We start from the raw sequence: 144,179 nt of genomic DNA on the forward strand, positions 1-144,179 counted from the left end.
ACAAGGGCAGCACAATGGCTCGGTGGTTAGTACTGCAGCCTTGCAGTGCTGGAGTCCTGGGTTCAAATCCCACCAAGGACAACATCTGCAAGGAGTTTGTATGTTCTCCCCATGTTTGCGTGAGTTTCCTCCGGGTACTTCGGTTTCCTCCCGCAGTCCAAAGGCATACTGATAAGGAACCTAGATTGTGAGCCCCATCGGGGACAATGTATGTAAAGCGCTACGGAATATTATAGCACTGAATGATAAGATAATAATCTTTATTTTTATAAAGATGGTGTTTTTCCAGTAGTTTTAAGCATAGGGAAGAAGTGATATGGTGCCATAGCTAGACATAGAGGATGGATCAAGAGAGGGCTTTTTGAGGATGGGTGTGATCAAGGCATGTTTAATCATGAGGGAAGTACACCAGTTGCTAGTGATAGGTTAGGAGATGGGTTACTGTTAGAATGAAGACTGTGGTGAGGTTTGGGATGAGGTGGGATGAGATTGGGTCGAGTGAACAGGTGATCTGTTACATGTGATGTTACATGTGATGTTATGTTACATGTTACATGTGATCTGGAGAGTAAAAAGGAAAGTTGGCCTTCTGTTTTGGTGGAGAAGCTTGTTTTGGAGAAGGAGGACTGAGCAGTTATGAGGAGGGGCTGAGGGGACTGTAGGCCAAAGCTTTCTCTGATGTTATCAATCGTCTGCTTGAGGAATGAGACAAAGTCTTCAGCTGAGATGAGAGGGGAAGGTGTTGGTGCTGGGGGACGGAGAAAAGAATTGAAAGTGTTGAATAGCTGTTTAGGGTTGTGTGACAGGGAGGATGTGAGAGATGAGAAGTAGTTTTTTTCTGCTGCAGTGAGTGTGGACTTCAAAGTGGTGAAGGACTGTTTGTTATGTTATGAAGTGCTTGTTGGAATGGTATCTTTTCAATCTTCACTCGGCAACCCTGAACTCCTGACTCAGTTCTTTAGTCAGGCTGGTGTGCCAGGGTTTCCTATTGATTGTGCGAGCTTTGGTGTATGTGGGGGAGGGGGGACTGGTTTGAGATCTGTAGCTGTTGTGGTGATATATAAAATGGTGGCAGCATCTGCATCGTGTAAGGAACCTATGTCTTCAAGCGGATGAAGGGACTCAGAGAGTGAGTGTAAATCAAGGTGTTTGAGATTTATGCAAGGGTGGGCAAGTTTGTGGAGTGGGGATTGTGCACCTGGAGAGGAGAGGGAAGAAAATATGAGTAGGTTGTGGTTAGACAAGGGAAGAGGTGAGTTAGAGAGGTTAGATAGGAAACAAAGGCAAGTGAAGATGCGGTTCATTGTGTGTCCATCTTTGTGAGTGGCTGTGGGGATAAGCAAGATTTTTGATTAAGACAATAGCCCTGGTAAGTTTCACTGAGCAATATAATGCAGTGTGCTCTTCCTTTATCAAATTTCTGTACACTGCCTGATGCAACAGACGATACCTATCTGAAGGCAAATCTGTAAATATCAGAGTAGAGAATGAACCAACAATGAATGAAGCAAAACTCTATTACTGAATCCTGCAAAATTATGAATGCACGTTTATTACTTTCTGCAGTTATTCTATATTATAACTGTTAAAAGAGTTATCCACTTCTCAGACAACCCTGTCCAAATCAGCATGTTTGCCCCTGTAAAATAACACCCCTTATACTCACCTCAGGTGCCGGTGCTATTTCAGTGTTGTCGGTACTGCTAGAACAGCAGCGGAGGTGAGTATAAGAGTTGTTATTTTACAGGTTCAAACATGCTGATTGAGACGGGATTGTCCGAGTTTTGAACCACCCCTTTAATTAGTGTTCAAATGTCAATATATTGTAACAGCAGCTCATTGACTTACATTCTGTTAGCCAATATACTATTTGGCAGCCAACAACTTCCTCAGAATCTTTATAAACTAATCAGTTCAGTCTAACCACATAGACAGGATATTTCTATGTCTGGGGAAAAAAACAAAATATCTGAAAGGTAAATTAAACTTGTTCAATACTTGTTTCCACCTTAGGCTGTCCCCATAAGCAAGATTGTCATTAGATCCTGTCTTGCATTTGTGCCTACCATTGCAATAAAGGAGGCATAATATTCGGAGACCCTAAAACCAAGTGATGACTAGTTTTATTACATCTGACCTCTCTTATTGATCATTACATAAAGCAACCACTTCCATGCATGATATCCAATTCAAGTAAACAATTTAGAGACAAAAGTTCAAAAGGTTATGCGCAGTTTTACAACCATTTTTTACTTTTCCAATGCAAATAAAAATATAATACAAAAAAAACCCAGGAAACTGCTTTTGTTTCACAATTGTGCTTTGTAAAATTAAAAATGCGCTGTGATTGGTTATTGTGTGGGGCTATTCAAATTCATCTTGCAGTAGCTTTACAATCACCTTTCGGGCAGCCGAAGACGGGATGCACATTACAGGCAGCGCCTGATATCACTGCCTTGCACCATCCAGCCCCTCTGCCGACAACGGAGGAGGAAAAGGATGTTTGCTACTCATCATGGATGTAGGGATACGTGTGAAAAATTATGCTTTTTTTACTTTAAATGTGTAATGTGTTATTACAGAATGGGTGACATTATTACAGGATGGAGACCATGATGTGGGACATTATTACAGGATGGAGATTATTACAGGACGGGACATTACTGTAGAATAGGGGGGCTATGATGGGGAACATTATTACAGGCTAGAGGCCATAATATGGGTCAGTGGGGGACATTATTAAAGGATGTAGGAAATTATTTCAGGATGGGGGATATTATAACAAAATGATGACCAGGGGCTCATAACTCCTGTAATGTTGAATCCTCGTAACTTACTGGCCCAGATTCTGTACAATTCCATCAATTTTACAATGATTGCCTTGGCATTGACTTTTCCTCACCTCTGCACCCAGACTGCCAGTATTTATTTGCTTTTACCCATGGCCATAAACAGAAAACTTGGATGGTGTTAGCTCAAGGTGCCGAAAATTCTTTGAAAATGTATACTGCTGAAATGTCCTCCATTTTGCAAAAATAGAGTCCTCCGTATCCGGAGGTTGTGTTGATCCAGTATATGGATGATTTGCTGCTTCCTTATCAAATCTCTAGTAAGTCATCTATCTCACTTTTATGTTTCCCAGCAGATCATGGAAGTAAGGACTCTAACAACAAGCTACATTCTGTCAGCAGAAGGTATTCTTCTTAGGCCACTGCCTGTCACAAGGCACCGAACATTGCACAGAGGAAACAAAGTTTGCAATACAGCAAGTTAAGTTGCCCCAAATCATGCACAACAAATCGTAGATTATAAAAGGACAGGAGCCGCCCGGCTTGGCACATTGACACCATTGCACAGCTCTGTGACACTTCATATTGGAGGGAGAGAATTCTTGCCTAGGCCTGTGTGTGCACAGTATAATGAATCAGGGGCCGGTATGTAGTGTTGATACTGGTGCTGAAGCTGTTTTTCATTCATATATCTGCCTATAAAATTCTATGCTCACTATGTACTGAATGGTGACAGAGCTGCTTAGCTAATATGACTGAAAGCTTGAAGCTGCCAAGAGTAATAAAGTTCATTTCCTCCCGGCAGCCGGGCTGTTAGATCGGCAGCCGCACAGCTTTACAATTCTTTTAACCTGCAAATTAGCCCCATATCTGCACGTTAAAAAAGTTTGTTGACATTGCAAATTCCCCTTAAAATTTCTGGTAGGGGAACAAAAGTACTTATGATTACTATATGGGTACACAAAGTGGGATATGATCATTGAATCGAGGCACAAAGGGTGACATTACTCGTGTAGACGTAGTGTCATTGTACACTTCAATTGAACTTGAAAAGGGTTTTCCTGCTGTGTCGGACATGCTGGTGGGCCCGAGCATGGCACCTAAGTGTGCACATCTTGTCCTAACTCTGTTGAGGTTTATTCTAGAGAGGAATTTCTTCCTTTTTGGGGATGATTACTTCTTGAAGCATCGAGATACCACCATAGGGTCCAATGTGGCCCCAACTTATTAAGAAGGAACATAAACCAGCTCACCCGTGATTCAGCAACCAAACCTCGGGAGCACGGACCCGCTGTGTCCAGGCGTGCAAGATCCAAAAAAAAGAAAGAAATGTCCAGCTTCACCGAGTCCGTAAAAAAGCGATTTCTTTATTAACAAACTTTAAACATGGAGGATACAGACTTCAGCACAACCATATGGGTAAGAATCTCAACGCGTTTCTGGAGACTAGGCTCCCTTAATCATGGAGGATACAGACTTCAGCACAACCATATGGGTAAGAATCTCAACACGTTTCTGGAGACTAGGGTCCCTTAATCATGATTAAGGGAGCCTAGTCTCCAGAAACGCGTTGAGATTCTTACCCATATGGTTGTGCTGAAGTCTGTATCCTCCATGTTTAAAGTTTGTTAATAAAGAAATCGCTTTTTTACGGACTCGGTGAAGCTGGACATTTCTTTCTTTTTTTTGGCCCCAACTTATGCCAAGATCTATAAGGCGGTATTCGAGGACAGGTATGTGTACAGCTCCTCCTTTTGGTGCCATGCTTGAGCCTGATGGCGATATATTGACGTTTTCTTTTGGTTGTGGGATGGTGGTGCTGATGAACTTCTTGCCTTCCAGAGTCATCTTAAATGTTTTTATCAGGTGCTGCAGTTCACATTAACCCACTCTATTACAGAGTTGCAGTTTATGAATACTCTGCTATACAAGGGCAATGGTAAATGGAGTACTAACTTTGTGAAACATACTGACAAGATTTTATGGTTTGACAGTAACCATCCTAGTAAAATTATCAAAATGATCAACTCTCTCCTTTGGAGTCAGTTGATCAGTCAGGCGTATTGTTTCGCGTGAGGACAGGATTGATGAGAGGTTGGATGAAATGTGTCAAAAATTTGTGTCTTGGGGTTATACCAACTTGGGAATGCATAGATTTAAACTGAGGGCGGCAACAACAAATGCTAGAATCTATTGAGGAATGCACTTCCCAAACAGACAGTGAAAAGAATTCCCTTTGTCTCTACTTTTTGACTTGTCAGTGGACGCTTGGTGGGTATACTAAATAGACATTGGCCCCTGTTAAATAGAGGTCTGAATTCGGTACCCGACTTCACATCTCAACCCCTTCTGTCATACAGATAGGATCGTAATTTGAAGGACAGGTTGGTTAAATCTGATTTTGTCACGTTGAAAATGCTGACACAAACCACACCTAGCAAACCCAGACTTGGGAATTTTCATCATGTGATACTATCCTCTATCTGCTCCTCTTCTAACTGCTTGTTACCTGAGAGCAGGTGGATGGGAGTAATGCACGACTACAGTGACAGTCTCTTTTATATGGAAGGGTAGGGTTTTATAATATCTGAACTATTTACTGAAGTCTATTTTAGTATGGTACATCGTCTAAAAAATCACATGTCACATTTATCCAATTTCCAGTTAATGCCAATTTATTCTGATCTTCAAGGTGTATATCATTATTGCTTTCAATTTTGACTTCAAAATTTGCAGACCTGCGCACAGTTTGGCAATTTTCTTTCAGGAGTCTACTCACAATGGATAATTGATGCCTTTATTAGTTACGATACTATTGTTTTCTTTTGGCTATCATAAGATTTTTCCTTCAGTTCTACAAGATTTTACATTCGTTTAAAGCCAACTGCAATTATCACATTATAGCTACAAGAGTTGGCACGCTTTGTATGATTTTTCCCACTATAGCGCCAATACAGAGGTCACGGAGGTCATCTTGTCTCATTATCTACCACATTCTCTAGTCAGAGTTCGAGCACCTGGGACACCAGTTCCTTCTTGGAATAAGCATCTGAACAACAGGCTTAAAGGGGTTGGGTTTTCCAGAATAACATTAATAATGTCCTATCCTTAGAAAAGGCCATATTTAACAGATTGTTGGGGGGTCTGACTCTTGGCATCCCTTACAATCGGCTGTGTGATGGGCCATGGCACTTGGCTGTAAAACCACTTTAAACTAAAAAAGGCCATTTTTATACTTTCCTGGATCCCTGTTTCCTTTTTTCTGTTGTGGTCTGTTTAAGACTTTGCATCTCTACAGATTCCCAATAACTGCAGCCATAGAAATACAGAAAGTATGACTGAAATGAGGCTAATAGGCGCTAGACCAGAGCATCAATGATGATTTGCTATGATGATGTTCTGTTTCCAACGGATTAAAATCTTGAGCTCTGCTAATAAAATTAATAAAGTCATTTTTTTCACGCTTAGTCCAGCTTAAGTTGTACCTTGTAAGCAATAATTGGTCATCAGGGCTCATTCAGAAGTACAGTATAGGATACCAAACTTGTAATATATTATTTATAAATGTATGTAATAATAATAATAATAATTTTATTTCTATAGCGCCAACATATTCCGTTGCACTTTACATTTTATAGGGGACTTGTACAGACAATTAAAGACATTACAGAATAACAATAATCACATAAATTAACAGATTCCAAGAGGAATGAGGGCCCTGCTCGCAAGCTTACAATCTATGAGGAAAAGGGAGACACGAGAGGTGGATGGTAACAATTGCTTTTGTTGTTCGAACCAGCCATAGTGTAAGAATTGGGTGTTCATGTAAAGCTGCATGAACCGGTTATCAGCCTAAGTATGTAGCAGTACAGACACAGAGGGCTATTAACTGCATAAAGCGTATGAGAACATGATGCGAGGAACCTGATTATGCTAAAAATATTGAATGGGCCACACAGGGATAGTTAGGTTAATGCGTTGAGGCGGTAGGCCAGTCTGAACAAGTGCATTTTTAGGCCACGCTTAAAACTTTGGGTATTGGGAATTAATCGATTTAACTGGGTAGTGCATTCCAAAAAATTGGCACAGCACGTGAAAAGTCTTGGAGATGGGAGTGGAAGGTTCTGATTATTGAAGATGTTAACCTCAGGTCATTAACAGAATGGAGAGCATGGGAAGGGTGGTAGACTAAGACCAGGGAGGAGATGTAGGGTGGTGCTGAGCCATAGAGTGCTTTGTGGGTGAGGGTAATAAGTTTATACCGGATTCTGGAGTGGATGGGTAACCAGTGTAATGACTGGCACAAGGTAGAGGCATTATGTACTGTATATGTACAGTGGGGCAAAAAATTATTTAGTCAGTCAGCAATAGTGCAAGTTCCACCACTTAAAAAGATGAGAGGCGTCTGTAATTTACATCATAGGTAGACCTCAACTATGGGAGACAAACTGAGAAAATAAAATCCAGAAAATCACATTGTCTGTTTTTTTTATCATTTTTTTTGCATATTATGGTGGAAAATAAGTATTTGGTCAGAAACAAACAATCAAGATTTCTGGCTCTCACAGACCTGTAACTTCTTCTTTAAAAGTATCCTCTTTCCTCCACTCATTACCTGTAGTAATGGCACCTGTTTAAACTTGTTATCAGTATAAAAAGACACCTGTGCACACCCTCAAACAGTCTGACTCCAAACTCCACTATGGTGAAGACCAAAGAGCTGTCAAAGGACACCAGAAACAAAATTGTAGCCCTGCACCAGGCTGGGAAGACTGAATCTGCAATAGCCAACCAGCTTGGAGTGAAGAAATCAACAGTGGGAGCAATAATTAGAAAATGGAAGACATACAAGACCACTGATAATCTCCCTCGATCTGGGGCTCCACGCAAAATCCCACCCCGTGGGGTCAGAATGATCACAAGAACAGTGAGCAAAAATCCCAGAACCACGCGGGGGGACCTAGTGAATGAACTGCAGAGAGCTGGGACCAATGTAACAAGGCCTACCATAAGTAACACACTACGCCACCATGGACTCAGATCCTGCAGTGCCAGACGTGTCCCAATACTTAAGCCAGTACATGTCCGGGCCCGTCTGAAGTTTGCTAGAGAGCATTTGGATGATCCAGAGGAGTTTTGGGAGAATGTCCTATGGTCTGATGAAACCAAACTGGAACTGTTTGGTAGAAACACAACTTGTCGTGTTTGGAGGAAAAAGAATACTGAGTTGCATCCATCAAACACCATACCTACTGTAAAGCATGGTGGTGGAAACATCATGCTTTGGGGCTGTTTCTCTGCAAAGGGGCCAGGACGACTGATCCGGGTACATGAAAGAATGAATGGGGCCATGTATCGTGAGATTTTGAGTGCAAACCTCCTTCCATCAGCAAGGGCATTGAAGATGAAACGTGGCTGGGTCTTTCAACATGACAATGATCCAAAGCACACCGCCAGGGCAACGAAAGAGTGGCTTTGTAAGAAGCATTTCAAGGTCATGGAGTGGCCTAGCCAGTCTCCAGATCTCAACCCTATAGAAAACCTTTGGAGGGAGTTGAAAGTCCGTGTTGCCAAGCGAAAAGCCAAAAACATCACTGCTCTAGAGGAGATCTGCATGGAGGAATGGGCCAACATACCAACAACAGTGTGTGGCAACCTTGTGAAGACTTACAGAAAACGTTTGACCTCTGTCATTGCCAACAAAGGATATATTACAAAGTATTGAGATGAAATTTTGTTTCTGACCAAATACTTATTTTCCACCGTAATATGCAAATAAAATGTTAACCCCTTTACCCCCAAGGGTGGTTTGCACGTTAATGACCGGGCCAATTTTTACAATTCTGACCACTGTCCCTTTATGAGGTTATAACTCTGGAACGCTTCAATGGATCCCAGTGATTCTGACATTGTTTTCTCGAGACATATTGTACTTCATGACAATGGTAAAAATTCTTTGATAATACCTGCGTTTATTTGTGAAAAAAACGGAAATTTGGCGAAAATTATGAAAATTTCGCAATTTTCCAAATTTGAATTTTTATGCAATTAAATCACAGAGATATGTCACACAAAATACTTAATAAGTAACATTTCCCACATGTCTACTTTACATCAGCACAATTTTGGAACCAAAATTTTTTTTTGTTAGGGAGTTATAAGGGTTAAAAGTTGACCAGCAATTTCTCATTTCTACAACACCATTTTATTTTAGGGACCACATCTCATTTGAAGTCATTTTGAGGGGTCTATATGATAAAAAATACCCAAGTGTGACACCATTCTAAAAACTACACCCCTCAGGGTGCTCAAAAACATATTCAAGAAGTTTATTAACCCTTCTGGTGCTTCACAGGAATTTTTTGAATGTTTAAATAAAAATGAACATTTAACTTTTTTTCACCAAAAATTTAATTCAGCTCCAATTTGTTTTATTTTACCAAGGGTAACAGGAGAAAATGGACACCAAACATTGTTGTACAATTTGTCCTGAGTATGCCAATACCCCACATGTGGGGGTAAACCACTGTTTGGGCGCATGGCAGAGCTCGGAAGCGAAGGAGTGCCATTTGACTTTTCAATGCAAAATTGACTGGAATTGAGATGGGACGCCATGTTTCGTTTGGAGAGCCCCTGATGTGGCTACACATTGAAACCCCCCACAAGTGACACCATTTTGGAAAGTAGACCCCCTAAGGAACTTATCTAGAGGTGTGGTGAGCACTTTGACTCACCAAGTGCTTCACAGAAGTTTATAATGTAGAACCGTAAAAATAAAAAATCATATTTTTTCACAAAAATTATCTTTTCGCCCCCAATTTTTTATTTTCCCAAGGGTAAGAGAAGAAATTGGACCACAAAAGTTGTTGTACAATTTGTCCTGAGTACGCTGATAGCCCATATGTGGGGGTAAACCACTGTTTGGGCGAATGGGAGAGCTCGGAAGGGAAGGAGCGCCGTTTGACTTTTCAATGCAAAATTGACAGGAATTGAGATGGGACGCCATGTTGCGTTTGAAGAGCCACTGATGTGCCTAAACATTGAAACCCCCCACAAGTGACACCATTTTGGAAAGGAGACCCCCTAAGGAACTTATCTAGAGGTGTGGTGAGCACTTTGACCCACCAAGTGCTTCACAGAAGTTTATAATGTAGAACCGTAAAAATAAAAAATCATATTTTTTCACAAAAATTATCTTTTCGCCCCCAATTTTTTATTTTGCCAAGGGTAAGAGAAGAAATTGGACCCCAAAAGTTGTTGTACAATTTGTCCTGAGTACGCTGATACCCCATATGTGGGGGTAAACCACTGTTTGGGCGGATGGGAGAGCTCGGAAGGGAAGGAGCGCCGTTTGACTTTTCAAAGCAAAATTGACAGGAATTGAGATAGAACGCCATGTTGCGTTTGAAGAGCCACTGATGTGCCTAAACATTGAAACCCCCCACAAATGACACCATTTTGGAAAGTAGACCCCCTAAGGAACTTATCTAGAGGTGTGGTGAGCACTTTGACCCACCAAGTGCTTCACAGAAGTTTATAATGCAGAGCCGTAAAAATAAAACAAAATTTTTTTTCCCACAAAAATTATTTTTTTAGCCCCCAGTTTTGTATTTTCCTGAGGGTAACAGGAGAAATTGGACCCCAAAATGTGTTGCCCAATTTGTCCTGAGTGCGATGATACACCATATGTGGGGGGAACCACTGTTTGGGCACATGGGAGGGCTTAGAAGGGAAGGAGTGCCATTTGAATGCAGACTTAGATGGAATGGTCTGCAGGTGTCACATTGCGTTTGCAGAGCCCCTAATGTACCTAAACAGTAGAAACCCCCTACAAGTGACACCATTTTGGAAAGTAGACCCCCTTAGGAACTTATCTAGATGTGTGCTGAGCGCTTTGACCCACCAAGGGCTTCACAGAAGTTTATAATGGAGAGCCGTAAAAATAAAACAAAAATTTTTTCCCACAAAAATTATCTTTTCGCCCCCAGTTTTGTATTTTCCCGAGGGTAACAGGAGAAATTCGACCCCACAATTTGTTGTCCAATTTGTCCCGAGTGCGCTGATACCCCATATGTGGGGGGGGACCACTGTTTGGGCGCATGGGAGGGCTCGGAAGGGAAGGAGCTCCATTTGGAATGAGGACTTAGATGGAATGGTCTGCAGGTGTCACATTGCATTTGCAGAGCCCCTAATGTACCTAAACAGTAGAAACCTCCCACAAGTGACACCATTTTGGAAACTAGACGCCCTAAGGAACTCATCTAGATGTGTTGTGATAGCTTTGAACCCCCAAGTGTTTCACTACAGTTTGTAACGCAGAGCCGTGAAAATTAAAAAAAAAAATCTTTCCCCCCAAAATTATTTTTTAACCCCCAGTTTTGTATTTTCCCGAGGGTAAGAGGAGAAATTCGACCCCAAAAGTTGTTGTCCAATTTGTCCTGAGTACGCTGATACCCCGTATGTTGGGGGAAACCACCGTTTGAGCGCATGGCAGAGCTCGGAATGGAAGGAGCACCATTTGGAATGCAGACTTAGATGGAATGGTCTGCAGACGTCACATTGCGTTTGCAGAACCCCTAATGTACCTAAACAGTAGAAACCCCCCACAAGTGACCCCATATTGGAAACTAGACCCCCCAGGGAACTAATCTAGATGTGTTGTGAGAACTTTGAACCCCCAAGTGTTTCACTACAGTTTATAACGCAGAGCCGTGAAAATAAAAAATCCTTTTTTTTCCCACAAAAAATATGTTTTAGCCCCGAGTTTTGTATTTTCCCAAGGGTAACAGGAGAAATTGGACCCCAAAAGTTGTTGTCCTATTTGTCCTGAGTACGCTGATACCCCATATGTTGGGGTAAACCCCTGTTTGGGCACACGGGAGAGCTCGGAAGGGAAGAAGCACTGTTTTACTTTTTCAACGCAGAATTGGCTGGAATTGAGATCGGACGCCATGTCGCGTTTGGAGAGCCCCTGATGTGCCTAAACAGTGGAAACCCCACAATTATAACTGAAACCCTAATCCAAACACATCCCTAACCCTAATCCCAACAGTAACCCTAACCACACCTCTAACCCAGACACACCCCTAACCCTAATCCCAACCCTATTCCTAACCGTAAATGTAATCTAAACCCTAACTGTAACTTTAGCCCCAACCCAAACTGTAGCCCTAGCCCTAACCCTAATCCTAACCCTAGCCCTAACCCTAGCCCTAACCCTAGCCCTAACCCTAACCCTAGCCCTAACCCTAACCCTAGCCCTAACCCTAGCCCTAACCCTAACCCTAGCCCTAACCCTAGCCCTAACCCTAACCCTAGCCCTAACCCTAGCCCTAACCCTAACCCTAGCCCTAACCCTAGCCCTAACCCTAGCCCTAACCCTAGCCCTAACTCTAACCCTAGCCCTAATGGGAAAATGGAAATAAATACATTTTTTAAATTTTTCCCTAACTAAGGGGGTGATGAAGGGGGGTTTGATTTACTTTTATAGCGGGTTTTTTAGCGGATTTTTATGATTGGCAGCCGTCACACACTGAAAGACGCTTTTTATTGCAAAAAATATTTTTTGCGTTACCACATTTTGAGAGCTATAATTTTTCTATATTTTAGTCCACAGAGTCATGTGAGGTCTTGTTTTTTGCGGGATGAGTTGACGTTTTTATTGGTAACATTTTCGGGCACGTGACATTTTTTGATCGCTTTTTATTCCGATTTTTGTGAGGCAGAATGACCAAAAACCAGCTATTCATGAATTTCTTTTGGGGGAGGCGTTTATACCGTTCCGCGTTTGGTAAAATTGACAAAGCAGTTTTATTCTTCGGGTCAGTACGATTACAGCGACACCTCATTTATATCATTTTTTTATGTTTTGGCGCTTTTATACGATAAAAACTATTTTATAGAAAAAATAATTATTTTGGCATCGCTTTATTCTCAGGACTATAACTTTTTTATTTTTTTGCTGATGATGCTGTATGGCAGCTCGTTTTTTGCAGGACAAGATGACGTTTTCAGCGGTACCATGGTTATTTATATCTGTCTTTTTGATCGCGTGTTATTCCACTTTTTGTTCGGCGGTATGATAATAAAGCGTTGTTTTTTGCCTCGTTTTTTTTTTTTTTTTCTTACGGTGTTTACTGAAGGGGTTAACTAGTGGGCCAGTTTTATAGGTCAGGCCGTTACGGACGCGGCGATACTAAATATGTGTACTTTTATTGTTTTGTTTTTTTTATTTAGATAAAGAAATGTATTTATGGGAATAATATTTTTTTTTTTTTCATTATTTTGGAATATTTTTTTTATTTTTTTTTACACGTTTGAAATTTTTTTTTTTTACTTTTTTACTTTGTCCCAGGGGGGGACATCACAGATCAGTGATCTGACAGTTTGCACAGCACTCTGTCAGATCACTGATCTGACATGCAGCACTGCAGCCTTCACAGTGCCTGCTCTGAGCAGGCTCTGTGAAGCCACCTCCCTCCCTGCAGGACCCGGATCCGCGGCCATCTTGGATCCGGGGCTCGAGCAGGGAGGGAGGGAGGTAAGACCCTCGCAGCAACGCGATCACATCGCGTCGCTGCGGGGGGCTCAGGGAAGCCCGCAGGGAGCCCCCTCCCTGCGCGGTGCTTCCCTGTACCGCCGGCACATCGCGATCATCTTTGATCGCGGTGTGCCAGGGGTTAATGTGCCGGGGGCGGTCCGTGACCACTCCTGGCACATAGTGCCGGATGTCAGCTGCGATAGGCAGCTGACACCCGGCCGCGATCGGCGGCGCTCCCCCCGTGAGCGCCGCCGATCGCGCTGGACGTACTATCCCGTCCATGGTTATAGGGGCCCACCCCACATGGACGGGATAGTACGTCCGATGTCAGAAAGGGGTTAAAAAAACAGACAATGTGATTTTCTGGATTTTTTTTTCTCAGTTTGTCTCCCATAGTCGAGGTCTACCTATGATGTAAATTACAGACGCCTCTCATCTTTTTAAGTGGTGGAACTTGCACTATTGCTGACTGACTAAATACTTTTTTGCCCCACTGTATAATGTTGCTTACTGATGTTCAATTATATTTATTCCACAAATGCTCTTAAAAAGTATCCAGATTGAAACATTGCTTGTTACACAATCTATATGTCAGATTGGATTATGGAATTCACAAAATATTTAAAATAATTTCCGTCTATTTCTTTAATTTTACATATGATTGAAATGCAGTAAAAAAATATGAAATGGCGTATACTTGCCTTCCAATCCCCCAATGCTCTTCCGTTCTGCTGGCCATGTCCCCTCCAGTCTCTTCTACTCTTATAGCATGGTCAGCACTTGACAGCTGCAGCTAATCGCTGAAGCCACTGATTAGCTGCAGTGGTTACAGCCGACTCAACTTCCATTGAGATCGGTGGGGAATAAGAAAAGCGGAATGAAAGACTGGTGAGGATCAGAAGGTAAATACTGTATATTCTATTCTCTACTTTTTTTTACCACACCGAAGCCATATATCAGGTTAGAAAGGGACGGAAAACTCCTTTAAGCATTATTACAATTCTTTCAATTTTTCATTGTGTGCTGTGAACATTATACTCACAAATCTTGCAACCAATCAGATTAATATTAATGGTTTTCTTGTAAAAAATTGTTCCAATTTTTACAAGGAAACATGTTTTCTCATCGCAGTGAAATAATGCCCTTCTATTCCTATAATGGAGTCTTCTGTCAGAACTACAATCAAAGGCGTAACGATGACTGGCAATTCTAAGCAGGTCAGGTACATTTCCTGGAAGATGAGACAGATGTCAATCAGATCAATTTAGACTGAGCAAATTCTGCATTTAACACTAGGACTACTGGACTCGTGACCCCGCCTAGAACTACTGAAAGGAGTCATTTTGACTCCTTGCTTGTTTTCGTTTATTTTTAGAGTTTCATTTGTGGTTATTTATTAATAATTATATTTTTTGTAATGTATTATTATTGTGAGATCCAACAGTAATGCTTTTGATTGTTTTTTTTTTCTGTTTTCTTATTTTTCTACAGAAAATAACAATAATTATAATAGACGTTTTTCAAACATTTTTTTTTATTCAAGTGCACACATATAAACAACAACTGAAGAACAAAAAGCAGAGAAAATGTAGGTGGAGGAGCATAAAAATGAAAATATGGCGCAGAATTCACCTTCTAAACATTTGGTGTTTCGCATTTTAGGCATTGCCTTTGATTTATGGCAGTACATTGCCCACACAAAGACTTACCACAAGTCTTACAATTGCCGACAGATCTATTTTTCTTGCACTTTTCTTTGATCTGGCAAAATTTTGTTTGAACCATCACTTCTGAACATGTAGAAACTTGGGACGTGGAACCCTTTTCCCTATCTGTGACATAAGGACCACTCAACTCTCTCACAAGTGTTTGCAAAAATGCCTTACGTGACATTTTTTGGTGGGTAATCTCCTTGAATATTATACATGCATTTATACCCGCAAAGTCTAAGGCATTTTCAAATGCATGAACAGGCCATCTCCTTTTGGATGTTCGTGTGGTATATTTTCGTGCCATCTGATCCACTACATCTACTCCATATTTTGTTTCATTGTAAAACTTTACCATTTCTGGAGTTTTTTTTAGCGGAATCAGATGCAACAACAACATCTGGATGGACGGAACTCAAAATGACAACATTTTTGTTGGGCTTTCCTTGATATACTGTAAGTGTAAAATTGTCTTCATTTCTAAACACTTTAGTGTTGTACAATTCCTCTTTCATGGATTTTATTTCTTTAGGCACTTCTCGCCTTATCTTATTCAGTGTTCCCACGATGGTTGTTCCTTTGCTTTTTAGCTGTTTAGCTAATTTAAATGAAGTAAAATAATTATCGGTTGTAACATTGCGACCTTTTTTCAAAAACGGGTCCAATAACTTCATTACCACATGGTCAGCTAAACGGTCCTCAGCACGGCGTGTGTCATCTTTGCCTAGATAAGGGAAGCCATTTGCCAGATATTTGCTCTCCTTATCAACAGCTAGCCAATATTTGTGGCCATATTTATCTGGTTTGGAAGGCATGTACTGCGTGAATGGACACCTAGTTTTGCTTGGGAAAAGTTGCTCATCCACCATTATGTATGGGCCAGGTTTGTAACACGCAATACAATTTTCAATAAACCTGTCCCACACAGTAGAAAATAGAGCAAACTTGTCCGTTTGCAGTCTCTCCGATCGAGTAGATTTCTCATCAAATCTGAGAAACCTCATAATTTCAACAAAGCGGTCCCTAGACATTGTCGCTTTGCAAAACGGTATTCCCCAGTCATTACACCAAATACTGCTAATCGAGTGACGGTTCGTGCCAGATATTCCACGAGCATAGAATATCGCAATGAATGCATCTAGCTCCTCATCAGATAGAGTAAACTGTAAATTATTGTTCCTGCATGCTTCTGCAAGCGTACAGTTCTTTATATGTGTCAATATATATGAATCAAAAAATAAACGCCATGCGCTCAAAGGACTATCGATAATGATATTTCTTCTGGCGTATCCTGTAGGGCCAGGTGCTTCTCGAAGAATATTTTGGCTGTCACGCCTACCAGGCAAGTGTTGTCCAATTTCAACAGGTTTCCATTGAATACCATCCGCTGAAACTAGTATTCCTTCAGATTCGCCTTCTCTGGTGTTTGTTGTTGCATTACCTTCGCCGCCATCGTTATCTGTTGTTCTTTCATTTCTGGGACGTTTTGCTGATTTTTTCTGTCCACGACCAGGAGGATGGTCACGAGGCAACATAACTGCATGAGCCCGATCCACAGTTGATGTGCTTGGAATATCTGGAAAAAAGTTGATGAATATTTAGAATGTTTGTTTTGTAAGGGTCCGTGCACACTGGCTGGATTAGCGGCGGAATATCCGACCGGATATTCTCACCACAATCCGGCCCGTACCTGCCCGCTCAGGTACAGAGCGGAGTTTCATACCTGAAGCTCCGCTCCGAACCCCGGGCTGGAGCCGCTGTCTGGGACGGAGCCGTGCTCGCGCGTAAGCAAGCGCTACTCTGTCCCTGACAGCGGCTCCAGCCCGGGGTTCGGAGCGGAGCTTCAGGCATGAGCGGGCAGGTACGGCCTGTATTGCGGCAAGAATATCCAGATGGCTATTCAGCCAGAATTCTGCTAGTGTGCACAGGCCCTAACTCAGTGTGTGGAAGAACAAATAAATACACATAACTACTTACCTTCTGGATTTGTTCCTTCTGAGTCTTCAGATTCACTTGATATGTTCTGAGGAATGAAATCTTCATCACTGTCAGAATCAAATACATGTTCCTGCAATTCGGATTCCGATTCATACTCCGGTATGGATTGCAAAGTAGCCAGAATATCCTGAGGCTTTATCAAACGTCTTCTCTCCATATTCCTCACAAATTCCATAATTCTATATAGTTCCCTGCTGAAAAATAGAAATGAAATGAAAACTAAAAGAAATAATAACTGTTCTGCCACCTTCAAAAGTAGGTGGGCTGAATCAGTTGACAGACAGCTAAACTATTTCATAACAATTCATACCTGTATGAGTCTTCAGAGCTCGTATGTCTGCGTCTGTTCTCTTTGTCTCTTCAGCTGAACTGAAAGTAAAGTTACTATCCAGAATACTGTCTCCTGCTAGGACCTTAGAAAAACACCACCCTTCATTAGCATAAGATAAGAGCCTAGAGTAAACAAGCTATTTTGTTCAGGATTACACAGTAATACAAGCAGGTAAAACACAAGGAAAATGTGAAAAGTTGACATGTAAATTGAACTACATCTATATGAACATCAGGGTAAATAAGACAGAGTGAAAAAATTATGCACAAAACTTTATAGCAACATTTAGTGACAAAAGGACCTCAAAATATAGTAGGGAGTCAAAATGACTCCCTTCAGTAGTTCTTGGTAAATTTTGAAAAAAACGCGCAAATTTTTTACCAAAATTATTTATTCTCACAAAATCTTTTTTCACATCATATTTGAGGAAAAGTCACCGAGTTTCAAGCCGGAATTCTGAAAAATGTAGTCACAGAAGAGAAATAAAAAACGAAAGGAGTCAAAATGACTCCATCAGTAGTTCTAGACTTTAAAAGATATGGACACTTTTTAGGCATTTTTTTTTTTTAACCTAAATGCATGGATAGTATTTTAGACTATTTTTAAAAGCGTTTCAATCAAAACTTGACCATTTTCAGCTTCTATGTGTCACCGGGCACAGCAGATTGCAGATGTATTATCAGTGAATCCCTCAGTGATCTCGCCTAATTGCAGGATCAGTAACCCTTAAATCACTGGAGCAGAAGTCACCGGCGCCTGCGCAGAAGATCCGTGAGTGCAGCGCCCATAGAAGGGAGGATGAGGTATGTATTTCTGAGGGAGTGCAGGTGCAGGCGCGGGATTCCAGCCCCAGAACTGACGTACAAAAGAAGGAGGTAGTATTACAATGAGTAGAGGAGGGCAGGGATTTCTTCCAGGCAACGCACGACCCAGAATCATTAACATAAAGACAGAATATAACATTTCTGAGCAACAAGACCGTTAATATGACTCATACAGGTAGGACTAGTGTAACATTTCCATTACCTGTATGCCCTGCCCATATTAATAGGGCATATATGTCTTGGAGGGGGAACATTAAAAGTGTAGACTGTATTAAGACACAATAACTATTAGACTGTCTTTCGGCTATTTTGAAATGGTTTTTTTTTTGCTGTTTTTAGAGATTTTTTTGTGAATTTGTTGCAAATTATTGTCTCAGTCTCTGTTTTTTTTTAATTGCAGCTTGTGTTGTTGAGTTTCTAACATTACAAGTTAGATCATGCGATTTCAAAATTTCTTATAATGGAAAAAAAACACAACAAAAAATATTCCTCATTAAACACAATACATATTAACACGTACAATTTGACAAAATAATGGAGAAAAATTCAACAAAGTGTTCAAACGCTATAACTAAAACTACTTGAGGTTTGTTTTTTTAAATACCACAATAACAAAAAACATTGTCTTAAGGCCCCGTCACACATAGCGACGCTGCAGCGATACCGACAACGATCCGGATCGCTGCAGCGTCGCTGTTTTGGTCGCTGGAGAGCTGTCACACAGACCGCTCTCCAGCGACCAACGATCAGGGGAAAGACTTCGGCATCGTTGAAACTGTCTTCAACGATGCCGAAGTCCCCGGGTAACCAGGGTAAACATCGGGTTACTAAGCGCAGGGCCGCGCTTAGTAACCCGATGTTTACCCTGGTTACCATCGTTAAAGTAAAAAAAACAAACGCTACATACTTACCTACCGCTGTCTGTCCCCGGCGCTGTGCTTCTCTGCTCTGGCTGTGAGCACAGCGGCTGGAAAGCAGAGCGGTAACGTCACCGCTCTGCTTTCCGGCTGCCCGCCGCTCACAGCCAGAGCAGAGAAGCACAGCGCCGGGGACAGACAGCGGTAGGTAAGTATGTAGCGTTTTTTTTTTTACTTTAACGATGGTAACCAGGGTAAACATCGGGTTACTAAGCGCGGCCCTGCGCTTAGTAACCCGATGTTTACCCTGGTTACCAGCGAAGACATCGCTAAATCGGCGTCACACACGCCGATTCAGCGATGTCAGCGGGACCTCAACGATCAAAAAATGTTCCAGGCCATTCCGACACGACCAGCGATCTCACAGCAGGGGCCTGATCGCTGGTACGTGTCACACATAGCGAGATCGCTACTGAGATCACTGTTGCGTCACAAAACTTGTGACTCAGCAGCGATCTCGCTAGCGACCTCGCTATGTGTGACGGGGCCTTTACATTTGATATTTATCTATTGAAAGCAACAACCATCTTGCTGTAGCATTGCCACTTAAAACACAGTGTTATTTTTTTTTAAAATGCTCTGTGTGATAGAGCTTAGGTTTATATTCACACTTTGCTTATTTGGTGCGGATTTTATGCCTGAATTTAGAAACTAAAATCCACAGCGTTTTAGGTTATAATATCTGCACATATTTTTCACACTCATTTATGACTTTTTATGTGTTGAGGTGTTGCCTTAAAACACAAAAAATGCAACAAAACAATGTCGGTCAGTGGTTCAACCTGCAAATTTCCCAATTGCAAGGAATGGGTACAATCTGCGTCAATACGATGCATTTCCAGAACAGAAATTGAGATGCTGCGGATTTTAAAAGAATGCAACAAAAGCCAATTTCCAAGCAGATTCCACATAGAAAAATCCAAAAATGCAGCTAGTAGATGAAATTAAGTTTCTCATCAGAAGACGCTCATGTTTAGGTGTTAACTTCCGTAATTGGCATGGATGTTTCTTTGAGATGATTGAAGTTCCATCTGTGGTAAATGTTTCTATCCCCTTTGCTACACTATTCTGACTGATAAGTAAAGCTTTGTTAATCTTCTTTGTAGCCTTCACCTTTCTTGTGTAAAGAAATTATTTGCTTTCTCAGGTTTTGTGACATTTCTCTTCCATGTGGTGCCATTGTTGAAAGCATGAAATGAAAAGGGTTTTTTTTCTGTTAGTGGCACCCTTTTATAGTAAACTGTGTGCACCTGTTTAATGAATAATTAGATTTACGTGTGGTTGAATTCTACTTGATTAGAATATTGTAGTTTAAATTTTAGCTTTGTTTCCTTGGGGTGTACACATTTTCACAACATGGTCTTAAATTAGTTTGTTAGGAAAATAACATTTTGGGGTGTGCAACATAACAAATCTTGTTTGAAATCAATGGCACACATTTGTGGGAGTAGTTTGTAGTACGGTTTCCCATAGTAAATATTGATTCAAAAAGCAAGCTAAAAGTTTTCTGACAAATCTATTGGGGTGTACACATTTATGCTGAGCACTTATATACATTTACTACTGATCATGGATATAACTATAGTTTTATGGGATCTAGGAGATATGAAAATGTGTTCAGTGTCCCCGAACAAAAATAATAATACAAATATATACAGACAACAAATTACCAAATAATACTACTATACAAATAACAAACACCACCATACAAAACCCAGTGTACTAACAATAATACCACCATATAAAAAATAAATAATACCACCACACTATGCCCACATATTATCAATTTATGTTACCACCATGATTAAATAATACCACCATACAGATCATTAAAAAATCCCTGTACCAAGACTAATAAGGACATGGTGCAGTGACTGTAAGGTGGCAGAAGCCAGTTGTACACCGGCGGTCTGTATACCATTAATGGGAATAGTGTACAGATACATCCAGTAACTCGCTGATGATGTTCTTTCTGATTGAATTTATTAATTTTCCCTGTTCTGCTCCACCTGGCCCAGAACGCCATGACAAAATTATCTTATTTTTGCAGAATGTAATCCACAGAAATCTGGTAAAAACTTTAACAGTGCCTTCCTCACTATTATCCATCTCTTAACAAACTCCATAGGACCCTATATGTGAATAATTCCACCATCCATTCCATTCACTGCAGTTTTGTGCTCTCCCCAAGTAACAGTGCACCCTTTGTACCTCCACAGTTATATATAGTACCCCTTGAGAGAGTAAAGGTGCCCCCATAAAATAATTACCTCGCTTTTGTGCCCCCATATAATAATTGCATCCCCTTGTGCCTTTGTACAATAATTATGCTACCACTTCGTGCCCCCATTCATATCATTGGACCCCATGCAATAATTTTTCCAATCTCTGTGCAAGCATAGAACAGTTATGTCCCATTTTAGGACTCTAATTGTGCCCCCTTCGTACTGTCTCACTTTGGGTCTCTACTGCAAACGTAATGCACCCTATACAACTATGTCCTCCTTTGTGCCTTTCATGCTCCAATTTCTAAAAAAAGAAAGAAGTAAAGTCAATCTCACCTCCCCCTGTCGAGTCGCAAGACCTTTTTCCTTCTCCTCGCCGTTGAGTTCAGGCGGCACAATGAAGTGATGTAATCGTGCCACCAGATATCCTCTGCGCACTCCCAATCTGGTGTGGCCTGAAGACTGAAAGCAGCCTGTGACTTATCAGAGTACATAGCAGAGCAAGGAGCCTATGGCTCTCTGCTCCACCACAGCTTTTATCTATATCCGTATCTTGAAAATACAGGTGCAGTTAAAAGCAATGTCTGCCCTGGTATTTGGGAGATCCCCCTTCACTTTTGGGCCCTTCGCATCCCCTGTGAGTTAGATTAATACGCCACTGTGACTGATTTATCTACTATATAATTGTCTAAGGGTCACTTCCGTCTGTCTTTCTTTCTGTCTGTCACGGATATTCATTGGTCGCGGCCTCTGTCTGTCATGGAAATCCAAGTCGCTGATTGGTCACGGCAAAACAGCCATGACCAATCAGCGACGGGCACAGTCCGGAAGAAAATGGCTGCTTCTTACTCCCCGCAGTCAGTGCCCGGCGCCGACATACTCCCCTCCAGTCACCGCTAACACAGGGTTAATGCCGGCGGTAACGGACTGCGTTATGCCGTGGGTAACACACTCTGTAACCGCTGCTATTAACCCTGTGTCCCCAACTTTTTACTATTGATGCAGCCTATGCGGCATCAATAGTAAAAAAATGTAATGTTAAAAATAATTAAAAAACAAAAAACCTGCTATTCTCACCCTCCGTAGTCTGCCGAGCCGCACGCGCCTGCCGCCATCTTCCGTTCCCGGCAATGCATTGCGAAATTACCCAGAAGACTTAGTGGTCTCGCGAGACCGCTAAGTCATCTGGGTAATTTCGCAATGCATCCTGGGAACCGAAGATGGTGGCAGCCGCGCTCATATCGCCGGAGCTTCAGTGGATCCCAGGGGGTGAGTATATAACTATTTTTTATTTTACTTATTTTTTTAACAGGGATATGGTGCCCACACTGCTGTATACTGCGTGGGCTGTGTTAGATACTGTGTGGCTGCTATATACTAAATAGGCAGTGTTACAGTATATACTATGTGGGCTGTGTTCTATACTCCATGGGCTGTGCTATATACTGTGTGGGCTGTGCTATATATTACGTGGCCACTGTTATATACTGCGTGGGCAGTGTTATATACTACATGGCTGCTATATACTGCATGGGCAGTGTTATATACTACGTGGCTGCTATATACTGCGTGGACTGTGCTATATATTACGTGGCCAGTGTTATATACTGCGTGGCCTGTGTTATATACTATGTCGCCTGTGTTATATACTGCGTCGCTGCTATATACTGCGTGGGCACTGTTATATAGTACGTGGCTGTGTTATATACTGCATGGCCACTGTTATATATTGCGTGGCCTGTATTAACGCATCGGGTATTCTACAATATGTATGTATATCGCAGCCACATAGTATATAGCACAGGCCACGTAGTATTTGTCTGCTATGTACTACATGGCTCCTATATACTACGTGGCCTGTGCTATATACTATGTGGCTGCTATATACATACATACAGTAAATACATATTCTAGAATACCCGATGCGTTAGAATCGGGCCACCATCTAGTATAAAATATCTAGCCATTTATTTGCGGTACTGTATGCTGATATTCTATGGTTTAATGTGTCTGGCACAGGATATAACTGGGCTGAAGTTGCATTTTTATGATACAACTTTTGCAATGAAAATATCACATCTTGATGGCACTGTAAAATACATTTCAACACTGCAGACTTTTGGACTAGGTTAGCATCAAATTTATGTTCCAACAAATGAAATATGTCGGAATAAGTATGGAAAAATATTATGGATTGAAAAATATTATGGAAAATGTGAAATGCAGTAATACACCAATCAACAGGAACGAGGGAAGATGAAAATATACTACACTCTGCAGCTAAATAAAAGGGAGAATCTCAAAAACAAAGTTACAAAACAAATGCCTGATGGATGTCCCAATGATGCGGTACTGTAGCCAGAGCTCTATATAATTCATCCATATGTGTTATTACTGAGGCGTATGAGGCAAATTATTATTTATAGGGCATTATGTAAAAGCATGTATTATATACACACAAGAACTGGAGCAGTTGCATGGGGTATCTAATTACATTTACTTAAACAGGTTGTCTACTTTGTTTAGAAAGGTCGTTGAAAAGAGTTGCCTGAGGAAGTCGTGCAACTGTCATCAGTGTTCACTTCCACTGCCGTGCCACCACGGGGGACATGAAGCATTACTTGGTACCTATGAGTATCAATAGGCTGTTCATGTACTGTACACATATGCAATGTTCTCCAAAGATGGAGACTCTCTTTGTAGTTGCTCACTACTCACATGAATTGATGATGGACCCAAATGGGACAGCCCTAATATATCCTAGAATGACCTAATAGAATATTTGGAAATGTTATGCTATTGTTATAGCAGATTATAACAATGGTTATGGTATTTTGAGCTAATTTCCAAATTTATATGAGCTTTCAAAAGAGAAGAGTATTATTTAATTAGAACAAATAATTATAGTGGAGCAAAACAAAGTTTCCAGAAGTAGGAGAGTATTGTTGACCATGTCATGAGGTCACATTTTGGGTATAGATTTATTGTGGTTGCCTTAGATGATTCTAAAGGGTTTTCTTGAGTTTGGAATATCGTTGGCCTATCATGTGTGTGGTGCAGTCTTTTCAATGTCTACATGGTGCTATCTACCTACATATAGAAGAAGTGGAGGACCAATACTACTAAGTAGAGTTTGTGTAAGTGGATGGCACCAAGTAAATGTAGAAGAGGCAGCAGCATTTAAACGAGTGCTACAGTTCCGTCAATCTGCCCATTGGCGTGGCAGCAGATAACTTAGCACTATTCAGATCCCAAAACATGAAGGCCCAAGACTGGCGATTTTTTCTCGCTGGTCTTGATGATGGGGTGTGTATGAGTGAGATGCAGTTGAGTCATTAAAAGACGCATGCCTCAGACTTGCCTGAAAATGACGTGTGCCTTGGGACAAATCTTACTCGAGTCAGATTTCTGGTGTAAGGGAATGCCATAGCATGTCATGAATAAGATGAGCTGTGTTGTCACGACGCCGTAAAGCCCTCGTCCCACTCCAGTTCTGCATATTTTGGTGGAGCTGGATGAAACCGGCTTGAAAACGTCAAAAGTCTAAAAATATTGGCACAGCTCTGAATTTAGCAAAAATTCTGGCAAAATAGATTTGATAAATTGGGGCCAAACTGTGCTAACACCAAGACCCCTGTGCAGTTTTATTACAGGAACTTGTCAAAAACGGCCATAGCAAGAGGCCTGTCAATCACCAATAGAAGCAGTGGAAAAAGCCAGCTGGTGGTGGTGCCTGCAAGACTTGTCTGGTTTCCGGTTGTATTTTTAAAGGCTATTCAATCGAAATTCAATCAATTTATTAAATGCTGCCTGTGGTGTGGGCAGCGTGAATCCGATAACTGGTTCTCTTTAACCTGAAATCACCATAAGCTGGTACAAAGCACAGGTTTTATCAGTGTAGATGTAGATCTTTTGCACCCATCTATTTTTGATTTGTGGGTTTACACAGGACTGCAGGTTACCCTATTAAGAACATTTTTCATGATGTGCGGACAATACAAGGTTATCAGGGATGTCAAAGAAAATGTCTGGTGATCTAAACTGATAACGTTTATATAAAAGCTTTACTTCTGGACACAGATTACGAGCTGAAAACAAATCCTGGTATAAATCAGGAGAAAGGACCTGCACTGTCACCCTGGATAAATGGAGAGAAGGGGGAGATATATTGCTTTTTATCTTCTACACTTTGTAAGTAGATTTAGTCGGCAGATTTAAAGGGCGATAATTTTATTGTGGTCCGCACATTTTCTTAGAGAATTAGGGTAAGGAATGAGTGTTATCAAATTAGCCAGATAATTCGCTCTGTGGCTTTTTATTTGCCTGTGATGATATTTCCTCCTTGTTGCTCTTCCTTAAATCACAAATTTGCTTTCTCTCTCCTTCTCATATTGACCACTTGTTAAATCTTTTTGTTTGTTTCCCGCCATACTCCTGGGACGCGGAGACAGACAGGCTTGCCAGATTCATTTTCTGATCAAAGCTGTTTGATTTGGTCAATTTTGCCACATTGGAGACGTTCTCTATTACAGAGATAAATAGCCTCGGGCCAACTGTCAACGAAAACTTGTAAGCTAATAAATTATTCCAATTTCTTCCAGTGGATTTCTCTGGAGACAGCCCTAGGAAATACACTTTTTGATTAGTAAATTTCTCTGTGTGTGTGTCTGGACATTCAAATGTGTCTAGTTTGATTAGTACCATTGCTTTTCAAGTCGATGTTGGCTGAGGGGCTGTCAGTTGAAGGCAGGCCTAATGCATAATGCATAAACTATGCCAGAAAACCGGTTCCTGATTCGGCACTGGAAAGGCGGGAAAATTGCCCTAACAACCCCGTCGTCTTTTTTTTTTTATCAAGGGAGATAAAGTTTCAAGACTTGTCATCTGTCGAAATGACGCTTACTTGTCACAGGAGTCATACAGCTCCGGAAAGGTTGAAAAAGCAATACAGCTCGATGGCAAAAACAGATGATCTATTGAGACCTGCTAAAATTGATTACCTCCACCCTCCCCCTTCCAAATGCTAGAATCTTTAAAAGATGTTCTCTATTTTCAAGGGTAATCAGAATATCAGGATCTGCCTTCTGGGTTATTTATGACTGCTTGGTGTTTAACAGGGTTTCCATTTCCCCCCCTCCAAGAAGACAGCAGACCGTTTTATTGCATTTATAAACAGGGTTTCTCTTCTAGTCCGGGGGATCCACTTAAAGACTCCTATAGAAAAATATTTTGGCTGCAACAAATCAATTGGTGCGTGTGATAACACAAGCACACAGATCATTTATCACCAGCAAAGTAGCCTAAATTATGACCTTTGCGGAGAGTATGAGGAGTCAAAGGGAATGCATAAGGTAAATTAAACTTTGAAGGGTCATCGAGTTCTTCTTTCACTATTCATCTTTCTTTCACCTTCTGGGTCTTAGAAGAAGAGTGCTGTGTAATTACATTTCACTGGGGTGCATCAGCTCATTATTCTCTGCAGGAGCATCATAGTGCAACATTTCCAACGTAGCTAGGTAGATTTCAATTTATTCCAGGCAATAGGAGAATGCAGTTGCTCCTTAAGCCTGATAACATACACTAATCTCTAGCCGGCCTATTATCTCAATTTATGTGTGGATATTAGGCCAGATTTTGAGATCAATAAAGGCATTTACCATTTATAGTGTTGTAAAGCCAGGGCCATTATACCTAGCCTGTTTGTGTTATATGTTATTCGATAGCTATGCCTTATTTTCCTATGGTGATGACTATTTTGTGACAGTTTGATTTTTACTGATTTATTATTATGAATGATGGAGGCAAAAGTAGAAATGATTAGAATCGGTTTGCTTCTTATACTTTTAGACTTATTGCTGTACCATTCACGTGTCAAGAGGACCTGTCACAAGGTCAAAAGTGGCCAGTTCTTACTCTTACTTTATTTCCGCTATTTTTTTTTCTAAAATCCACTATATGTTTCCAAGATTTGGGGCTTTTTATTTAGTGCTAATATTTATAGTCTTTTCCAGGAGGTGTGGCTTGTCGGGTAATAATGCAGAGCATCCTAAGACATGCCCCCAGAGAATCTTGTGAACCACGCCCCCTTGTAAAGACTATAAAAGTGAGCACTCAATAAATAGGAAAGAGAAAATGTCCAGCTCATCCGTATATGATCTCAAGCAGTTCAGAGCAAAGGAAGGGTCTATGCCTAGATGGAGAAAATCCAAAGAAAAGAAGCTAAACTGGCTGGAGAAGTTGTCAGTGCATCTCATTAATCAAGCAAATGCTGTGAATACCTGAATGGCAGATATTTAGGTGCACTGCTAATGCATTACTAACATCATGATTAAAGGGAACCTGTCAGCAGATTTTGCCGCTATAAGATGCGGCCACTGCCTTTCAGGGCTTATCTACTCTACAGCATTCTGTAATGCTGTAGATAAGCCCCCCAATCTGACCTGCAAGTGAAGAAAAATAAGTTATATTATTCCCATATCCCATAGAATGTAAGTCCGCAAGGACAGGGTCCTCTCCCCTCTGTACCAGTCTGTCACTGTAAATTTGTTTACTGTAAACGATATCTATAACTCTGTATGTAACCCCTTCTCATGTACAGCACCATGGAATTAATGGTGCTATATAAATAAATAATAATAATAATAATTATATTATACTCACCTGGGGGTGGTCCGGTCTGATGGGTGTCGCAGGTCCGGGTCTGGCACCTCCCATCTTCTTACGACTCAGCCCTCCTGCTTCTTCATCATTCCCTGGTATCGCACTCCTGCGCAGGCATGCTTCTCTGTCCTGTTGAGGGCAGAGTAAAGTACTGCAGTGCGCAGGTGCTGGGCCTCTCTGACCTTTCCCGGCAACTGCGCACTGCAGTACATTACTCTGCCCTGAACAGGGCAGACAAGTACTCCTGTACAGGAGCGCAATGCCGGGGAGCAATGAAGAAGCAGGAGGGCAGTGGCGCAAGAAGATGGGAGGTGCCGGACCTGGACCCCCCGGGATGAGTATAATATAACTTATTTTTTTTCACTTGCAGGTCAGACCGGGGGCTTATCTACAGCATTATAGAATGTGGTAGATAAGCCCTGAAAAGCAATGGCCGCATCTCATAGCGGCAAAATCTGCTGACAGGTTCCCTTTAAGAGTGTCACACACTAGAAACGCGTTGATGTGTTAAAGATGTACAGATGCTTCTCATAAAATTAGAATATCATCAAAAAGTTAATTTAATTCAGCTCTTCAATACAAAAAGTGAAACTCATATATTACATTAACAGAGTGATCTATTTCAAGTGTTTATTTCTGTTAATGTTGATGATTATGGCTTACAGCCAATGAAAACCCAAAAGTCATTTTCTCAGTAAATTAGAATACTTTATAACACCAGCTTGAAAAATGGTTTTAAAATTTGAAATTTTTGTCTAGTGAAATGTATGTTCAGTAAATGCACTCAATACTTGGTTCAGTAAATACACATCAATTACTGCATCAGTACAGCGTGGTATGTAGGCGATCAGCCTGAGGCACTGCTGAGGTGTTATGGAAGCCCAAGTTGCTTTGATAGCAGCCTTCAGCTCGTCTGCATTGTGCTGTCTGGTGTCTCTCTTCTTCGTCTTGACAATATCACATAGATTCTCTATGGGGTTAAGGTCAGGCTAGTTTCCTGGCCAATCAAGCACAGTGATACTGTTGTTTTTAGACCAAGTATTGGTACTTTTGGCAGTGTGGACAGGTGCCAAGTCCTGCTGGAGAATGAAATTCTCATCTCCAGAAAGCTTGTCGGCAGAGGGAAGCATGAAGTGCTCTAAAATTTCCTGGTAGACGGCTACGCTGACTTTGGTCTTGATAAAAAAAAACAGTTGACCTAGACCAGCAGATGACATGGCTCCCCAAACCATCACTGATTGTGGAAACTTTTCACTAGACCTCAAGCAGTTTAGATTGTGTGCCTCACCACTCTTCCTCCAGAATCATTGACCTTGATTTCCAAATCAAATGCAAAATTTACTTTCATCTGAAAATAACACCTTGTACCACTGAGCAACAGTCCGGTTCTTTTTCTCCTTGGCCCAGGTAAGATGCTCCTGGCATTGTCTATTGGTCATGAGTGGCTTGACACAAGGAATACGACACTTGTAGCCCATGTCCTGGATACATCTGTGTGTGTGTGGTGGCTCTTGAAGCAATGACTCCAGCAGCAGTCCACTCCTTGTGAATCTCCCCTCAATTTTTGAATGGCCTTTTCTTAACAATCATTTCAAGGCTGCGGTTGTCCCTTTTGCTACCACACTTTTTCCTTCCACTCAACTTTCCATTATTATGCTTATACATAGTAACATAGTAACATAGTTATTAAGGTTGAAGGAAGACGTTAAGTCCATCTAGTTCAACCCATAGCCTAACCTAACATGCCCTAACATGCTGATCCAGAGGAAGGCAAAAAAAAACCATTTGGCAAATAGTAAGCTCCACTTTGGGGAAAAAAATTCCTTCCCGACTCCACATACGGCAATCAGACTAGTTCCCTGGATCAATGCCCTATCAAGGAATCTAGTGTATATACCCTGCAACATTATACTTTTCAAGAAAGGTATCCAATCCCCTCTTAAATTTAAGTAATGAATCACTCATTACAACATCATACGGCAGAGAGTTCCATAGTCTCACTGCTCTTACAGTAAAGAATCCATAAAGAATACAGCACTCTGAACAGCCAGCTTCTTTAGCAATTACCTTTTGTGGATTACCCTCCTTGTGGAGTGTGTTAATGACTGCCTTCTGGACATTTGTCAAGTCAGCATTCTTCCTCATGATTGTGGAGCCTACTGAAACAGACTCAGGGACGTTTTTAACCACTTAGAAAGCATTTGTAGGTGTTTTTTGTTAATTTTTCTAATTTACTACGATAATGACTTCTGGGTTTTCATTGGCTGTAAGCCGTCATCATCAACATTAACATAAATAAACACTTGAAATAGATCACTCTGTTTGTAATGACTCTATATAATATATGACTTTCACTTTTTGAATTGAATAACTGAAATAAATTAACTTTTTGATGATATTCTAATTTAATGAGAAGCATGTATCTATCATCATACTTTAATCTGTTTTGCACGGCTTTTGTACGAGTATATATTTGCATGTTTGAGAAGCTGGTTTCTCCTTCTTTCACTAAATAAATAGACTCATCTCTCGGGAACCGTATGGCAGATTTTAGTAAAAAAAACAAAAGTACCGTAATCAGTGGAGTGGCAGGAATAAATTAAGAGAAAGCACTGGCCACTTTGACTCGGTAACAGATCCTCTTTAATGTTAGGCTGAGCAATAATTTTTACTGCTATTAATGAGTTAACAGGTGACTACATTCTATGACAACCCATTCACTTAAAGGAATACTAAGAAAAAAACTTAAGAAATATCCCAGCAATCCCTCCCAAAATCTCTGTAATTGCATTACAACTAAGAAATATATAAAGAAATCTTCTCTGTGTCTTAAGAGATCATCCACGTCCCTCCCTCTCCTTCCTGTCCTGAAGGACAATTGTCTGCAGCAGGAGCCTCCCCCCTCTGCCATGTAAGCACTCGGACCAAGAGTCTTTAAACCCTGTCCCCTCCGCTACATGCAGTCCAAGATGGAATTGAACTCCAGGAAATTATCCCCTGTGTAAAAGACTGAATATTTCACAATTGATATAGTAATTGTTATATTGATTGATGTTTCATATATCACTAATCAGAAATTACTTTATTAGCTGGAATCTCAATAGAATCATATTATCATATTATCACTTTGGGATTCAATGTATCATTGTTAAATTTCAAAGTCAAACATGTTTCATTTCGTATCTTGCTGACCTTGCGTTTCGGCCCACAATCTGTGAGAAACTTCTAGATTGTTAGCCTTCTGTTGTTTATATCTTAACAAAATAGATTTTTTTTTATAAATGTAATATTACAAGCTGCTTAATTCTAGCCTTGACCATATGTGTCTATATTACTTGCTTTTCTTCCTTATGATTCTAGGCCAATACCCGAGCTCGGTGGAGCTCGGTGGAGCTGTTGGAATCGCATCATATTACATTGTCCCTCTTTATTTTTCAAGAAATAAAGAAGGCTGAGTATTTCAGGTCAGCCCTCTCCATAACCACCCAACTTGGTGGTTAGATTTCGTTGTCTCCATTGTCCAGTTGTTATAGGGCATAATTAGTAACAGCTGAGAGTTAACTTCAGAACTGTATATAGGATTTTGCCCGTACAATCCAAATTGAGAAACATTATTCCAACAGAATCGGTCAGAAAATGTTTCAGGCTCACAATTAGTGAATTGAGAAAATGAGAATACGAAGCTTGTGCCTCCTATGGCACTTTCAGGAGAACGCCTGTCGTCTATCACGATATGGCAATCTGAATCCACCTGGTGCTGCCCCGTGTTCTGGTGAGGTTCCCTCATTAACAGCATTAGAGGCCAGATTACACCAGAAGAAGCAATAGATTAGGCATGTGAAGAAGAGGACACTTTACAGGTGATGCCAAAACTACAGGAATAACGTCACCGATGAGAGGACCTATGGGATTCACATTGCCTATAAAGTGTCATCTTCTTCATATACAATACCTAGCACACTGTGAGGAAACTTATATTTCCTGTTTAATCTCTTCATTCATTTTTACATTTAGTGTTTATTAAAAAAAAACATCAGATTTGTTGCAGACATTTCTGTGACCTTCCCGTTCACCTGACTGGTATTTCTGGACATCCATGCACATGTTGCAGAGACAAACTGACCTGAAGGTATGGAATGGATTTTCCAATAGCGTATATTGTGGTAGGAGTCTACTGCATATGAACATTAAATTAAAAGTGCCACGTAAGCTAATATTCCCCTTTATGCACTTGATAATTATTTTTATTCCTTTTACTGCTGTTGTTGATCTGGAACATATTCTGCTGTGTTGTCCACAGACTTTTCACTTTCCATGTAGAAGAGAAAATGAGAGACAAGCGCACATCGGGTGATACAGCCGAGGGTAGAGGAAGTTGGGGGAGTGAGGGGAGTGCTCACCTGAGCAGGTTGTGCATGTCACAACCCCATTGTATGGCTGAATAGTACACAGCTACTGCAGTCACACCAGCAGATTGAAGGAAATCTTCATCTGCAAATATATTGAGAAGTAAAAGGAGATGAACGTTTCTGGTTGACCACGCTGCTGCTCTTGAGAAAGTACTCACTCCACGCAGGGTCCATTTGTAATAGAAGATTTTTTACATACTTCAAGTTCGTACCGAAACGCTTTTTTAAAAAAATATACCGTACTACACACTATATACTCTTTTGGAAAAGAGTTTGGTACGAAATTGAAACGAGTAAAATATCTACTATTAAATATGACCAGAGCTTGGAACGACTGCCTTTCCAGCAGGAGCATGGTCAATCAGAAACGTCCATCTCCTTTTCTCTTTCCATGTCATTCTTAGATCCAACCGTCTGTACCATTTACTTGGAAGTTATCAACAGATAATGGCCAATTGTTTAAAACGGATCTTCTTTTGGCGGTCACTGTGGTCTCGCAGGCTGGTGGGTTGTCCTCAGCAGAATAAAAAGGGAGAAGTTGTGGAAGGGATGCCAGATCCACCCTTTGTTAGGGAAAGCGGAACGCACCAAATAATTAGAAAGATGGTATAAGGTGCGTTTGCTGCCCGGGGTCCACCGTGCAGAGATGTGTCGTAGCTGTTTTTCGTTCTGACCCAAATGTCAGCTGACAGATCACCAGTGAGGGCCAAATTGTGGAGTTACGCCTGTCATTTTACAAGTGCGCTTGGAGACAAAAAGACACCTCACACATATCCTGTGAGCAAGTCACTTTTATCTGAAGTAATAGAGCAAGAAGCAATATTTTATACCATTTACACATAATGCATTTCAATGTAACTCATGTAGCCCCCACCATCACCCAGGGTCATACTTTATTTACCATAACCCAGAATATGTTGTACTGACTCTTGAGAACATACATGATAAGAAGTACAGTCTCCTTGAAGAGGAGACCGTCAGACTACTGAGCCAACAGATTCTAGTAATTCTAACACTTAAAGGCAAAAGGCACTTAAAGGCAAGGTAGCTAAAGGCAAACTATTAACCCTTCTATATCAATTTCCCCCTTTTGTAAATGGTATAACCTCTGCTACGGGGTCAGCTGATGTCCACAAAGGAGCTACTGTCTCATGGGTCTAGTACCCACAAGGGGACTTCCTACCTGCTTCACCCATCCACCCTCAGTGTGGACACTCACCTCCCCAGTCAACAGTGGCCATACGGGGCCTATGATATACTACAGAAGGTTCAGCCTTAGGGTTTTTTTCTACACATACATTATTCCATAGCTTAGGTAATACATATATTAGCGCTTTTACGGCGACATAAAACAATAAGCAAAGCAACAAAATTTGCATACAAGTCTGTAAAATACCAAAAATAATCCATCCCGCTAGGCCGCTAAGCCAATTGGCTGGATTTAAAAAGGAGTCTCTATATTGTATTAGTCTCATTAAGAGCCTTAAGGAACCACGAAAATCTGAGTCCAAGACTCACTTGTGCATACAGTGTGGTGTTAATACCTTCCTTGGGTCCTGGGGTAAGGCTAAGTACAGCATAGTCCTTGCAGATACTGGGCTGTGTGCACAGATCCAACAGTCCAGCAGTTTTTGTCCTTCCGCGTCTTTTATAAGAAAAGCAAGATGTTGAATAAGTTTGTTTATCCAGTGTCTCTGTAAGATGCAAACATCCTACCACAGCCAGCAAGGTGATTAGGACAACAGTCATTCTGCTGGTGAAAAGATCTTTTTGCAGTGACTGGCATGGATCCAGGTGGGCTTTCCCTCAAGTTTCCCTGAGGTGAATGTGGTCAGCTGGACTTTAAAATGGGCTGTCAAACCGTGGATCTAGGCTCCTTCTCACGTGTCTGTGTATGACCACCAATCACCTGGATTCAGCTGATGCACGTCTGCACTGGCATTAGGATCTGGAATGGATGAAAACACATGTTTATGCACCACATTAAGTCTTTTCTGTAAGGCCTGGACATGGGCTGTCATAGCACCGTGTTGCTTTTGTAGCACCTGTGGGAAGTACAGACCAGCCTCTGGCAAACTACTAAACAGGACTTCAATAGGACACAAGCCTGTCTTTCTATTTGGAGTGTGTGTGACTGAAAAGAGTGCAAGAGACAAACACTCTACCCCGCTCTTTCCTTTGTCTGCCGTGGCCTTTGATTTTCCAGTTTAAGTGTCCCATTTAGTCTCATCACTTTCCCACTACTTTGTGGTCTATATGGTGCATGATATGCTTGCTGTACTCCCAGGACCTGCATGACTTCCCTCATTATTTTTCCCGTGAAGTGTGTGTCCCTATCGCTGTCTATGGTTTCTAGGACACCATACCTGCAGATCAGTTTTTATCAGTTTGTCTGCAGTCGCTTTAATATTTGCACATTTTACCAGATAGGCTTCCAGCCAACCAGAGAAGAGATCTACACATGCTAGGATATTTTTCACACACTCCTACCTTGGGTAGCTGTATGTAGCCAGTCTGCAGTCTCTGAAGCGGGTAGAGAGGCCTGAGTGTCGCTTTCTTAGGGATTTTTACTGTTTTACCTGGGTTGTGCTGTGCACAGATAAGGCATGACCGTACGAGCTTTGCAGCTGCGTAACTGAAACCAGGAGCGATCCAGAGGGCATCTTGTGTTGCTTGCGCCATGATTGGGAGCAGGAATCTTGGTATATGCGATTTATCCTGATTCTCCCATACTCTTTCTGAGTTCAGCTCAGCTCCCATTCTCCCAGTGTCCCTTCTCTGTTTGGGCAGCTGGAGGGATTTCAGGACATCTAGGCTCAGTGTGGCTGGAATACGCTGACTCCCCGCCACCGTCCACTGCTCCCTAGGCCGCCTTGCTGCTACTTTAGCAGCCTCGTCTGTCCTTCTGTTGCCCTTTTCCTCCACAGAGTCACCGTCCATGTGTGCTTTTACCTTGACGATGCCAACCTGGACTGATAACGTCAATGCCTCCACTAATTGTTTCACCAGCTCTACGTTTTTAATGGGCTTACTGGCTGATGTAAGAAACGTTCTGCTTCTTCAGATAGGGCAATAATCATGGGATATTCCCCATGCACAATTTGAAACTGCGTAACTGTTAGCGACTTTACCTGCAGCAGCTCTACACGCCTCAGTGAGTGCCTTCAACTCTGCCTCCTGCACTGACATGTGAGGAGCGAGTGGTTCAGCTCGGATTACCTCATGTGAGGATACTACTGCATATCCAATGTAGAGTCGCTCATTCTGGTGGTATCTGAAGCCATCTACAAAAATAAAAAACCTCAAAATATGCATTAGGAACAGGTTTTTTTTCCTTCCCACGAACATATGTAAAACCCACTGTCTCCTGACTCATCAGTTCCTATGCAGTCATGTTCGTGCGTCATGTCAATGTTATGTCAACGTCATGTCATGTTCTCTTTCCCACCTGCCAATGCTGTCACCAATTCCCCCTTTTCTGAATCCACAGGCAGATGAGTGGCTGGATTCAGAACATTATGTCTTTTGAGGGTGACATATTCAGGGATTGGTATTAGAGCACATTCAAGTCTGATCTGTCTATCCATAGACAGGTGTTTTGGTTGAACTTGTACGAGTATGGCATTAATGTCACGTGGGGAACAAATTGTCAAAAAGAAAAAGTCAGTGTGATCTCACATGCCTTTCAGTAATACAGCAGCTCTTACAGCACGTGCACATGTAGAAGACCCTCTAATCACGGGGTCTAATTGTGCTAAGTAGTAAGCTATCAGTCTCTGTTTCTTTCCATGTTGTAGTATTAGTACTGCGGTAGCATGTCCACCCTGCTCTGTGCAAAATAAGAAAAATGGCTGATCATAGTTTGGAATGTCTGACACAATGAGCAGCTTGAGAGAGTGGAAGGAATCAATTGCTTCTTGAGTGAGATTGTAGGGTTCTGATGGCAAACAGTCATAGAGTGGGTGCATCATTTGTGAAGCAGACCTTATCCAAGGCCTACAGTAGGTCACCAAACCTAGAAAAGTGCGTAGATGCTGGTGTGACCTGGGTAAAGGGAGATTTGTATTGCCTGTTTTCTGTCTTCAGTCAGGTGTCTTGTACCTTCAGCAATACAATGTCCTAAAAATGTCACCTTTTGTTTGCAATCACGTGAGACTCTGCAACCCTTTTTTGCCAAAAAAAAAACACAGCAAGGAAACTGTAGACATCTGGTCCGGGCAGCAGAGCAAGAGGTCATCCACGTACTGTAATAGTACAATCTTTGGATGAGGTGGTTGCCACTGCTCAAGAATCCCTGCCATCGCTGTTGAATAGATGGTTGGGGAGTTCTTTTCCCCTTTGTGGGAGGACCGTCCAACAGTATTGTTTACCTTCGTGACTGAAAGACAAAAGATACTGACAGTCAAAGTGCAGTGGTACAGAGAAGAATGCATTTGCCAAATCAATAACTGTGAAACATTTTGACGTCGCTGGGATTTGCGACCGTACGGTGTGTGTATTAGGGACAGTTGAGGTCACACTCACTGTAACATCATTAATAGCTCGTTAGTCATGAACCATTCTGTAAGTGTCAGGGGAACCCTTGGGTCCTTTTTTTTTTCTTAATGGGATACAAAGGGGTGTTGCAGGGGGAATATCTCTGCACTAGAACCCCTGCCTTAACATACTCTTTAATATTCCTGCTCAGGGCCATTGATTTGACTAGACTTAAGGGGTATTGCCTTAACCAAAGAGAAGTGATTACTTCTCTTGATTTATCATGACAGGGGGAATGGGCAGCCGACCCATATCACATTTTCCCCTTGCCCAAACGGTGTCTGGTACCTGACTCTTTTCCCTGTCCTCAGACATTCTGGTGTCAGGTGTTACTTTCACTACTCTTGCCATATACACCATTTCTGCAATATTACACAAGTGTTTATATAAGACACACATTAATGTCCGAATATTTATACCCGTATTTGATTGGGTAGAGTACCCCTTAAAAAAACTAAATTTGATTCACAAAATGTTACCAAAGGAAAATTATACAGTATATATATATAATTACGAAAGATACTGAGTCATAAAACGGGGGAGCACAATGCCATAGGCCACAGCAAAGCACAAGCTTATTCTAAGAAAGTAGCAGCCCTATATAAATCCATAACTAGCAGTTCCAAATACAAAAAGAAGGGATTTGAAAAATGCCAAATATCAATGCCAGTTGCTTGCGATAAGGTATAAGAACTGGAAAAGACAAATAAACAGTGACTATGGTTTGAGCCAATATAATGAATGGCTAAAAAACTATATATCATATGAAGACAACCTAGAAATACACAGTAACTATACCATCTTGTGTAAGGAAACTACTAAAACTGGCAAATGAATGGATTTAAGTGTAACTACAATAGGGCATGATTTACCTGTGGTATAATGTGCACGTGGAAGACACTGGCGTCCCTCTGCCCCAAGTGTTTATATGAAAAGGGGACTTGTAACTGTAATACCCTCAGCAGAGCACTATATAGTGGCCTAGACAGCACTCAACTCTGCTCCCAGCAAATTCATAGGAGTATTGTCACTAACAATAAGTTTGTAAGCACCTCTTGGCTGTCTCGTGACTCTAGTCTTTTCTTGTTTAGTCATAGGGGCTTCAGTCGCTTGTCCCCCTACCCTCACGTATTCCACAGTCTCGTCAGTAATCATGTCTGGCAGTATCAAGTCTTTGTGTACTAGTCCCAGCTGCCCCAGTGTCGGTCAAGAATTCTGTCTATTTCCCTCCCAGCATTGGTATGGTGGTCATCAAGGCAGGACCAGGTCCGGAGGGGACAAGAACAGGGCACACATTTGTCACTGGGTTGTCAGTTTCCTAGTCTGAAGGTGAAGGAGGTGGAAGATTGGTCTGAGTGTCCATTTTCTCCACAATTCCAGCACTTCACTGTTTCTAAGTCCTTAGGTCCCTTACTACGTCTCTACTGTTTTCCTCGTTTTCCAGCATACATGCCACGTCGTCTTATTGTCCTAGTTTCTTCAACTCCTTTAGCAACCTTTAGGAGGTCTTTGGATCTACATTTCTCCATTTAGATCTGGCTGTCTGTACTGCGTCTTATAAGCCTTTTGTCATACCGTCAATGAATGTATTTACCAATATTTTAACATCGAGTGGGTTTACTGGACTGTACCCCATGTCTGCCCATTTCAGCTGTAACCGTCCAGAGTACATCTCTACTCTCTCTCCTTTAGTCACATCTGTAAAAGTCTTAATTTGCATCCTAGTACGTCACCTGCTTTGGTGCTCACCAACTCTCTAGGTCTGCTCAGGTGCACTTATACGTCCAGCATATTGTCTTTGTCTGTAAAATGGGAAAGGTTTGTTCTCAGGGTCAGCCAATTATTTTAGCATAGCTAGCTAGTCAGAGGGCTTCCAGGCATAATACTCCTGTATCTGTCTTACACTACCTGATTACATCACAGATCATACAAGTATTTCTCCAGTCTGGGTTTGTCTGACCGCAATGTTTACAAGTCCATCTGTCTTGTCTTGGTCTCTGGTTATACAAAGGTATGACCGTAGCAGTAATGTGTCGGTCATAGTCGGACTTTTAAGCATCAAAACATTCATAATACACCTTGCTTCCGTCCTGCTGCACTCTCTCAGATGCCATTTATTCACATGCTATTTTCCTCATTTGTCTGTGCCTTTTTGAACATCCAAACATCCATCCACTCACTGGCATTTTTGCCTGTTTCAATATTGGTCTCACATCTTTCACTGCTTCCTTTTTCCAATCTGTACAGCGGTTTTTGGATCCCATTGGGGGCCCTAACTGCACACAGAATAAGTTGCCCATGGCTTCAACTTATCCGCTCAACAACACCGAGCAGGTTCCCTACCTACCACTCGGTGGCACCGAGCAGGTGCACTACCTACCACTCGGTGGACTTAAAGGATTTTACCAAGCAGGTTCACTACCTACCACTCGGTAAATCAGCTGGCTAGCACAGCTCCATGGACGGCAAGGTTACACCACCTAATGCCGTAGACTGACTGTAGCAGGTTACTCCGTACACTACATCAGCCGTGCAGTTGGCTACCTCCTCTGTTGATCCTCAATTCGCTATATATCAATCACTCAACTTGAAGCAGGTGAATCTTTTACCAATCTTTTCAATCACTTACAAGTGTCCTCTAAAATAGGCACAATTCTTCCACTTTCAAATTCCAACTTGAACTTACGATATTTCTTTCTACTTCAATACATACAGTACTGTTGCTTTAAACACAAATCTCTCAGCGTGTACTAAACCAAAGACAGAGAAACTTTAGAATGCAGCTATGTGGCCCCCCTTCCTCTGGCCCACAGCACAAAAGGGAGAAATGTCAAGCAAGTCGCGCAGGGGCTCAGCTTACCCCTCCCATCAGCGCTGATAAGCTTGTTGTCTTACACACACACAAACAGAATGCAGCAGTTTTCAGACTTAATCTCTACAAAACATTCATTCTCTCGGAATTAAAAACAGTTTCTCTATACAGGCAGATCACTACACAACTTGAATAAGCTGATTCTGACCGCGTCCAGCCCAAACACATATAGAAACCTATCCAATGTCAAACCATATATAACACTGGTTTCACTGAATCTCAGATGTAAATTAAATGTACATTAAAAATATCCACAACTCATTCGTCCTGGACAATTAACAACAGTTAGATAAGTAATGATACTTATGTGATCACTCATACATACATGCTCATTCAGGGATTGTTGTTTCTTTTCCTTTCACTTTCAGTTGATTTTTACAAGAAGAAAATCCCTTATCTCAATCACTCCACCTAATTCAGCTCAAACTGCGCTGAATAATGTCTTCTGTCACATACAGAGGACCACACCTAACGGAACCCCTAATCAATCAGGGATTTATGTTTATTCCTTATACTCATTTACTCACCTCTCATCTAATTCAGAGGTTCTCATAGACATATATACATACAAGGCTCACACAGCCTGCCTATTTTGCACTTTGGAATTAACACAACTCTATATAACTCTATAACTGTATATAACAAAAACTGCAGCAGTGTCCACTGACACTCTGAAAGCACTTTAAGGCCAAACAACAAAAACCACGGCCTTATACAAAATACAGCTTCATATAATGTACTGCCAATCCAAAAATGACCAAAATAACAACACTGCACAGAGTCTATCCCAGCTCTGTATTACTACACAAATACACAACCAATTAGGATACTGACAAATGATACAGATAACAATTATCATCTTATAACTCTATTATTCAACTCTCATACGGACATAAATAGACAAAACACAAAACTCACTGGTGATGTGGATTCTTTGAACCATGTTCGCAGCCTTTTACCCAGAGGTATGGAGAGATCCAGATGAGAGATTGCTGGTGCAAAACAGGTTTGTAAGAATAACATTTCTCACCTTGCTGCAGCTGGTGTTTTGCATGTCCAATCTCCCAGAAGCTCCCCCATACGGATTCCGAACAGGCTGGATACACGGCCCCGGTCGGGCGCCAAAACTGTCGTAGCTGTTTTTCGTTCTGACCCAAATGTCAGCTGACAGATCACCAGTGAGGGCCAAATTGTGGAGTTACACCCGTCATTTTACAAGCGCGCTTGGATACAAAAAGACACCTCACACATATCCTGTGAGCAAGTCACTTTTATCTGAAGTAATAGAGCAAGAAGCAATATTTTATACCATTTACACATAATGCATTTCAATGTAACTCATGTAGCCCCCACCATCACCCAGGGTCATACTTTATTTACCATAACCCAGAATATGTTGTACTGACTCTTGAGAACATACATGATAAGAAGTACAGTCTCCTTGAAGAGGAGACCGTCAGACTACTGAGTCAACAGATTCTAGTAATTCTAACACTTAAAGGCAAAAGGCACTTAAAGGCAAGGTAGCTAAAGGCAAACTATTAACCCTTCTATATCAGATGGAACCTGCTGCTGAGCAATGACGGACTATATGGCGATATAATGTGGATACTCACACGGGTTAGCTTCACCCGGTATAAAGGAAGCGAACCCTGTTGCGCGCCAGGGCCGCGGTACCGCACAAAGAGCGCAAGCAAGGAGTCACAGATCTCTGTCGCAAGAGTTCCTCTAGACCTCTTGCGCTCGATACCGCTACTGGGGTGTCAGAGTTTAATGGAAATAATAATTTAATGCACAAGAGTGCGTGCAGTGCCGCTGTGGCAGACGCCACTAAACACCCAGACTTGGGCCAGGAAAGTGCTCTATTAGCGCACGGCGGCGCACTGGTGGTCACTGCAATCAGACACTGTATTGTGTGCTAGGTGTGCAGGTAGCACTGCTGGGCGCTAGATAGCATCCACCATTCGCGAGTAGTCAGCAACACTAGGAAGGGGATGATTAAGGAGCGACAGTCACACATCAACACACACACGTTATAAAGTATACACTGCGCATGGCCGAACGGCCATGCAAACCTTTTATAGCAGCAGTGCTACGGGACCTTCCAGATGGTTCAATAGGAGCCGTAACAGGACCTGAGCATGTGACCCCCAACCTCCAATGGGATGTCATCCCGTAGGCATGCTCAGTATGGGAAAAGCAGGACTTAGTCCCAGAAAGACCTGCTCGCTGCTGATCAGTGCTGGCTACCAAGGCAGAGCCTGGAAGGGCAGCAGTAACCATTCGCACAGTATCAGCTTTAGCCAGACGCAGGGACAGACGTCTCCGCTGAGCAGGCTCCACTGCGGCTGGTAGATGAATGGAAGACCGCAGTGGAGATGGTTTGAGATTCCCACTGTGCAGAGGCGGGAACTTGACACCTAACACCCATCTCAATAAGAAATATTCAGAACTCAGATGCAACAAAAAGAAAAATTTGCTTTTCCTGGAGCAGATGATGATGATTACACCTCTCCACAGTTATTCCGTACATTTAGCCAACAGCCCCTCATGGAGTGATGACCTTAGCTCTTTTCTGGTGGGCAGCATGGTGGCTCAGTGGTCAGCACTGCAGCCTTGCAATGCTGGAGTCCTGGGTTCAAAACCCAACAAGGAGTTTGTATGTTCTCCCCGTGTTTGTGGTGGCTTCCTCTGGGTTCTCCAGTTTCCTCCCACACCACAAAGACATACTGATAGGCAATTTAAACTGTGAGCTTCCTTGGGGACAGTGATGATAATGTCTGTAAAGCGCTGTGGAATATGTTGGCGCTATATAATAAAAAGATGATTATTATGATTATTATTATTTTCTGCAATGTGTAGCCGCTCTCCTCACTCCTGCGGCATCTAGCACTATACGTGTGCAGCGCCCAAGAGACCTGGTCGTTGCAGTAGTATCGCTCTGCCGCTAAGGGGAGTGATGGTAAGTCTGATGGCACTAAAGGAGTTCATCTGACCAGGTATCACAAGCACACAGTACACTTCACACTCCGGCCACTAGGGGGAGCAAAGGGTTTTATTTATTAGGCCACTCCTCACACTGGTAAAACTAGGGGTTGGATAGGAAGTTAGTGAGAAGCTGACTGGGTTTTGTTCAGGCAACATCCCGTGGCAGGGGGTGTTGCGGGGGGAAGATTCAGGGGGGTTCCTGTCAGGCGTGGGAACCTGGCAGGCACCTAGCGACAAGGATAGAACGTTACGGAGCCGCGCCTGCGCTATCTGCGGCGGCATCCAAAGAAAGGACACAAAGCAAAGGATATTGTGGACAGTGAGAAACGAGATCAAAGCACAAAGGAGAGACAGTAGGAGTCGTGCCCGGAGAACGGCAACATCCTACTGAGGCGCGTAGCTGGTGCCCGGAACACCGATGAAGTAACTGACTTTATGCCTTACTTCAAATACCGCAGGACAGTTAATTATAGTTTGGCTGTCTACCTTACATCACCTAAGCAGACATAGGGGGCAACGCATGGAGAGGGGCATCTCTAGGGTCCCGGAAGAGCTCCGAGCCTTCCCGTCAAATGGGTGCGTCCTAGCCATAACAAACCTGGGGGATGGAGAATAGAAAGAACTAGAAAGAACTGGAATGGACGAGAACAGAAGTTGTGAGGACTATCCCGAATGCTCAGCAGGGAAGCACTACAACACACAGACGCTAGTGGTAGGCCACGATTTCCACCTGCAAAGGGAACTCTGGATGTGCCTTCGGACCGGCCGGACTCAGTCAGCCCTGTTAGCAGTGCTCTGGATTGCGGATCCTGAAGTCTTCAGTAAAGAGGTAAAGAGACTGCAACCCTGTGTCCTCGTTATTGACTACACCTCACACCATCACCATCTACATTATCGGGAAGCCCTGGGGACACACTTCACCTGTGGGAAGGTATACCATCTAGCTGCCATCACATCACCCCAGTGGACCCCAAGCAGCGTCGGTCTCACTGGCCGAATACCACAGGTGGCGTCACGAAACCTTGACAAACTACCATCACCCCTTTTATTGGACGCCCCTTAGCAGGGTCACGGACCAGGTCCAGCCACCGTGACAACCCCAGAACTGAGACAGACAGGACCGGTACTGAGTAACCTGTGGCCCTGTGTCGGGGGGCGCTCCACGTGCAATAAAACTTCTCCCTTCAGCCTGGACCTTGGCTTCCACGGCAAATCAGGCTTACAGGAAAGCACATCAGCTCTCTTCCCACCACTGATAATTAAGGATCATATCAAGACATCTCTCCTCTGACCCCTGACTGACGTTGACTGGCAGTTGGGCACTTCTTGAACCACGCAGGACACTATGCCCCATGCGGCTGCACAGATTTCGCTGGAGTCTCAACAGTGACAACTGAAAAGGCACTGGCTTGCCTCCTTGATCTCCAACACCACTCAGTCCCAGGGGTGCAGGTTTGCTACTCCTGGGTTTGGAAGTTCTCCTGCGGGGGCTACTACCCAACAAATTTTACAATAGCCCTAATTACATGTGTGTGTAAAAATGGCTGAAGAGCTGGCTTCTTACACCATCAGAGTTCACAGATATTTGTGACGCCTGACTTTAAAAAAAAGTGGGAATTGCAGAGTGACTGCAGACTTATTAATTTGGATCCGGCAACCCCTTTAAAGTTTGCAATGCCAGAAATCTGTCATAGAGGGATGATCAATTCCTCACTTTATGTTTATGTAATTTTTGATCACTGTATATACATTCAAGCAATCATTTATAGCAGCTTATGTTACTAATGACATCTTATAGGACTAGAAAAATTAGCAAACGTCCTGACAAAATGTCAATTATTTCTTAATTACATATTTGATTCTTGTATTTAACGACTTGTTTTTTAAGTCTAACACCTATATACTCCCAGCGCATACCAAATAGACATACAAATTAGGACCACCTGAGCTTGCAACCCAGTGGGTCTACAATAATGATATAATTAGCATTATACAATTAAGTAATGTAATGGCGAAGTTACACTAGAGAGCAACTGGAAGGAACGCGAGAAAGAGAAAAATAATTGAATTCTCATTTTCTAATATGGATATGTTGATATTCAAGTAGGTCAAACTAAGGTGATATTACCAGGCATAGTCAAAGATCCATGAGCAAATTGCTGATGAAAGAAAAAAGGAGATGAGGTACAAAAGTCTTAACATCATATTTAAAATTAGAACACCTCTGGTATTATACGTATAAATTAATGTCAATCTAATTAAAATCTGCTAAAGTAATTGTAAACTTTTATCTGTAATATATTTCCTGCAATGTTGTTATGGACTTAAAGGCAATGTACAGAATAAGAAAAACACATCTAATTTATTGTAGAAACAGTGCCACACCTGCCCATGGATAAGTATTTGGTACTGCAGCTCAGATTCATTGACATGTATTTGCCAGGGCTGCAATGCCACATATAACTTACAGACAAAAGTGGCACTGCTTTCCTACAGTCTCCTGTTTTCTTTACAATCCTTTTAGAGGGAATCTGTCACCAGGTTTTGGTTATTTTGTTATGTGATCTGAGAGAAGCATGATGCAGGGCAGAGACACTGATTCCAGTGATGTGTCACCTACCGGGCTGCTTGCTGATGTTTTGATCAGATCTGCTAGTTCCCTGAGTGCTGAACTCACACCACTGATTGGCAGCTTTCCATCTAGGCACAGTGTGCACATAACTCAGCCAATCAGCGGTGGGAGGTGTGGTTGGACTACATGGCAGCAGGCCAAGTAGACCTCTAATGTTAATCTCCTGCTGATAAAACAATCATTTTATAAAAACTGCTGCAAACAGCCCAGTAAGTGACATCTTTATGGAATCAGGGTCTCCGTCTCCACAAAAACCTGGTGACAGATTCCCTTTAAAAAGGTTGTCGTGACTTTTCTTCAGGAGCGCACCGCTTCTCTGCCACCCAATTTCTTGCTTTCTGAAGTGAAATGTGCTCCTAAAGATTGATATTTCAGTGGTACAGTCGCACTGGGTCCAAACTATGCAGTCTGAATCTGCAGCATTGGTGAAGCGATAAGGGTGTGTTTCCATGGTCAGGAAACGCTGCGTGTCTGATGCTGCATACAGCCGCAGTGTCAAACACGCAGCGTCCAGATGTTACAGCATAGTGGAGGGGATTTCATGAAATGCCATCTCCACTATGCGTTAAAAGACTCAGGCGGCAGACTCGCGTAAACGGACATGCAGCACGTCTTTCCAGAATGCAGCATGTCTGTTTACAATGTGGCGATGCTCTGTCGCCGCACTGTAAATTTACCATAGACTATCACTAAATGCGGTAAAACCGCATCTAATGATTAGTCACATGCATAATAACTGCGTAAACGCAGCTTACTACGCATGTCTACCAATTTAAATAAGGTCTTAACTGTCACATCGCTGGAAGTCCGCGTCCACTGCAGTTCTTGCGATAACTTATCTTACCATGAGATCGGCCGTGTACGTGACCGGGGATTATCTCCGATCACTAGGCTGGTTCTCACGGTCAGCTGATCGTGTCACTTCCGGGTCACGGCTGGAATCAATTTCGGTGGTCGGCAGTATAAAACACCGCTTCTCTATGCTATACCATGCCCCCTGACGAAGGCTTCCGAAACGCGCGTAGGGCTGGGCACGTGGGCGCTGTGGATCTGTACCCTCATTGAGTGCATCTTCAAGGTATATGCTCCTACTATGTGACTATAGACATAATTGAGGCACTATTGCCCACAGCATGTGATCTTTGCACACATGTGCTTATTTCCTCTTGCTGCAAAGGCAGTAGCTTTTCTTTACCTTTCCTCATGCATGGATGTGGAGGAACAACCTTATACGCAGAGGTGCATCAGAGCAATGAGCCTGCTATTATGGGTATACGCTGAAAAGCTGCTTGGTGCCGCGTGGCGAGAAAAGCGCATGGGGTAGAGGCAACTTAGTTGCAATGGAAGAGCGATGAATGCTGCAGTCCGTGAAGCAGCAATGGAGTAGAGCTATGGGAATGCATTCCCATAGCTCTACTCCATCGCTGCTCCACGGACCGCGGCACTCAGCGCTGATGCACCTCTGCGTATAAGGTTGTTCCTCCACATCCAGTTTATGTTATGATTTGTTCTTATGAAGGTCCTGTGTCGGAGCGAAAACATTCATAACATTTTTTTGGATGCATAAGAAAAGGAACTTCTGTTTTGCAAGTACCGAGTGCCAAGTTTATTACATTTTATATTGACGGGTTGGAAACCTGACTTGGGCACCAACAGCACCACAGTCTTGGAGTGCCGTGTTCTTCTAAACTATTGAGTGATACAATGCTTGCATGTTTGCAGTGTGATTCCAATACATGTTCAGTATGCTTAAGTCATAAAATGTGATCACTGTTATATCCACTGCCTTTTTAGTGCCCCTTTCTGGCTGTTTTTTGCCTTTTGTGTACCCATCCCCTTCCTTACCTGCAACTATTTGTAATTTTACCATCTTTTTGATATTTAATAAAATTTGTATATTTTACTTAGACTAGGTGATCATCTTTTGTCCTCTTTTTGGTATATTTCACATATGACAATTGGTCTTCTATAGGTCCATTATTTGGCAGAACTATAATAGTTTATATTAAGTTTGCATCATTTGTAAACTATGCCCAGTACTTCTATCAGCTGTTATTACCCCATTTTTCATTGTATACTCACCTTTTATGTATAATTATTAATAAAGTGTTAATATAGTTTATCAACTGTGTGGTTATTGACTTTATGGTCGGTTCTTCCTTGTTTTCAAGTTATAGACTTATGCATTGTTCCCTTCATAATGGCAGTTTGAAGCAGCATTCAGATAAATATTACTGTACTATGCAAAAAAAATATTGGGTAAATATTGCAATACTTCAGATAAACAGTCTCATACACTGTCTGGGTAAAAAGTGCCCTAATAAGAGTTATATAATCTTTTGATAATTACTTGCAAATAATATTTAAATAAAAAGTGTCAAACAATGTCTAGATAAATCGTGTTATATAACTTTATATGAAAGCTGTATAAAACATCCAGAAAAATAGTGTTATACACTGTCTAGAATCATAGAATCGTAGAATGTTAGAGTTGGAATAGACCTCCAGGGTTATCGAGTCCAAATCCCTGCTCAGTGCAGGATTCACTAATCCATCTCAGACAGATGTCTGTCCAGCCTCTGTTTGAAGACTTCCATTGAAGGAGAACTCACCGCCTCTTGTGGCAGCCTGTTCCTCTCATTGATCATCCTCACTGTCAAAAAGAGTTTTCAATATCTAATCTTTATCTTCTCCTTTTCAATTTCATTCCATTGCTTCTCGTTTTTCCATGTGCAAATGAGAATCATAATGATCCCTCTACACTGTGACAGCCCTTCAGATATTTGTAGACAGCTATTAAGTCTCTTCTTAGCCTTCTTTTTTGCAGCTAAACATTCCCAGATCCTTTAACCGTTCCTCGTAGGACATACTTTGCAGTCCGCTCACCATCCTGGTAGCGCTTCTCTGAACTTGCTCCAATTTTTTAAAATGTGGTGCCCAGACCTGGACACAGTATTCCAGATGAGGCCTGACCAGGGAGGAGTAGAGGAAGATGATTACTTCATATGATATGCACTCTATGCTTCTCTTAGTAGATTTGATTAGTTTACCTTCAGTTCACTTATCTAGATTAGTTGCAAAAATGTTAAACAACACTGGGGCCAGGACAGAGCCTTGTGGTATCCAACTTGAAACACTTTTCCAATTGGATGTGCAACCATTTATTACCACTATTTAAGTGCGATCAGTGAGCTAGTTATGAATCCACCTAACAGTAGCCTTGTCAATCCCATACTGGGTTATTTTTTCAATAAGGATAGTATGAGATACTTTATCAAATGATTTGTTAAAGTCAAGATACACTATATCTACCGCATTTCCCTGATCCAGCCAGTCAGTGATTCCATCATAGAAGAAAATTTAATTACTCTGGCATGACTTGTTTGCTACAAACCCTTGCTGGCTTTAGTTAATCACTGTATTCTTATCCAAGTACTTACACACACTTTGTTTAATAATTTGTTCAAATATCTTTCCTGGTATAAAAGTAAGGCTCACTGGCCTGTCATTTCCTGGCTCTGTCTTCTTTCCCTTTTTGAAGATAGGGACAACATTTGCCCTTCTCCAATCTTCTGGGACTTCTCCTGTTTTCCAGGATTTTGCAAAGATTCTGGCTAATGGTTCTGCAATTTCCTCTGCTAACTCTTTCAGTACCCTAGGATGCAATTCATCTGAAACAGGAGACTTAAATTCATTTAAATTAGCTAAGTGTTCCCTCATATCTCTTTGTTTATAGATAGTGTGGAATATTTTATTCATACGATGGCACTGCGAAGATCAGTTGATGTTACAATTGCTTTCTTAGAGAACGCAGATGCAAAATAGAAATTTAAAAGTCTAAATAGTTTGTTGCATATAATATCAAAATAAACATTTGTACAACATTAAATGGATGTCTGAATGCAAGTTATCACTGATATGGTCAGCAGAATGGGCAAATTTTATCTTCATTAGAATGGAGAAGCAGTGTGCATGTTCCACCACAGCGCCATACATTCTATATGAGGCAAGAGCGGTGCTCAGCTATTTCTGATACTTTCCATAGGGAATCACAAGAATAACGGCCAAGCATGTGCTCTGCTGCTCCCTGCTAATGGGGAAAAAAGTTTCAGGCTCTACCGATGGGTGCAGGTCCCAGCAGCGGTTTGACCCCCACTTACCTATTAGTTGTCAGATATCCGGTGCATCGGTGATAACTTGCTTTCACCAAACTATCCCTTAAGATAATTAGGCACATAATTAATATAAAAATTCAGAAACCTTAATATTAAAGGAACACTAAACCTAAAAAAATAATGTTTCAACCCTTCCCATCATGAACAATTTCCATTTTTTTCATTTCCACTTTTTCCTCCCCTTCTCCCTCCCAAGGTCCACAACATTTTTATTTTTCTGTCCACAGAGACGTATAACATACAAGGGGTTGTTTTTTGCAGTACTTTTGAATGGCATCATTTATTTTATGAAATAGTATACTGGAAACCGGGTAAAAAATTCCAGGTGCAGTAAAATTGCAAAAAAACCTCTAATTTTTTTTTATGGGAATTGTTTTATGGCCTACATTTTGGGACAAAAATGACTTGACAATATGATTGTCCAGGTCAGTATGTTTACTCTGATGCCAAAATTGGGCATATTTTTTATTATTTTAGTGGTGAAAAAGTGGAAATTTGGAAATAATAAATAAATAAATACATTTTTTATTGTGCTGCTATTTTCTCAGAGACCCATAACATTTTTATTTTTTGTTAAATGGAGCTATATGTGGCCTTGTATTTTGCAGGGTGAGACAACATTTTTATAACATTTGAGATAAATATGACATTTTGATAGCTTCTTAATGCATTTTTTTTCCAAAACTGCAGCAACCTACACAATTTTGTTTTTTTTATTTTTATTCTGTTTATGGTGAGTAGCAAGTTAATTAATTGTATATTTTGACAGATTAGATTTTTATGGATGCAGCAATACCAAATATGTGTATTTTTTCTATTTTTTTAACATCTTTATGTTTAGTGATGGAAAAAGTGGGTGATTCAAATTTTTTTTATTTTTATTTTTTATTGTCTTCGTTAGTCTCCTCAGGGGATTTGAACCTATGATTGTCTGATTACTTGAAATTGTTCCAGAAAATGAAGTATTTCTTCTCAAAAATTATTACAATTAAGCATTTTGTTATACACATGTTTATTTCCTTTGTTTGCTTTGGAACAACACAAAAAAGAGAGAAATTGCAGGTTCAGGGTGCAACAGTGTCAGCACAAACCTTCCGTTGACATTTTAATTAAATAAAACGCTATGGCAGGAGACCCAGGAGGACCCAACTGCTGACACAGAGCCATAAAAAAACTAGACTGCAGTTTGCCAAAATGTACATTAGTAAGACAAAAAACCTTCTGGGAAAGCGTCATGTGGATAGATGAGATGGAGATAGAGCTTTTTGGTAAAGCACATCATTCTACTGTTTACTGAAAACGGAATGAGACCTACAAAGAAAAGAACACATACCATGATTCATGATGCACAAATAAGAAATATAGAAATAGTACAAGGCTTACAGATCATATAGGACCACTTGTGTGCTTTTGCTTTGTACTTGAATATATTCAGAAATTCTACTTATCGAATAGAAAGAGGAAGCAGAAAAACTCATAAAATGTGGACTGAGTTATAAGATAGCATTCTTGACGTTAAGAAAGAGCAATCGAGAGAAAGAGAAGGAAGAGATACCATAAAGGAGGAGATAATGAAGGAAGAGAGAAGTGCCAGGTCATCTTTTTGAGCATTCATCATTTAATAGATTTCCAAAGACTTGAGACAATTTGCCAGAAAAAAAAGGGCTTAAAAAATGCTAAGGGTATGTGCCTATGATAAGGAAGAGCAGCGTTTTGGATGCAGCTCATGTGCACTGCGTCCAAAACGCTGCGTTCTACATTAGAAGAACAGTGGATGGGATTTATAGAAATCTCATGCCCACTGTGTTTCTATTTTACACTGCGTAAACTGACCTGAGGTGCGGGCTTACACGCTGTAGCATGTCAATTATCTGCAGTGGAGACGCTAGTATCACCCATAGCTATTCATTAGATGCGGTAAATCCGCATGGTTCAGTGAACACATGCAGATTTAACTGCATGATTAGAATGCAGCATTTTGGATGCAGCGTAAAGTCCAAACCGCTGCTATTTCTTGATAGTGAGCACGTCGCCTAACAGAAAACTTTTCAGGACAAAAAGCCCCTAGAAAAAGGCAAATAGAAGGCGCATTTCCACAAACGGTTTCTACTTGAAAAGCTTATCGTTTTTGACCACCTAAAAAAATCTGTGTGCCCCTACCCATAAAAGCAACTGTCCATCCTGGCACTAGAAAGTGACTATACAATTGTCATGTATAGCCACCCTATCAGCTGTCCTCAGTTTGCCTCCCGTTGCCTCCTCTACTCAGATCAATATATTCTAGTCCTCCTTAATCTAACATGGTAAGTTTGATCGACAGCTCCACAGTTCAGGAAAGGCAGGAGGTTCAGACCTACCACAGTGCTCGCCATGCTGCCATTTTGGATGCAGGAGGACTAGAATGTTGGTCTTAGCGGAAGAGACAAAGCAAAAAAATGGCAGCAGGATTTATGTTATTCTCTCTGACTTCCAGTCCCCCACAAAAAGGTAATACAATTTTTAAATCATATGTGCCCCATCATAATGCCATTGAAAGTACAACTAGTCTCACAAAAACAAGCACTGGTGCAGCTACAATGGCGTAAAACTGAAAAAGTTATGGTTCTTGAAATAAAAACAAACCAAAAAAAATTTGTTGTCCTCAAGGTCCATAATAGCTGCTATGAGGACATATGGACATCATTGAGGTTGGTCTGCCTTTTAGGACTCTCAAAAGGATGAATGTATCACGATCGGAGTATGTACTGCAATGCAGAGAGAGAGACAAGCCGCTGGTCTTCTGACCCGAACGCGACAGTATTGAGGCTGAGTAAGGAGACTCGCGGCCAGTATGTGCATTGTGGTCCACACCCGGACTGTGACACACAGACGTCTAAATCTGGCATAAAACTCAGTCCACTTTGGCAGTCATCTATTCATTTATTGCATAGATGACTGTATAAATGTAATGTTACATGTAAGGCCAAATTCAGACGTCAGTTAAATATGGTCCACGTACGAGGCAGGTACGAGGCTGTCAAGTTCAGGTTTGGAGACCTGTAGTCACTTTTGGTCGGTATACGAACTGTGTTTCACGGCTGTTTGCATGAGGCTTAGGCCTGTTTCACACATCAGTTTTTAGCCGTTAGGCAAAATACGGCTAATTTAGGAAAAAAACGGATCCGTTGCAAATTGTGAAAAACTGATGCTACGGTTCCGTTTTTTAGCAGAATAGGTTTTTTTTTAATCCGGGGGATAGGTTTGGACTTGAGAGAGAGAGATTTTCCAGAAGAGAAAAATCCGTAAACGGTCGCCGGATTCGGTCATTTCACCTCAAGTTTCATTAATTTTCCGCCAAATCAGGCGCTGTGCGGTTTTCCGCCGGACAGAAAAAATGTTCCTCTGTACGTTTTCAATGGCCACCAGAAAACTAATTTTGGACGGCACTAATACAAGTCTATGAGAAAAAACGGATCCAGCAGCAACTTTTGCCGGATCCGTTTTTGTCAAACTTTGCCGGATTGTGCCTGACTCAATAACCTGATGTGTGAAAGGGGCCTTACTGGTGCCATTTAGGCAAGACGTAGCTTTCCCAGACCTGTGTTGATCAGCTGATCGACATTTCTGCTTCATTTGAAAAAAGAAGTGAGTTAAGATTGGAAGGACTTAAAGGATGTGGCCACAGTCTGGTTTTATTCAGGTTTTCTGAGACAATTTCAAAACCAAAATCAGAAGTGCATCATAAAGAAAAAGAAAGCGTAAGGGCTCATGCACACAACCATATTTTTGGTCCGAGTGTGATCCGACAAAAACACCGGATCACATGTAAGGGTTTGCAGTGTGCAGTGTCTCGTTCAACCCCTTTTCTTTATGACTCGTTATGATACAAATGTGATTAGCATTGTACATATGTAAAACATTTTTTTGCTACTATTGTACTGTTTATATTGAAATGTTATAGGGAAAGCGCAATGCGAAGGACAGGTACAGAAGAGGAGTTGGACAGTGTGAAACCTGATGTTGATGCTGGACAAAATGTGAATATGCTGCATACAGAACCAAGTAAAGCTGCTGTTGTTAAAGGTGAGCTGGACTTTGTCTCTCTTTGTGCGGTGCTGTCTACAAAGCATCACTGGCGGTCCAGGGTGGACCCTGATGGCATGGAGACCCAAAACGCAGGTATGCCAAAGGAAAGGCACTATTGTACTGTGGGGAGAGGCCAGGGCATGATAGAGGGATTACTCTCAGCCATGACTACTGCTCTGGCCGACCCCTACACACACCCGGACCATTGTTATTCTGTGGGGCCATGCACATGATCATTTTTTTCCTTGGACTGAGTTGGTCCGAGGAAAAAAACACAGCGCACTTGGCCATGCACATCAATGAATCTGTGGGAAACATCAGACTGCGCTTGGATGACCTTGAGCCTTGAGGAACTCCAACGGAGAGACATCTTAGTTCAGTCCAATTTCCGCTGCCTCAGAGAATGGAGAAGAAGGAGACATTTTTTTCCATCTTCTCCTCATCCGCGAGAATCGGATCACACTATGATCTTGGAAGAGGGCAAATACTGATAAGTGACCCTAGCTTCAAGGACGCATATTATTGCTTTTGTGAAACCACTCCTAGTTTTACCTACAATACCTGCATCAAAAGCCGTGGGTTGCCAAAAAGAAAAATCGACAATGTAATGTGAAAGTAAAGAGCATCCATTACGAAGGCAATGAATTTATACTGCAAAAATCTTAAACTGCTTGTATATGAAGTGCTCTCCATCCAGTTCTCAGCATCAGCCATAACGAGTGTGAAAAAGCCGATCAGCATTTGCTAATTTCCCAGAGTCGATGCGACATTTACAATGTCAGACTCTGCCCGTCGGCGCGAGCCAATGATCTCCAGTGTTTTTCCTGAGAGTTCCTGAGTTATTTTCTTTTGTGCAGCTGTTCTCTATGGAAATGAAGCTTTAAATGGTCGGATGTGCATGGTCATAGTCAGTTTGTTTTTATATTGCAACATGCATGTCAATTTTGAAGCGGCTGGGGGACGCTTTAAGCAAATACCACGCTTGTGGCTGTACTGGAATTTATTTAACTTGAATTTTATTCAATAAGGCTCTTTTTAGAAGTACTGCCGCATGGTCTCTCTCCGTATCACAGTCACTTAGAATGTGTTCTCCTGATATATGTGAGGCTGTGAAACACTGACTACACCGTTATTAGAATATATGAAGAATGGGGGGAAATTGAGATGCCTCTAAAATATACTTATTCTCAATATCAGAGAAACTATTAAAGGCTGGTGTATCCCATAACTCCAGCAATGTCTGGCTGTATTTTATGCACAGTTGAAAGTTAATATGACAAAAAATGTTCTGGCCTATCTTCGTACCCAATCAGACAGGCATTAGACCTTACTGCAACTTGTCTCCTCCGTAACGCAGGGCGTAAAGCTAGAAAATGTTAGAAGTTAGATTTAAGGCGACACTAATGCATTTGTTTTATTCTAACCACGGACAAGCGCAATCTTTGGCTTTGATCATATTTAATAAATGAGGCTCGGTTTATTGCAAGAAATTGCAAAACCGCTTGATAAAAAAAAAAATGTGTGTTTTTTTAATATCCTAATTATTACTTATTATGAAATAAAATAATATACAAATGAATAAAAAATGGGGGTAATGTTAAAATTCAAACATCCACCCTTATTCATAAATTGAGTTTCTAGGAAGCAATCGCTGCTCCCCCCATGGCTGTGGGGAGGGCAAAGCAAGCAGCTGGGTTGTAGGAGTAATAAAGAAAGGGAATCAATAGGCCATGCAATGGAGCCAAGGTGCTGCCATTTATCACACCGCTTCTCTGACTCCAATCATTCATCATGCTCAATGAGGCAGCAAATAGGAAAATGACTATTTGTATCAAACACATCTGCACTCATCCACTGAGGTATTTTATTCCCATTAACTCTGAAAGTAAAATACGCAGACTTTTCGAGCTTCTTTCAGCTCAGGTTGGCAGAAAGAAATTCATCGTACGGGAGCACAAAGGCTTCACTTTACATTCCGCTCAAACATACAAGTTTTTTCAGACATATCTATATATATTCTTCTTAAATCAGAGTGTCCGAGCGTTAATACTCCTTTTCTTCCGTCGGTGAAATGGCAAATTCTCACTCACTACCTCACGTGGTTCTTCTTTTCTCCCATAAATTACCTCTTCTTTGTGGCCGGAGGGGGAGAGAGGGGTGAGAGCTAATTTCCTTAAGTCTTTTTGGAAGATCTGATGCAAATGGGAGGGATATTATCATTATGGTGTAATACCCCATGAAATGGGAGCATCATTATTGGTCCTTTTTATGGTCAGCACAAGTTTATTTCTAATAGAAACGCAATGCCGCGCTCTTTAATTAGAGCATACCTGGCTGAGGGTGTCAAGTGCAAAACATATCACATCTTATGACTCTACTAGAGTATTATTACAATTATTATTAATGCAATTATTTACAATGTGCGTGCTGCACACAGAAATTTGGAAAATATATTTTGTGAAAACATTTTTTTTAATTGTATTCCTATTATCTATATTTATTATAATTATGATTTATTGCGTTTATAGATATTTACTTTGTTACACACCATTCCCAAAAAGTGTATCGTATTGACCACACAGCGTTTTGCAACTTAAAGAGTAACCATCGTTTTCATTTTTATTTCATAAATCAATAGTACACACGAAAATAAGCAATATTGTAATATATCTTACCAGAGAAATCTACTTTTTTCTACTGCTGGATTGATCTTTCACTCTCAATTCAGGGATAAAATCTGTATTCAGAGACAGTTTTTCCTATTACAGAGATAGGAGATGGCAGTTGATGCTCATAAAGTTCTATGGAGAGGGGAGGAGCTATGAACACATAGACATCTACTATATAATTGTCTAAGGGTCACTTCCGTCTTTCTGTCCTTCTGTCTTTCTGTCTGTCATGGATATTCATTGGTCGCGGCCTCTGTCTGTCATGGAATCCAAGTCGCTGATTGGTTTCGCCAGCTACCTGTCATGGCTGCCGCGACCAATCAGTGACGACCAGAGTCCGATTAGTCCCTTCCTACTCCCCTGCAGTCGGCGCCCGCTCCATACTCCCTGCAGTCACCGTTCACACAGGGTTAATGCCAGCGGTAACGGACCGCGTTATGGCACGGGTAACTTAATCCGTTACCGCCGCTATTAACCCTGTGTGACCAAGTTTTTACTATTGATGCTGCCTATTCAGTGGCAATAGTAAAAACATCTAATGTTAAAAATAATTTAAAAAATAACAAATCATTATATACTCACCTTTCGCGATGCTCCAGTGACCTCCGGCAGGTTCCGGTGCAAAGAATGGTATGGGAGAAGGACCTGCCATGACGTCACGGTCATGTGACCACGACGTCATCACAGACCCTGCGCGCCTGCACGAGAAGGACCTGCCATGATGTCACAGTCATGTGACCGCGACGTCATCACAGGCCCTGCGCGCCTGCGCGAGAAAGACCTGCCATGACATCACGGTCATGTGACCGAACTACAAGGGGCCCTCGGAAGGTGAGTATATGTTTATTTTTTATTTTTTAACCTGTGACATACGTGGCTGGCCAATATACTACGTGGCTCTGTGCTGTATACTACGTTGCTGTGCAATATACTATGTGGCTCTGTGCTGTATACTACGCCACTGGGCAATATACTACGTAACTGAGCAATATACTACGTTGCTGGGCAATATGCTACGTGGCTGGGCAATATACTACGTGGCTGGGCAATATACTACGCGACTGGGCAATATACTACGCAACTGGGCAATATACTACGTCGCTGGGCATATACTACGTGGCTGGGCAATATACTACGTGGCTGGGCAATATACTACATGGCTGGGCAATATACTACGTGACTGGGCAATATACTACGTGGCTGGACAATATACTACGTGGCTGGGCAATATACTACGTGGCTCTGTGCTGTATACTACGTTGCTGTGCAATATACTACGTGGCTCTGTGCTTTATACTAGGTCACTGGGCAATATACTATGTAACTGGGCAATATACTACGTCGCTGGGCAATATACTATGTGGCTGGGCAATATACTACGTGGCTGGGCAATATACTACATGGCTGTGCAATATACTACGTGGCTCTGTGCTTTATACTAGGTCACTGGGCAATATACTATGTAACTGGGCAATATACTACATAACTGGGCTATATACTATGTCGCTGGGCAATATACTACGTCGCAGGGCAATATACTACGTGGCTGGGCAATATACTACGTGGCTGTGCAATATACTACGTGGCTGGGCAATATACTACAGGGACATGCATATTCTAGAATACCCGATGCGTTAGAATCGGGCCACCATCTAGTTATATTATAAGTTCACAAGAAAGTGTAACTATCATTTCAGGTGAACTTGCAGCAGAATGTCTGTGTCTTGCCTTGTCCTTCCTTCTCCCTCCTTCCCCTCTCCATAGATTCTTATAAACACCAACTGTTATCTCTTGTGATGGGAACATCTAATGTTAAAAATAATTTAAAAAATAACAAATCATTATATACTCACCTTTCGCGATGCTCCAGTGACCTCCGGCAGGTTCCGGTGCAAAGAATGGTATGGGAGAAGGACCTGCCATGACGTCACGGTCATGTGACCACGACGTCATCACAGACCCTGCGCGCCTGCACGAGAAGGACCTGCCATGATGTCACAGTCATGTGACCGCGACGTCATCACAGGCCCTGCGCGCCTGCGCGAGAAAGACCTGCCATGACATCACGGTCATGTGACCGAACTACAAGGGGCCCTCGGAAGGTGAGTATATGTTTATTTTTTATTTTTTAACCTGTGACATACGTGGCTGGCCAATATACTACGTGGCTCTGTGCTGTATACTACGTTGCTGTGCAATATACTATGTGGCTCTGTGCTGTATACTACGCCACTGGGCAATATACTACGTAACTGAGCAATATACTACGTTGCTGGGCAATATGCTACGTGGCTGGGCAATATACTACGTGGCTGGGCAATATACTACGCGACTGGGCAATATACTACGTAACTGGGCAATATACTACGTCGCTGGGCATATACTACGTGGCTGGGCAATATACTACGTGGCTGGGCAATATACTACATGGCTGGGCAATATACTACGTGACTGGGCAATATACTACGTGGCTGGGCAATATACTACGTGGCTGGGCAATATACTACGTGGCTCTGTGCTGTATACTACGTTGCTGTGCAATATACTACATGGCTCTGTGCTTTATACTAGGTCACTGGGCAATATACTATGTAACTGGGCAATATACTACGTCGCTGGGCAATATACTATGTGGCTGGGCAATATACTACGTGGCTGGGCAATATACTACATGGCTGTGCAATATACTACGTGGCTCTGTGCTTTATACTAGGTCACTGGGCAATATACTATGTAACTGGGCAATATACTACATAACTGGGCTATATACTATGTCGCTGGGCAATATACTACGTCGCAGGGCAATATACTACGTGGCTGGGCAATATACTACGTGGCTGTGCAATATACTACGTGGCTGGGCAATATACTACAGGGACATGCATATTCTAGAATACCCGATGCGTTAGAATCGGGCCACCATCTAGTTATATTATAAGTTCACAAGAAAGTGTAACTATCATTTCAGGTGAACTTGCAGCAGAATGTCTGTGTCTTGCCTTGTCCTTCCTTCTCCCTCCTTCCCCTCTCCATAGATTCTTATAAACACCAACTGTTATCTCTTGTGATGGGAATATCTGTCTTCATACGACAAAGATTTTACCCCCGAATTTAGAATTAAAAAAAGCAATCCAGTAGAAAAATACAGATTTCTCTGGTAAGCTATATTACAAAAGTTGCTTGTGTACTATTGACTTATGAAATAAAAAATAAAATGACGGTTACTTTTTAACTGTGACAAAACAAGATGTTAATTTAATGTCTATAGCAAATTACTGAAAAGTATACATGCATAGCATTTTTTTTTATTGTTGTTTGTGCGTTTTTTTTTGTTTTATTCTTCAAAAAGAGCCATGCTCTGAAACTACTGTAATGCCATTTTGTTTTTGCGTGCAGAAATCTATACACATGCTGCAGAAACAACCCCATTCAGATGAAAGGAACACATTCAGCAAATGTTGTAAAAATTAAGATTTGCAGTGGAAACATCCCCTAACCTTTTGCTATGACTTATAGCTCTCATGACACATCAGGGGACCAGCCAAACGCAGCCCGCTAAAGTGACTTGTTGACCATAGTTGTCACTTATGTGACTCACGGGTCAATTACTGTGAAGGCCATTTAAAAAATGTTTGCGGCATTTTCTTTTAACCTTCTAAAAAAAACACCATTTCCATGTGATTTATTTTCAAGCCTTTTTGGTGGCATTTTTTTTTAAATGCAAACATTTTTATGTTTTTTTTTACATGTGTTATTTACGTCATTCAGAGAAACAAATGACTCCAAAAAACACCCAAGGGCTCCGTATATAGGTCCGAATGCGATCCGAGAAAACATTGGATCACACTAGGACCAATGTTAGTCTATGGGTCGAGGAAATGTACAATATTTTCCTTGGACAGAAGAAAAAATTGCTGCATGCCTGAGTTTGATGCTGTATTCGGAATGAACTTGACCATGCAAGTCAATGAGTCTATTTAATTATATGGCACCAATGATTCCATGGTGCCGTACATGAGAAGAAGTTACATCAAAATACAGATATCATTTACAATAAACAAAACTAATACTGACAAGCTGGTACAGTGGGAAGAGGACCCTGCCCTTGGGGACTTACAGTCTACAGGATGATAGGAAAGGAGACAGTAGGTTGGGGGTTGCAGTAGCTCGGATGGTGTTGAAATGGCTGCAGGGTCATTGCAGGTTGCAAGCGTTCTTGAAGAGATGAGTTTACAAGTTATGTCTGAAAGATCCGAATGTCGTGGATAATTGGATGTGTTGGAGTACAGAATTCCAGAGGATGGGGGATATTCAAGAGAAGTCTTGGAGGCAATTGGGTGCGAAACGAATAAGTATAGATGAGAGAAGGAGATCTTGGGATGACTGGAGATTATGTGAGGGAAAATATCAGGAAATTAGTTTGGAAATATACAGGGGAGACAGGTTATGGACGGCTTTGTAGGTCAGTGTTAGTATTTTGAACTGGATACACTGGGAAATTGTGAAAACAGTGAAAGCATTTGAAGAAGGGAGAAGCAGAGGAGTATCAAGGACAGAGATGAATTAGTCGGGCAGCAGAGTTAAGGATGGGCTGGAGAGGAGCGAGAGTGTTAGAAAGTAGGCCACAAAAGAGGATGTTGCAATCGTCAAGGCGGGAGATAATGAGGGCATGCACATAAAATGTAGTAGATTGAGGGTTTAAGAAAGGACGGATTCTGGAAATATTTTTTTCCTGGAGGCTACAAGAAACCAAAAGAGCTTGGATGTATGGTTTGAAGGACAGGGCAGAGTCAAGGGTTATTCCGAGGCAATGGATTTCTGGTACAGGGGAAAGTGTGGTGTTATTTATTGTGATAGATAGACCAAGTAGGGAAGATGCATGAGATGGAGGAAAGATAATGAGTTCAGATTTATCCACATTGAGCTTTAGGAAGCGAGAAGAGAAGAAAGAGGATATGGCTGACAGACATTCTGGGATTCTGGACAGCAGCGAGATGACGTCTGGGCCAGAGAGGTAGATCTGAGTGTCATTAGCATATGCGTGGTACTGGAAGCCATGGGACTTCATGAGTTGTCCCAGGTCAAGGGTATAGATGGAGAAGAGTAAGGGTCCTAGGACATAGCCTTGAGGAACTAAAACAGAGAGACATCTGAGTTCAGACCAATTTCCACAGCCTTATGAAATGGAGAAGATGGAGACATATGCTGACACTCGGATCAGAGTTTGATAAACATTTCATTTGCATAATCGGCCCAATTCTCTCACATAGGACAATGTACAGCCATCTGACAGTAGCCTGAGGACATGTCATCAATATCGTAAGGCTGGAAAGCACCATTCAATCCAATGAGCTTGAAAATGGCTCCATAGGAGAGGTGAAATGCTGCTGCCTATCTCACATGTTTTGGAAGCAATAAACCACCTTTTTATAGGATTTTGTCTGGAGTGCTGCTCTGTTTTATCTACTTTAAATCCATGATATATAGAAGATGGTGAATACTGTGTGTATAGACATAGGCAGAAAAGATACATGAATGTAGAATTTGTTGGGTTTGCTATTTGGTCCTTTGGGAAATGGATGCCACATGGGGAAACCTGTCGAAATTGGTGTGGTTCGGATTAAAAATATGTAATGTGTGTGGCCAGTATAAGTATGTCCATTTTATAGTCTCCACTCTCCACCTCATCACAAACTGTCAATCTGTTAGTAACTTACAATTCAATAGAACTCATTGAATATTCTCAAAAATTTAAATCTTCGTACCAAACCAAAATGCTACAAATCCTACTGAGAACACATTGCAGTAATCTGTGGCACATGTAATGTCTGGGAGCTGATGTCCTGCAGATCCAGTTTAATTACCGTATATATTTTCAAGACAGAAATGAATTCATCTTATTCACAAGACTTGTAGCTGATATTAGTACACACAGCCTGCGATCTATGCTTATTCCTAATAGGCCTACAAACTAGTAATCCTGCAGGATGATTGTGGTAATGAGTCTGACATTTGTCACCTTCAGCAATTCATCGATGTTTAAATGTCTCCTTTCATTCACAACAATCTTGAAGGCCACTACCCAATGTTGTTCTCAGCAGAGGATCAATGTAACGTGAATTCCTACAGGCTTCATCGCAGCTACTATGCTATCCAGTGTCGGACTGGGGTGCCACGGGCCTACCATTTACCAACTCCAGGGCCCCACTTTTCAATTACGTGAAAATGTGACATTATCCTCAATCACAAATTTATATAACAATGAACTGGGTAGATTGATAAATGAATAAGATGCTGTCTGTGACTGTACATAGTGATTCAAGTATATAGTGCCAAGTACTGCTCATATAAAAGGGTGGAGGCCCAGTTCTGCATAGGGGCCCACCAGAGGAGGATTCTGCTATTCTCCTGTGGGCCAGTACAAGCCTGATGCTATTTAACTATAAAAGTGACAAAAAATGCTTCTTAAGGCCGGTTTCACACGTCAGTGGCTCCGGTACGTGAGGTGACAGTTTCCTCACGTACCGGAGACACTGACTCACGTAGACACATTGAAATCAATGTGTCTCTGCACATGTCAGCGTGTTTTCACGGACCGTGTGTCCGTGTGCAAAACACGGAGACATGTCAGTGTTCATGGGAGTGCACAGATTACACGGACCCATTAAAGTCAATGGGTCCGTGTAAAACACGTACCGCACACGGATGCTGTCCGTGTGCAGTCCGTGTGCCGTGCAGGAGACAGCGCTACAGTAAGCGCACTCCCCCCCACGTGGTGCTGAAGCCGCCATTCATATCTTCTCTCCAGCAGCGTTCGCTGGAAAGAAGATATGAAAAATCCTTTTTTTTTTTTTTTTTTTGTGTTTTAAATAAAGATCCCTGTCCCCACCCCCTCCCACCCCCTGTGCGCCAGCCCGCTGTTATTTAAATACTCACCCAGCTCCCTCGCAGCGTCCTGTCCTCGCCGCACCTTCTCCTGTATGAGCGGTCACGTGGTGCCGCCGATTACAGTCATGAATATGCGGCTCCACCTCCCATAGGGGTGGAGCCGCACATTCATCACTGTAATGGGCGGCACCACTTGACTGCTCACTCTGTGATTTCCTTGCCTTGCTCCTGACCTCATACAGACAGTGAGCTATCAATCAAGCTAAACAGGATGCTGCTGGGTGGGGAAACAACCTGGGGAGGCAGAGGCCAGGAAAGTGCTCAATCACACCCAGAAAACTTATCATTCATATGCAAATGAGATGTTAGTGCTAATTATTCAGAAATGCAGGAACAGGTACAACATATAAAGAGGTTGATGGATTTACATTTCAAAGATCTGCATGTCCATATATGCTTTTAGGGCTTGCTTTTAGGGGTTGATATTCATAATAATAATAATAATAATCTTTATTTATATAGCACCAACATATTCTGCAGCGCTTTACAGTTTAACAGTTTCAAACACAACAGTCATAGGTAACAATGTAAACAATACAGTAATAAAGCAAAATAAGACAAAATAAGATGAAATAAGACGACCCTGCTTGTGAGAGCTTACAATCGACAATGAGGTGGGGAGATACAAAGTACAGGTGTATATTTACAATGATGTATTTACAATGATGGTCCAGTCATCTTCAGGGAGTGGGGGGTAGATGGAGATAGTGAATGGGCTACACACACAAACATAAAATGAGTTTGATTAGGGAACGTGATAGGCCGCTCTGAACAAATGAGTTTTGAGTGAGCACCTAAAACTATGCAAGTTGTGGATGGTCCTAATATCTTGGGGTAGAGCATTCCAGAGGATTGGCGCAGCACGGGAGAAGTCTTGGAGTCGGGAGTGGGAGGTACGGATTAGTGCAGAGGTTAGTCGAAAGTCGTTTGCAGAGCGCAGTGGTCGGCTAGGCCGATAGACAGAAATGAGGGAGGAGATGTATGGGGGTGCGGCACTGTGGAGAGCTTTGTGGGTGAGAACAAGTACTTTGAATTGTATCCTGTAATGAATGGGCAGCCAGTGTAACGACTGGCGAAGAGCGGACACGTCCGAGTAACGATTAGCCAGATGGACAACCCTGGCTGCCGCATTAAGGATAGACTGGAGAGGGGAAAGTCACGTGAGGGGGAGGCCAATTAATAGAGCGTTACAGTAGTCCAGACGGGAGTGGATTAGGGTGACAGTGAGAGTTTTTGTTGTCTCCATTGTGAGAAAAGGGCAGATTCTAGAGATGTTCTTTAGGTGTGAATCTGGCAGATTTCTTTAAATGAATATTACCAGTTGGCTAAATGTTTTTTCATCCCATAAAGTGAAAGTATATGCCCAGGAAATGTTACTACTTTATGATCAGTGTGGGTCTGATCTCACATCACAGTTACCTGCACAGCCGAGTTGCCAAGGGCCCCTGTGCAGCATAAAAACAGAAAGGGGTCACTGTGCCACATCATCGATGTGTACTGTTAATTGTCAGAATTGGTGGGGGTCCCAGATGCTGTAGAATCATAAAATCATAGAATGTTAGAGTTGGAAGGGACCTCAAGAATCATCGTGTCCAACTCCCTGCTCAATGACGGATTCACTAAACCTTCTCAGACAGATGTCTGTCCAGCCTCTGTTTGAAGACTTCCATTGAAAGAGAACTGACCGTCTCTTGTTGCAGCCTGCTCCACTCATTGATCACCCTCACTGCCAAAAAGATTTTCTAATATCTAATTTGTATATTCTCCCTTTCATTTTCATTCCATTGTTTCTCGTGTTTCCATGTGCAAATGAGAATAATGATGATCCCTCTACAATGTGACAGCCCTTCAGATATTTGTAGACAGCTATTAGGTCTCCTCTTAGCCTTCTTTTTTTGCAAGCTAAGCATTCCCAGATTCTTAAACCGTTCCTTGTAGGACATTAGTTTGAAGTCCGCTCACCATCCTGGTTGCTCTTCTCTGAACTTGCTCTAGTTTTTCAATGCCTTACTTCACATGATCTAGATTCTTTGCTTCTCTTAATACATCCTAGAACTGTGTTTGGCTTTTTTTGTTGCTGCATTACACTGTTGACTCATGTGCAGTCTGTGATCTATTAGTATACCCAAGTCTTTCTCACATGTGCTATTGCTTAGTTCTATTCCTCCCATTCTATAGATGTAATTTTTGTTTTTCTTACCCAGATGTAGAATCTTGTTTTTCTCCATATTAAATACCATTCTATTAGTCACTCTCAATTGTTCAAGTTTATCTAGATCCTTCTGAATCCTTTCTCTGTCTTCTCTAGTGTAAGCCTTGTGGTACCCCACTTGAAATACTTTTCCAATTGGATGTGCAACCATTTATTACCACTCTTTGAATATGACCACTGAGCCAGTTATGAATCCACCTAACCGTGGCCTTGTCAGTCCCATACTTGGTCATTTTTTCAATAATGGTTGTATGAGATACTTTATCAAATGCTTTTTTGAAGTCGAGATACACGGCATCTACTACATTTTCCTAATCCACCCAGTCAGTGATTCCATCATAGAAGGAAATTAGATTAATATGACATGATTTGTTTGCTACAAACCAATGCAGGCTCTGGTTATTTACTGTATTCATATCCAAGTACTTACATACATGCTGTTTAATAATTTGTTCAAATATCTTTCGTGATATAGAAATATGCTCACTGGCCTGTAATTTCCTGGCTCCGTCTTCTTTCCTTTTTTGAAGATAGGGGCAACATTTGCCCTTCTCCAATCTTCTGAGACTTTTCCTGTTTTCCATGATTTTTCAAAGATTCTGCAATTTCCACTGCTAACTCTTTCAGTACCCTAGAATGTAATTCATCTGGATCAGGAGATTTAAATTCATTTAAATTAGCTAAGTGTTCCCTCACCATCTCTCTGTTTATGGATAGTGTGGATTCGTTTATACCTTTGATGGCACTGTGAAGAAAAGTTGATTTTATAATTGCTTTCTTAGAGAACACAGATGCAAAATAGGAATTTAAAGGTTTGGCCTTCTCAACATCATTTTTGACCACTTCACCCATTTCATCCTGTATAAATCCTATAGCATCTTTGACTTTTCTTTTGCTTTTGACATACCCTCCAAATCCTTTTTGTTGCTTTTGGTCTCCCTGGTGAGCCTTACTTCATTACTGGCTTTAGCGCTTCTAACGCTTGCCATGCATTTCCTGCAAACATCATTATGTTTTTCTTTGGATATCCTCCCCATTTGATATACATTTATTCTTTCCATTTTAATAAGTGGTCTCCTTAAATGCTTGGGGAAGAAATGTGGAGCAGGGCCGACCTCATGACCCGGGAAGGAGGGGCAGCTTGAAAAGCAAAGTGCGTGCAGCTGCGGGAAGTTTGGTGGGAATTAGCAGCCACGAGCAGCTGGATGAGCAGCGTGCTCCCTCCTCTGAGCACTTGCACCACAATGGGCTGCATTGTTTGGTCCTTGCCGCCTCCAGTGGGACTGCTGCAGAGCGAGGTGCCGTGCGTTCAGTGGCTGCCAGAGACAGAAGCGCCGTACGCTCAGTAGCTGCCAGAAACAGAAATGCCATGTGCTTCGTGACTGTGAGTACCGCGCACGTGCAGAGGAGAGAATGTCGAGTACCGGATAAACTTTTGCAGCCTAACTAGCCACTTACTTCCCACCTGTTTACATTTGACTCTGAGAGTGCCACAGCCTTGTTAGTTTCAGCCGCACTTGCTTATGGGCTAGGGACTCAGTGGAAGGTACCGGAGACCGACAGCTGCCGCGAGAAGACGGACCATCGCTTAAAGGACCCCATCTGGGGACATCACCTGGCCACTGCTGGTTCTACAATCTGTCCTCCAGCGGAATCATCAGCTGCAGAGGACCATACAGGACGCGAAAAGTTCTTTTCATTGGACTGCTATTGTTTTACAGTTGCTACCCTGTTATCCCTCCTTTAACCATTAACCTCCCTGTGAGGAGTGAATTCCCTATTTATTAAACTGTTATATTTTGTTAACCCTTGCTCTTCCTCTTGTCTGTCACTGCATCCAGCAACCTGCTTACACTTGGCATAGTCGGCAGGGGTCTCAAAGGCCAGCTTGTGTGGGCCATGGTCAGCAATCTCCTGAAGTTTACAGGGGATAATTCACTGTTATGGGACTGGTCCGAGCGGGTTAGAGGCATGCTAAGGATTCACCGCATGACCCCCGCTATGCAGGCGGAGATAGCTGTGATGGCCCTAGATGGGGAAGCCAGATGTTCTGTTATGGTCCGGCCCCCACACGAGCGGAACACATTCACTAAAGTGTTACAGATCTTGGAAGAGATGCATGGAGTCCCCACAGATATTGGTGAATTGCGGATGCACCTGTTTAGCCGTGTCCAAAGGGAGGGGGAGCCAATATATGAAGGCATTGCAGGAGGTCCATGCTGGGATTGCTAAGCAAGATGATGTGGGTGTGGCCCCCCATTGTAATTTTGAGAGACCAAATTGTAGCAGGATTGAAGGATGCGCTGCTTAAACAGGCCCTGTGGGAGCGCTTGTTAGCCAATCCGTGTATGACTTTTCTGCTTTCTGGAAGTTGGGGCGGAAGCGCGTGCAAGAGCAGGGGATGGCAGCCTCGACAGGAAAGGTCCGGAGCAAAGAGATATCCGCTACGCCGGCAGCTGAATCCGGTTGGGTGAGATAAATTCGGAAGGAAATCCAGGACATGCCGGAAGAGTGGACTGACCTAAAAAAAGACCCCTGGTGATTCTGAACTCTGCCAAAGGAAGAACCGACCCTGAGCTCCGTTAGGGAACGGGACAGCCCCGATCAGAGAGCTGACCAATTTGCTTTAGATGCGGGGATACTGGACCATATGCCCGAGAATTTGCCCGGCTGGGGGACGCCGCCCGGAGCCTGAGCAGCCAAGAAGGAGAGACAGAAGCCCTGCAAGTTTGATTTTCCTGAGCCCTATCGTATGGGCCAAAATGGATGGTCCGGCAGCCGCTGTCTAGTTGACACCGGCTCCCAAGTGACTACCATGCCAGAAACTTACTTCAGATGTCATACTTCAGGTGCGACGCAGCCCAAATGGGGCCCAGTGATTAAGTTGACCGTGGCCAACCAGTTGCCTATCCCGGTCGCAGGGGTGGTCTGGATGTAGGTTACCGTGTGTGGCAAAAATGTGGGCTGAAAAGGAATTGTATTAACTGCTGGAGACTCCGGCAATGGCCCCACTGTGACTTTGGGGATGAATGTACTAAAAGAACTTGGAACTCTTTTGATCAGTCGTCAGAAGCTTTTCTTGACCAATGGAGCCCCCAATCTCCCTAGAGGCCAGTGTTTCAACAACTGATCCAAGTTGCCCAGGCCCAAGAGACATCCAGGGCAAGAGGGTCCTGCGTAAGGTGGTAGTCCCCGCTGATGCTAATCTCGTCCTACCGTCCGGTCAAACTGTGCTCACTCTGCCTGTACAGGCCTGCACACCACTTGAGGGAGTGAAAGTCCAGATTGAGCCCATCGTAGTGGATCAAATACCCTCGGGACTCCCCATTGCTCAAACCCTAGCCATAGTCCGAGATGGCAATGTAGTAGTGTGGTGTGTCAACTTAGGGGTAGACAGCTTTACCCTTTCCCCCAAAAGTGAAGTGGCACAGGTGCTGGGCATGCCTGAAGAACTGATGCAACCACGGACCATCCAGTTAGCGGTGAGTCCAAGAGATCCATGGACTGTAGCTGTGACCCTTGCCCCAGAGTGTGCGCCTGGAAGCACGAAAGAAGGGTGTCAAATCCTGGAACAAATGTGAGCTGAGCTGTCGGAGATCTCCCCAAAACAGGTACAAAAAGTCGAAGCTGTACTAGAGCGTTACCAGGATGTCTTTGCCCACCATGAGAATGACTTTAGATGTACTAAAGCCATAACTTATGAGATACCCACAGGAAGTGCTGCACCAATCCAGGAAAGATTCCACCAGATTCCACTTCAGATGAATCAGGAGGTAAAAGAAATGTCACATATGCTGCTGAGTGGAGTCATTAGGGAGAGTCAAAGTCCGTGGGTGGCTCCCATAGTGCTGGTGCGCAAGAAGGACGGGACCATGCATTTCTGTGTCGCTTATAGGCGACTGAATGCTTGCACAGTGCGAGACTCGTATCCCTTGTCCCGAATTGAAGAGTCATTGTCTGCCTTGGGGAAAGCAAAGTATTTCTCGTCCCTAGATCTAGCCAGTGGATATTGTCAGGTGTCCATGGCTGAACATGATCGATCGAAGACGGCATTCATCCTACCCAAGGGATTGTTTGAAATCAATCGGATGCCCTTCGGCCTTACCAACGCCCCTGGGACCTTTCAACGACTAATGGAAAGATGTTTGGGAGACCTGAACTTTAAAGCCACCCTTATTTATCTGGATGACATCATTGTCTATGCAGCTACCTTTGAGGAGCATTTCCAGAGGCTGGAGCAAGTGTTGAGTCAACTGCAGAAACACGGCCTGAAAGTGAAGCCCCAAAAGTGTCACCTCTTCCGCAAGAAAATTGAATATCTGGGGCATGTTGTATCTGCTGAGGGGGTGCGACCTGGGTGAGAGAAGAGAGCGGCAGTGCAGGACTGGCCCACCCCAAAGACTGTGAAAGATGTCCGGGCCTTTCTGTGACTCACTGGATATTATCAATGGTTCATGAAGTACTTCACTCGTATTGCTAATCCGCTGCTGGAATTATTGAAGGGAGTGCCATCCGATGCAAAAAATCGATCGTACAGTAGAAAGACAGTCAGGAAAAAGCCTTCCAAGCCATAAAGATGGCCTTTACTGATGCACCCATGCTGGCCTATGCTGACTTCTCTCAACCTTTCATCCTTATAATAATAAATTTATGTATATAGCGCCAACATATTCCGCAGTGCTTTACAAATTATAGAAGGGACTTGTACAGACAATAGACATTACAGCATAACAGAAATCACAGTTCAAAATAGATACCAAGAGGAGTGAGGGCCCTTATCGCAAGCTTACAAACTATGAGGAAAAGGGGAGACACGAGAGGTGGATGGTAACAATTGCTTTAGTTATTCGGACCAGCCATAGTGTAAGTATCGGGTGTTCATGTAAAGCTGCATGAACCAGTTCACTGCCTAAGTATGTAGCAGTACAGACACAAAGGGCTGTTAACTGTATAAAGTGTATGAGAACATGATGCGAGGAACCTGATTCTGGTTTAAGTTTTTTTTTTTTTTTAATGGGACACACAGGGATAGTTAGGTTAATGCGTTGAGGCACCCTTATTTATCTGGATGACATCATTGTCTATGCAGCTACCTTTGAGGAGCATTTCCAGAGGCTGGAGCAAGTGTTGAGTCAACTGCAGAAACACGGCCTGAAAGTGAAGCCCCAAAAGTGTCACCTCTTCCGCAAGAAAATTGAATATCTGGGGCATGTTGTATCTGCTGAGGGGGTGCGACCTGGGTGAGAGAAGAGAGCGGCAGTGCAGGACTGGCCCACCCCAAAGACTGAAAGATGTCCGGGCCTTTCTGTGACTCACTGGATATTATCAATGGTTCATGAAGTACTTCACTCGTATTGCTAATCCGCTGCTGGAATTATTGAAGGGAGTGCCATCCGATGCAAAAAATCGATCGTACAGTAGAAAGACAGTCAGGAAAAAGCCTTCCAAGCCATAAAGATGGCCTTTACTGATGCACCCATGCTGGCCTATGCTGACTTCTCTCAACCTTTCATCCTTATAATAATAAATTTATGTATATAGCGCCAACATATTCCGCAGTGCTTTACAAATTATAGAAGGGACTTGTACAGACAATAGACATTACAGCATAACAGAAATCACAGTTCAAAATAGATACCAAGAGGAGTGAGGGCCCTTATCGCAAGCTTACAAACTATGAGGAAAAGGGGAGACACGAGAGGTGGATGGTAACAATTGCTTTAGTTATTCGGACCAGCCATAGTGTAAGTATCGGGTGTTCATGTAAAGCTGCATGAACCAGTTCACTGCCTAAGTATGTAGCAGTACAGACACAAAGGGCTGTTAACTGTATAAAGTGTATGAGAACATGATGCGAGGAACCTGATTCTGGTTTAAGTTTTTTTTTTTTTTTAATGGGACACACAGGGATAGTTAGGTTAATGCGTTGAGGCGGTAGGCCAATCTGAACAAATTAGTTTTTAGGGCACACTTAAAACTGTGGGGATTGGGGATTAATCGTATTAACCTGGGTAATGCATTCCAAAGAATCGGCGCAGCACGTGTAAAGTCTTGGAGACGGGAGTGGGAGGTTCTGATTATTGAGGATGCTAACCTGAGGTGATTAGCGGAGGGCATGGGTAGGGTGGTAGACTGAGCCCAGAGAGGAGATGTAGAGTGGTGCTGAGCCATGGAGAGCTTGGTGGATGAGGGTAGTAGATATGTACTGGATTCTGCAGTGGATGGGTAGTCATTGTAATAACTGGCACAAGGTAGAGGCATCGGTGTAACGGTTGGTGAGGAATATGATCCTGGCAGCAGTATTCAGGACAGATTGGAGCGGGGAGAGTTTGGTAAGAGGGAGGCCGATTAGTAGAGAGTTACAATAGTCTAGACGAGAATGAATAAGTGAAACAGTAAGAGTATTTGTAGAGTCGAAAGTAAGAAAAGGGTGAATTCTAGAAATGTTTTTGAGATGCAGATAAGAAGAGTGAGCCAGTGATCGGATGTGGGGGGGGAATGAAAGCTTGGAATCAAGTATGACCACAAGGCAGCGGGCATGTTGCTTTGGAGTAATGGTGGAACCGCACACGGAGATGGCAATGTCAAGCAAAGGTAGGTTAGTAGAGGAAGAAAACATGAGGAGTTCAGTTTTTGACAGGTTCAATTTCAGATAAAGGGAGGACATGATGTTAGAGACAGCTTATGGGCTGACCTGTAGAAGCGCTATACTGAGTGCGAAATGGCCATCGTTGATCCCTACATACCCTTGTAGCCTTGCACACCCCCGAGCCGTGAAGATGATGTATTTAAAAAAAAGGACTATTATCACTCCAGGTTTGGTGAGTGCTGCCGCTTTTTTCTGTGACAAGCCTGCTTTTCAGTTCTATTTTTCATGCGAGCACCCGTGATCAGCAGCCAGGCTATTCATCATTCCAAGTACGCATCTGAGTTGACTCCGGGTTCCTGAGCTGTGCTGCTCAATGTTTTTCTTTTTGGTTTACACACAGGGATAGATTTATCCAAACCAAATTTCCATAACATCTGGTGCCCAATGTGGGGCAATGGACAAAATGCACGGGAACCCTGCTGACCGGAGAGACGGAGTTGTTGGCCACGGCCTTGGTTCACGGGACGGAGACTGCGCAGCTCCATAAGTAAGGTAAGAAAATGTTATCATCTTACCTGAAAGTCCCCTGCGCCCAGTCCAGGTCTATACCTCTTGCTGGTCAGGTGTGGTCACCACCGCATTACCAGGTAGTGTAAAAGGTCCAAGCCCTTATCCAAACCCTGGGATATAAGTCAAAGTGTCTGCTGTGTGCCGTGTATGTGTTCTGTGTTTGTGTAAGATCCGGGAGACAGTTGGAACGGTGACTGTTTTGTTTGTGGTGGCTGGGTAACAGACCACAGGAGGTCAAATCACTCGATAAGTTATTGCAGGATTCCCATGCATAGGAGGGACAGGTAGTCCCGGGGCGGGTGGTAACAGGCTCCAGGCTTGGGTAGTGATAACTTAGAGGGCTACTGCCGATTCCTGTAGTGCTGGCGAGCCAGTTAGGATGACCAGACCGGGGTGGTAGATTTTCCGCTTGTGTTTCTCACTCAGGCGGCCAGGGCATAGGTGTGCCCAGTGCGATTGGCAGTAGTCTGTTTCCCAGAGCAGTTAGCACCTGCCACAGAATAATACAGAGGGCATCGCTTCTCCCGGAAATCTGTATCTGATTTTGTCCATGTCATGTATTGCTGCTTTAAGTGATAACAGTTGTAAGTGCATACAATTGTAAAGGAAAGTTTTTTTCTTTTCTGAACTTCCCCTTCTGCTGCTAGCAAAGATACATGCATTGTAAATCACACTGTCACATCTGTTTTTGCAAAGTTTCCTGTTTCTGCATTCTGGGTAGTGCTACAATGTAGCAATTTTTGAAGAAGTGAAACTAAATGGTATCTATCAGTTTTGCTGTGGCATACTTGTTTTCAGAAACATGATTTTAGTGACATTGGATACAGTAGCATAAGAAAAGGGGAAGTGTGTGTGTCTGACTGCATTTGAGCACAAAGGGAAAAAAGCCATTTTAACTTTTTACTCTTTGAAGTTTTTCCTTCTGTCTTTTTACTTTTTACAGTTTTTCTTTCTGTATCAAAATTTTAAGTTTTTTGGTTGTGTACCAAGTTTTTGATGGTTTTCTTTTCTTTTTGGTTTCAACTTTTTGTACCAACTTTTTGAAGGTTTTCTTTTCTTTTTGTTTTTTGTGTTTTTATATAGCCATCTTTTTGAAGTGTTTGTTGTTGTTTTTTTTTCCTTTTTGTTTGTTTTTGTTTTTGCCATGGGAAATAAAGTGGCCAAGCAACAGGAGGGTCTTTTACTTCCTGATGAGAAAACGGCCCCCCAGATAGTGGCAGAACACGAAGGTGTTAAGTATGTGAAGAATTTTAGAAGGTATAAAGTATGTGAAATCCATCAGAATGGCAGAATTCAAGCTGCGGAATGGGATGATGTAAAAAGGAAAATAAGGGAAGTTAGCTGATGTTAAATTGCTGAATGCTAGTACATGGTATAAAGTAGCAGCAGAGCTTACTTCGCTTAGGTGGTACAGAAAGATATGTGAGCAAACCAGGAAGTGATTTTTAAGTGTATAAATGGGGAAAGGTATTAAGCCAACAGCGCCTCCCAATACATTGGGCATGTGCAGTCTGCTCTCAACAGAATCCATGGTATAGGGAGTTTTTGCGCAGTATGTTGTGCGTCCCGTCCCTCCCTACAGGGAGAGGGCATTATTGTTCCAACCATACCCTCTCAGACTGCACAGAGGGGGAGGAATTATTTTCTCTATCCTCCTCTTTCTCTGTCACTCTTTCTCTCCTTCTTCTCTCTCACTCTCCTTTCCTCTCCTCTTTCTCCACACTATTTTCTACTCTCTCCCTCTCTCTATCTCTCTCCTCCACAACTCTCTACTCCTCCTTCTCCTTCTTCTCCACACCTCTTTCCTCCTTCACTCACCCTTTTTCTCTCCTCCTTCTTCACTTTCCCACCACACCTATCTCCTCCTGTTCTTCCTTCGCCACATCCTTCTCCACACCTCTCTTCTCCTCCTCTTCTCTCTCCTCCACACCTCCCATCTTCTCCTTCTGTTCCTTTTTCTCACTCCTCACCTCCTCCTCCTATACACCTTTCATCACACCTTACACCTCTCCTCCTCCTTCTTCTCTTCCCCATATATCTCCTCCTGTTTCACACTCTTCTTCTTCTTTGTTGCCGGCTGGGCCAACGCCCAATTCAAACAATGTGGTGTCTCTGTATCCAGTGCTTAAGGCACAAGGCACCCCTTCAATGTCCTTGGCACAGTCCAGCCATTGCCAATTGTGATATCGGGGGGGGGGGGGAGAAGGTGAAAATCTCCCTACCCTACAGCAGGCAGCCCCCAGACACACCAGGGAGCAGACAGCTCAGCCCTGGGTGCAGAGGGGGAGGACTGACATCACCATCTGCTGATAATGTGCAACTTCAGCACCAGTCAGAGCTGCCTACATTCACACCAACATAGAACTATAAGCCTAATCCACCACAGCTTCAGTAAGGGGGGAGACATCATCACATATAAAGGCAACTTCTAAGTCCAAAATCACCCCAGCACACGCTATCACAACTATTCCTCTGATGAAGATGAGAAGGGAACATCATACATGCTGCCCAGTACTAGGAAAAGAAACCCACAGGCACCAAGAATGCAGGGGCAAATAGAGGCACCACCACTACACTATATGCACTTCACCCCATCAGGTGACCAGCATTCTCAACAATCTTCCAGATCCAGAGATGCACCCCATGCCATTTTACCGAAGAATGTAGCAGAACAGCGAACATATGCAGCCACCTGGAATGATCTCTGGGCCATAAATGGAAATAAAAGCAGGTGATGCACTCTTGCCAATCATGAAGGAACAATTCAAACTTCCAGCAGAATTAGATGTACACGCTTGGGAGTCAGGGCCACAGCTAATTGAACAGCTCAGAAAGTGGGCCAAAGGCAGATTGGCAGGACAAGCCCTCAGCTTACATGACATGAGCCAAGACAAGACAGAGTCCGTGGAGAAGTTTCATGGCAGGGTAATGCAAGTATTCCAAAACTTGGGCTTCACCATTCATGACCAGATACACAGGCAAATGTTGGCACAGGCCTTTGTGCATGGACTAAGACAGCCAAAAAAAACGCCGGAAGGGGAGCCAGAAGTGAAGATGCTGCAAAGTGCTGAGTACAAAAAAGAAAAATATTCAGCTCACGCAACAAAAATCCAAGTATGATGAAGACATCCAACCAAGGATAAACGTCCGGCCACTGACGTGATGAATACAGGAAAAACTCGAAGAAATCCAGCTCCAGGAAATGGAAATAATCCTTTGTTTAAAATTCAAAACAGCTTTATTCAAAATATCATAATAGAAAATTCAAACTCGACTAACAAGTGGCTAAAGAGAGGATCACATCTCAGCCTTCACTGAATGCGTTTCGAACACTGTTGTGCTCTTAGTCTTCAGTATAGAAAGGGAGGTTCAACATCTCCTTATAAATAAGATAAAACAGGTGGTGAAACAATTAACACGTGAAAGCAACTAAAACACACAAAGCAAATCCAGGTGAAAAGGCAAAGAAACATGGGATATATAAAAATACAATTGGAATACAAAAAATAACAATAAGACAAAGCAAAAAGAGAATAAACTACAAAAGTACAAAAATAATAAAGAAAAATCATAAATATGGTTGTGTAATATTGGTTCATTTCTGATACAAAAAATATCTGGATTTAATAATGCAGCATCATTTCTTTTCTCAGGTTCAAACCAGAAGGTGCTCGAGTATTTAGGCACAAAATCCAAAAAGCTTCCCTATCTCTTAATGTTCTTTCTCTGTTTCCACCCCGTATGTTTCTATGAATATGTTCAATTCCATAAACCTTCAAAGATGAAGTGCTTCTATTGTGGACATGTATGAAATGATTAGAAGCACTAGAAACATGTAGTATTGTGGGTTGACTGATATCATATAGGTGTTCTCGGAATCTATTCTTAAAGGGACACTGTCACCTGAATTTGGAGGGAACAATCTTCAGCCATGGAGGCGGGGTTTTGGGGTTTTTGATACACCCTTTCCTTACCCGCTGGCTGCATGCTGGCTGCAATATTGGATTGAAGTTCATTCTCTGTCCTCCGTAGTACATGCCTGCACAAGACAATCTTGCCTTGCGCAGGCGTATACTATGAAGGACAGAGAATGAACTTCAATCCAATATTGCAGCCAGCATGCAGCCAGCGGGTAAGGAAAGGGTGAATCAAACACCCGAAAACCCCGCCCCTATGGCTGAAGATTGTTCCCTCCAAATTCAGGTGACAGTGTCCCTTTAAGTCTGGGTATAGTCGATCCAACGTATAATAAATTACAAGATACACATTCAATAATATAAATTATGTTATCAGAATTAGAATTAATAAAATCGTTAATGTTCTATTTTTTTGGATTATTGGCACCAGAGAAAGTTGCGTTTTTTTCGTGTATGAACATGTCTTGCATGGGAAGGAACCGCATTTAAAGAAACCCTTTGTGGACAGCCAGCTGGCCTTATTTCTGGATACCTCAGACCGAACAAAACTGGGAGCAAGTAAAGTACCTAGGGTGAGGGCTTTCCTAGAAACTATTTGAATTCCCTCTTGTAAAAAAAGATCTATTGTTGGGATCATCCCACAAGATGTTTAAATTACGGCGTACAATATTAGAAATCGATTTAAAATGAACACTATAGGTAAGTATTAATACTGGTTGTTTCTGAAACACGTTTTTTTGCAGAGGACTGATTTTTATTTTTGGGACCATCAATGTTGTGGGTTGAAATATTTACTAGTTCTAATCTAGTTTTTTTGTTAGCGAGGTTAAACGCTCTGTCTACAGCCCAACTAGGATATTTGCGATCACTAAGTCTTTTCCGAATATTAACTTTTTCATTATAAAAGGTAATTTCATCGCTGCAATTACATCTGGCTCTTAAAGCTTCCCCTACAGGAATAGATTTTATGGTATGAAAAGGATGGAAACTTTTAGCATGTAAAATGGTATTACCCGCGGTAGGTTTGCTGTAGGTTTGTGTTTTAATCACCTGTTGTGACATACCAGAAAGAGTTAAATCAAGAAAATTAATATGTTCCAAGTTCCAATTGTATGTGAACTTCAAGTTGAAAGGATTATTATTCACATAGGTGATGAAAGCATTAACCGAGGAAACATCCCCCATCCAAACTAACAGTAATAAATAAATAAATAAATCTTAAATACCATTGGATTTGTGTTAAAAATGGATTGTCTGCATTGAAAATATAGTTTTTCTCCCACCACGACATGACCAGATTTGCCACCGAGGGGGAAAATTTCACCCCCCATCGAAACTCCACCTAATTGTAGAAAAATATTTTTGTCAAATAAAAAATAAATATGAGCAAGCAGAAAAGACAATACTGAAATGATGTACATTTGAAGATCATCGGAGTAATTTCTGTACTTAGACAGATGAAATTGTACAGCATATAAAGCAACTTTATGGGGAATTGATGGATATAAAGCAACAACATCGCACGTCAACCACGACCATTGAGAATCCCAAATCACATGGTGAAATGTGCTAAGAATGTCAAGTGAATCTTTAATATACCCGGTACCCCTTGAACTAAGGGTTGCAACATCGAATCCAACCATTCCCCCAAATGTTCGCTGTATGAACCCATGCCCGAGATGATAAGACGCATGGGAGGGTGAAAAATCTCTTTGTGGGTTTTAGGTAGGGCATGAAGTACTGGAATTTTGGGATGTTCAAGACAAATATATTCGGCTTGTTGTTTAGAAAAAATACCCCATGAAACACCTTCGTTTAGGAGATTTTTCAACAGAAAAGAAAACTCATTAGTAGGGTTAGAATTTAAAGACAAATAACTTTCTTTATTGCCTAATATATCATTAATAGTATTAAAGTAATCGGATTTGTTTAGGATGACTACTGAGCCTCCTTTATCTGACATTCTAATAATTATGTCCTGATTGTGTTTAATTTTTTCAAGAGACTCACGCTCCGATTTAGTGTAATTAGAATTACAATGATGATGATTCGATTGTAGACTAAGCCGGTGTATTTCCTTTTCTATCATTTCCTGAAAGCGATCCATGGTGTCGGTCCTGGCTTGTACAGGATAAAACAAAGGATTTTTTATTTTAAATGCAGGTCCTGTATTTGTTGATGACAAAAAATTAGAGTAAGTGTCCAGATCCATAAGTGTCATAAGTCCATTTTGTTCCGTGAAATTTTTTCCTACAAACTCATTCACAACAGGTGATAGTTGATCACGTGCAGCATCTTTATTTTCTTCCAAAAAAATTTTTTTGACAGTTAAATCCCTAACTAATTTATTGGTATCTTTTAATGTCGAGAATAAGTCCAATCAAATGTTAGTAGGAGAAAAATTTAGTCCTCGAGAAAGAAGTTGTATGTCCATATCAGAAAAAAACGTCGAAGAAAGATTAACTACGTCTAAGGCTGGAGTCACACTCAGGGTAAGACAATACGGTCCGTATATTACGGCCGTAATACGCTGAAAAGTCCCCAAAATAGTGCTCCGTAGCTCCTCCGTAGGCAGGGTGTGTCAGCGTATTTTGCGCATGGCATCCTCCGTATGTAATCCGTATGGCATCCGTACTGCGTGTTTTTCTCGCAGGCTTGCAAAACCAACACACGGTTATACAAGGGATCCATGTGTTAAAAAAAAAAATTATATATATATACTGTCTATATATATATATGTGTGTGTCATTAGACACATATATGTATATATATTATTACTTCATACAGCGCTAGATAGCTTTAAAGCCGGTAATTCAAATACCGGCTTTTGCTATCTCCTTCCTAAACCCGACATGATTTGTGACATGGTTTACATACAGTAAACCATGTCATATCACCTTTTTTTTGCATATTCTACACTACTAATGTTAGTAGTGTGTATATGCAAAATTTGGCCATTCTATCTACTAAATTAAAGGGTTAAATGGTGGAAAAAATTGGCGTGGGCTCCCGCACAATTTTCTCCGCCAGAGTAGTAAAGCCAGTGACTGAGGGCAGATATTAATAGCCTGGAGAAGGTCCACGGTTATTGGCCCCCCCCCTGGCTAAAAACATCTGCCCCCAGCCACCCCAGAAAAGGCACATCTGGAAGATATGCCTATTCTGGCACTTGGCCACTCTCTTCCCATTCCCGTGTAGCGGTGGGATATGGGGTAATGAAGGGTTAATGCCACCTTGCTATTGTAAGGTGACATTAAGCCAAATTAATAATGGAGAGGCGTCAATTATGACACCTATCCATTATTAATCCAATAGTAGTAAAGGGTTAAAAAATACACAAACACATTATTAAAAATTATTTTAATGAAATAAACACAAAGGTTGTTGTAATATTTTATTCAACGCCCAATCCACTCACTGAAGACCCTCGTTCTGTAACAAAAAAAAAATAATAAACAAACAATATCCTTGCTGCAAAATATTTTAACCCCTTCAGATGGATTTACATCGTTGGACGTTACAGATCTTCGGAAGGTATGGATATTGTTGTTTTTTGTTTTTTTTTTTGTTACAGATCGACTGGCTTTACTACTCTGGCGGAGAAAATTGCGCGGGAGCCCACGCCAATTTTTTCCGCCATTTAACCCTTTCATTTAATAGCTAGAACGGCCAAATTTTGCATATACACACTACTAACATTATATGAACTGGAGAAAAAAGGAGCATAAGATATAATTTTTTTAATAATAAATAAGTGTCTTTATTGGTACAAAACAATGCTAAAAACAGTAATACAATCCAATGGGAGGTGTACCCAAACAAGCACCCCCCCCGTAACCCCCATACATATACTCAATAAATAGCAAGGGGGGAACAGGGAAAAAAACCCCACATCAAATCAGATAGTAAGTAAACCCACATGTCCCTCAGCCAGTGCAGTGCGGTAACCAAATGGCAGGCTATATTAGCGATAGTGTATGCTATAGAATAGCATGATGGGGCTAAAAAGTAGGCTTACCAGTGGAGGGCACAGGAGGGGGTCCCACCGGACAAGAAAGAACGCCCCGACGCGCATTTCGCGGCTAAAGAACGCCGCTTCCTCAAGGGGATGAATATCCGGCGGTGCAGGACCTTGTAATAACCCCCCCGACCCCGGTCACATGTGAATAGGCAGCCAATCCGAGCGGCGCCAGCGGCGCATGCGCACTGCGGCGGGCAGATCAGGAATGGGGGCTGGGTGTCAGGCCGAGTGCGCAGGCGCCAGGTAAAAACCCAGAGACTGCGCACAAGGCACACAGATGCCCGCCCACACACCGGAGCCGCCCGTGCACAGCGCGATGCGCACAGCCGCACGGGTGAGCAAGTGGGAGGAGCAATGTGGCCGACTGTAACAAAAGAAAATGTGCAGATATGGTATAAGCAGTAAGAGGTGGTGTCATTATATGGTGGTGTCCATATGATAGTGCCCAATTATCTGCAAATAAATGCCAAAGCCGCATAATGGGTCCCCAGTATAACGATCCACCAAGGTATCGTGCACAGACAGTAGGGGGGCACGCATATGTTGGCAACATATAAAAGAAATACGGCAACACCACCACCCAGCGCAACTATGCCATGCTGTATGCAAAAACACCTAACCCCCCAACAAGTCCCCAATAAAGTAATCCACTAGTGTGTAATACACAAGTGGGGGTGAGGGGGAGGGAGAAAAAAGAACAGCAGTACACAGTGTACAAATAACATAAATGACACCCGCACGACCACAAATAAACAAGATAAACATATATAATATTGCAAATAACACAATATGCACATACAGTCATTATATATTTGAAAAGATGTATATACTGTATGTACACGTAGTCCATATCAAGCGAATAACTTGCTCAAGACTGTCACGGATCCATATTTGCGGACAACAGGATGTAAAAAGGGTATCTATTCCATGTGAAGCCAGGATCAAGGGAGGGCCCATAAATGGAGAGTGTTACTAAGAATAAGGAAAACAGAAAATTAAAATCATAACATATAAAACACATAAAAACAAAAAGTCCGGAGGGACTATGATGGGACACAACGGAGGCTAATCTCAAAGTGCGCTAGAGATAAGGGGCGAAGCTCAAAGATTAGTTTAAACCCCTAGGGGTTAGAGTATCAAGTAGAACAATCCACTTGGATTCAATCCGTGCCAGACATTTTTTATAGTCACCACCTCTTATACCGAGGTGAAGTACATCAATCCCCCTGATGACAAGCAATTTGTCGTTACAGTTATGATGCTGCCTAAAATGGCGTGGGATTGTTTTTAGATCAGCTACTATGGGTGCCTTCTTGGCCGCGCCAATGTCCCGCACATGCTCGCGAACACGAACCCTAAGCTCACGGGTCGTGAGCCCAACATATATCTTTGGGCACGGACAGGTCGCAAAATAGATGACATTAGTAGTATTACAAGTTATGCGCTGTCTGATTTAAAATGTTTTCAGGCCATCACTCGAGGTGAAATCAAAGCAGCGAAGGACATTGGCGCAGGCAAGACAGCGCCCACACGGAAAACACCCCGGACGGGGACCCCCAGTACCCAAGAAGTTTGTAGGGGCCGGAACATAGTGGCTCCTAACCAACATATCATTAAGACTCCTGCACCTTTTAGGAGTCATAAGGGGAGAGTTACCCAGGACAGCACGCAGGGAGGGCTCAGTATGGAGCACAGGCCAAAAATAGAGCGCATATTCTCCCACTCGTGGTTGTAGGTGGAAATAAATCTTATTAGTCCACCTTTGTCCCCATTTCGACGTCGAGAGGTACCGTGCAAAAGATCACTCCGTGGGGTAGTCCTTGCACGGTCATAGCCGGCTTTAATAGACCTGTGGCTGTAGCCACGGGCCTTAAATCTCACTTCCTGAGTGCCTCCGACCTGGACGGCCCTTTATGTGAGCTAATCCTCGAGCTGGTGGAGTACATCCTGACCCATAATTTCTTTATTTTCAAGGACAGTCTTGAGCAAGTTATTCGCTTGATATGGACTACGTGTACATATATACATCTTTTCAAATATATAATGACTGTATGTGCATATTGTGTTATTTGCAATATTATATATGTTTATCTTGTTTATTTGTGGTCGTGCGGGTGTCATTTATGTTATTTGTACACTGTGTACAGCTGTTCTTTTTTCTCCCTCCCCCTCACCCCCACTTGTGTATTACACACTAGTGGATTACTTTATTGGGGACTTGTTGGGGGGTTAGGTGTTTTTGCATACAGCATGGCATAGTTGCGCTGGGTGGTGGTGTTGCCGTATTTCTTTTATATGTTGCCAACATATGCGTGCCCCCCTACTGTCTGTGCACGATACCTTGGTGGATCGTTATACTGGGGACCCATTATGCGGCTTTGGCATTTATTTGCAGATAATTGGGCACTATCATACGGACACCACCATATAATGACACCACCTCTTACTGCTTATACCATATCTGCACATTTTCTTTTGTTACAGTCGGCCACATTGCTCCTCCCACTTGCTCACCCACGCGGCTGTGCGCATCGCGCTGTGCACGGGCGGCTCCGGTGTGTGGGCGGGCGTCTGTGTGCCTTGTGCATAGTCTCCGGGTTTTTACCTGGCGCCTGCGCACTCGGCCTGACACCCAGCCCCCATTCCTGACCTGCCTGCCGCAGTGCGCATGCGCCGCTGGCGCCGCTTGGATTGGCTGCCTATTCACATGTGACCGGGGTCAGGGGGGTTATTACAAGGTCCTGCACCGCCGGATATTCATCCCCTTGAGGAAGCGGCATTCTTTAGCCGCGAAACGCGCGTCGGGGCGTTCTTTCTTATCCGGTGGGCCCCCCTCCTGTGCCCTCCACTGGTAAGACTACTTTTTAGCCCCATCATGCTATTCTATAGCATACACTATCGCTAATATAGCCTGCCATTTGGTTACCGCACTGCACTGGCTGAGGGACATGTGGGTTTACTTACTATCTGATTTGATGTGGGGGTTTTTTCCCTGTTCCCCCCTTGCTATTTATTGAGTATATGTATGGGGGTTACGGGGGGGTGGTCCCCTTTCCTGTGCCTGTTTGGGTACACCTCCCATTGGATTGTATTACTGTTTTTAGCATTGTTTTGTACCAATAAAGACACTTGTTTATTATAAAAAAATTATATCTTATGCTCCATTTTTCTCCAGTTCATATATGTATTCTATGGAGCTTTTCTGATTTGTCTGGGGGCACCAAATCTTTGTGTGCTGGTTCAGACTATCGCTATGATATTGGGATTCTTGTTAATATACACTACTAACATTAGTAGTGTGGAATATGCAAAAAAAAAAGGTGATATGAGATGGTTTACTGTATGTAAACCAGGTCTCATATCATGTCGGGTTTTAGGAAGGAGATAGCAAAAGCCGGCAATTGAATTACCGGCTTTAAAGCTATCAAGCGCTGTATGAAGTAATAATATATATACATATATGTGTCTCACTGACATATATAAATATATATATACCTATTCTATGTGTACACATTTATTCTACCTATTCTACTGTAAGCTGTCAGTGTGATTTTACTGTACACCGCACTGAATTGCCGGCTTTTCTCTCTAACACCGCTGCGTATTTCTCGCAAGTCACACTGCTGGTCCGTGTGTAATCCGTATTTTTCTGGCTTCCATAGACTTTCATTGGCGTTTTTTTGCGCAATACGGTGACAAAAGCAGCATGCTGCGATTTTCTACGGCCGTAGAAAGCCGTATAATACTGATCAGTAAAATACGGCTGATAGGAGCAGGGGCATAGAGAATAATTGTGCCGTTTGTTTTGCGAGTTTTATGGACGTATTTTCTCCGCTCTTACGTCTGTAAAACTCACAAGTGTGACGGCGGCCTAATGCTGTGTTCTGTTTTGACTCCTCAAGCGATTCTGAAAGATGATTGGTTGCGTTTATGGTGCTTCCGCCCCCTCCACCTGGTGCGTTTTTTGGAACATTTTGTGAGAAGCCATGGTTTCTGCAAAAATACTGCATTTGTGATTTAGATCCTGACGGTGCTTGATTGACATTAATATCTTGACTTGAAGAGCTTAAAGAAGCATCCGAAGACTCAAGATCAGAAGAAGAGAATGTTACTTGGTTTCGACGTGAGGCAAGGAAAGTACGATCCCGTTTTTTAAAATAGATTTCGGGGTCAGTGGATATCTCTCCCATCTGCCCCACTCGTAAACCTGATTATTTTTATAATCCAAAATATATCTATTAAACTTGCATTTCTTAACCATGGTGATAGATTCTTCTAACGCAGATAATTTGGCTTTTAGTTCCTTTTGGAAATTTTCAAATTCCATATCAGTTACCACAGATTTTAATGACACTATATCTTTATCTAATTCCACTCTGATTCTGGAAAGCTCTTCATTCTCGTGTTTGATAATTAGTTGCATCAAACGCTGTGAACATTCTGATAAGATAGTATTCCAATCATTTACGAAATTTTCACTATAAATTGTGGTTGGGATTTTTTTAATACGTAAACCTCTCGGAATGATGTTTTGCAATAAATAATTCTCGAGGGTAGTATAGTCCCACCATATGCGAGTTTCGTTTAAAGATAATTTCTCTATAGAGAGCATAGTTTTAAGAATGTCAGGGGAAGTGTCAGTGGTTTTACTGATTGATTGAAACACCAGGGAGGCACGTTCTTGTCTGGAGGAATCAATAAATAGCTCCATATATGTAAAAATATAAAAATACAAAAATAAAAATATGTGAAAAAAGCCAATAATCCAAAAAAATATAACATTAACGATTTTATTAATTGTAATTTTGATAACGTAATTTATATTATTGAATGTGTATCTTGTAATCTATTATACATTGGATCGACTATACGCAGACTTAAGGATAGATTCCGAGAACACCTATATGATATCAGTCAACCCACAATACAACGTGTTTCTAGTGCTTCTAATAACATAGTAACATAGTTAGTAAGGCCGAAAAAAGACATTTGTCCATCTAGTTCAGCCTATATTCCATCATAATAAATCCCCAGATCTACGTCCTTCTACAGAACCTAATAAGTGTATGATACAATATTGTTCTGCTCCAGGAAGACATCCAGGCCTCTCTTGAACCCCTCGACTGAGTTCGCCATCACCACCTCCTCAGGCAAGCAATTCCAGATTCTCACTGCCCTAACAGTAAAGAATCCTCATCTATGTTGGTGGAAAAACCTTCTCTCCTCCAGACGCAAAGAATGCCCCCTTGTGCCCGTCACCTTCCTTGGTATAAACAGATCCTCAGCGAGATATTTGTATTGTCCCCTTATATACTTATACATGGTTATTAGATCGCCCCTCAGTCGTCTTTTTTCTAGACTAAATAATCCTAATTTCGCTAATCTATCTGGGTATTGTAGTTCTCCCATCCCCTTTATTAATTTTGTTGCCCTCCTTTGTACTCTCTCTAGTTCCATTATATCCTTCCTGAGCACTGGTGCCCAAAACTGGACACAGTACTCCATGTAATCATTTCATACATGTCCACAATAGAAACACTTCATCTTTGAAGGTTTATGCAATTGAACATATTCATAGAAACATACGGGGTGGAAACAGAGAAAGAACATTAAGAGATAGGGAAGCTTTTTGGATTTTGTGCCTAAATACTCGAGCACCTTCTGGTTTGAACCTGAGAAAAGAAATGATGCTGCATTATTAAATCCAGATATTTTTTGTATCAGAAATGAACCAATATTACACAACCATATTTATGATTTTTCTTTATTATTTTCGTACTTTTGTAGTTTATTCTCTTTCTGCTTTGTCTTATTGTTATTTTTTGTATTCCAATTGTATTTTTATATATCCCATGTTTCTTTGCCTTTTCACCTGGATTTGCTTTGTGTGTTTAAGTTGCTTTCACGTGTTAATTGTTTCACCACCTGTTTTATCTTATTTATAAGGAGATGTTGAACCTCCCTTTCTATACTGAAGGCTGAGATGTGATCCTCTCTTCAGCCACTTGTTAGTCGAGTTTGAATTTTTTATTATGATATTTTGAATAAAGCTGTTTTGAATTTTAAACAAAGGATTATTTCCATTTCCTGGAGCTGGATTTCTTTGAGTTTTTAAAGTGCCGAATGACACACCGGAAGAACCGCTGCAGACTCCAGAGAGGAGACACCGACCTCAATAAGGTTAGCAAAGGGGAGAAGCTATGTCAAACCAGGGGGAAGAAGTGATGGCAGATGCAGCCGTAGCCCCTGTAATGCCCTAAGACCTCGGGTTGGATGCAGTCGCCGGTCTCATGGCACCCCCGGGCCTAGCCATGGACGCACCTGCAGGCCCCATCTTACCACCAGACCCCCTTTAATCAGCAGGCGGGCCCCTGCTGCTGTTACAGTGCCCATCATGCTGTTGTCCACAGTAGCCAAAGGGATTGAGTCCCAACCAGGAGTGCAGAAGACAGCCCCTCTCATGGTGACCACTGACCTGGAAGCGCAACCACCCTACAAAGACAGAAGAAGTGTCAAGTGTTACAACTGTGGCAAGTTTGGCCATTTCCGGGACCAGTGCAGAGCACCCATGCAACCCAAGAGTTGGTCCAGAGAAACAGGTCAAGGAAGAAGTACAGAAAGCAGTGAACTACCCGGCCATAGGAGAGGGGCAAGCAAACAAGGTCCGCAAGACTCTATGCTCCTGACAAGTAAAACCCCATCTGCAGGACCAATACCCCAAATTACCCCAAAAGTGGATGGCGTTGTCAGATCTTTTCTTCTGCACACCGCTGCAGTCAGAAGTGTGATGAGAACTGTGGAACTCCCCAATCCCACCTGCCTATCAGAATCCTCTGTGTTTCGCATGGGCATTGATAGTCAAGTCAGACATTCCCAGCCTACAAAGCCTCTGAGCATGTGCACTCAGCCAAGACACTCTATCCTGTCCCAGTTTGTGGTGTCAGGGACCTGCCACTCAACCTGCTGGGAGCGGACCTACTGCAGAAGCTGAAGGCACAGTGTTCCAGGAAGATGGGACCGTGAAACTTTCTTCATCCCTGACCCAAGAGGAATTATGCTGGCGGCCCTACAAGAATCTCAAACAACCGATGGAGACCTACCCAAAGAGGTACTGGACGTAGTACCAGAAAGTCTATGATCTAAAGGACTCCAAGACGTGGGAAAACTTCAAGTTGCCCCAGTGCGGGTATCACTCAAGCCAGGCACTCCATATCCTTGTAAGGCCCAGTATCCCCTGCCCATCGCCCAGAGTCAAGCTGCCTCTGACCAACTGAAGGTCTACCTGGAAATAGGAATCATTGTTCCTTGCACATCGCCTTGCAATACCCCGCTTTTCCCAGTCAAGAAAAAGACTGTAAAAGCAGAGCCAGCCAGGTTCAAAATGGTACATGACCTGAGAGATGTGAATGACGCCACGGTGTTTGAAACTCCAATTGTGCCGAATCCGCACAGTCTGCTCTCAAATGTGCCTGCCACAGCAAAAAGTGTTCACAGTGATCAACCTAACTAATGTTTTCTTCAGTGTTCCCCTTCACCCGGATGGCCAGTACCTGTTTGCCTTAATGCACCAGGGGGGACAGCACACATGGACAGTGATGCCATAGCGGGCCCAGAACAGCCCTTCACAGTTCAGCAAAGCAATGTCCACAGTCCTCACCAACTGGGTCACAGAACATGCAGAAGCAACCCTGCTACAATACATGGACGATCTACTCCTTTGTGCAGTTGACTTTCTTACGTGTAAAGCCTATTGCTTGTCTCTCCTACTCTACCTGGCGGAGCATCACTGCAAGGTCTCAAAGAACAAAGTCCAGTGGTGTCTGAAGCGAGTTACATTCCAGGGACACGGTATTGCTCACCAGACGAAACACCTGACAGATGACCAGAAGACCACAGTGGAGAAGATGGCTCCTCCAACAACTCCAAATGCACTACAGGCCTTCCTTGGTCTAGTTTCGTATTGCAGAGCCTGGATCCCTGATGCCTCAGTCCTAGTGCAGCCTCTGTATGATTGCATCAACGTAACCCCGTTCCTCCTGACAGATGCTCATTCAAGAAGTTAAAAGGCTCTGTAGTCTCAGCGCCAGCACTAGGCCTACCTGACTACGAGAAGCCATTCCTTCTCTACCTGATGGAAAAAGACGGCCTTGCTACTGGAATCCTGACTCATCTTCAGGGGGGAAAACCAGAGACCTTTAGGCTACATTTCAGCTCGGCTGGATCTAGTTGCAAGGGGAGCTCCCTCATGCATGAGAGCAGCATTTGCAGCACACGCCCTCCTGGACAGGACTGCTGATATCATTCTTGGATATCCATTGGAAATCCTGGCTCCGCATGACATCTCAGCAATCCTCAACCAAACCCAGCCAAAACATCTCTCCACCGCCAGGCATCTTTGCCTCCAGTGCTCTCTACTCCTGCCCGACAATGTCACCATCTGCAGATGCACAGTCCTCGATCCGTCCACTCTACTCCCACTCCCAAGGGTGGATATAGGTATGGACCCTCAGATCAAAATTCTGATCGAAATCTGCATGATACCTTCCACAAGGATCTGGATTTGCTCCGGACGTATGACCATGATTGCTTCAGCATCATGCAACAGGAAACAGCAGGACTACGCAAGGTGGCAGAAGAGCCACTGAGCAACCCAGAATTGATCCTCTACGTGGATGGCTCCAGATTTGCAGATGATGAAGGAAGATTCCACACGGGATGTGCAGTGACCAGCAATCAAGAGATCCTGTGGTCCAGAAGTCTGCTGCCTAGTCTGTCAGCCCAGGAAGCGGAAGCACTGATGAAGGCCTACCAGATGGCAGAAGGCAAAACTGCGAACATATACACCGATTCAAGGTACTCGCATGGCATAGCACATAACTTTGGACCCATCTGGGCTGCAAGGGACTTCATCACAGCAAGCGGAACAACCGTGTAGCAACATGGAGCCATCAAGGACCTGCTGGACACACTCCAACTTCCAAAAATGGTGGCAGTACTAAAAGTCAAAGCACATGGAATATTGAACACAGTAGAGGCACGGGGTAATAACATGGCAGATATGGCAGCCAAAGAAGCAGCCAAGGGAAGACAATATCGAGAAGTGGGAGAGGTCGTAGAGCTGGACAGCTACTACATGACGACTGAAGACAAGAAACCTGACCAGATGATGTCATGGGATCTGCTCAAAAAGCTGCGAGAGCAAGCCCCAAGAGGACAAGAAGGAATGATGGATGCAGAAGGGAGCAACACATGAAGAAGGAAGGGTATACGCAATGGACTACAAACCCTGTTTACCCCGAAGCATGTACCCTATGGTGGTCCAGTGGGCACATGGGCCCACACACAGATCAAAGACACAGATGAATGATCTGATTGGTGCTTACTGGTTCGCTCCAGGGATCTCAACCCTAACAGCCAAATTCACTAGCAGCTGTCTGACCTGCGGCAAATGCAACCCTGGAAGAATGGCGAATGTTCCCACACATCATCTTGCCAGACTACTGTACCCCTTCCAGAGGATCCAGATAAACCACATCCGGATGCCGCCAAGTGGAGGATTTGGATATGCCCTTGTGGTCGTGGACGTGTTCTCAGGATGGCCAGAAGATTTCCCAGTGAGGAACCAGTCAGCAAAGACTACTGCAAAGAAGCTACTCTCAGAGATGAGATATGCAGATATGGGGTCCCAGAAGTGATAGAGAGTGACCAGGGACCCGCATTCACAGCAAATCTCACATGGGAGATCTGGTCAGCAGTAGGGTCAGACTTAGGCCTATGCACGCCCTACAATCCCCAGAGTAGTGAGAAAGTAGAAAGACTGAATGGGATACTTAAGAACAGGATGTTGAAAGTTGCCCAAGAGACAAGCAAACCATGGCAGGAGACACTCCCAATCACACTACTTAGTGTTAGGCACACTCCCAGGGGCCCAGAAAAGCTGTCACCATATGAAATTTTGTTTGGGTCTAGTCCCAGGTTAGGGGTATTCTTTCCCTCAGCAGCTGACTATGCAATATGATACTTTGTCTGCTTATGTAATTGAACTCACCAAGAAACTTGCTAACATCCATTCTCAAGTTTTTTTCTTCAATGCCAGATCCAGATTCTGTGTCCGGTACGCACTCCTTGATGCCAGGAGATTGGGTGTTGGTGAAAAAAGTTTGTAAGGAGAACACCACTCGATCCCAGATTTGATGATCCTTTCCAAGTGCTGCTGATGACACCAACCTCTGTGAAGCTGGAGGGAAGACCCACTTGGATCCACTCATCGCATTGCAAGAAAGCTCCCCTACCAGAGGATGACACTGAAGCCAGAATGATGTTGTGGATGCCCTGCCTGACCGAATAGATCAGAGGTCCCCAACTCCAGTCCTCAAGGCCCACCAACAGGTCATGTTTTCAGGATTTCCTTTGCATTGCACAGGTGATGCAATTATTACCTGGGCAAGACTAAGGAAATCCTGAAAACATGACATGTTGGTGGGCCTTGAGGACTGGAGTTGGGGACCCCTGGAATAGATGACCTACCTGATAAAGAATACCCACCGCTCACTACACATGCTGTTGACTAAGAGACTGATTGCAATGAACCCCCGTTAGGGACAGATCTCCTGACCGCCCATTTGCGAAAAGTCTGTACGGAGTGGGGCGTATGCACTATGCATGCGTCAATTCACCGGCAGCACAAAAGAGTTGCAACGCTTTGTGACAGGAGGCTAGGATTAGGGCAAGTGATATCTAAGGGGGGATTGAGATGGAAATATATATATCATGTAGATCTCACTTGCATGTATACTCCCTTATAATCATACATACTATAATCAATTGCTTAAAATGGCTGGCATAAACTGATATAAGCCAGAAAGACTGTACGGGGATTTCCACCAGAAAGCGGAACAGCACCAGATGTATTAAGTGATGGCAAAGTAGACACTCCAGCTCCAGCAAGATGGATAAAAAGTTGCAAATTTTATTAATCCAAAGTGGAAATAAAAGCAGAAAAATTCCTTACAAAAAGTAGACCATACAGGTGATTGTAAGAATACGGCTACGCGTTTCGACCTATAGCGGTCTTACTCATGCCCATGCATGGGCATGAGTAAGACCGCTATAGGTCGAAACGCGTAGCCGTATTCTTACAATCACCTGTATGGTCCACTTTTTGTAAGGAAATTTTTCTGCTTTTATTGCCACTTTGGATTAATAAAATTTGCAACTTTTTATCCATCTTGCTGGAGCTGGAGTGTCTACTTTGCTGGAAGTGCTGCTGCTGGACGTCTTGATCAGGACGGGCTCCTGTGCTCTGCTTTCGATGGTCTGGTTGGTGAGCTGGCTGCGACTTTTGTAGTCGTTTTTTTCTTGTATTAAGTGATGATCAGATGTCTCAACTTTGTCCTAGATGCAGAAAGATGCAGAGAGCTACATTTTAGTTGCTTAATCAGCATCCATATGTGCATTAATTACAATATTCCATACATATTTAGATAACCAATAACAGAGGAGCTAGACAATATGGTAATTAACTAACCACCCCTAACCACCTCCTTTCTATATGCAATTATAAATCCATGTATGTACAATAAATCATCAGTATTGATGGAATGTTTTTCTGTCACAATGGTGTACAGTCTATTCTTGATGAGCGTTCAAAATACTTAGTCTTATTGGGAACAGCCTCAGCACACACAGGGATAGATTTATCCAAACCAAATTTCCATAACAATACAAAGAGAAGAGGAGGGGGCCTAGGACTGATCCTTGAGGAACCCCTACAGTAAGGGGAAGGTGAGAGGAGGAGGAACCAGCAAAAGATACAGTGAAGGATCGGTCAGAGAGATAGGAGGAGAACCAGGAGAGAACGGTGTCCTCTCCTGGTTGAGGCCGATGGAGCGGAGCATAGTAAGGAGGAGCTGATGATCCACAGTGTCAAATGCTGCGGAGAGATCCAAAAGAATTAGCATGGAGTAGTGACCATTAGATTTAGCTGTTAGTAGGTCATTAGAGACTTTAGCGAGGGCAGTTTCAGTAGAGTGTACAGAGCGGAAACCAGATTGAAGAGGGTCGAGAAGAGAGTTATCTGAGAGATAGCAGGTAAGACGGGAGTGGACCAGGCGTTCGAGGAAATTAGAGATGAAGGGAAGATTAGAGACAGGTCTATAATTAGCGGCAAATCCTTCACACCAATGGAAGCATACATGGACTAGGAGCTGTAGTGTCGCAGATGCAGGACGGAAAAGAGCAAGTGATTGCCTATGCGAGCCGATCCCTCCACAACTCCGAATTAAATCCGGATAACTACAGTTCTTTCAAGCTGGAACTACTGGCATTAGTGTGGGCCATGACCAAGAAATTTGCCAAGTACCTGTCAGGGTCCGAAGTCTTGGTACGCACTGATAACAATCTTCTAGCCCGCATGGAAAATGCCAATCTGGGGACCTTGGAGCAGAGATGGGTGGCCCATATGGTGAAGTACTGATACAAGACCCGGGATCAGATGGCTGAATCAGCGGCACAGGCCATCTGCACGATTTCATCTGGGTGCACTGTTGCACGAAAAGAATTCATTCTGATCAAGGCACCTGCTTTCAAGGTCGAGTGATGGAAGACCTTCACCACCTGTATAAAATTGAAAAGTTCAGAACGGCACCTTACCATCCACAGGGGAACGGAGCATGTGAACATTTCAACCGGACGTTAATTCAGATGTTGAGAACATTGTAGGAAGGCAGGAAAGTCCGCTGGCTCGAGTATGTAGCTGAGTTGGCTTGGGTGTACAACAACCGAGTCCACAGTACAACTGTCACGCCGTATACGGCGATTAGGGGGCAGGACGGCGTACTGGAACCCGCACCTGTCTCTGCCACTATAAGAGGTCCTGGCTTTCCCTTATCTCGGGGATACCTATGAAGGTTAGGAGGCCTGATCCGCCAGCGTATCCCTGTCTCCTGTGCAGGCCCTATAAGTGACCCCCTCTCCCCCAAAGGAAGGAGGACTGCACCAGAGTAAAAATATCACAAAAAACAGGTAAACAGAAAAGGTAAAGAAAAACCACACTTAGCTTAATGCTGCTAGGCACAGCAGGAAGAAACTCCAGATGAAATGGACACAGCAGTAGAACAACAGCTCTCAGCTAGCTCCTACTCCTGGCTTAGTCGCTGAAGAATGAACTAACACCGACAGTCAGCTGATGAACCAGGTGACCTTTTAAAGGATGGAGGGAGTGGTCACTACAAACATCAGCTGAGCCAGAAGTAATGCAATAACACGAGCGGCCACCAGAGGGTGAAAAACTGCATTAACCCCTGATGACCAAAAAGGAAAAAATGTATTAAACTGAAGCAAACCAGACCTGCCACAAATCCAAAATTGGATCGTGACAACAACTGTGTGTATGTACACGCCATACACCCTGCTGTTCGGCCAAAAAGGTCGATAGATTACCAAGCTGGAGTTGGACCCAGAGGAGGACTACCCATGGACGGGGGTTTCAAATTGGGTCCGTGAACATCGACATCGCTTGCAGACTCTGCATCGAGTAGTACAGACCAGGTTTCGGGAACTTGAGCACCACGAGACGATGCCTCTGCGAGGGACAGCTCTCAAGGCTGGAGACCGAGTATTTGTCTGAGACAGGTACCCTTGAGGCAAGATAGAGCATCGATGGGAACAAACTCCATACCGAGTGAAATGCCGAATTGGGACTGATGGACCCGTCTATGAAGTCCAGCCTGAAGGAAAAGAAGGGGGCCCTATTCGAGTAGTTCAGCATGCTACGCCCGTGCCTGTCACGAGATCCCACAAGAGAAGGAGCGTCAAGTGACCAAGAAGTGTCCACTCCAGTGACCCTCGATTGTGATGAAGAAGAAGAAACTACCTTATCTTCTGACCTGGATGGTCTGTTACCTACTGACTCAGGGGAAGTATGAGAACCTGAAACTCCCGATATGGCTTCTCCACCGAGCCCGGACTCGTCCCCGACTTCAACTGCCCAAACTAACTCGACTACCCAGCCTGACTTACGCCGCACAGAACAAATGACAGCTGGAATACCTCCCAACCATTATGAACAAGACCAGTTTATTTGGCAGCGGATCATTCGAGAGATAGAGGAGTGTCACTGCCTGCTACAAGAACTCTCGCCCGTGGAATGGGGAGTTAAAGGAGAGGGGGAGTGTAAAGAGGAAGACCAGACCGCGGGTACCTGTACCAAGCTGGGTCCAGAACTGTTGAGGATGCCTCCCTTGTTGCCTGGGGGAAGAAATGAGGAGCAGGACCGATCTCATGACCCGGGTTGGAGGGGCAGCTTAAAAAGCAAAGTGCGCGCAGCCACAGGCAGTTTGGCGGGAATTAGCAGCTACAAGCAGCCCAGGTGAGCAGCGTGCTCCATCCTCTGAGCTCTGGCACCACAACGGGCTGCGTTGTTTGGTTCCTGCTGCCTCCAGTAGGACTGCTGCAGAGCAAGGTGCCATGTACTCAGTGGCTGCCAGAGACAGAAGCGCCGTACGCTCAGTAGCTGCCAGAAACAGAAGTTCCGTGCACTCCGTGACTGTGAGTACCATGCGCGTGCAGAGGAGAGAAGGCCGAGTACCAGATAAACTTCCGCGGCCTAACTTACTGCTTGCTTCCCACCCATTTACATTTGACTCTGAGAGTGCTGTGGCCTTGATAGTTTCGGCCGCATGAGCTTATGGACTAGGGGCTAGGCGGAAGATACCAGAGACCGACCGCTGCCCACAGAAGATAGACCATCATTTAAAGGACCCAATCTGAAGACATCACCCGGCCGCTGCATTTTCTACAATCGGTCCTCCAGCGGGATCATCAGCTGCAGAGGACCATACAGGACACAATAAGTTATTTTCATTGGACTGCTATTGTTTTACAGTTGCTACCCCTGTTATCCCTCCTTTAACCATTAACCTCCTTGTGAGCAGTGAATTCCCTGTTTATTATATTGTTATATTTTGTTAACCCTTGCTCTGCCTCTTGTCTGTCACTGCATCCTGCAACCTGCTTACACGGTGATAATTTAATTTGGCAAAATCTCCCATCCTTCTTGGACATTTTTGTCCTTTAGAACATCCAGGTATTGGACCTTTACTACCCTCCTTCTGAGTCCATAAAAATCAACCTTTCTGAAGTCCAACGTTAAAGTCTTCCTCATTGCTTGTCTTCCTCCTATTGTAATCCAAAATTTGAGGATAGCGTGATCGCTGCCTCCTAAATTCCCAGCCACCTTTGCTTCCTCAACCTTTTCCTCTCTGTTCATAAGAATTAGGTCCAAGATTGCTGATCCTCTTGTTCTCTCTTCTATCTTTTGAAAAAAAAGTTGTAAGCCAGAGAAGATAAGAATTTTCTGGACCCAGTACTTTTGATTGAGAGAGATTCCCAACAAATATCTGGATAGCTAAAATCTCCCATGATCAGTATGTTGTACTTTTTTTGAGAACAGAGACAACTGATGTAAAAAGAGTTCATCCATATCTTCAGTCTGTCCAGGTGGGCTATAGTAAACACCAACAATAGTGTCTGCTCTGTTCTTCTCTCCTTCAATTCTTACCCAGTTTCTACTAGAGCTACCAGTCTCTGAAGCTTGGATCTCTGTGGAAATATGCATTTTCCTAACATACAATGCAGCACTTCCTCCTTTTTTGTTAATGCTGTTTCTAATAAATAAGTTGTAGCCTTCAAGGTTTGTATTCCAAGCATGTGTATCTTCCCACCAAGTTTCAGTGATGCCTATCACTTCATTCCTGTGTGACCAGCTCCAATTCCACTTGTTTGTTTCCCATGCTCTGTATAGACTCATTTTAGTTTATAGTTGGTTTCTCTTACTCCAGAGTTTGTTGTTTTTGTTCTTCCTTTACATTTCTAATAGCAAAGTTCTCAAAAGAATTCATAAACTTTATTTTCTTCCTGGCCGTATAGTTCCGATCCCATATTACATCATGTTTAAAGCTCTCCTGATGAGTGTAGCAAGACGTCTATGAATCATGTGTTTTCCTGTTTTCGCAAGATGCAACTCATCTCTAGCAAGGAGTCCATCATACAGGTAATTCACTCCATGGTCAAGAATCCCAAAACGTTGCTCATGGCCAGTTGTTCATCTGTAGAGACTTGTTCAATCTCCTTGGTCCATGTCCATCCACTGGGAGGATGAATGAGAAGAAGATCTACACACTCAGTTCCTTTACTTTCTGACCTAGTGTTACGGAACTGCAACACAGAACTAGGAAAGAAGGGGGAAAACTGACCCTGCACTGAGACTAGGCTGATACCCTATGATGTAGTGGGCACCCCATTCCTTGCGAATAGACCCACCGACGATCCTAGGTTAATCTCAGCGAAGACCTATAGATAGGGGGAAGGAGGTCCCTGAAAGAGCTAAGGACTGAGTATAAAAACAGGTCACCTCCTAATAGAAAATATAAAGAAGGCTGCAGAAACCAACAGAAAACAGAAACTAAGGATAGCAGAAGCGGGGGTCCCAGAACTGCACAATATCAAACACAGAAAGCTATCAAAGCACCTAGCCAGAACTCTAGTGGATTAACACTGTTGTCCAGCAAGGAATGGGAGGCAGGTGCTGGGTAATAAAGGGTGATACAATCAGCTGACCTAAGGCAACCCAGCACCAGGGGAAAAAGACCAGCAGCCAGAAAACAACAACAAGATGGCGGATGGTCAAAAACAAAACAGATTCTAACAGTACCTCCCCTTTTACGAGGATCCTCCGAATCCTCTTGGCCAAGCCTGATTCGGAAATCTCCTGTGAAAATCTTTAATCAGCCTTGAGGCCGAGAAGTCCTCAGCTTTCACCCAGGAATAATCTTCGGGACTGAAACCCTTCCAGGACACGAGACACTGCAACCTTCCTCTTTGCCACCTGGAATTTTAAATGCGTGAAATCTCAAACTCGCCGTCCTCATCAACTGGGGGAAAAGTTGGCATCGCCTCCTTATCTGGTGTGTCAACTTTCTTCAGTAAAGATACAAGAAAAACTGAATTAATTCTCCAGGACGAGGGGATGTCTAATCTCATGCTGCCGAGTTGACAACCTGAACCACTTTAAAGGGTCCTACAAACTTAGGCCCCAGTTTTTTAGAAGGGATCTTCAAATGCAGATTCCTAGAGGACAACCAGACCATGTCCCCAACTGCAAACAACGCCTCCCTTCTTTTCTTGTCAATATATTTCTTTGACCTCTTATTTGCCTCCTTCAGATTATGGCATACACTGGTTCAAACCCTGTCCAAATTTCCAGAAAAACTCTCCTCCTCAGGCACCGCTGCCCCAATCTTTGAAAATGGACCGAAAGATGGATGCCTCCCTGTACAGCAAAAAAAGGAGAACACCCAGCTGAAGAAGACGTATGATTATTAAGAGCAAACTCAGCTAGTGGTAGATATTCCGACCACATCTCCTGATTGTCTGCTACAAAACATCTCAAAAACTGCTCGATGTCCTGGTTCTTCCTTTCGGTCTGTCCATTGGACTCCAGATGATAACCTGACGAAAATGACAAATGAACCTTTAATCTGTCACAAAAAGCACGCCAAAAGCAAGCCACAAACTGTGCTCCTCTATCGGAAACAATGTCCGTGGGAACCCAATGGAGCCTGACAATCTCTTTCACAAATGCCTTAGCCAGAGTCTTGGCGCAGGGTAATTTATTGAACGGGACCAGATGACACATCTTACTAAACCAGTCCACAACAACCCAGATGACAGAAAAACCCTCAGAGACCAGCAGATTGGTAATACAATCCATAGCAATATGTGACCATGGCGAACTAGGTACCTCCAAAGGGCACAGCAACCCTTCTGCTGGGTCATGTGAGGCCTTACTGACACCTGAAGAAGATGGTTACCTGCCATAGAAATGTGTTGTGAATAAAGACTTTATATTATCTATTTTTATTCCTGTGTCCTCTGTCATCAGCGCTCCCTCCAGACTGCTTTATCTTATCTGACTTTACTGCATTTCCCTCCTCGAGGGACTGCGGCGGGATCTGTAGTAGACAAGCCGACATCCTCTTTGCTGCTCCAGGACCTTCCACCATGTGATCGGCAGGTCCTTGATCACTGGGGCGCATCGCTTGGAGTCTCCTACATGCCACCACCTCTCCAGACCAAGTAGCCTCTTCTGGATTACCGTCTCCCGGACAGCACTGTGCCGATGCTTCGTAGCTGCTCTTCATTTGCTCCACAAGATTGGAAATTCCTTCTAGCCACATGACATTGTTATGCTTGTCGAGCATAACCTTCTATTGTGAGTAGGTCCGTGACCATCACGATTTTCATCCTCCTGCTGGTACCATTCATGTGCACTCCCTTCTCTCTCTTTTTGTTCCCATGAGAGGCCTTCGACCTAGTGCACACAGTACACTGATGAACCCACTTGATGATTTCTCTTTGCCACCCTGACCACCATAAACTTCGACCGCTCGACTTTCTAGTTTTCGAAATCCCTGGATGACCCGCCAACCGAGACTCATGACATTCAGCAAACAAAGCTCTCCGCAAGGCTTTAGGCACAAATAATTTACCATATGGAGTGTTAGTTGGTGCAGCATTCTGGGCCTCTAGGATGCTACTCTCCAACTCAGAACTTAATGCTGCCACCACCACCCCTCTCTGCAAAATACATTCCTCCTTCTCAGTATTAACTGCTGGAGAGAAACTATGAGACAAAGCATCCGCTTTAACATTCTTTGTCCCAGGGATATATGTTACGGAGAATTGAAACTGGGCAAAAAACAGTGCCCACCTAGCTTGATGGGCATTCAAACGTTTAGCAGCATCCAGATATATCAGATTCTTATGATCAGTAAAAACCTGTATCGGATGTCTAGCCCCCTCCGAAAAATGTCACCAATGCTCAAACGCGAGTTTAATGGCCAGCAACTCTCTGTTCCCAACATCATAGTTGAGCTCAGTCTCCGAAAATTTATTAGAAAAGAAAGCACAGGGATGCACCCCATCCGCTCCCTCCTGGAACAGAACTGCCCCCACCCCTACTGAAGAAGCATCAACCTCTACCAGAAATGGCTTGGTCTCATCTGTCTGGATCAAAACAGGAGCAGAGCCTAACATCTCCTTGAGATGCTCAAAAGCCTTAACAGCCTCAGAGGACCATTGAACAGTATCAGAACCCTTCTTGGTGAGATCAGTTATAGGTTTAGCGGTCACAGAAAAATTCTTTATGAATTTTCTGTAATAATTAGCAAACCCTAAAAATCTCTGAACCGACTTCAAACATTCAGGCCTAGGCCACTCCAATACCGCCTGAACCTTCACCGGGTCCATCTCAAACCCATCACTGGAGACAAGGTACCCCAAAAAACTCATTTCTGTACTGCAAACTCGCACTTCTCCAATTTAGCAAAGAGTGAGTTTTCGCTCAAAATCTGTAAAACTTTGCGGACTCTCTGCCAATGCGACTCCTGATCGGATGAGTAGATCAAAATATCATCTAAATAAGCAATAACACTCCTACCGATCAACGACCTCAGAATGTCATTAATGAAATTTTGAAAAAACGCAGGTGCATTAGTAAGGTCAAAAGGCATCGCCAAACACTCAAAATGACCTTCTGAGGTATTAAAGGCTGTCTTCCATTCATCGCCCTCCTTCACCCGCAGCAAATTATATGCCCCACGAAGGTCAATCTTAGAGAACCACTTTGCTCCGGTTAGTTGGTTAAACAAATCCGGAATCAGCGACAATGGGTAAGGATTGCGCACAGTGATCTTATTAATCTCCTGAAAATCCAGACACGGTCGGTCTAAGGCTCCCATCCTTGTTTTTGACAAAAAAGAATCCTACAGCCACAGGGGACTTAGAGGGTCTTATATGACCTGCAGCTAAACTAGTCTGTAGGTATTCCTTTAAGGCCTCCCTCTCGGGAAACGTCAGATTAAATTAACGACTCTTAGGAAGTGTGGCACCTGGGACAAACTCAATAGCGCAGTCGTAATCTCTATGGGGTGGTAGAGCTTGCGACTCAACCTCCGAAAATACCCTCCACAAATCCTGAATGGCTTCAGGTAGCTCCTTCTTCACAAAAGCAGCAAAGTGAACATTACAACAATTTCCATAACACCCCTGACCCCAGGACCTTATAGTACTAGATGACCAGTCCAGCCAAGGATTGTGCATTTTTAACCAGGGTAAACCCAAGACAACTGGGCAAGGTAATTTAGCAAAGAAAAACAAGTCTATACACTCCTGATGTTCCATATTCACAGTAAGTGGGAACCCTGTAACCTTTCGAGAAATACACCCATGTTCCAGAGGAGTGTTATCAATAGCCACAACAGGAATGGGAGATGACAATGGTTCAGAATCAAACTTATATTTTGTCTAGGAATTGTTGATCAATCAAATTAAGTGCAGAACCACAATCCACCATTACCTGAAAATCAATGGAATGACCATGATATGTGGTATTACCAGAAAAAAAAACTCCTGCGGATCGTAAAAACACAATACGAACTGGAGTGTTACTCCTACTGAACTTTTTTTTTCCTTTCCTTATGCAAACCTCACATTACTTAATAAAAATGGTCAGCCTTACCACAATACAAGCCCTTCAGAAAACCTCTTCTCCCTCTCCTGGGAACGAGAGGACATCGCTCCAAGTCGCATCGGTTCCCCGCTGTCGACAGGGCTATCCTGAGAGATGGGGTTCAGCATTATAAGAGCCTTCTCTTCATTTTGTCTGTCTTTCAATCGTGTATCCACACGGATAGCTAACTGCATAGCAGTTTCCAAAGTATCAGGTGCAGGATAAGCAATGAGCAAATCTTTAACTCTTTCACTCAAACCTGCTAAAAACTGACTCGAGCGCTGGGTCATTCCACTTGACCTCTGCGGACCATCGTCTGAACTGGGTGCAATACCTCTCAGCATCAACAGAACCCTGTTTACGCCGTCTGAACTCTGCCTCAGCTGATGTGACCCGATCAGGATCATCATAAAGCAACCCAATAGCAGAAAAAAATGCTTCTACTGATGTCAAACAAGGATCATCAGGATGTAATGAAAATGCCCAGATTTGGGGTTCATTTCGCAATGAAGACATAATAATCTCCACACACTGTAATTCACTTCCTGAGGATCTGGGTCTAAGCTGAAAATATAGTAAACATGCATTTTTAAGCGTAAAAAATTCCTGCCGTTTACCAGAAAAAAACTCAAGTAATCCTACCTTAGGTTCTTCAGATCGTGCTCCAGAGTAATTACTCACGTGCTGTTGCAGGTCGGCTACTTCGAAAGTTAACCCTTGCAAGCGTTGAGCAAGTTCTTGGATGCTGCACATATTGAAGGAATCCGGGAGAGAATTTTTTTTCTGTATGGCTGGACAAACTGTTACGGAACTGCAACACAGAACTAGGAAAGAAAGGGGAAAACTGACCCTGAACTGAGACTAGGCTGATACCCTACGATGGAGTGGAGGGAATTCCTTGCGAATAGACCCACCGACAATCCTAGGTTAATCTCAGCGAAGACCTATAGATAGGGGGAAGGAGGTCCCTGAAAGATCTAAGGATTGGGTATAAAAACAGGTCACTTCCTAATAGAAAATATAAAGACGTCTGCAGAAACCAACAGAAAACAGAAACTAAGGATAGCAGAATCGGGGGTCCCAGAACTGCACAATATCAAACACAGAAAGCTATCAAAGCACCTAGCCAGAACTCTAGCGGATTAACACTGTTGTCCAGCAAGGAATGGGAGGCAGGTGCTGGGTAATAAATACAATCACCTGACCTAAGGCAACCCAGCACCAGGGGAAAATGACCAGCAGACAGAAAACCATAACAAGATGGCGGATGGTCAAAAACAAAACAGATTCTAACACCTAGGTCTTCAAAGTCTCTGCATATACAGTAGTTTCCAGGTCCTTTCTTGCTGTGTCACTTTTTCCTACATTTCTTAATAGGCATGGGTAGTCGTTTGTACCACTGAAGAGTCTATCAGACATATCTTTGATTTGGGGACCTGGAAGACAGCACACTTCTCATGAAGTAATGTCCAGTCGGCAGATAGCAGCTTCTGTTCCTCTCAGTAGGGAATCCCCCACAGCCACCACTCTCCTTTCTTCACCACAGTGCTCCTTTTGCTCCTTTCAAGAGGCTTCTAATTTCTTTCTGCAATGTTCTTTATGGGCAAAGCACTTTTTTGATGTACATCTTCATGGTTGTCGTCCGTGAGAGCCTGATAGCGGTTCTTCAGCAGTATGGGTGTTGACTGCCTCCTCATCCTCCTGCTTCTTTGGGTCATATGTTTCCAATTCTCTTCTTCTGGAGGTACATTGAAAGGTGCTTGTCTTCAAACATTCTGAATAGTTATTTCTGCTCTGCCATTTTCTTCTGCAGGAACACTGAAAAGTTCTTCTCTTGCAACATTATGAAGAAATTCTTCTGCTTTGTCAAGAAAATCCTCATCTTGTTTGATGAGCTTCAGTGTAACTATTCTCTCCTGAAGACTTTGCACCTTTTCTTCTGACAGAGTCACAGGCTTGCATTTCTGGCATGTAAAGTTTGTCTTTTCCTCCAGCAAGTCTGTAAACATATAGCGCATATTGCAGCACCCCATATGGGTAATCTCGTTCTCCATAATGAACAAAATGAAATACTGTGGAATTGCTGTAAAGATTTGACGAATTCCTCCTAGCACCTTGATCCAGCTACATGCAAAGATCCTCAGACTCGCAGCGACTTTTCACTTTTACCAGAATGCATCAGGAATACGCAAATTATCTCCCACAAGCTTCAATTCCTGGTTTGATGATTTCATCCAAGCAGCTCAATCCAGCTACACCCAAAGATCATCAGACTCGCGGCGACTTTTCACTCTCCCCAAAATGCACCTTGAGCTTCAATTTGTGGTACCCCATGTTGATCATAAAATAATTAGATATTTTATAGACAGCATCAAAAGTATAGGACATGACTATGAGTGTAACAGAGCCAATGATCCCCTCTAAGTAAAGCCTTGCCCACCTCATTAGCTGTGGCTCACAACTGCTAATAATGTGCTACAGTAACAGGTTAAAAAGTAATTACATAGCTGCAATATGTTGTCGCTGATTGGCCAGGCTATCTCTTGTAGACTAATGAGCATGTGTAACGAATGGAAGCGGAGGCACAGATGGTGCAGCGAACATTCGTTTAATGAAATTTTTGTGGAACCACAAGACCACTATCCGCAGATTCTGAAGGGGGCGTAACTATGCGAACTCCAGACACTCGTAGCAAGACCCCTCAAACAGGGTCAGGTTGGAATGCCCAAGAGACGCAAGAGGCTACCTCCAGTTAGAACCCGAACATGTGGAAGCTGACCCAGCAGGACAGGCGGGCTGGCAGGAACTGCAGGAAGCGGAGAACTTGGCAGTTGGAGAATGGCTGGAGCGGGTAACGGGCTGTAACTGGCAGGCACTGGCGCAGAAGGTACTGGCATAGTCCGGAGAGATGTGGAAAGACTTGGCAGGCACACTGCAGAGACAAACGGGAATTAGCAAGATGCTAGCAGAGTACTGGCAAGCAGGTACAGAGAACTTGAAATAGCAACAGGAAACACTTGTTGATCAGGCATCTCCCTAAGGGTAGAGGTGCCTGTAATACTACTCTTAAGGGTCTATGCTTCATACCCTTTCCAGCTCTTCATAGAGCACACTGATGAAGGTCCTTGGTTGACCGAAACGTTTGAATCGTGTAAATACTGTATGTATATAATAAACATTTTTTGCATCAGACCCCTATGAGTGTGCCAGAGTATATCATATACTATAACTCAAGGTCTGGGCACCTACTTGTTTGACACCTCCACCTCTGGGCTGTGCTTTTCATCTACTTTACCGCACTAATTTTGAAAAAGACGCACTGCCTTTTAAGAGACCGGGAGTGCGTGCGGGCGTGCGCCCTCAGAGCCGTTCCAGGAGACCTACGGGCCAGGAAGCAGAGGCAGGAGCCGGCAGCGTGGGACAAGGGACAGAAACCCCAGAAGACCAGCATCCCCGCTGGACACCACGCTGCAGCAACGGACCCAAGGCACCAAGTGAGTATTGGGAGGCGGACCGGACACGGGGCTGAGGCGCTAAATCGTGCTTTCTTCTAGTGTCTATATTTAATGTTCCTTCTAATTATTGACGGTTCTTAGTGATAATATGCCTCCTTCAAGAGGGCCTGAAAGGTAAAAATTATTATGCACCTTTAAGCATCTGTAACAGGAGCTGTGTGCTATTTTAGAGTTGGAAGTGGACCCCTACTACAGGGGCCCTCGTGCAGCTTCACAGGTTGCCCCAATACTATGTCTGCCCCCAACAGCACGAATGCATGGGTGGGTAGAGTAAGAAGTCTGAGGCGCAGTTTAACTTAAAGAATAACTGTCATTTGATTGTTTTCATAAATAAATAGTAAATGTGAAAATAAGAAGAAACTTTGTAATATATTGTATTAAAGAGATTCTCTTATTTCTCCTCCAAGACTGATCAATCATTCTATAAAATTCTTAATTCACGGTTAAAATCAGTCTGAGATAACAGTTGGTGCTCTTAAAGTTCTGTGAAGAGCTGTGACTATCATTCAAGGAGAATTTGCAGTAGAATGTCTGTGTCTGCATCTCACTCCTCCCTCATCCTCCCACCTCCCCTTCCATTGAATTTTAAAAGCACTAACTGTTATCTCACTATTGGAAAATCTGTCCGTCATGAATACAGATTTTATACTTTTTACTCATGAATTGAGAGAGAAAGATTAATCCAGAAAGAGAAAGAAGCAGATGTCTCTGATAAGATATTACAAAGTTTCTTATTTTCACATGTACTATAGATTTATTAAACAATTAAAAGGACGTTTGCTCTTTAAAGGGGTTCTCCAGGAATGAGATAAAATGGAGCCCTGATATAATTTAAGTTGCAGTCCATCCTAATCAAATTTACAAAGTCTCGATTTTTAGGTTTTAGTAGACAAAAATGCTCACCACATGTCAGTATGGACTGCAGACTGAAGACATACGTACAGCTCCCAAAACCTGTGTCTCAACCGACAAGGACTGTATCACACAAACTCCGTCAGTGGCCTGAACCAGGGCTGTGATATGTAAAAGAATATGTTTAAACCCACATTGTGCTCGGAGAGGAGATCTCCAGCTCTTCTTCCTCTTCAGTCAGTCTAACAGCTTTGTAGCAGTGCACGAAGACTGACTGCGTGGCTGCGCCCAACTGGAAAACAAATAAACATTGAGGAGGATAAAGCTGGAGATAAGTTTGTGCTCAGCGAGGAAGAGATATATGTCATGCGCACAGGTGGAGCACGTGGTTCGTGGACCTACTGTGCCACAGGGCAGGGCTTACTTAGGAGGGGTGTAGCTAAGTGGCTACTTGGTGCTCACTGGAGCTCCCGATTGTGCTGCAGGTAGCCACCAGGTAACACTCCTAGGCAGTCCCTGGTACTGCAGCTGCTGACCCCAGGGGTCAGGTACGCAGAACTGGATTTGGAGACTGGTATTACAGTCCTGACAACGTGAAATGCAGGGATAGGTACACGTTCAGACACAGGGGTCTCAGGAACTGGTTTAGGTAGCGCCAGAGCGGCTTCAGAGTTCAGACACCACCGAAGCGGTTTCGAATTTATGTACCACCAGATGTGGTTTCAGGATTCAGGCACTGGCCGCACATGGACCAGGGGACCTAATAACTCTCTAGTAGGATACACTAATGAATTAATGTTGCTTCGGCCCCTCTTACTGGGAAGGGACGTTTTATACTAAATTCATTCCAGCCATTGGCCCCTCTTTCTAAGCTTCACTCACTTTTCGAACAGTTGTCGGAGTTAGCATTAAAAACACCAAAAGTCCACAAAGTTTGCCACATTTGTAATAGTTTTCTGACTCTTATGAATTGGTCCCTAAATCCGGAGGAGACACTAAGGCAGGGTGAACACAACTCTGCATCCAAAGCGCTGCCTTCTATTGACCGTAGGTATATCCAATTGCGCTCACTGAACTGTGTGGATTCACAGCATCCTATACATTCTATTGATGTAATTTCTGTTGTGGAGACTGAGGGTCTCCTCAAGAGAAATTGACATGCTGTGGTCTTGAAAGATGCGCTGCATGTCAGTCTCCACCGGTGATCCGCAGGCGACTATGCACCCATAGTGGACACGGGATTTCTATAAATCCCATCCACTATGCTGTAACATCTGGCTGCTGTTGGTTTGATGCTGCATAAATACGTCAAATCCGCAGCAGTTCCTGATCGTGGGCACAAAACCTTAAGTTCTATAGTACATCTACAATATTTATGTAAGTATTACAGGCACTGTTTAGGCGTTATCTCCTCCTACTGGTGAGGCTATTTTGTGAGATTATTACTTTAGTTTTTTTAAGATGTCTTAAAATCTCAATATAATTTAATATGCTGAAATTAGTTTTTAAGAATAATCAAGTAATTTTTTTAAACAACTTCAAATTGTAACCTTTCAGAAATGTTTGCAACACAGATGATAAATTAGTTTTCATTTAAATAAAATCATTTATTAAAAGTAATTAGGTATTTAGACAAATGTGTAAAAATCGAACCGAACATATAAAATAATTTAAAATAATTGTACTAGATGCATAATTATCTATTTATCCATTTGAGGAAGGTTTGCTTTACAACACTGCTTTGAATTGTATTATGTCCCTGAATAGTGGAAATATGCATCAATAAGCCAAATCATATTAAAAAATGTAGATCTGTGAAAAATTTCCATCTGGAGTTTTAGATATAAGTTCCACAGAGTATTACAGCAGCAGGAATTTCCACATCGTGTAAATCTTTCCCCAAAGATTTGAATCTCTGAAATGCATCCTGATTATAAAATTTCAAGTCCCAAAGAGTAACTAAATAAAAAAGTTGAAAGAAAAAAAAAATACATACTGTATGTATATATATATATATATATATATCAGCACAAAATAAAATAACAAAAATCACGGAAAAAAGTATGGCAGGAAAAACAAATTTTCAATTGGTATCGTCAAGTCTGAAGCAACCTGAGCTATGAAACTGTCAAACTATTTAACCCATACAGCAAACACCATAAAAAATACAGCAAATCTCCGTTTTTTCAGCATTCCATGGTACAGAAAGTGGAATAAAAAGAGATCAAAAAGTCGAATGTCAAAAAAATGGAATCAATGAAATTATCTCATCCCATGAAAAACAAGCCCTCACTCAATTTTTTTGTATTATTGGTAAAGTTTATTTGTCCAATTACTTTTGAACCTCTGAAATGAGGAGGCTTTATAGAAAATGTGATGGTATATGCCTCAGTGTCTCATGTAATGCATATGGCCAAGCCCCAGTGTCTTTTGTGATGTAAATGCCCTAGCCCCATTGTCTTGTGTAATATATATGATATCTCCTATGTGATGTATATGCTTCAGTCCCAGCTTTTACTATAGAAGTATATACGTACATCAGCCCCAGTGTATCATATGTGATGCATATACTCCAGCCCTAGCGTCTCCCAGGCTCTCCCATGTGATATATATGTTGCAACCCCAGCATTTACTATATGATTTATATACACCAGCCCCAGTGTATTGTATGTGATGTATATACAGCAGTCTCAATGTCTACTAAGAGTTGTATATGCTGCAAGCCAGTGTATCCTATGTGATGTATATGATCCAGCCCCAGCATCTCCTGTGTGATATATATGCTCTACCACTAGGTTCTCCTATGTGACGTTTACAGCAGCCCCAGTGCCTCCTATGTAATGTATATGTTTCAGCCCCAGTGTGTCCTATGTGATGTATCTGCAGCAGTCTCAGAGTCTCCTATGTGATATACAGTATATGCTCTAGCCCCGGCATCTCCTATGTGATGCAAATGCTCCATCCCCAATATCTCTTATGTAATGTATATCCTGAAGCCCCACTGTCTCCTATGTGATATATACAGCTGTCTAGGTATCTAATTTCCAATATTTTCTACTAGTATATAAAATAATGTGACATTTTGAAGTAATACTGTGAGGTGGGGATTATTTATATATACAAGAACACCATGCATGTGCTGCACCAGCACCTCTTTCTCACATAAACTGCAGAGGTTGATTCTGAAGCTCACCTACTTTTTCCAACTAACTAATTTGTCTGCAATCCCATGTATTTCAGTGTAATTATGACAGAAAACTGGTGTAAGTCCATTAGTAAATCACACTCCTAATTTATTTGTTTAATTTCAGAATATAGACAATAGAGAGTAGATACATATCATATTGATAGAATTTAGGACAGCTGTAGTATAAGCTTCTGGAACAAGAAAGCAACATTTTGGTAACAGGTGTTCTTTAATTTCTGGAAAGAAGTGTCATAGCTGTTTTCGTTCTGACCCAATGTCAGACTTGACAGATCACCAGTGAGGCCAAATCAGGAGGTTACGCCCACCATTTTACAAGCGCGCTTGGAGACAAAAAGACACCTCACACATATTCTGTGAGCAAGTCACTTTTATCTGATGTAATGCAGCAAGAGGCAATATTTTATACCATTTACAACAAATGTAACTCTCAATGTAATTCATGTACCCCCACCATCACCCAGGGTCATACTGACCTTTATTCTCTCACATACCCAGAGCATGTTGTGGCTGACTATTGAGAACATACAGGATAAGAAATGTAGTCTCCTTGAAGGGGAGACCATCAGACTACTGCATCAACAGATACTAGTAATTCTAGCAATTAACGGCAAAAGGCACTTAAAGGCAAACTATTAACCCTTCTATATCAGAAGTAAGGATTTTACTTTATCCCAAAACAGTAGATGGTTCTGATAGCTGTTACTGACCTTTTATGTGTAACTCAAAGGAAAAAAGATAGTAAGGTTTGGACTATTGACATTCAGTGATAAATTACTAAATAAGTTAAACAAGATCTATTTGTCTGTAAGAAGTACTTACAGAGTTCCTTTAAAGAATTGTCTCAGAACTAAAAGATCACATAGGGGCAAAATTCTTGGTCGCAAACAGAGTAAGGCCACGTTCACATGTTCAGTATTTGGTCAGTATTTTACATCAATATTTGTAAGCCAAAACCAGGAGGAGAAAAATCAGAGGAAAAGTATAATAGAAACACGTCCCCACTTCTGTATTTATTACCCACTCCTGATTTTGGCTTACAAATACTGATGTTAAATACTGACTATATACTGAACGTGTGAATAGTTGCAGGATATACTTATTCATGTGGACTGTGTGATACTCAACTGGTCCAGCAAGTCATACCCAGGATGGTTCCCGGCTTTTACCTTTCTTTCAATGGCACTATGGTTACCTTCCTTCGCTTGGCCTGCTCCACAGAAGCGTCACTTGCAGGGTTGCGCCAACCACTCTGTGTAGTCCTTGTGACTACCTACTATGGAAGTAATTCCAATAACCTCTGGTGCCAAACATGCCAGTGTGCACATTCACAACTTACTGTGTCACAGTAGTACACTCACTGACTGTCATGTGTCCACACATTCACAATCCAAATACTTGCTAGTATAAGACACTGCTTCTCAAATAACCAAGCGCTTCATTTTGCACTGCCAGATCTTGTCCTATCTTTATAAGACCACTTATATGACTTTACAAGACCTCTTCTGAAGCCACTGGTTAGCCAATTTTCCACTAAGTCCCCATTCCTTTCTCTCTTTCAAGGCTGAAACTCTCACATAGCCCACACTAATCTTACTATAATGTCAGAAATGGTTGAAGGTCTTACAAAGCCCACAGCATTCAACTGACTCAATCCCTCTAGGACACACACCACAAAGTCCCACACAGCAGTACAGAGGACATTTTCTCAGTAATCTCAATACCATATTCCCAGTGTTATGTGTGATGGCCGCTCTCTGCTCTCCTGATCTCACTGCAGAGCAGTGTATGATTAAACCTACTGTTCTGTGTTAGTTACATGTCTCACATTGGTATCTCTCCCTTTTATTAAAAGTATCTCTGGAGGTAGCTTCTCATGAATATCAGTGTCAGATATCAACGCATAATTTTATTCAGCTTCCTAGGACCTGCATGACCATATAGACGGCTTAGCAGGGTTGATTCTACTGACAGATTCCCTTTAAAATACAATGTGATAGACAATGTGATATAACAGTTGAAGACAAGACAAGTTAAAAAAAAAGATAGCAGTAAAGGCCTATTCGTTTCGAACTTGTGGTATTGAAAGGATCTTAGTCATGGCTTCACATATTGCAAAATGAACAATAAGCATTACTTAAAAATACACAAGAGAAATAGAACGGTTTGCTCATTGAAGCCATGAGAAAGAACCTTCCCATACAATAGATTCGAAATGCGCATGATTTTATGGCTAATTTTTTTTTACTTAGATTGCCTGCGGTTTTTATATCACAATGGATTTTAATATTATGTAATAAAGAATCAGAGGTTTTTTACGTAGAAGATAAGAGCTGGAAATTAATTTTTGTAAGGTTCTGGAACCAATATGCAGCACGCATTAGCCACCTGGGATACTGTATGTTCCCTTGCACCATTGAATAACTGGAACACTACACAAACTGCAAAATATCGACCTTCAAAATGATGAGCAGAGATATATATTATTTTCTTAAACCCTGCTGTACTGTTCGGTCAAAAATGACCGTTTTTGAACTTTGATATTTTTTAAACAATTCATTATGCGCTTCTGAAACTTGTGGTTACTTCTATTTTCCTAATTTGAGGGGTTCTTTCTAAGGGTCCTTTTTTTTTGGTTTAGTTTTTGCGCCACATTTTTTTTTACACTTGTACTGTTCCCAGTCAAAAATGACTGAATAGCATTTTAGTTCATTTCAGCCATTTTTTTAGTAAAACAAATGAGTTATAATTTCTTTTGAGACTACTTATTGCATCTACTATTGCTTATGAACTAAACAGTTGCTTTAGGTGCAGATTTACACATGCAAACCATAAAATTAGCTAAAATGCTATTTGGTCATTTTTGACCGGGAACAGTACAAGTGAAAAAAACAAAAAAAAAACAAATTGGCTTTCAGTACAGTTCTGTGTAAACAAGCCTGAGCTTCCACAAGGTATTATCAGCAAAAGAGGTATACATAGTTCCATGTTTTATTTCACTCAAGACACAACAGTGGTTTCTTATGTTCCAAAACAAATAAATGATACTTATGAGCACAATGCACAATGATGATGCAATAAGCAATCGAGAAGATAGAAAGCCGGACATGATAATGGACTAGGCAGACATGTGTATTATTGTCAGGGCCGGCTCCAGGTTTTTGAGGGCCCCGGGCGAAAGAGTCTCAGTGGGCCCCCCCTTTAACACATACCCCGATTCATGATCGCATATAAACACAGCCATGTAGTATATAACACTGCCCACGTAGTATATAGCAGCCCATGTAGTATATAGCAGCCCACGTAGCATATAGCAGCCCATGTAGTATATAGCACAGCCCACGTAGTATATAGCAGCGCAGCCCACGTAGTATATAGCAGCGCAGCCCACGTAGTATATAGCAGCGCAGCCCACGTAGTATATAGCAGCGCAGCCCACGTAGTATATAGCAACGCAGCCTACGTAGTATATAGCAGCGCAGCCCACGTAGTATATAGCAGCGCAGCCCACGTAGTATATAGCAGCGCAGCCCACGTAGTATATAGCAGCGCAGCCCACGTACTATATAGCAGCGCAGCCCACGTAGTATATAGCAGCGCAGCCCACGTAGTATATAGCAGCGCAGCCCATGTAGTATATAGCAGCGCAGCCCACGTAGTATATAGCAGTGCAGCCCACGTAGTATATAGCAGCGCCACTCACTCAGGCACTGGTAGGACTAGGAGCTCCTCCTGAATCTGCCTCATAACTTCAGCAGGGCAGCCAGCCAGGGGCGGAGATCAGAGCAGAGAATGTGCTCTCTCCGCCCACAAACAATGTCACACTGGCTGCCTTCTCTTAACCCCTATGTGTGCCTGCCTGGCTGCACTGACTGAGTGAGAAGATGCTTGTGTCAGAGCTGGCACATAGGGGTTAAGAGAACGCAGCCAGCAGTGACTTTGTGGGTGGAGAGAGCATGTTATCTCCTGCTCTGCTCTCCCAGCTGTATCTATGACAGCGTGAGTGGGCCCCCCTCTCTCTCTAGGGCCCCGACATTTGCCCAGGTGCGCCGGGTGCTGACGCCGGCCCTGATTATTGTTGTCCTGAATGTAAACAATAGAATTATGTGAAGATTTTCTGGGAAAAAAAACTGATTTTTTATACTTTTTTTTATTATTTTTACCATTTTTTTTCAAAATGTTTGCACGCAGTTAAATTTTATACTATAGTTAATTTTAGTTATAGTCATAGTTAGTTATAGTTGTTTTAGTAGTAGTAGTAGTTGTTTTAGTTAGTTAAGGTACCGTCACACTTAGCGACGCTGCAGCGATACCGACAACGATCCGGATCGCTGCAGCGTCGCTGTTTGGTCGCTGGAGAGCTGTCACACAGACCGCTCTCCAGCGACCAACGATGCCGGTAACCAGGGTAAACATCGGGTAACTAAGCGCAGGGCCGCGCTTAGTAACCCGATGTTTACCCTGGTTACCATCCTAAAAGTAAAAAAAACAAACAGTACATACTTACCTACAGCCGTCTGTCCTCCAGCGCTGTGCTCTGCTCTCCTCCTGTACTGTCTGTGTGAGCACAGCAGCCGGAAAGCAGAGCGGTGACGTCACCGCTCTGCTTTCCGGCTGACCGATGCTCACAGCCAGTACAGGAGGAGTGCAGAGCACAGCGCTGGAGGACAGACGGCTGTAGGTAAGTATGTACTGTTTGTTTTTTTTACTTTTAGGATGGTAACCAGGGTAAACATCGGGTTACTAAGCGCGGCCCTGCGCTTAGTTACCCGATGTTTACCCTGGTTACCAGTGAAGACATCGCTGAATCGGTGTCACACACGCCGATTCAGCGATGTCTGCGGGGAGTCCAGCGACGAAATAAAGTTCTGGACTTTCTTCCCCGACCAGCGACAGCACAGCAGGGGCCTGATCGCTGCTGCCTGTCACACTGGACAATATCGCTAGCGAGGACGCTGCAACGTCACGGATCGCTAGCGATATCGTCTAGTGTGACAGTACCTTTAGTTAAGCTCAAATTTGTAATTTATGTGCAGAATTCAACAATCCCTTGTAGCCTTTATAAATACAAAATAAATTAAAAAAATTGAGTTTTTTACATATTTTTTTTATAATGACCAACCATGCTCACATACAGTATAATAATGCAACAGGTATTAAAAACATTTTTTTAAGTAGCTAAAACAGCATTTTATTAGGTCCGGTCAAAAATGACCGGAGCAGTACAAGTGTATAGTGGAAATAAACAGAACAGCAAGGTTGCACTTTTTCAAAAGTAGCACAAAAACAATGGCATAACTAGAGTCCAATGTGCCCCAGTGCAAAATTTAGAACTGGGCCACCAACATCATGCTGGTCCTATATGTATAGGAACCTGTAGTGTTATAAAGATCCTAAAAAAACGAAAAAAAGAAGAAAAAGGACTACAGATAAAATATAATACATCATTTCATAGATAATACAACAGTAAGGTAATTTTCTAAGTAATACTTCCAAATTGAAATCACAGTTACGAAATAACAAATATCACCATATTGTTTCTGTGCAAATTTGCAGTACCAAAACTAATATGCTAATAATAAACCAAAAAAGGATAATTATTGCCATACAATGACCGTTTATTATCACCACACAGTGTCTGAAAGCAACTACCATCCTGTTTCTGAACAAAATCCACTACACCAAGACCAATAATACTACATATAACGGATCAATACCGTAACATCATAGCCGGACCACATATTACAACCACACAGTCAACAAATAATACCATACAAGGAAAAAATATTGGCACCTCATGATGTAACCACATAGAAACTGAGTAATAGCAACCTACTGATCATTATCAGAAAGCACAGCTGGGGCTGCCAACAGTAATATTAGGGTCCCATACTGGCAACATTTTTGGGCCTCCTTGTGACTTCACCCAGGCTCCACCCCAGTGCCGCCTCCACCCCTCAAACCTTCCATAGTCCCACCATCGTAGTCGCAAAACTCCACTTCTGCATTACGTCCTCACTAATCACACATTAACAGTTCCCATTGAACAGCATATCTCTAACAACTCTGCTGGCATCACGTCATGGCCTCACATCTCTCACACTATCTTACCCACTGCTCCAGGCCATGATGTGGTTTCTGTTTCATGCCAGCTCCATGTTCTGTGTCTCTGCTCTGTGCATGCCTCATGGCTATGTGTATAGGGGGCCGGCGCCTGAACTTTCTGGTTCTTATGGGAATCAGGTGCATCTGTCTAATCAGTTCTTGACCAATTATCAAGAGGCCTCCAGTATATAGTGCAGCTCCACCCTGTGGTCTGGGCCTGTGCAATGTGTTAGCTCAGTTAGTGTTTAGCTGCTGAGTTTGCCAGGTCCTGCTCTGAGTTACTCCCTCACTGGAGGCTTTTCTCTGTGCTATTGCCTTGATCTTGTAGTCCGCCCTCCAGGAGGCAGAATATCCTGGTCCCTGTGTCTTTGTCCCTGTGTCTTGTTCCATTGCCTTGGCTGTACTTAGTCTTATCTCAGTCTCCTTGTCTGTGGCTTCCTTCCCTTCTGTGTCTTTCCTTGTGTTCTCAGTCTGCTTACACTCCGCACTCTTGCGGCTCTGCCTGCTCTGTATCTTGGTGGCTTTACCGCTGCTCCACGCTCCTGCGGTTCTGCTCCGTTCTACTCTGCTCCGCTCCCGTTGCTGCAGAAACCTCTTGCTGCAGTTCCTCTCTGCAATCCTTGCGGTTCCACTCTGCTTAGCTTCTGCAGTATCTCTTGCTGCAGCTTCTCTCCACATTCTTTGTGGCTCTGCTCAGCTTTTGTTGCTACGCTATCTCTTGCTGCTTTTCCACTCCTCTCTGCAGTCTTGCACTCCTCTCCTGTGTGAACAGGTCCCAACTTGTTTCTTCATACCTCATTCCTTTCTGCTTGTTTCCTTTCCTGCACCTCCTGTGTGAACAGGTCCCTACCTGTTCCTCCAAACTATATATCTGTACCTGCACCTCCAGTGTGAACAGGTCCCTACCTGTTCCTCCAAAATACATATCTGTACCTGCACCTCCAGTGTGAACAGGCCCCTACCTGTTCCTCCATATACCACATCAACCAGTCCTGTGTTCTCTGCCGTGCCTCCCAATCCTGTGTTCCTACCAGTCCTGCCGTTCCTGCCCTGCCTTCCAGTCCTGTGTTCCTGCTGTCCTAGCCAGTCCTGTATCCTGCCGTGTCTCTGCCAGCCCTGTGTTCTCTACCGTGTCTCTGCCAGCTCTGTCTCAGCCGTGCCAGCCTACTCGTCTGAGTTCCAGCCGTGCTCTTCTGCCAGTCCTGCCTAATGCCCGCACCAATCCTGGTGTTCCTGTCTCCCAAGTGGGATCAGCAGCCACAGCCAGACACCACCCTGGAGTAGCACCTGGCAGCTGCCTGCTGCACAAGCCTGACCTCACCATCAGAGGCTCCAGTGAAAACCCAGGCAGCTGTCATAGTTACGCCCCTTCCAGAGTAGTCTGGTTTGTGGCACAGTGGGGCCACAAACCCCCCGAGCTCACGCCCACCAGTCAGGGCGTGAGCGTGACAGTTTGCACAGGCCATGGCCTCCGCTGTATCCCATGTCCTACCGCTCTCAGAGCATGATGAACTTTCTCTCTACCAGTATGAGCAAGCTGAAGAATTTGTTCCGCCCTGTGTCGTTCCAATTGAGGAGACCTCGGGCCAAATCATAGTTTCAAATGTTCTCTACTAGGGTTGAGCGAAACAGGTCGTTCATTTTCAAAAGTCGCCGACTTTTGGCAAAGTCGGGTTTCATGAAACCCGATCCGACCCCTGTGCGGGGTCGGCCATGCGGTACGCGACTTTCACGCCAAAGTCGCGTTTCAATGACGCGAAAAGCGCCATTTCTCAGCCAATGAAGGTAAACGCAGAGTGTGGGCAGCGTGATGACATAGGTCCTGGTCCCCACCATCTTAGAGAAGGGCATTGCAGTGATTGGCTTGCTGTCCGCGGCGTCACAGGGGCTATAAAGGGGCGTTCCTGCCGACCGCCATGTTACTGCTGCTGATCTGAGCTTAGGGAGAGGTTGCTGCCGCTTCGTCAGAAGCAGGGATAGTGTTAGGCAGGGTCCATTAACCACCAAACCGCTTGTGCTGTAGCGATTTCCACTGCCCAACACCACCTTCGGTGTGCAGGGATAGTGGAAGCTACATTTTTTTTTTTCCTCAGCGCTGTAGCTCATTGGGCTGCCCTAGAAGGCTCCCTGATAGCAGCATTGCTGTGTGTACGCCGCTGTGCAAACCAACTGCTTTTTTCAAAGCACAAATCCTCTTGTTCCTTCCTTTCTGCACAGCTATCTTGTTTGTTTGTCCACACTTTTTATTTAATTTGTGCATCAGTCCACTCCTTATTGCTGCCTGCCATACCTGGCTGAGATTACTGCAGGGAGATAGTAATTGAAGGACAGTTCCTTTTTTTTTTTTTTTTTTTTGTGGGAGATTAAGATTGGCATTTCTGCTAGAGTGCCATCCCTGTCTGTGTCATCTCTCACTCAGTGGGCCATAGAAAGCCTATTTATTTTTTTGCTTGATTTGGGTTCTAAAATCTACCTGAAAAAATCACTACATCAATCAGTGGGAGAAAAATATTGGCCTCAGGGCTTGTGTGCCACTCCTTACTCCTGTGTGTGCCATCTCTCACTCAGTGGGCCATAGAAAGCCTATTTATTTTTTTGCTTGATTTGGGTTCCAAAATCTACCTGAAAAAATCACAACATCAATCAGTGGGAGAAAAATATTGGCCTCAGGGCTTGTGTGCCACTCCTGACTCCTGTGTGTGCCATCTCTCACTCAGTGGGCCATAGAAAGCCTATTAATTTTTTTGCTTGATTTGGGTTCTAAATTCTACCTGAAAAAATCAATAAATCAATCAGTGGGAGATTAATATTGGCCTTTGGGCTTGTGTGCCAGTCCTAAGCGTGCCATCTCTCTCAGATAGTGGGCCATAGAAAGCCTATTTATTATTTTTTTTATTGGGTTTATAAATTTTCCCTGGAAAAAAAAAAAAAAAAGTGGGAGATTAATATTGGCCTCTGGGCTTGTGTGCCAGTCCTGAGCGTGCCATCTCTCTCACAAGTAGTGGGCCATAGAAACCCTATTTATTTTTTGGGTTGATTTGAGTTCTAAATTCTACCTGAAAAAATCAATAAATCAATCAGTGGGAGATAAATATTGGCCTCTGGGCTTGTGTGCCACTCCTGACTCCTGTGTGCGTCATCTCTCACTCAGTGGGCCCTAGAAAGCCTATTTTTTGTTTTATTTGTTTTCTAAATTCTCCCTGAAAAAATCATTTTATTTTATTTGGTTTCTAAATTATTCCTGAAAAAATCATTTTTTTGTATTTTTTTTTTCTAAAGTCTCCCTGGAAAAAAAATAAATCAAATCAGTGGGAGATTAATATTGCCCTTTCTGCTTGTGTGCCAGTCTTGACTCCTGGGTGTGCCATCTCTCTCTCTCCAATTGTGGGCCATAGAAAGCCTATTAATTTTTTTGCTTGATTTGGGTTCCAAAATCTACCTGAAAAAATCACTAAATCAATCAGTGGGAGATAAATATTGGCCTCTGGGCTTGTGTGCCACTCCTGACTCCTGTGTGCGTCCTCTCTCACTCAGTGGGCCATAGAAAGCCTATTTTTTTTTTATTTGTTTTCTAAATTCTCCCTGAAACAATCATTTCATTTTATTTGGTTTATAAATTCTTCCTTAAAAAATCATTTTTTTTAATTATTTTTTTTTTCTAAAGTCTCCCTGTTAAAAAAAAAAAAAACAAATCAGTGGGAGATTAATATTTACATTTGCGCTTCAGTGACAGTCCTGCGTGTGTGGCATCTCTCTCATTTGTTGCCACCAACAACAGAGTGTGTAACATTGTGCCTGATTTTCGTTGTGGTCTCACCCACCTGTAAAGGGGTAGCTAAATCATACTGAAGTTATAGCTCACCGTGTAAGTTGTGTGACAGCAACAAATACCGTTAGTTTGGTAACGTTTTTAAAAAAATGAGGAAGTCTGGTGGAAGAGGTCGTAGCCGGGGGCGTTCATTGTCAGCTGGTAATGAGGGTAGTGGTAGTGGTGGAGCATCAGGTGGTCGTGGGAAAAAAAATATTGCACCTAAGTCTGGAGCTGTGGAGCCAGGTTTGTCGTCTGGCTACACAAGGCCTCGAACGCTCCCTTTTCTGGGAGTAGGAAAACCGCTTTTAAAGCCGGAGCAGCAAGAGCAAGTTTTGGCTTATCTTGCTGACTCAGCCTCTAGCTCTTTTGCCTCCTCTCGTGAAACTGGTAAAAGTAAAAGCAGCGCGTCGTTAGTGGATGTTCACGGTCAGGGACAAGTCGCTTCCTTGTCCTCTTCAGCAAAAACAACAACAGAGAAGAATGCAGCAGGCGACACAACGGGTTACTCCATGGAGCTCTTTACACATACCGTCCCTGGCTTAGAAAGTGAAGCAGTTAACAGTCCATGCCCATTACAAGTTGAATCTGACATGGAGTGCACTGATGCACAGCCACAGCCAGACTACTATGCTGGTCCTTTGACTCAGACCACAACATTGCCCTCGCAGGGTGCTGATCAAGAATCAGACCCTGATGAGACTATGTTGCCCCATCACGAACGCTATACCACCGACCGACACGGTGACACAGACGAAGTTGCACACGAGCTACAAGAAGAGGTAATAGATGACCCAGTTCTTGACCCCGATTGGCAGCCATTGGGGGAACAGGGTGCAGGCGGCAGCAGTTCTGAAGCGGAGGAGGAGGGGCCGCAGCAGGCATCAACATCGCAACAGGTTCCATCTGCCGGGCCCGTATCTTGCCCAAAACGCGTGGCAAAGTCAAAACCTGTTGGAGGACAGCGTGGCCATCCGGTTAAAGCTCAGTCTGCAATGCCTGAAAAGGTATCCGATGCTAGAAAGAGTGCAGTCTGGCATTTTTTTAAACAACATCCAATTGATCAGCGCAAAGTCATCTGTCAAAAATGTTCAACTACCTTAAGCAGAGGGCAGAATCTGAAAAGTCTCAATACAAGTTGCATGCATAGACATTTAACCACCATGCATTTGCAAGCTTGGACTAACTACCAAACGTCCCTTAAGGTTGTAGCACCCTCGGCCAATGAAGCTAGTCATCAACGCAACATCCCTTCCGGCAGTGTAGGGCCACCATTTTCTGCACCACCTGCAGTATCTGTGCAGGTTTCTTTGCCAGGCCAAAGCAGTCAGGGTCAGGGAATCACCAGTTTCGTAGTAGGAAACACTGCATCTAGGGCACCGGCGGCAACAATACCATCTCCCACCGTCTCTCAGTCTGCCATGTCCACCGGCACCCCCGCTAGTTCCACGATCTCCAGCTCTCCAGTCCAGCTCACCCTACATGAGACTATGGTTATAAAAAGGAAGTACTTAGCCTCGCATCCGCGTACACAGGGTTTGAACGCCCACATAGCTAGACAAATCTCGTTAGAGATGATGCCCACCCGGTTAGTTGAAAGCGAAGCTTTCAAAGCCCTGATGGACTACGCTGTACCACGCTACGAGCTACCCAGTCGACACTTTTTTTCCAGAAAAGCCATCCCAGCCCTCCACCAGCATGTAAAAGAGCGCATCGTCCATGCACTCAGGCAATGTGTGAGCACAAAGGTGCACCTGACAACAGATGCATGGACCAGTAGGCATGGCCAGGGACGTTACGTGTCCATCACGGCACACTGGGTAAATGTGGTGGATGCAGGGTCCACAGGGGACAGCAAGTTTGGGACAGTTCTGCCTAGCCCACGGTCTAGGAAACAGTTGGCTGTAGCCGTTCGCACCCCCTCCTCCTCCTCCTCGTCCTCCTGCAGAAGCGAGACCTCGTCCACAGACCGCAGTCGCACAACCACTCCATCCGCAGCTGCCACTGTTGCACACCAGGTCTCCCATTATGGGGCAGCTACTGGCAAACGTCAGCAGGCTGTATTGGCTATGAAGTGTTTGGGCGACAACAGACACACCACTGAAGTTCTGTCCGAGTTCTTGCAGAAAGAAACGCAGTCGTGGCTGGGCACTGTAGATCTTGAGGCAGGCAAGGTAGTGAGTGATAACGGAAGGAATTTCATGGCTGCCATCTCCCTTTCCCAACTGAAACACATTCCTTGCCTGGCTCACACCTTAAACCTGGTGGTGCAGTGCTTCCTGAAAAGTTATCCGGGGTTATCCGACCTGCTCCTCAAAGTGCGTGGACTTTGCTCACATATCCGCCGTTCGCCCGTACACTCCAGCCGTATGCAGACCTATCAGCGTTCTTTGAACCTTCCCCAGCATCGCCTAATCATAGACGTTGCAACAAGGTGGAACTCAACACTGCACATGCTTCAGAGACTGTGTGAACAGAGGCGGGCTGTTATGTTTTTGTGGGAGGATACACATACACGGGCAGGCAGTAGGATGGCAGACATGGAGTTGTCAGGTGTGCAGTGGTCGAAGATTCAAGACATGTGTCAAGTCCTTCAGTGTTTTGAGGAATGCACACGGCTGGTTAGTGCAGACAACGCCATAATAAGCATGAGCATCCCCCTAATGCGTCTGCTGATGCAAAGTTTGACGCACATAAAGGATCAGGCGTCTGCAGCTGAAGAAGAGGAAAGCCTTGATGACAGTCAGCCATTGTCTGGCCAGGGCAGTGTACAGGACGAGGTAGCGGGCGAACAGGAGGAGGAGGACGAGGAGGATGATGGGGATGATTATATTTTAATGAGGAAGCTTTTCCGGGGCCAGTGGAAATTGTTGGCGCGGCAAGGCCGGGTTCTGGTTTTTGGAGGGACACAAGTGACGTGGATTTGCCTGAAACTGCCCCTCAACCAAGCACAACCACAGATTTGAGAACTGGAACTTTGGGCCACATGGCGGATTATGCCTTACGTATCCTCAAAAGGGACACACGCATAACAAAAATGATGAACGATGCCGATTACTGGTTGGCCTGCCTCCTTGATCCTCGCTATAAAGGCAAATTGCAAAATATAATGCCACATGAGAACTTGGAACTAATATTAGCAACCAAACAATCAACTCTTATTGACCGTTTGCTTCTGGCATTCCCTGCACACAGCGCCCGTGATCGTTCTAACACGAGCTGCAGGGGCCAGCAGACCAGAGGTGTTAGAGGGGCAGAAATCAGAAGTGGCGTTGGCCAGAGGGGTTTTCTGACCAGGTTGTGGAGTGATTTTGCTATGACCGCAGACAGGACAGGTACTGCAGCATCAATTCAAAGTGACAGGAGACAACATTTGTCCAGTATGGTTACTAACTATTTTTCATCCCTTATCGACGTTCTCCCTCAACCGTCATTCCCATTTGATTACTGGGCATCAAAATTAGACACCTGGCCAGAATTGGCAGAATATGCATTGCAGGAGCTTGCTTGCCCGGCAGCTAGTGTCCTATCAGAAAGAGTATTCAGTGCTGCAGGTTCAATACTAACAGAAAAAAGGACTCGTCTGGCTACCCAAAATGTAGATGATCTAACCTTCATTAAAATGAACCACAACTGGATTTCGAAATCTTTTGCCCCACCTTGCCCGGCTGACACCTAGCTTTCCTATGTAAAGGTCTTGCCTGTGGACTATTCTGAACGACTTTTCCAATCTCGTAATTTGCAGCACCTGATTGTCCAGCATCCGACATGTTAACACCTCCCTAAATGGCCAAAGTCCCCACACGGGGCCGTGGTATCGCCACTTGGCGCCAGCCCCCGTGAGAGTACTGTTTGTCTGAAGAGGTGGGTGTGCCCGCTTTTGGTCAACGGCACTGCCACTAGGTCCCTCATAGTACAATAAAGTGTCTGGCGGTGGTGGTGCGCACCCAACGTCAGACACACTGTTGTAATATGAGGGGCCCTGGGCCTGTACCGCCGGCCACAAGACAGTCCCCCCCCCCAGGTCAAACAGTGCTCTACCACTTGCAAAATTTTCTCTCACAGCTCCACCAATGTTTAGTCTATGCGCTGACATCCTTCAATGCCTGGCACTGTCAATACCATTGTATTGACATTTTTCTTATGTTAGGCCTTCGAAGCCTGTCTGCGGTCACTCCTTCCACTAGGCCTCCACTGACCTGTCTACTGCCACCCGTGTTCCCCTGGAACCAATTTTAAATTGCCTACAGCCAGCCCAATTTATTATGTTAGGGCTTCGAAGCCTGTCTGCGGTCCCTCCTTCCACTAGGCCTCCACTGACCTGTCTACTGCTGCCCGGGTTCCCCTGGAACCAATTTTAAATTGCCTACAGCCAGCCCAATTTATTATGTTAGGGCTTCGAAGCCTGTCTGCGGTCCCTCCTTCCACTAGGCCTCCACTGACCTGTCTACTGCCGCCCGTGTTCCCCTGGAACCAATTTTAAATTGCCTACAGCCCAATTTTTGTTATGTTAGGCCTTCGAAGCCTGTCTGCGGCCCGTTCTTTCCACTACTACTACACTGACCTGGCTACTGCCGCCCGTGTTCCCCTGGAACCAATTTTAAATTGCCTACAGCCAGCCCAATTTATTATGTTAGGGCTTCGAAGCCTGTCTGCGGTCCCTCTTTCCACTAGGCCTCCACTGACCTGTCTACTGCTGCCCGGGTTCCCCTGGAACCAATTTTAAATTGCCTACAGCCAGCCCAATTTATTATGTTAGGGCTTCGAAGCCTGTCTGCGGTCCCTCCTTCCACTAGGCCTCCACTGACCTGTCTACTGCCGCCCGTGTTCCCCTGGAACCAATTTTAAATTGCCTACAGCCCAATTTTTGTTATGTTAGGCCTTCGAAGCCTGTCTGCGGCCCGTTCTTTCCACTACTACTACACTGACCTGGCTACTGCCGCCCGTGTTCCCCTGGAACCAATTTTAAATTGCCTACAGCCAGCCCAATTTATTATGTTAGGGCTTCGAAGCCTGTCTGCGGTCCCTCCTTCCACTAGGCCTCCACTGACCTGTCTACTGCTGCCCGGGTTCCCCTGGAACCAATTTTAAATTGCCTACAGCCAGCCCAATTTATTATGTTAGGGCTTCGAAGCCTGTCTGCGGTCCCTCCTTCCACTAGGCCTCCACTGACCTGTCTACTGCTGTCCGTGTTCCCCTGGAACCAATTTTAAATTGCCTACAGCCAGCCCAATTTATTATGTTAGGGCTTCGAAGCCTGTCTGCGGTCCCTCCTTCCACTAGGCCTCCACTGACCTGTCTACTGCCACCCGTGTTCCCCTGGAACCAATTTTAAATTGCCTACAGCCAGCCCAATTTATTATGTTAGGGCTTCGAAGCCTGTCTGCGGTCCCTCCTTCCACTAGGCCTCCACTGACCTGTCTTCTGCCGCCCGTGTTCCCCTGGAACCAATTTTAAATTGCCTACAGCCAGCCCAATTTATTATGTTAGGGCTTCGAAGCCTGTCTGCGGTCCCTCCTTCCACTAGGCCTCCACTGACCTGTCTACTGCTGCCCGTGTTCCCCTGGAACCAATTTTAAATTGCCTACAGCCAGCCCAATTTATTATGTTAGGGCTTCGAAGCCTGTCTGCGGTCCCTCCTTCCACTAGGCCTCCACTGACCTGTCTACTGCTGCCCGGGTTCCCCTGGAACCAATTTTAAATTGCCTACAGCCAGCCCAATTTATTATGTTAGGGCTTCGAAGCCTGTCTGCGGTCCCTCCTTCCACTAGGCCTCCACTGACCTGTCTACTGCTGCCCGTGTACCCCTTGAACCAACATCAGAAAATATAAAAATAAGTATTTTGCTTATCAAAAAGAAAATACTGGAGAGATATCAAATGCAGACATTTTAACATTAAAAACAAACACATACAACAAAAATCTGGTACAGTACTAAAAATGGCCACCAGCTACAATAACTTTCTCCTGCAAGTAGTTAACTGAAAGTTTTTTTCAATTTAAAACACAGATATGGCATCCACCGAGTGTTGTCCTGTCGCGTCTTCTTTATATTATTGCCAAGAAGATGCAAAACAATGAAAATAATAATATCATTATTTACCAAAAAAATAGAGTAAGTCAAAACCACATTGCAAATAAACATTCATTACAAATAAAGAAGCAGGGCGCGTCCGAGGGTGAGTATATACCTAATAAGAATATAATCACCCTCGGACGCGCCCTGCTTCTTTCCGACAGCCTTCCTTCCTAAGAATCAGCCCTTCCGTGGTGTAGAGAGAGGGTGTGTTACACTCCAAGGTGTTCCCCAGGTTGCCTTTCCTGAGCTTCGATCTTCATGCTCTCGTTTAGTAGTTGTCGGAAAGTAGGCTGCATTAGGCCTACAAATTGGGTATGGGGTGGAGAGAGATGGTGTGTTACACTCCAAGGTGTTCCCCAGGTTTCCTTGCCATTGCTTCGCTCTTCCGACTCTCGTTTAGTAGTTGTAGAAAACTACACTGCATTAGGCCTACAAAATGGGTATCGGGTGGAGAGAGATGGTGTGTTACACTCCAAGGTGTTCCCCAGGTTTCCTTGCCATTGCTTCGGTCTTCCGACTCTCGTTTAGTAGTTGTAGAAAACTACACTGCATTAGGCCTACAAATTGGGTATCGGGTGGAGAGAGATGGTGTGTTACACTCCAAGGTGTTCCCCAGGTTTCCTTGCCATTGCTTCGGTCTTCCGACTCTCGTTTAGTAGTTGTAGAAAACTGCACTGCATTAGGCCTACAAAATGGGTATCGGGTGGAGAGAGATGGTGTGTTACACTCCAAGGTGTTCCCCAGGTTTCCTTGCCATTGCTTCGGTCTTCCGACTCTCGTTTAGTAGTTGTAGAAAACTACACTGCATTAGGCCTACAAATTGGGTATCGGGTGGAGAGAGATGGTGTGTTACACTCCAAGGTGTTCCCCAGGTTTCCTTGCCATTGCTTCGGTCTTCCGACTCTCGTTTAGTAGTTGTAGAAAACTACACTGCATTAGGCCTACAAAATGGGTATCGGATGGAGAGAGATGGTGTGTTACACTCCAAGGTGTTCCCCAGGTTTCCTTGCCATTGCTTCGGTCTTCCGACTCTCGTTTAGTAGTTGTAGAAAACTACACTGCATTAGGCCTACAAAATGGGTATCGGGTGGAGAGAGATGGTGTGTTACACTCCAAGGTGTTCCCCAGGTTTCCTTGCCATTGCTTCGGTCTTCCGACTCTCGTTTAGTAGTTGTAGAAAACTACACTGCATTAGGCCTACAAAATGGGTATGGGGTGGAGAGAGATGGTGTGTTCCACTCCAAGGTGTTCTCCAGGTTGCCTTTCCTGAGCTTCTATCTTCAGGCTCTCGTTAAATTGTGGTTAAATGGAACAACTGCATTTGGCGTACTAGTTGGTTTGGGGACTACTAACAGTGTCTGCCGCTCCTTGCTGTTCTCCTGGTTTCCTGTCCTGAAATTCCGTTTTCAGGCGCTCGTTAAGTAGTTGTTAATGTTAGACTGCATTTGACCTACTAGTTGGGTTGGGGCCTACTATCAGTGTCTGCCTCTCATTCCAGTTGTCCTCCACTGCAATGCCCCCTGGTTATTCCTGTGTTACCAATTTTGAAATGCATTTAGCCAACTTTATTCTTTGGGCCTATATCTGTGTTTCCTCCTCATCCTGCCCATTGCCCAGCCAGTGATAGATGAGTCTGCTGGTACATTGACCCATAACGCAACATTCCCCGTGCACGCTACACAACAACATTGTGACCCTGCTGAAAGTCAGGTTGCTCTTCCCGCATACCATACCACCTTACACGGGGACAAAGAGGAAGGTGCAGATGAAAGTGCAGGTTCCTTCATCAGGTGGGGGGAGGAATACTAGTTGGCGACGTCACTGGCACAGGGCCTCTCATAGTACGCAAAAGTGTTGCTGCCGGTGGGAGGCGCCCCCGCCGTGCAAACACACTGCTGTTCTTTGAGGGGCCCTGTGCCAGTGCCAATGCCAACGAGTGGGCCCCCCCTGCTTGCTCAGGTTCACAGCACTTGCAAAGTTGAAATACTTACCTCTCCCTGCTCCACTGCCGTGACGTGGTCCAGATTTCCTGGGCCCACTAATTACTTGAACCAGCCCTACCCACCACAACTTTAGCCAAATGACCCCCAATTTCAAATGCCTTCCAATTATTATAAGGTAAATTACGCTTGACAAGCTTCATTAAGAAGAATGGATGGTTTTGACATTAAAATGGGCACTCTAGGTGTTTTCCTGGCCCCCACTCACTGCCGACTATGCTGCCCCATTGACTTGCATTGGGTTTCGTGTTTCGGTCGATCCCGACTTTACGTCATAATCGGCCGATTTCACTCAACCCGACTTTTGAGATAGTCGGGTTTCGCGAAACCCGGCTCGACTCTAAAAAGGTCAAGGTCGCTCAACTCTACTCTCTACAACCAACTTCTGGCCTATGAGGAAGAGCACAACCCAGCAGACCCACCTAGGTTCTATGGGAATCCAGAGGAATGCCAAAGCTTCCTGGAACAGTGCTTGCGCTACATCCTGCAGAATGCAGCTTGTTTTCCCTCTGACCAGATTAAGGTGGGCTACATCATGTCCTACCTAGCAGGAGATGCTTTATTATGGATTTGTCCCCTCTGGGAAGCAGGGGATCCTATCGTCATGAGTTTTGGGGCCTTCCTGGTGGCCTTCCGTAAAGTCTTTGACAAGCCTCGTCCAGCTGCTCCTGTGAAGTCATCCCCATCTAGATCCGAGAGGCGCTCCAGACGGGCGAAACCCGTGAAGAAACCCCCACGTCAAGCCATGACCGTCTGTGACCCTCCTGTTCCTCTACGTGTTAAAGCAGCTACTCAAATAGAACCCAAAAAGACTGTCAAGAGTGGACTGGCAAAGCACCAGTCTAAGACCAGTCGTAAGAAGGGCTTACTATGTTGCTGCTGTTGTGAGGAAGACCTGGATAGCCTCTGTCCAGGGGATCTAAAGCTCCAAAACCTTGGGCCAGTAGGAGATACTGCCCTTGGTGAGAATAACTCCCTTCCGCTAAAGTCTGTGACTGTTCCGGTGCCTTGTCAGAGCTTCGGCCCTGCAGATATATTCAAGCTGCTAACCAGACGGAGTCTAAGTGTGGTTCCTGTTCCGCTACTCCAGAATTCTGTGAAGGTGTTTGGTGATGCTCGAGCCCTACTTATGAACAGTCCAGTGTTGAAGGGACAACTACAGCTCCAAATCGGAGCATTATATGCAGAGAGATTTGTTTTCCACTTGCTGACCAGTCCGCCCGTCGGTCGTTCTGAACCTGATACTCTGCTGCCTGTTCCGGTCCGAAGACCCAGTGTGGTTCTGCGTTTGGAACTATCAAGTCTCCAGAAGTTTCTTGTTCCTAAACTGTAAGGTCAATCTACAGTGTTGATATCTTCGCCACCTAATCAGCTGGCTATTGAGTCACGGTGTGCTGACCTCACTGAAGTAAAGAAAGCAGTGGCGTCCTCTCCGCACACCTCCAGTGACAATACCAGTGACCAGTTCCCAGGAACATCCCTGTCACTTAAAAAATTTTCCCTGAACTTTGGGAAGAAGATGCTTCCTGTAATGATGCCTTCAGATTCCATGTGGCAGGTGGATGAAGAAGTTGAAGCTGAAGCTCTTGCATCTCTGTTCTTCACCAATCCGGAGGAAGAGATGGTCAAGTTTTGTCTGAGTAACAAGCTGATGGGGCTTCCTGAATGTATGCCTTCTGCTTCCAAGTGGCTACTTGATACTAAGACAGAGACTTACTCATCCTCTAATCTAGAAGAGGAGGTCCAGTTTTTTCAGGGTACCAGGCTGAAGATGTTTCCTGTATGTATGCCTCCAGTTTCCATCTGGCTATTTGGTGAAGATCCCAAGACAGAAGTATTCTCATCTCTGCTTCCCACCGGTCTAAAGGAGAAGGTCCAATTTTCTTGTAATGATGGGCTTAAGTTGGATCCAGTGAACGTGTCTTCAGTTTCCAAGGAATCACATTATGTTGTGGTCAAATCGCAAGCTTCCAAGTCCCTGCTTTCAATTAACCAGGTGAAAGAAGTCCTGGCCCTTGCATCTTCTGTGTGGGAAGCTGATCTTACTGGACTCAAAGAGACTGGGCAACCTGAGATCTCTAATGTCTCATCTACCTCATTCTACCAGAGGAATGTTGTGATGGCTCTGACTATGTGTGCTCCTATCCTTCTTCTACAAGTTATTCTGGCGGGCTTGAAGAAGAGGGGCCGTAAAGGGGGGGTACTGTAACAACTCTGCTGGCATCACGTCATGGCCTCACATCTCTCACACTATCTTACCCACTGCTCCAGGCCATGATGTGGTTTCTGTTTCATGCCAGCTCCATGTTCTGTGTCTCTGCTCTGTGCATGCCTCATGGCTATGTGTATAGGGGGCCGGCGCCTGAACTCTCTGGTTCTTATGGGAATCAGGTGCATCTGTCTAATCAGTTCCTGACCAATTATCAAGAGGCCTCCAGTATATAGTGCAGCTCCACCCTGTGGTCTGGTCCTGTGCAATGTGTTAGCTCAGTTTGTTTCTTGCTCCTGAGTTTGCCAGGTCCTGCTCTGAGTTACTCCCTCTCTGGAGGCTTTTCTCTGTGCTATTGCCTTGATCTTGTAGTCCGCCCTCCAGGAGGCAGAATATCCTGGTCCCTGTGTCTTTGTCCCTGTGTCTTGTTCCATTGCCTTGTCTGTACTTAGTCTTATCTCGGTCTCCTTGTCTGTGGCTTCCTTCCCTTCTGTGTCTTTCCTTGTGTTCTCAGTCTGCTTACACTCCGCACTCTTGCAGCACTGCCTGCTCTGTATCTTGGTGGCTTTACCGCTGCTCCGCACTCCTGCGGTTCTGCTCCGTTCTACTCTGCTCCGCTCCCGTTGCTGCAGAAACCTCTTGCTGCAGTTCCTCTCTGCAATCCTTGCGGTTCCACTCTGCTTAGCTTCTGCAGTATCTCTTGCTGCAGCTTCTCTCCACATTCTTTGTGGCTCTGCTCAGCTTTTGTTGCTACGCTATCTCTTGCTGCTTTTCCACTCCTATCTGCAGTCTTGCACTCCTCTCCTGTGTGAACAGGTCCCAACCTGTTTCTTCATACCTCATTCCTTTCTGCTTGTTTCCTTTCCTGCACCTCCTGTGTGAACAGGTCCCTACCTGTTCCTCCAAACTATATATCTGTACCTGCACCTCCAGTGTGAACTGGTCCCTACCTGTTCCTCCAAACTATATATCTGTACCTGCACCTCCAGTGTGAACAGGTCCCTACCTGTTCCTCCAAACTATATATCTGTACCTGCACCTCCAGTGTGAACAGGTCCCTACCTGTTCCTCCAAAATACATATCTGTACCTGCACCTCCAGTGTGAACAGGCCCCTACCTGTTCCTCCATATACCACATCAACCAGTCCTGTGTTCTCTGCCGTGCCTCCCAATCCTGTGTTCCTACCAGTCCTGCCGTTCCTGCCCTGCCTTCCAGTCCTGTGTTCCTGCTGTCCTAGCCAGTCCTGTTTCCTGCCGTGTCTCTGCCAGCCCTGTGTTCTCTGCCGTGTCTCTGCCAGCTCTGTCTCAGCCGTGCCAGCCTACTCGTCTGAGTTCCAGCCGTGCTCTTCTGCCAGTCCTGCCTAATGCCCGCACCAATCCTGGTGTTCCTGTCTCCCAAGTGGGATCAGCAGCCACAGCCAGACACCACACTGGAGTAGCACCTGGCAGCTGCCTGCTGCACAAGCCTGACCTCACCATCAGAGGCTCCAGTGAAAACCCAGGCAGCTGTCATAGTTACGCCCCTTCCAGGGTAGTCTGGTTTGTGGCACAGTGGGGCCACAAACCCCCCGAGCTCACGCCCACCAGTCAGGGCGTGAGCGTGACAATATCATACATAGCCATCAGCTTTTGTTTCGGTCAAAATATTTTTAAAGCCTGCCACCATGACAAGGTAGACTCTTCTGGCCGGGCTCTACTCAACTCTATAATTTTAAAAATGTCTTAAAATATTCAATATTCTTTTTAGGTATATTTTTATTTATTTTTCTTTAAGGGAATGTGTCACACAATTTTTTTAAAATGACCAATAATTCCACATACAATAGACAAATACCGTCACACAATGGCCAGACCACATATTACTACCACAAAGTGACCGAATAATTCCACATACAAGGAACAAATACTATCACACCTTGACCAAGTTGTTAGCACCATGCTGGATTCCCGCTCTGACAGGCAGGATCTCCAGGGTGTCACTTCACTCACCCGCGCTGCGGTCAGTCCGTTCCTTCCCCATGCTCTGCATGCTTCCAGCCAGGCCTCCAGCCATGTCCTTAGAGCACACACGCACGCTCCTGCTCTCTTAAAGGGTCACTTGCTATTTCCTCCCCATCCAATGGCTGTAGGCCATTATGTATATATTGCTTCCTCCCCACTGGGGAGGTGCCTGAGCAACCTTTCTGTTCTGCAGTCTAAGTTGTGTAAAGTTGCTTACCAGTCCTTGCTGCACTCTGGTGCAGATCTTGCCTGCTGCACTCTGACAAGCACTTTGCCTGCTGCACTCTGGTGCAAATCCTGTCTGCTGAACTCTGACAAGCACTATGCCTGCTGCACTCTGATATGTACTCTGCCTGCTGCACTCTGATTCAAACGTTGCCTGCTGCATCATCCAGTCTGTCCTGCTGGGTCTAGCTGTCGAGCATCCGTTGGTCTGTCCTGGAGTGGAACCTGGCTTTCTTCGGGAGCAAAATCTAACCTCACCATCAGAAGCTCTAGTGAACAGTCCAGTGCTCACTTAGTCATGCCCTCCAGGCTCTCTGTGGTCCAAGGCACATTGGTTCCACAAACCACGTCCGTGACAGTTTGCCCAGCTGATCAGACCATGTAGCAAAAGCTTTGCCAACAGAAAAGCATGCAGGAGAGGTTGTCGATGCAGTTGCATCTCCTCATGTTTAAGCAGCTGTGTCTTCTCCAGAAACTTCTGTTTGTTTGCTTAGTTCGAGCTCCAGGTCCCTGACTTGCAGCCCCAACCCACTTTGACGGCAATCAGAAGCTCTGCCCTGGGTTCATAAATCAGTGCTGGCTACATTTTGAATTTCTTCCCCATCACTTCCCATCAGACCAAAGAAAGGTAGCATTCCTTATGTCGCACCTTGGAGGTGAGGCCCTGGCGTGGTGAACCCATTATGACAAACAGAGGATCCAATCATCTCCAATTTGCCCATATTCTTGGAGGCTTTCCGCAAAGTATTCAATGAACCTGGACGAACCACCTCTTCAGCTTCTGCTCTTCTCTGTTTACGTCAGTCCAAATCTTCTGTGGGACAATATGCGGTATGCTTCCGTACTGTGGCGTACGAACTCGGATTGAATAATGAAGCTTTGGTTGTGACATTCTGGGAGTGGCTTTCCGGAAACATTAAGGATGAGCTAGCTGGTTGAGACCTACCAACTACCTTCGACGACCTGGTCTCCCTCGCCATCCGTATAGAGCTTCGCTTCCAAGAGCTTGCTTGTGAGGTGGAACGAGAAAGAGGATCACGGTGCCTGGCTTCATCCTTTCAAAGGCCACTTGTTCCTCCACCCTCCCTTGTCGAGGCCTCACTTAAACACATGCAGGTCGACCACTTTGCACTCACCAGTCAGCAAGATAGGGATCACTATGTTAAATGCCAGTGCCTGTATTGTGGAGAAGTAGGCCATTTCATTCGCGCCTGTCCGGTGAAGCCGGGAGGCTACAGCATCTAGGCTTGGTAGGAAAGGCCTAACTAGACAGAAAAGACACTACCCTTGACTCTTACTGTGGTTGTGACAACCGGTGAATCCCAGTTTATTGAGACTGCGTATTTGGATTTCGGGGCAGCAGAGAATTTTATCCTCCAAGCTGTAGTAGATCGCTTCCGAATCCCAGTTCGTCCGTTTCAAAACCCTCTGGCTACAATGCAGCGCCCCAGGGTCCTGGTCATTGCAGTAATGTCATTCTTACACCAGGGGGAGTGATGTTACGTCTGAAGGCAAAAAAGGAAATCTCCTTACTAGGTAAACACTATGCATGCAACATGTTCACACTCCAGACCAGAAGGGGGAGCTCTAAGCCTGTTTTAGGTGAACTCCCCTATAAAACATCCTGATCTGGAGGGAAAAAGAGTTCAGAGTTCAGTTCCTATCAGGAAGACAGAGGGAGAGGAAGAAGTACTGGAGCCTGAAGTGCTGCAGCTCCTGGAAGAAAACACTAAAGTGAACATATTGCAGGGAGTGTGCAGGAAAGCAGAGCACAGGAGAGGAATATCAGAGGGAGATCAGCCAGGAGCAGACTGCTTCCTCCTGAGGCGCAGGAATCCGGTAGCCAGAATACCGAAGGAGTAAGGATCTCTATGCTTTACTTCAGAGACAGGCAGGACAGATAATTCCATATTACCTGACCGACCTACCGTATACCCAGGAGGCACGGTGGCAACTTGTGGGGGCTGAGGCATGCTAGAGTCCCTGTAAAAAGCCTCAGGCCATCAGTCATACGGGTTGTTCCTATCCATCTGGGGGACAGAGAGAAAGACATAACATCTACAACAGTTATGAGGACCTTATGAGAAGCTCAGCGTCTCCGCTCTTGGCTCCGCCTCCAGCGTCTCCGCTCTTAGCTCCGCTTCCAGCGTCTCCGCTCTTGGCTCCGCCTCTTGCGGCTCCGCCCTTGGCTCTGCCTTCTCCTTCTCTTCTTAATTCCACCTTCTACTTGTTACTTGGTCCTCCTGTCTGTACAGGTTCCTACCTGTTTCACATACCTGCCTGCAGACCGGTCCCTACCGGTTCTTCCTATGTTCCAGCCGTACGCGCCAGCCTACCAGAGAGCCAGCCGTGTCCGCCTGCCCGCCAGTGTCTCTGTTGTACCCATCTGCCTGCCTGTGTCCCAGCCGTGCCCGCCTGTCAGCCAGAGTGCCAGCTGTGCCCGCTCCGTTCCTTAGTGGGATCAGCAGCCACAGCCAGACATCACCCTGGAGTGGCACCTGGTAGCTTCCTATTGCACAAGTCTGACCTCACCATCAGAGGCTCCAGCGAACACCTAGGAAGCTACTTAGTTACGCCCCTTCCAGGGAAGTTTGGTCTGTGGTCCAGTGGGGCCACACCCCCGTATGCCCGCGCCAACCAGTCTGGGCGCGTGCGTGACACTTGTGTCCTCGTTCTTCACTGCGCCTCACACTATCCACCATCTACACACTGGGAAGCCCTGGGGACATACTTCACCTGTGGGTAGGTATACCATCCAGCTGCCATGACATCACCCCAGCAGACCCCTAAGCAGCGTCGGTCACCCTGACCGAATACCACAGGTGGCGTCACGAACATTATCCCTTTAAAGACCTTTTCCCCATTTATTAATGGATGCCCCTAGGGCCACGGACCGGGTCAGCCACCGTGACATCCCCCTTGAGAAACGAAGGGCCCGGCTCCAAGTACCCCACTGCCCAACTGGGGGCGCTCCAAATTTTGGCGTCACGAACACGATCTACTTAAGCCTGAAAATTGGGTCATGTGCACCTAAGAACTGTGCCAGAATTGTATTTGAACTGTGATTTGCTTAAAGACTGTGTATTGCCATTTGCCGCCAAAATTCCAGCCAAAACCGCTGCCATTACGGCGCCACGAGGAGCGCAAGAGAAGAAGAAGGGCTTGGTGTTGTGGGCGTAAACGAACTGAGAAGCGCGAAAAATAATGGCCGCCCAGTCTAAATATCTCTTTACCTTGAGGACATGTCCATCAGCAGCCGAGATCTGCCTCCTGATCCTCAATGGCGGGCGGAGACAAAGAACAAGAAACCGCCCACGGAGGAGAGAGCGGAAAAAGGACGAGGAAGGAGCCAGCCATGTGGAAGACGCCATGGCCAGCTGCCCGGGACCAGAGCATGGGGTCGGAGCGGAGGACTCCCCCAGCCACCTGGAGAGACACCGCGGCCAGGCATCAACCGTTGGCCCTGACTTCCTGCAGGCCGGCGTGGAAGAGCTCTGTGACCAATTCCTGCAGATGCAGCTGAGCAATGTGGCTGGGTGGAAGAAGACCATCATCGGGAACCTCCTCAGACGTCCGTCGGCAGCCTCGTCTGGTCCGGAGCAAGAAAGAAGTTCCAGCGCTCCGAAGCCAGAATGCAAGGCCCCGCCGGGGAGCGAGATGCTACAAACAGAGATGACAACGCCGCAGCACAACGTCCTGCAACCAGCGTTCCCGACCCCAGTGGAGACGGAGCAGACCGGCACCAGAGGAACCGCATCTGAAGCAGATATGAGGAACAACTGTGCCCCGGTGACTGACCCCGCTCCCGCAACTGCTCCTGCCACAGCTGCTGACTCCGTTCCAGTGACTGATCTTGCGGCAGCCGCTACCTCTGCTGCAGCAAATGCCCATACTCAAGCTACGCAGACCTCCATCGCTGCACATGATCTGACAATCCACGAAATACAGACCAATGGTGTTTATCCAGCGCCAGGTGTAACCCTGGACCCAGCCCTTCCTAGGCCAGGAAGAGTTATGTGCCAGGTAAAGCCCTGGAAGCCATCCAAATAAGCCTCGAAACACTGAAAAGAATGTACATAGTTAACTGTTTCTCTTTGCTTTACAAGTAGTGAACCTGTTTAGGGTTAACTCTTAAAGGGGTCCCCTGCTTAAAGGGATCCTATGTTTTGCATAAGTTGTCTTACTTCAACGAACTGCAGAATCATGAACTGTGCATGATCAGAACTTATTTGTAAATAGTTTGCACCTTCTTAAAGGTGCTTCCTACTGGTTTTACAAAGGAGGCTTTTACAGAGACTGCCTCTTAACAGAAACTGATGTTAATCTTGCTGTAAAAAGTTACTTTGCTTTACAGACCTGAAGAAAAACCCATTGGTGTGGCAGAATTCCAGGTCAGGATACACGTCTTGTAGCCCACCTAAGACCAACATTGGGGGTTCGTCACGGGTCCCTCGCATCACGTCACCTTTAAATTGACTTGAATATTGATGATGTGATTCATGCTTTGCACTACTTCATTAAAAGACTTGACTTTACCCTTAAAGGGAATGTATATTTGTTGCACTTTCCTAAAGAGTTAATATATTACAGAGTAATATAGCAAATAAAGTTGAAAACTTAGGGTTAGATCGTGATAATGTTTGCATAGCTGATAGTATGTAGCTAATATGGTAGAATTAGAGCTAGATAGTCTAAGATGTTGTACTTTGAATAAAATTGGAAGGAAGATACAGTGAGCCCGTAGGGGGGTTGATAACTGGTCTGCATTTCAATAAAGTGAACCCCTTGGGGGTTAGTGACCTACTTAGTTAGTTGGTTAGTTCAAGGTTTGCACTTAGGAAAGAATAACTGTTTACACTTGAATAAAGATAAAAATGTTTACGTTTGCACTTCATAGATAGAAAATAGTATTTCATAGTCAGTTAGCGAATCTGTATTGTCTTTAGTCAGAAATGTAAATATGTTATGGTTTGCAACGTTCAAGTGTTCTCACCTCCCATAAAGGGAAGCACAGTTAAATTAATTTGTTTTATAGCATTTCAAAAATTTTGCATGTCTTTTTTGCTAATGTATTGTTGTTTTCTTTTCCCAGTTCCAGAGTACTGAATTTAACAGGGGGGAGGGCAGCGTCCCAGGGATCTGGTCATTGCAGATGTTACATCTGAAGGAAATCTCCTTACCAGGTAAACACTATGCATGCAACATGTTCACACTCCAGACCAGAAGGGGGAGCTCTAAGCCTGTTTTAGGTGAACTCCCCTATAAAATATCCTGATCTGGAGGGAAAGGGAGTTCAGAGTTCAGTTCCTGTCAGGAAGACAGAGGGAGAGGAAGGAGTCCTGGAGCCTGAAGTGCTGCAGCTCCTGGAAGAAAACACTAAAGTGAACATATTGCAGATAGTGTGCAGGAAAGCAGAGCACAGGAGAGGAATATCAGAGGGAGACCAGCCAGGCGCAGACTGCTTCCTCCTGAGGCGCAGGAATCCGGTAGCCAGAATACCAAGGGAGTAAGGATCTCTGTTATGATCCGGTGACCTTGGAGCTGCATGAGAACTTTCACTGGAGAAGGTGGCCTCTATACTGACCGCAATCCTGAACTTAACACCGTAACTAGAAGTAGCCATGGAGTGTACCTAACACACCTAGACACCTCGTCACAGCCGGAGGACTAAATACCCCTAAAGATGGAAATTGGAATACTATCTTGCCTTAGACAAAATCCCCAAAGGATAGACAGCCCCCCACAAATATTGGCAGTGAGTCAGAGAGGAAAAAACATACACAGGCAGAAAAACAGGATTTAGCACAGGAGGCCACTCTAGCTAGATAGGACAGGATAGGACAGAGTTCTGTGCGGTAAGTATTAAAACCCTTCAAAACATCCACAGCAGAATATACAAAAAACTTCCTACATCTAACTATGTAGGAGCGTAAATCTGCAACTCTGGTTTTGACTTCAGACCGGCCGGACTCTACCTGCCCTGTGATCTGGTGCTCTGGACTGTGGACGCTGAAGCCTTCAGTAAAAAGGTAAAGAGACTATTCCCCCATTTATTAACGGACGTCCCGAGGGCCACGGACCGGGTCAGCCACCATGACATCCTCCAGGAGAAGCCCGGTACCGAGCACCCCACTGCCCTACGGGGGTGCTCCAATAACATCTGTCGATGGGAGAATTCTTTGAGAGACGATTCGCCTGGCCAATGAGCCGCTTGAGGTCCATATTGGGATGTTTCATACTGAAATGATAGTCTTCTATGGTCTTTCCCACATGTCTCACACATTTCTCTTAGGTCTACCAACAGCACGAACCTGTGTTGGACTGGGCAACTGGAGAGGAGGTCCCGTCTTCTCCAGCATTGCTGCCCGCTTTGCCATCTGCATATTGATCCTTTGCCGATGTATTTGACAAAAAGGAAGAAGAGACTTTGCTGCATCCCAGACCGTATGACTGCCCTATCGACTTAATTCCCGGATCTACACCCCCTTGAGGTCGAACTTACCCTTTGTCCCCAGCTGAGACTCAGGCTATGTCGGAGAATTTGGCCAGGGGGTTCATTCAGAAGTCCTTCTCTCCTGCTGGGGCCCGGTTTTTCTTTGTTAAAAGGAAAGATGGATCACTCTGACACTGTATAGACTATCGGAGTCTCAACCAGATCATGGTGAAAAATAAATACCCTGTCCCTTTGATCCCTGAGTTGTTTGACCGATTAAGAGGTGCCAGGATCTTCACCAAATTAGATTTAAGAGGTGCCTACAATCTAATCCGCATTCACCGGGGAGACGAATGGAAGACGGCTTTCAACACCAGGGATAGACATTATGAATACCGAGTGATGCCCTTCGGTCTCAGTTCTTCAATGATATCTTCCGGGACCTGCTTTATTCCTGCATTGTTGGTTATCTGGACGATATTTCGGTATTTTCCCCAAATCTGGCCTCCCACAGATGAGCCGTTCAGCTAATTCTTCAGTGTCTTAGGGAGAATCATTTCTATGCCAAGTATGAGAAATGCGTTTTTGAATAGTCCACCCTTCCCTTCTTGGGTTACGTTATCTCAGATACTGGACTCAGGATGGATCCTGAGAAAGTCTCTTCCATCCTTAAATGGCCGCTGCCTGTTGGAGTCAAAGCAATACAGAGATTCCTTGGCTTTGCTAATTATTATCGACTAGATGGTGGCCCGATTCTAATGCATTGGGTATTCTAGAATATGCATGTCTATGTAGTATATTGCACAGCCCACGTAGTATATTGCCCAGCCACGTAGTATATTACCCAGTCACGTAGTATATTGCCCAGCCACGTAGTATATTGCACAGCCAACGTAGTATATTGCCCAGCCACGTAGTATATTGCCCAGCCACGTAGTATATTGCCCAGTCACGTAGTATATTGCCCAGCCATGTAGTATATTGCCTAGTCACGTAGTATATTGCCCAGTCATGTAGTATATTGCCCAGCCACGCAGTATATTGCCCAGCCACGTAGTATATTGCCCAGGCACGTAGTATATTGCCCAGTTACATAGTATATTGCCCAGTGATGTAGTATATTGCCCAGTCACGTAGTATATTGCCCAGTCACGCAGTATATTGCCCAGTCACGTAGTATATTGCTCAGTCATGTAGTATACAGCACAGAGCCACGTAGTATATTGCAGAGCGACGTAGAATACAGCACAGAGCCTCGTAATATATTGCACAGCGACGTAGTATACAGCACAGAGCCACGTAGTATATTGCCCAGCCACGTAGTATATTGGCCAGTCACGTAGTATATTGCCCAGCTACGTAGTATATTGCCCAGCCACGTATGTCACAGGTTAACAAATAAAAAATAAACATATACTCACCTTCCAAGGGCCCCTTGTAGTTCAGTCACATGACCGTGACGTCATGGCAGGTCCTTTTCACGCAGGCGCGCAGGACCTGTGATGACGTCGCGGTCACATGACCGTGACATCATGGCAGGTCCTTCTCGCGCAGGCGCACAGGACCTGTGATGACGTCGCGGTCACATGACCGTGACGTCATGGCAGGTCCTTCTCGCGCAGGGCCTGTGATGATGTCGCGGTCATATAACCGTGACGTCATGGCAGGTCCTTCTCCCATACTATCCTTGGCACCGGAACCTGCCACTTGCATGGAGCGGTCACCGGAGCGTCGTGAAAGGTGAGTATATAATGATTTTTTATTTTTTTAAATTATTTTTAACATTAGATGTTTTTACTATTGACGCTGCATAGACAGCATCAATAGTAAAAACATGGTCACACAGGGTTAATAGCGGTGGAGTGAGTTACCCAAATCATAACGCGGTCCGTTACTGCTGGCATTAACCCTGTGTGAATGATGACTGTGGGGAGTATGGAGCGGGCGCCGGGTGCTGACTGCAGGGGAGGGACTAATCGGACTGTGGCCATCGCTGATTGGTCGCGGCAGCCATGACAGGCAACTGGCGACACCAATTAGTGACTTGGATTCCATGACAGACAGAGGCCGTGACCAATGAATATCCGTGGCAGACAGAAGGACAGACAGACAGACAGAAAGACGGAAGTGACCCTTAGACAATTATATAGTAGATAATTCATATAGTAGATAATTCATTCCTCACTTCTCCACTTTGACCGTGCCTATCTCAGCTATGACCCGAAAAGGAGCTGATCCAAAGAACTGGTCCTCCGAGACTGAGGAGGCCTTCCTCTCTCTTAAACAATCCTGCTCCACCACTCCCATTCTGCATCGTCTGGATTTGAACAAACATTTCTTCCTAGAGGTGGATGCATCCTCGTTTGGGGTTGGAGCTTTGCTCACTCAGAAATCTTCCTCGGGTCGCCGCATGTCCTGCAGTTTCTTCTCCAAGGCCTTCTCTGCTCCAGAGCGTAACTACTCCATTGGTGACCAGGAGTTACTCACCATTAAGATAGCTTTGGAGGAGTGGCGATACCTACTCGAGGGTGCAGTCTGCCCTGTGGTCATTTACATGGACCATAAGAAAATGGTGTACCTTCAGTCTGCCCAGAGACTTAATCCACGCCAAGCCAGGTGGTCTTTGTTTTTTGCCCACTTTAACTTTTTATTACATTTCAAGTCCGGTGACAAGAATGTCAGAGGCGATGCCCTCTCTCGCTCATTCCTGTCAGGTGATCAAGAGGAGGATCCTCAGATTATCATCAAACCGTCCAAGATGGTTACTGTCTCTCCAGTCAGCCTGTTGCAAATTTCCACAGGAAAAACCCTTGTGGCCGAATCCAAGAAGGAGCGAGTTTTGTCAAGGGGTCACTCATCTACGGTGGCTGGTCACGCTGGAAAAAGGAAGACACTACAATTGATTTCTTGACACTACTGGTGGTCATCCATGAGGAGGGAGATCTATGCTTACGTGGCTGCCTGTCCAGTTTGTGCCCGCAATAAGGTTCCCAGACGACTTCCTACTGGTTCTCTCATGCTGTTACCCATGCCATCTAGTCCATGGCAGCACATAGCAATGGACTTCATTACGGTTTTGCCAGTATCAGAGGGTTGCACCATCATCTGGGTAGTTGTGGATTGCTTCTCCAAAATGGCGGATTTTACCCCGTTGTCTGCTCTTCCGTCTGCTCCTGAACAGGCTGACAGCTTCATCAAACATTTTCTTCTTGCACAGATTTTCTCGTCACATAGTGTCCGATCGAGGTTCGCAGTTCTCTTCCAGACTTCCAGATTCTGGCGAGCTCTCTGTAAACATCTGGATATCGTTTTGGATTTCTCTTTGTCCTATCACCCTCAGTCCAATGGGCAAGTGGAGCGTCTCAACCAAGTCCTGGGCAACTACTTGCGACACTTTATTAATGGCCAAAACAATGATTAGGTGAAATCACTTCCCTGGGCTATCACATTGTTGAAGCCTCGGAAGAGTCTCCTTTCAGCGTTGTGTTTGGACAGCAACCCGAGGTTCCCCTCCCGTTGATGGTTCCTTTTGATGTTCCTGCAGCAGATGTTATCTCCAAGGATTTTATGAAGTTGTGGGAGGACACTAAAGCCACATTAGATGCATCCTCCGCCTGTATGAAGAGGCATGCAAACAAGAGGCGTCTGGATTAGTAATGAGCGAGTATGCTCGTTACTTGAGTTTCTCCAAGCATGCTCAGGTGGTCTCTGAGTATTTTGGTGTGTTTGGAGATTTAGTTTGTGTCAATGCAGCTGCATGATTTGCAACTGCTAGACAGCTTGAATACATGTGGGGATTGTCTAACAAACAGGCAATCCCCACATGTATTCAAGCTGTCTAGCAGCCACAAATCATGCAGCTGCATCGACATAAACTAAATCTCTGAGCATGCAGAAATACTCGGAGACCACTTGAGAATGCTCGGAGAAACTTGAGTAACGAGCATACCAGCTCATCACTAGTCTGGACCCCGGCGACAAGATATGGCTCTCGTCCAGGTACGTCCGATTGAGGGTTCCCTCTTACAAGTTGGGTCCTTGTTTTATCAGGCCTTTCGAGGTGCTGAAGCAGATCAACGAGGTCTCCTATTAACTGAAGTTGCCTCCTTCATCACGGATTCTGAATTCTTTCCATGTATCTCTGATGAAGCTGGTCATCCAGAGTCCCTTCTTCAAGGATCCCAGTACCACGCCCATGACAACTGCCTCGGATGATGTTTTTGAGATGGAGAACTTCTTGGCCATGAAGAGGGTGAGAGGCAAGACCTTCTTCCTTGTCGACTGGAAGAGATTTGGTCTTGAGGAGAGATCCCGGGAGCCTAAGGAGAACATTAACGCTCCAATTCTCCTCTGGAACTTCCTCAATAGCCTGAAGAGGAGGGGGTGTAAAGGGGAGTACTGTAAGCACCATGCCAGATCCCTGCTCTGACAGGTAGGATCTCCGGTGTGTCACTTCACTCACCCGCGCTGGGGTCGATGCTTCCCCATGCTCTGCATGCTTCCAGCAGAGCCTCCAGCCAGGCCTCCACCCATGTCCTTAGAGTGTGCACGCACAGGCTCCCTCCCTCTTAAAGGGTCAGCATGTCCACTTGCTATTTCCTCCCCAGCCAATGGCTATGGGGCATTATGTATATATTGCTTCCTCCCCACTGGAGAGGTGCCTTAGCAACCTTCCTGTTCTGCAGTCTAAGTTGTGTAAGGTTGCGTACCAGTCCTTGCTGCACTCTGGTGCAGATCCTGCCTGCTGCACTCTGACACACTCTGCCTTCTGCACTCTGGTGCAGATACTGCCTGCTGCACTCTGGTGCAGATTCAGCCTGCTGTACTCTGGTACAGATCTTGTCTGCTGCACTCTGGTGCAGATCCTGTCTGCTGCACTCTGACGCACACTCTGCCTGCTGCACTCTGATATGTACTTTGCCTGCTCACTCTGATTCAATCTCTGCCTGCTGCACCATCCAGTCTGTCCTTCTGAGTACAGCTGCCGAACGTCTGTTGGTCTGTCCTGAAGTGGCACCTGGCGTTCATCTGGAGCCAAGTCTAACCTCACCATCAGAGGCTCTAGTGAACAGTCATGCCCCTCCAGGCTCTCCGCGGTCTGAGGCACAGTGGTTCCACAAACCACATCCGTGACACAAATCACATATTACCACCCCATAATTACCAAATAATACCACATGCAAGGAACAAATACCACTACACCATGACCAGATCACATATTGTCACCACATAGTGACAGAATAATACCACATACAAGGTACAAATACCATCACACCATGACCAGAACACATATTAACACCACATAATGACCAAACAATACTACATAAAAGGTATACCTCACCATAACTAGATCACATATTACCACCAACATGTTGGGTGGACATGTGCTATTTTAATAATTGTCATATTCAGCTAATAAGTGGTACTCAGGAGTGTAATTAAAATAATATAAGTGGTTACTATAAATACAATGTAACAGGCACATTAGGGACAGCAACTTAATACCCTCTATGCATTTTAATATAATTAGAAATAAAAGATAATAGAGCGAGATTGCTATTTGTGGTTCTCGTGATTTTTGTCATTAATCAATTATATATCCCTCCTAGGCCATTTTTTGTCCTGCTGTTGGTTTGGTAGTATACAGTGTACAGTGTCAGTGAACAAGTGACACACTGACTCACCAGTGACATCACTAATTGAAGTCCTTCATCTTTGCTTTTCTTCTTCATCCAGCACAGACCGCCATCACTTCTTCCAGACAAGATTCGTCTCTGCAGAAAATAACACACAGTTATCTATAGCACCACTTTCAGAGCGCATTCCTCACTTTTTCCCCAATAGCTACACTAAGCAGCTGAACAGAGACGTGTACCCGCCATTAATATATAATTTGGTATTATGCAACACACTATTCTAATATAAATTGCAATCCACTAATGTGCCCCACTAACTATAAATAGTCACTTTATCCTCCCAATAAATATATACACTAATTAGCACCTGTACTCTTTCCTTCAATTCAATGCCAGTAACTCTACTGCATCTTCAACGCCCCTTACTCTGTTCCTCCCACTTCCTCAATTCATTATATTTACATGCTGCCCTCTGCCCCAGTTCATCATGTCATGCCCTCTCTCTCTCACACCATCCTCTATTCATTATAAACTACTCTCTCCCATGCTCAATTCATCATCATTTGGTCTCCCCAACCTCAATTCATCACTATTTGGTCTACCCCCACCCTCAGCACCATTTTCTGTTCCCCATACTCAATACATCATTTACTCTCCCCCACCCTCGATTTATCATTATTTGCTGTTCACCACCCCAATTCATCATCATTTGCTGTCCCCGATTCTCCACCTTCATTTCATTATCATTTAGTTTCCTCCATCTCTCAGTCTCAATACATTATTTACTCCTTCCACCCTCAATTCATCATTATTTACTCTCCCCCATCTCCACCTTCAATTCATTATTATTTGCTGTCCCCACCCTCAATTCATCAATTGCTCTCCCCACCTCACCTTAAATTCATCATTTGCCATCCCCCCTCTCAATTAAGCATTTGCTCTCCC

This window comes from Ranitomeya imitator, chromosome 1 (assembly GCF_032444005.1).
Source record: "Ranitomeya imitator isolate aRanImi1 chromosome 1, aRanImi1.pri, whole genome shotgun sequence".
Lineage (NCBI taxonomy): Eukaryota > Metazoa > Chordata > Amphibia > Anura > Dendrobatidae > Ranitomeya > Ranitomeya imitator.